The sequence below is a fragment of the Mandrillus leucophaeus genome, unplaced genomic scaffold (assembly GCF_000951045.1).
Source record: "Mandrillus leucophaeus isolate KB7577 unplaced genomic scaffold, Mleu.le_1.0 Scaffold47, whole genome shotgun sequence".
NCBI lineage: Eukaryota > Metazoa > Chordata > Mammalia > Primates > Cercopithecidae > Mandrillus > Mandrillus leucophaeus.
In genome coordinates this window covers 1,979,993-2,098,885 of record NW_012105031.1, presented here as the reverse complement: position 1 = coordinate 2,098,885, position 118,893 = coordinate 1,979,993, and the positions used below count along the sequence as shown (strand labels likewise).

The 118,893-nt window shown below is 33.8% G+C and overlaps 1 pseudogene; it reads left to right on the top strand.

Annotated features, from left to right (window-relative positions):
* The first annotated feature begins 3,608 nt into the window (after positions 1 to 3,608).
* LOC105550208 lies at positions 3,609 to 61,634 on the top strand (annotated as a pseudogene).
* Positions 61,635 to 118,893: the final 57,259 nt, after the last annotated feature.

Sequence of the window (118,893 nt, the reverse complement as noted above, 5' to 3'; positions counted from 1 at the left end):
GAGTTATTTACAAAGATAGGCAAAAATTTTTGACAGTATTAACTGATGAAGTCAATATGAAACAAATGGCAGGCCAATTGACCAAGTAATGTCTGAAAAGCATAGCTAAAAGAACACAAGGAGAAAGAACTGGCTTTCATGACAATTATACGTTCATCAAATTGATGAGCTTGAAAAGACTCATTGAAGTAAACATGGAGTTTGACTATAGTAAGTTGGTTTGCTGACTCATGGAGGTTTAGTTATGCTAGCAAATCTACTTCTTTTCCAGGAATCAATTGTTTAGTAACCCAGAACTTAAAACCTTAGCTTGGATGAAGAAGTAGTCTTTTCTACTCATGTTTGATAACGTTAATGTAATTCCAGAGATACAGAAATTATTATGGATTAGTGCACTGCAATTTTTAGAAGATATGAGAACACATGGAAATAAGAAATTAATTAAATCAGAGATATTATCATTTTATATAAATGTAAGTATTATAATGAGTGTTGTTATATTTTGTTTATGCTTTGTCTACAATTGAAAGTGTTTGCAATGTTCTAAAAACAACCATTGTTAAGTTTATAAATAGAAGTTGAAGTTCTGGATGGCTTTTACTTTTAGTAAATAATCTTTTTATTCAATAAATAGTTTTTTCAAAAAAATATTTTTAATTTTACAATATTTTATCCACAACTGCATGAATATTTATTAACAAGTTGATAGTATTTATAAAGAAATATAGAATGTGTACTTAATAGTAAATACTACCTTCCACAAATCTTAGATTCACACTTGAAGACCCTAATGAACTGTTTTGATGGACACAGAATATATAGAACAATTAAATAATTAATCTCTTCATTTAAAATGAATATTATGGTTGAAGCACTAGAAAAGGAGCAATAAAAACCCAAATGAAAAATTAAAAAACTTTATTTGATAATAGTGCTCAAGTTGATTGTTAGGCTCTTTCTAAAGCTATCAACTTCACCACTAGGTAACTGAATTATTTTAAGACTATGCTTTGCAATAAATAAAAAATCGCAATATACCTATAATAATTTATATTGATCTTTAATTTAGTTGGTGTTTTTAGTATTTTCTTGCCATTGTGCCTTTTATTTTCTTCTTACAGCTACAGCCTTAAGCCCTTTCCTATCAAAAAGCTTACAAATGTCATTGGAACAGCATAAGCTTTCTCAGAAATATTGGTTCACTTTTTTCAACTTAATGAATTGATTTGTTTTTCATGTTTCAACTAGATTTAATAGTGCAGATAAAATGAAATAATAAGCATACTCAGATCTCGAAATGTAATAAAATGAACATTTTTTCTGTAAAGACTATTCGATGATTCAATTTTGTTTCCTCTTACTCTTACTCTTAATGACTTGGGTCATTTGATGTACTCAATGCATAGCTGAACATCCTGGTGCATTTCTAAAAACTGAATAATTTGAAAATAATTATGTGTTTATTATAATACAAGTAAATTGTATAAATAAATGTATAATATACAAGAATACTTTCTGATAAAAAAATCTGAATTACAGAAAAGAAAGCTAGAAAAAAATAATAAATTCAATTTTATGATGAATTTAAATTCCCTAAAGGTAAGGATATGGTTACCACTTAACATCTATTCAGGGCTAAAAGTGCAGTTTGATTATTTGCTTTTTCATTAAGAGTCAACAAGAAGCTTTAAGCATTTTATAAAGTAAATTGAAGTAGTGAGTTTAATATATTGAGCAAAATGTGGGGCTCATTGTAATATTAAAAATGTTCATATTTTTAATCATAATCAAAGAAAACGTAGGTTGTAAATCATGGTTAAAGATTGTCATTTTCTTGGAGCTAACAAGTCAACTAAACAGAGACTGGGCTGAGGAACTGTCCGTTGAATAAATGCTAAACGGAGTAGAGGCTAAATAATAGACAGGAGACACAGAGCTGTGGAAAATTCCAAGCCTGACAAAGTGACATTATGATTTTTTATTTATGTTTTCCATGTCTTAAGGGTCTCATTTTGTAGCACAGAGAATTAAACATATATTAAATATAACAGAAAATTAGGAAGCAATTGGAAGACACAGGAGAATGCTAGCATTTGCTCAGTTTGTGTTGTTCACATAAACTCCCAATTATGTTCCATTGCCTTCATTAAAAATTAGATTCGATACTCCAGAAGGTCAAGTTAGTGCAGGAATTTAGAATTGCTGTAGTGCTTCTGTCAAAAAACTAAGATGAAAAACTGTTATGTAATATTCAAATAATAAGAGAGTTCAGGAAGATGGTCAAGTACAATATCAACTTACAAAATCAATAATGTTTCTTCATAAATGCACTTACTAATTTAAAAATATAGCAGCCACAGATTACTGGGTCTTACCCCTCGAATTTCTGACTCAGTAGGATTGGGGTGGGACTGGATAACTTGCATTACTAGCAAGTTTCCAAGTGGTATTGATGGTACTGGTCCAGGGTTCACACTGTGAGAGCCGCTGCACAACAGAAGTCTGAACATGTGCACCGAAAGACATGTATAGGAAAGCTTATAGCAGCATCAATCATTATTATAAAGTATTTACAACAATTCATTATGTCAATCAACAACAGAAACTATAAATAACTCAGAGTATATTCAGACAATTGAACATTCTATAGTGGTATCAAAGAATGAATTACACCTATATACAATAACGTAGCTCATTCTCATTTTGAGCAAAAGAAAAATCTCAGAAAAAATGTATAAAGCATGTTTTAATGTATAAAATTCAATGTGAAACAAATTAAGATGTTCTATGAGAATAGTTTTATGATTAAATCATAAAGAAAAGGAAGAACGTGAATAACCCAATAATAGAGAGAGTCGGTTTCCTCCATAGGGTATGTGGGTAGTGGGGAGATGCAATCATGGAGAGTATTGTTCTGTTTCTTAAGCTTGAGGTGAGTTATTGGATGTTTATTTTATTCTAAATTGTACAGACACATGATGCATACCTTTTCTATTTAGGGTATGTGTCAGAATAAAAAAAAAAATTACAAGATAATGTGACCCCCACTCCAAAAAAAAAAAAAAATAGAAAAACCTTAAGTCAAAGCAAAAACAAACAAACAAAAAACAAACTATAATGTATGCAGAAAAAAATCCTACCAAAATGCAAAATAATAAAAATCTAAACCAAAATAGATAAAAGAATAAGTTTAAAGACAAAATTTGTCTTCTTTAAAAACATAATTGCACCCAAGTTATTTATAAAACCACTGAAGTATCAAGATAAATTTCAGCAAGATGGTTGAAGGAGTTAAAAAATTTATGAAAGATTAAAGGTCAAAATATCTAAATCAATTTTGTTTAAAAGAGGAGGGGACTCATCCTGCAAGATTTTAAGAAATGCACCTAAACAATAGTTATCAACACTATGATGCTCTGGCCCCAAACAAAGATATGGAACAGAACAGAGGGTTCAGAAATAGATCCATGTGGATATCATATAGATGAAAAGAGACATTAGTGAGGAAACATCACTTTGTACGTGCTGCTGTAAAAACAGATTCAAGACATGGAGAAAAGTAAAGCAGAATAGCTAATTTGCAATATGCACACAGCAGACTCATATATATGACAAGTAAAAAACATAAAGGAGAAAGGACAAGAAAATATGTTTATTACCTTCTTGCAGGAAAGCTTTTCTTGGGATTGAGGGCGCAGGGTGTTGTAGCAGGAGCTGGGGAATGTGAAGAGCTCTTGATGGCAGCGCCAGGGCCAGGACCGCTAATGATCTTCTGCCACAGCTGCCACATTGGCGGCAAGGACAAGAAACACAAGGCTCTGGCGGCCACGGCGGTACTGTGGTCCGGGCCTCCGTGTCTGCTTTCAGAGCCAAATACACCACTGGGGCTGGAACTGCCCAGGAGGGCCAAAACAAAAAGCTGGTGTCCAGGCCTCCCGCCCGATGCTGCTGCAAGCACTAGGAAGTCTCGAGTCAAGCAAGATTCAAAAATTTCTAGTTTTAATTCTACAAATGATTCTGGTGGTCCTGCAAGTCTGGGTAGATCTCTTTTGAAAGTGGTAATTAATAACAAACTAGAGCAAGGAATTATGGGAGTGATCAATGAACATAAAAAGCAAAACAATGACAAAGGAGTGATTTCTGGATGACTTACTGCCAAAAAAATTGCAGGATTTTTAAACGGCCTTACAAGCATTTTTATTTAAGACTAAGACATTGAAGATGCCATGACCAATACTCTCTTACATGGAAGTGACCTTCATTCTGCCTTGGACTGGCTCTTTTTAAACCTTGCAAATGATGCACTGAAAGATTCAGTCAAGAATTTGAAGAGTAACAACCTAAAAGTGGGCTGAAATTGCAGTCTCCCGTACAAGCCACTATTTCACCTCCATTGCAACCTAAAACAAAACAAAACAAACAAACAAAAACAAACAAAAAAGCAAAAGACCCTAAGATTAAGCTAAAAAAGGAAGAAGGAAATATGGAAGCAAATATGAAAGAATGGATTTCACGGTACACTGAACAATAAATAAAGAAGAAAAGAATGAGAATTCTAAAAGTTTAGAAGAAGAGAGAAAAAAATGATCTCAACAAAAGGTACTTACATTTTGCAGCAAAACTGCTGGATGCAAAGGAGCAACTAGCTACCTTTAAACTGGGGGAAAAAAAAAAAAAGCAAAACCAAAAGGAGGCTCAGGAAAAAAATAAATAAATAAGGAAATTTCAAAGAGAAATGGAAACTTTAGAAGATGATCCAGTACTTAATCCAGCCATAAAGATTTCACATCAACAAAATGAAAGAAAAAAGCCTCCTGTGGCCATAGAGGGGGAAAGTGCATTGAACTTTTAAGTTATTTGAAAAATCTGCAGCTGCAACTGAAGAAGAGAAAGATAAAAAGAACCTCATGATGTAAGAAATTTTGACTGTACCGCTCAAAGTTGAACTGGAAAATCTCCCAAACAATTTCTGATTGACTGGTTCAGGAAGACTCTTCCCAAGAGTCCAAATCCTTCCTTTGAAAAAGTTACAGTAGATAGATACTGGAACTGTAGGGTTAGGGTAAGCAAGTCTGGAGGTGCTGTCCTGGTAGGATGCCTGCAATCTTAACAGAGGATGGCATGCAAGCTCAGCACCTGAGAGGTACTTTAGTTCTTTATCATTTAGTTAAAGGGCAGTCAGTTCATCAGTTATTTCATCCTACTTCCCAAGATGTTTGGCTGGAGTGTAGTGATGCAGAAAGAAAAGGGAAGAATTAAATAAAATGAAAATCAATAAACCATGTGATATTTTTATTGCCACACTTCTGAACACATTGAAACAGCAGCAAAAACAGCATTCTGAAAATAAGAGAGAAAACTCTAACGATCCTGAGAAATCTTGGGAAAATTTAGCTTCTGTTAATTTTTCTGCACTGTCCTTGGAATCAGCAAACACGGAAGATTTGGAACCTGTTAGAAACCTCTCTAGAAAGTTGCAAGGCACACCTAAGTATTAGAAACTTCTAAAGGAAATACAGCAGTTTCCTGCATTTAAACATCGGGATTCAAGTGTTGAAACTCTTTTTTTTTTTCTTTTTATTATACTTTAAGTTCTAGGGTACATGTGGATAATGTGCAGGTTTGTTACATATGTATACCTGTGCCATGTTGGCGTGCTGCCCCCTTCAACTCGTCAGCACACATCAACTCATCATTTACATCAGGTAAAACTCCCAATGCAATCCCTGCCCCCCGTCCCCGTGATATGCCCCGGTGTGTGATGTTTCCCTTCCCGAGTCCAAGTGATCTCATTGTTCAGTTCCTAAAGGCACTGCTGAGTGGTTGTGGCAGGTAAAACAAGGAGTGATAAAAGTACTCAGGTACCACATTTTCTGTTGGAAGTTTTGCTTCTAAATGAGTAGGGAGCAAGTAAATGTAACATTGCCTGTACCCAACCTCAAAGGATCTCAGCAGTGAGTTAGCCATCAGACTGTGTGATGAATTGGGCTGTGAAAATGCACCTGGAGGAAGGAATTCTTTGTGTGGATATCAGATCCGGATGTTATCTCAAGCTTGTGAATCTACCAGTTTACTCTATTGTACAACAGGGGTTTTGCCAAGGAAACTTCAAGAAGATGGTCCTTTTGCGAATGCGTCTCATGTTATTGTAGATGAGGTTCATAAAAGAAGTGTCCAGACAGACCTCCTACTGACTATCTTAAAGGAAGTTTTACAAAAACAGTCTCATCTCTAATTGATTCTAATGAGTGTGGCTGTGGGCAGTGAACAATTTTCCACATATTTCACACACTGCCCCACTCTCAGAATTTCAGGAAGGAGTTATCTTGCTGAGACCTTTCATCATGAATATATAATAGAAGAAACAGACTTTGTACTGTGAAAAGACTCAGGATATTGTCAGAAATTTCTGGAGTAGGAAGAAGAAATAATCACTAATGTTACAAACAAAGCAGGGGGAATAAAAAAATTAAGAATACATTTCAGTTCAGACTAGAGCAAATGCTGATTTAAATCTATTTTACCAAAAGTACAGCAACTTCACTCAGCATGCTATTCTCTACACGTGAATCCTCATAAAATCAACCTGGATTTCATTTTGGAACTTCTTGCATATTTAGATAAAAGTCCCCAGTTTGGAAATATTGAAGGAGCAGTATTAATCTTTTTACCAGGCCTGGCTCATGTTCAGCAGCTGTATGATCTCCTGTCAAATGATAGAAGGTTGTATTCTGAACCATATAAATTGATAGCTCTGCATTCTATTCTTTCAACCCAAGATCAAGCTGCAGCACTCACACTTCCTCCTGCAGGAGTTAGAAAGATTGTTTTAGCAACAAAGTTTGCACAGATGGGTAGCGCTCTTCCAGATACTGAGTTTGTAATTGACACTGGAAAAACAGAAGAAAATAAGCTCCATGAAAGCAGATAGATGAGTTCTTTGGTTGAGACATTTGTCAGTAAAGCCAGTGCTTTGCAGTGCCAGGGGAGAGCTGGGCGGGTCAGAGATGGCTTCTGATTCTGGGGGAACACGAGAGAAAAATTTGAAGGCTTTGTGGATTATTCTGTTCCTGAAATCTTGCATGTACCTTTAGAGAAATTATGCCTTCATACGATGAAGTGTAATCATGATTCTTCTGAAGATTTCCCTTTCAAAGCCTTAGATTCGCCTCAGTTCCCAGTGATCAACCATTCAATGAATTTCCTCCAAAAAACTGGAGCTTGTAAGCTAAATGAGCCTCAGCTGACTCTGTTGGGCCAATACCTTGCAGCTTTACCTGTGTATGTCAAGATTGGCAAGATGTTTATTTTTTGTACAGTATTTGGCTTCCTTGACCCAGTGGCAAAACTAGCTGCAGTTATAATAGAGAAGTCTCCTTTTACCACACCAATTGGTCGAAAAGATGACACAGATCTTGCAAAATCAGCTTTGGCCATGGTGGATTCAGAACACCTGATCATCTACAATGCATATCTAGGATGGAAGAAAGCACGACAGGAAGGAGGTTATCATTCTGAAATCATATACTGCCAGAGGAACTTTCATAGTGGAACATTACTGTCTACCCTAGAGGTATTTCTTAAAATAGCTCACTCTCTCAGAGTCACGGATAACTGTAACAGGTTTATTTGGGAAAAAAGAATGCCTAGGAAAATACTTGACACACAATGTTTAATAAACATTTGGTGAATTAGAACAAAAAAAGTTTTTCTTAAAACAAGGTCTCAAAAAATGAAAATTTGGAACAAAAATACGTATTATTTTACTACATTAAGATCAAGCAGTTCAGCTTAACACAGGATACCTACAAAAAAGTTGACAAGTAATAGATTGTGATAATAACTATCATTTGTTATTTATATTTAAAACAGTTTAAAATAATATAAGATTAAATAATTGATAGAAAAATCTATCCTCAAATCAATGAGATGAAATACAAAATCCAATGGGGAAAAAATGGACAAAGTATATAAAGAGGCAGCTCATATATGGAGTACATGAGTGTCTGACAATTTCATTGGTAATCATACAAATATAAATGTAAATTAGCATTTTATACATGTATGGTTAGCAAAACATGAAGTTTGATTGTATAAATGTTTTGGTGGATATATAGATACTTTGAAACATGTGTATAATGCTGAAAAGAGTTTAATCAGAAAAGTCATTATGGAAATAAATATGGAAATATAAAACAAAATTGAACATAAGTATATATTGTGATCTGCAGTTAAAATCCTTATACTCCAGAAATGCTTGAGCAGTTTCATGAGACTCACATACAGATACATTCATGGAAGCAATGTTTTTGCTAGCATTTAGATAAAGGCTACTTATATGTCTACTTATGGGAAATGTACAATAAAACGTGGAGGAGGCCTGCATAAAAATATTGTGGAACATATTGAAGTAGGAAAATACGTGCTTATATGCAACTGAAATCATTTTTGTTTAAATGTTATATTAACAAAGAGTTTAAGACTCATAACACAATGCTATTTAACAGAAATAAGGAGGTACGATCACAGAAACAAAAACATTCTTTGGCTTACCAAGATGTAAGTGCACACGCATGAGCAAGTGCATGCATGCACATGCGTGCATGCACGCGCGTGCGCGCGCGCGAGCACACACACACACACATTTAACCATAAGGGAAGGTTGTAGAGATTGTAAATGAGAAATAGAAATGATAGTTTAAAAAAAATTAAATAAAGGAAAGGCCTTGCAAAACTGTTGCTATGCCATGTACTGTGTAGTATAATAAACTCTCTTACATGTGCCTAAATTCAAAAGAGAAAGGAAGAAAAAAATGATTTTAAGGAGAAAAAAAAGGGAAGGAGGAGCCAAGAGAAGGAGGGAGGAGAGGGAAGTAAAAAAGCAAACCTGTAAGCCTCCTTTCTTTAAAAGACTTTTCCACAATTTATGTCTAAACATCGAAATTCCTTGTCTCTAGTTTGAATATCCATGACAAATTTTATGTTTTTAACCTGAAGACTCCACCAAAAAATTATTAAAACAGATAAACAAATTCAATAAGCTGTAGGATACAAAATCAACATAAAAAAATCAGTAGCATTTTTATATGCCAAGAGCAAACAATCTGAAAAATAAATCACAAAAATAATGACATTTGGAACAGTTACAAATAAAATAAAATTAAATAACTAAGAATAACTTAACCAAAAATGTGGAAGATCTCTACAATGAAAACTTTAAAATATTGAGCAAGAAATTGAAGAAGACACAAAAAAAGGAGAAATACTCCTTGATCATGAAATAATCAATATTGTTAAGATGTCCATATTATCCAAAGCAAACTGCAGATGGAATTCAATCCCTACCAAAATACCAATGACATTCTTCACAGCAATAGAAATATAAAAAACAATCATATAATATATATGAAACCACAAATGACCCGAATAGCCAAAGCTATCCTGAGCAAAATGAACCTAAGTAGAAAAATCACATTACCTATTTTCAAATTATACTACAGCTATAGTTATCAAAACAGCATGGTACTGGCATAAAAACATACACACAGGCCAGTGGAACAGAATACAGGATCCAGATATAAATCCATATATTTACAGTTAACTAATTTTCAAACGAGGTGCCAAGAACATACATTGGGGAAAGGACAGACTTTTCAATAAATTGTGCTGGGGAAATAGGATATCCATATTCAGAAAAATGAAATTAAACCTCTATTTCTCACCATATTAAAAAAAAATCAAATCAAATTGATTAAAGACTTAAATTTAAAACCTAAACTTTGAAACTACTAAAAAAAATGGGGAAGTTCTCCAGGAGATTGGTCTGCAGATTTCTCAAGGGCTATACCAAAATTGTAGGCAACTACAGCAAAAGTGGTCACACAAAGCTACTATATGCAAAATAAACAATCAATATGGTGACGAGACAGCACATAGAATGAGATAAAATGCTTATTAACTATCCACCTTACAAGGAATTAATAACCAGAATATATAAGGAGCTCACACACCTCAATAAGAAAAAAATCTAATAATCGGAATTAAAAATGGGCAAAAGAGCTGAATAAACATTTCTCAAAAGAAGACATATAAGTGGAAAACAGGAACATGAAAAGATGCCCAGTATTACTGATCATCAGAGAAATGCAAATCAAAACTACAATGAGATATCATAACATCCCTTAAAACGACTGTTACACAAATGTCAGGCAATAACCAATGCTGGTGAAGATGTGAAGAAAAGGGAATCCTCATACACTGTTGGTGGGAATGCAAATTAGTACAACTACTGTGGAGAACAGTATGGAGGTTCTTCAACAACCTAAAAATGAAGCTACTATATGTTCCAGCAATCCTATTGTTTGTTAGGTACCTATGCAAAAGAGGGGAAATCAGTATATTGAGCAGTTATCTGCACTCCTATTTTTATTGAAGCACTATTCACAGTAACCAAGATTCAGAAGCAGTCTAAATGTCCATCAAAATATGGATGGATAAGGAAAATGTGGTACATAAACACAATGGGGTGCTATTCAGTCATAAAACATGTTGAAATTCTGTCATTTGAAACAACACGGATTGAACTGGAGGACATTTTGTTACGTGAAATAAGCCAAGCACAGAAAGACACACTTCACATTTTCTCACTAATTTGTTGGAGATAAAAATTAAAATAATTGAACACCTGGAGACAGAAAGTAAAATGATGGTTACCAGAGGATGGGAAGGGTAGTGGAGTCGGAGGAGGTGGAAGTGGGATTGGTTTAATGGATACAAAAAATCTAGTATTTGAGAGCACAACAGGATACAGTCAACAACAATTTGTTTATTTTTAAATAAAAGAATAAACTTGGAATGTTTGTAATACAAATAAATGATAAATGCTTCAGGTAATGGACACTGCATTTATCCTGATGTGATTATTATGCATTGCATGCATATGTCAAAAAAATCTCATGTATCCCATATATGTACACCTACTATGTACCCATAAAAATAAAAAATATATGTAAACAAAATTTGACACATTTGCCATATGAGATAAAATGCGTTTTGCAAATATGGAATGAATTTGTCTGAAAACTAAGAAATCCCTGCTGGTCTGAAAATTACAAAATAATTGTTCTGAAATGTGTCACATCTTATGAATTTGAGCTTGCTGGCTCTGCCTTTTAGAATGATAACACCAAATTATGTAAGTTTCGATGTAGTTAATTTATTCTTGGATACCTCACTGTCATCTTGCTCAGTTTCTATGTGATACTATGGCATGGTTATGTCAAAGGTAAGGCATGCTGCTGGAAGATATGGATGACGTAAATCTAACGAATGACATCACATTTGCATTTACTAGGACATAGCTGAGACAAAGGGGTGATTTTAATAGTGTTAGTATTGTCTCAACAGGTAGGTGTAAATATTAACAGAAACAATCGGGTTCACAAAGAAATATGAAACTACTTAGAAAGTGTACAAATTGATTTAAAAAGTATCAGGAAGACTTTTCATAGATACTTTTTATTTCATGTGGTTTAAATTTTATTTTTACTAGCAATTCCATTTGAAATATTTATTGTTATTGTGGGATTTGATAATCTCTGATTTTCTAAAAATTTCAACCCATAAAAATGACATTTTGCTTGTAATTATATATCTGAGTAAATGCATCCTCCCAACCTTGGCATCATTGGCCCTGTGTTTATTGGCCGAGGTATACTATATACCTAAGAAGGCTGCCAGGCTGGGCGCGGTGGCTCACGCCTGTAATCCCAGCACTTTGGGTGCCAAGGTGGGTGGATCGCCTGAACTCAGGAGTTTGAGACTAGCCTGGCCAATATGGTGAAATCCCCATCTCTACTAAAAATACAAAAGTTAGCCAAGTGTGGTAGAGGGTGCCTGTAGTCCCAGCTACTGCTACTCGGGAGGCTGAGGCAGGAGAATCACTTGAACCCAGAAGACAGAGGTTGCAGTGAGCTGGAATTGTGCCACTGCACTCCAGCCTCGGTGACAGAGCAAGACTCCATCTCAAAAGAAGAAGAAGAAAAAAAAAAGGCACCTGCCTGCCAGACAGGTGCTAATAAGTTATCAGTTCAGTTGTTGATTATGTCCTGCACCTAGGTTTCTTCTACCTTCTATTTCAGTAATTCAAGGCTAAATTATCATACCCAGATTAATTGTATTTCAGGACCAAATGGACTTCCTCTGCAGATGCTACCTCGGTAATAGCTGCTGCTGGACCACCATAACCTCTTTGGTGGTTATGCTTACCTGATAGGCCCCATAATAACGCTTCACTCTGTCTAGAGAAAAACATGTCTTAAATTTTGAAACTCTTTATAAAACTTGATCAATGTTAATTATATCTCCTCTAGTCTACCTTTATTCGACTGATCTATAATTTTAGTTCTAATTTCTGAACTCATAGCTTTGCAACTTTGCCTATAAATTAGAAAGTTGAGCTTAACTGTCTATGTTTGTTATTGCAGCAATGTCTTGGTCAAAAGCTTCCACAGTCTATGCTAAGATGTTATAGATTGGGATGTAGGCATGAATGACTTAATTTGCTGCAAAAGGAGCTAAATGAGAAGGATAATACTCTGGAACTGGTATTGATTGTTAAGTTGGAGCACTGCCAGAGGTGGTAAGATATGAAGACTCATAGGCATTTACTAGACTTGACAAAATAATAAAGTAATAGTTGTTCTAATAGGGTGCAGCACAATTCTCTGGGTGGGCTTGTACTTACTCAGGTCTCCCCCATCTCTTGCTTGTAGTTTTCAAGAATAACTGCAAAATATATTGGGAATGCAATATCCTGAGATAGGTAGAAACTGCTTGAAAAAGCCTGGGCTTTGTTATTCTCTCTTGTGAAATCAAGCAGAGCTTCCAAGCTTTAGTTCAGTCAGTCAAGTTTCCCTGAACTACATAACCCATGGTGTGCTGCATTTTGGGTCCTATGCAAGTGGGACACATGCAGTTAAGACTCTATCCTCCCCAGGCAGTTTTCTTGAGAATTAGGGAACCAGCTCACAAGCCTTAGACTTCTTTGGTCCATTGTTGCCTATTTGTACATAATAAATTCACTTCATATAACTTGGTGCATGTGCATTCATTCCATCACACCAGACTCAGACATTGGTAGCCAGGAAACTGTGACCCTACTTCACACTGGAGATTACTATAGATAATCCAGTGGCAGATAAAATCTGCAGATTTATCAAGGAATAGGCAAACCATTGTTGCCAAAGACGTTGGCAGTATGTGTGTGCTGGTAGTTTGATCCTACTGTTTGATTATATAGAAAAGTATTCCCATTCCCACAAACAACAACTTCAGTACTGTAGGAGCTGGGGTACTAAGCAGTTTGCCCCAAGCAGGATAAAAAGCAGAGGCCACTAAGGTGCTCTAGTTATGACAAATTGGCTATCATCTGTTAGGAGTTTGATCTCAGGGATAAGGCAAGGGCTCAGCTAGTGGAATTGTTGCATAAGCTTAGAATGAGACAAGAAGCAAGGGTCAGAAAGTGGGTCTAACTTAGAGTTTTTAAGTTTCTGTGGTTAATAGTATTTATAATTTTAGTGTTGGATAGCAAGTGATATTATACATGGTATAAGTAAAGATATTTATTATTTTATTCACTTGTTTCTCTCTCCCCCTAGACTAGTGTTTGGCTTAGAATAAGCATTCAAGAAATCTATACTTAATGTAGAACAGATAAACACAGGAATGGGAGGGAGAGTTCACAGTCTAAAGAATCAGGCAGGTCCTGACACAAACCCAGTTGGAAAATTGCTAATGATAAATGTTGACAGTCAGAAAAGTCCCATTGTATATAAGAATGCATAAAAAATACAGGCTAAAAGACAATATTTCCATGTTTGACATAACTAAATAATTACAATTTTTGTATTTACAACATAGAGTGCAAAACTATTCAAGTATTCTAAACTACCAAATACATAGTTTAAAATATTTGACAAGTTATGTAATTCTATAGTATAAAGAAGTGTCATATGTATTACTTTTTTGTTTATTGTTTAATGTAAGTATCATCAAGAGAAAACAATTAGAAATCATAATAACCACAGGTCACATCTTTATTAGCATTCAATTAAGTTTCAATTACACTGTTAATCTTTTTGTCATGTCACCTAAACTCGTAAGTGCAATAACAATTAGATCTGTAGAAACTGAAAGAATCACTATTTAGAGTATTTAATGAATTAAGTAGCAAGATTTTTTCTCTTGAAAGAAAATTATTTTTTGAAAGTCTCTCACTTAGGAATAGTGATTTTTAAAAAGTCATTTTTGAGAATTAGGAGGCAGAGCAAGATGGCCGAATAGAACGCTTCAATTATCATTCCCCCAGAGGACCAACAAATTGCACAATTATCCATGCAAGAAAGCACTTCATAAGAACCACAAAATCAAATTAGCAATCATAGTATCTGGTTTAACATAATGTCAAGGAAAAAGGCATTCGAGAGTGTGGAAAAGAAAATCTTGCATTGCTTACACCATCCTCCTCCAACTCCCATCATTGCTGCTTGAAGAGAGTATCTTTGCTTGAAGAGAGTATCTCTGCTTGGAGAGAGTATTCTGCTTGGAGAGAGTATCTCTGCTTAGAGGAAGGAGAAAGAAGTGAGTGTAGTACTGTGCATTGGAACTCAGTGCTGCCTTGTCACAGTGTAATACAACACAGGGCAGATTTCTGCCAGTGTCCAAAGAGGGAGAATTTAGACTAACCCTGGGTGACAGGATAATTCTCAGCACCAAGATTAGGAATTTGAGCCCCTCTTGGTTCCACTACCAGCTGACTAAAGTGGCCTGGGACTCAGCATAAATTTGTGTGGCTGTCAGGCCACAAGGACCACAGTCTTTGGGCAAGCTCTGGAGCTTCCGTGGTCTCAGAGGCTGTGGAATTGAAGTGCATGCAGCTCAGTGCAACACCAACTGTGGTGCCCAGGAAATGCCTGTGTCACTTCTCCCTCACCTGTAGCCAGTGTAGCTTAGAGAGACACTCCTTGGGGAATGAGAGAGAAAAGTACAGAGGACTTCGTCTTGCAACTTCAGCAACAACTCAGCCACAGTAAAATAAAGCACCAAGCAAACTCCTGAAGCCCCCAGTTCTGGGCCTTAGCTCATGAATGATGTTTCTAAACTTACCCTGGGCCAGGAAGGAATTCACTGCCCTTGAGGGAGAACCCAGTGCTGTCAGGATTCACCACATGCTGACAAAAGAGCCCTTGGCCCTTGAATAAACTTTAATAGTAACGAGGCAGTACTCACCATAGGCCTTGGGTGAGACCCAGAACTTTGCTAGCTTCAGGTGTGACCCAGCACAGTCCTGGCTATGGTTGCCATGAAAGTGGTCATATCACCCAACCCCAACTCCAGGTATTCCTGGAGAGACTCCTTAAGATTGGAGGAAAATGAAGGAAGAAGACTGGGGGAAAGAGGAGGAAGAGAGCAAGTGATGTCACCTGATAGCCCAAAGAATTCTCCTTTATCTTACCCAAGCCTACCAAGGTGATGCCTCTAGGAATCAGCAAGACAGTGTGTCTATGCTTAGGATACTCCCCAGTGTTTATATGGCTGCGTTGACCAAAGGCTTAAATCGTAACACCCAATTCCTTTGAATGTGATGAAAGCCTTCTCAAGAAGGATGGGTTCAAACAAACCCATACTGTGAAGATTGAAATAAATACCTAACTCTTTACTGCCCAGACATTAATAAAAATCCACAAGCATCAAGAATTTCCAAGAAAATACAACCTCGCCAAACAAGTTAAATAAGGCCTCAGTTACCAATCTCGCAGTGACAGATGTATGTGAACTTACAGAGTAAGAATTTAAAATAGCTGTCTTGAGGAAGCTGTATGAACTTCAAGATAATAGACATAAGGAATTCAAATTTCTTTCAGAGAAATTTTTAAAAGATTAATAAAAAAGTCAAACAGAAAAACTAAAAATGAAATATTCAATTGCCATTCTGAAAATGCATCAGTGCCTATCAACACCAGAATTGATCAAGCAGAAGAAATAATAAGCTTGAAGACAGGCTGTATGAAAATACAGTCAGAGGAGAAAAAAAGGAAACAGGAATTGAAAAAATGAAGAATGCCAACAAGATCTAGAAAACCACTTCAAAAAGGCAAATATAAGAGTTATTGGCCATAAAAAGGATGTAGAGACAGAGAGATCATAGTGAAAATTTTATAGAAAGAAATAACAACAGAGAACTTTCCAATTGTGGTGAAAGATATGAATATTGAGGTACAAGAAGGTCATGGAACGCCAAGAAAACTAAACCCAAATAAGAGTACAAGGCTTATGTTAACCAAAATCTCAAAGCTCAAGGATAAAAGAGAGGATTCTAACATCAGCAAACGAAAGAAGCAAACAACATAGAAAGGAGCTCCTATATGTCTGGCAGCAGACTTCTCAGTGGAAACTTTACAGGCCGGGAGAAAGTAGGATGACATTTCAAAGTGTGAAAGAAAAAAAAAAAAATTTCAGTCTAGAATGTTATGACCAGCAAAATTGTCTTTCAAACATAAAGAAAAAATTAATACTTTCTCAGACAATCAAAAGCTGGGAAATACTGTAAACACCAGACTTGTGTTATAAGAAATGCTAAAGGGAGTTTTTCAGTCTGGAGGAAAAGGACACTGATGAACAAGAAGAAATCACCACTCCCTTGGGAACAGTAAGTACACAGATAATACAGTATAAAACATATGTTAGGCCATGCAAAAACATTATTTTAATTGAAATAATATCAAATATCTTTTCTGACCAAATAGAATAAAACTAGAAATTAGTAAGAGGAACTTTGGAAACTATATAAACATATGCAAGTTAAACGATATGCTTCTGAATGACCACAGGGATAGTGAAGAAAGTAGGAAGGCAAATAAATATTTCTTGAAACAAATGAAAGTAGGTACATAACACACTAAAAGCTATGGAATATAGGAAATGTAATAGTAAGGGGGAAATATTTTGCAATAAACACATAAATCTAAAAAGCAGCAAAGCTTCAAATAAACAACTTGTATTTGCATATTAAAATTTTAAAAAGTAAGAGCAATCCAAACCCAGAGCTCATAGAAGAAAATAAATGATAAAGATTATAGCAGAAATAAATAAGATCGAGACTAAAAATATACAAAATATCATGGAAATGAAAAGTTGGTGTATTGAAAATATCAAGAAAATTGCCAATTCTTTAGCTCGACTAAAAATAAAAGAGAGAAGATCCCAAAAAATAAAATCAGAGATGAAAAATGAGACATTACAACTAATACTATAGAAATCCAAAGGATTCTTACAGACTACTATTATCAACTAAATGCCAACAAATTGGAAAATCTAGAATGAATGTTAAAATTTCTAGAAAGATACAAACTACAAAGATTAGACCATAAAAAAATCCTAAACATGAATAGACCAATAACAAGTAATAACATAGAAGGAGTAAAAAAAAAAAATCTCTCCATCAAACAAAAGCCCAGAACCTGCTCGCTTCACTGCTAAATTCTAATATTTAAATAAAAATTAATACCAATCCTACTCAAACTTACTAAAAAGAAATCTAGAAGGAAGGAATACTTCCAAACTCATTCTATGAGCCCAGCGTTACTCTGATGCAAAAATCAGACAAACCCACAATAAATAAAAGACAATTACAGGTCAATATTTCTGATATCATAGAGCAAAAATGTCAACAACAAAAAAGTAGCAAACCAATTCAGCAACACAATTAAAAGATCATCCATCATGATCGAGCAGGATTCCTCCTAGGGATACAAGGATAATTAAACATGTGAAAATTAATGTGATACATCATATAGTGTGAATGAAGGATAAAAACCATATGATCATTTCAATTGATGTTTAAAAAGTATTCAATAAAATTCAACATACCTTTATAAAAACTCTCAAAAAACTAGGTATTGAGGGAATATACTTCAACATAATTAAAGCCATATATGACAAACCCACAACTAATATTGTAATGAATGAGAAAAAAAATGAAGGTCTTTCCTCTAAGATATGGAAAAAGACAAGGATGCCCTCTGTCACCATTTATTCATCATGATGCTCAGGAAGTCCTAACCAGAGTAATCAGACAAAAGAAAGAAATAAAGAGCATCCAGGCCGGGTGCAGTGGCTCATGCCTGTAATCCCAGCACTGTGGGAGGTCGAGGCAGGTGGATCATAAGGTCAGGAGATCAAGACCATCCCAGCTAACACGGTGAAACCCCATCTCTACTAAAAATACAAAAAATTAGCCAGGCGTGGTGGTGGGCACCTGTAATTCCAGCTACTTGAGAGGCTGAGGCAGGAGAATGGCGTGAACCTGGGAGGCGGAGCTTGCAGTAAGCTGAGATGGTGCTACTGCACTCCAGCCTGGGCAACAGAGCAAGACTCCATCTCAAAAAGAAAAAAAAAAAGAAGAAGAAAAAGACAGAAATAAAGATCATCCAAATTAGAGAGGGCATAATTAAATTCTTTTTTTTGAAAATGTTATGATCTTATATTTAGAAAAAGAAAAACAAACCGAAATCCACCATAATATGATTAGAATTGATAAACAAATTCAGTAAAGTTGCAGGATGCAAAATCAACATACATAAATCACTAGCATTTCTATATGCCAACAGTAAACAATATGAAAGAAGGAAAACAAGAATTTAATCCCATTTACAATAGCTATAAATAAAATAAAATACCCAATATGATTTGGCTGAGTCTCCACCCAGATCTCATCTTGAATTCCCATGTGTTGTGAGAGGCACCCAGTGGGAAGTAATTGAATCATGGGGGCAGGTCTTTCCCATGCTATTCTCATGATAGTGAATGAATCTCACGAAATCTTAGGATGTTATAAAGGGGAAGTTTCCCTGCCCAATCTCTCTCATTGCCTGGTGACATCCATGTAAAATGTGACTTTCCGCTCCTTTTGTCCCACCATGATTGTGAGGCTTTGCCAGTCACATGGAACTGTAAGTCAAATTAAACCTCTTTCTTTTGTAAATTGCCCAGTCTCAGGTGTGTCTTTGTCAGCAGTGTGAAAGTGGACGAATACAGTGAATTGGTACCAGTAGAGTGGGGCATTGCTGAAAGACACCCCAAAAATGTGAAAGCGACTTTGAACTAGGTAACGGGCAGAATTTGGAACAGTTAGGAAGGCTCAGACGAAGACAGGAGAATGTGAGAAAGTTTGGAAATTTCTAGAGGCTTATTGATTGCCTTTGAACAAAAGCCTGATAGCAATGTGGACAATGAGGTATTCTCAGATGGAGTTGAGGGACTTGTTGGGAAATGGAGCAAAGTTGACTCTTGTTACATTTTAGCAAAGAGACTGGCAGCATTTGGCCCCTGCCTTAGAGATTTGTGGAACTTTGAACTTGAGAGAGATGATTTAGGGTATCTGGTGAAAGAAATTTCTAAGCAGCAAAGCATTCAAGAGGTGACTTGGGTGCTTTTGAAAACATTCAGTTTTATAAGGGAAGCAGGACACAAAAGTTTGGAAAATTTGCATCCTGACAATGTGATAGAAAAGAAAAACCCATTTTCTGAGGAGAAATTCAAGCCAGCTGCAGAAATTTGCATAAGTAACCAGGAGCCAAATGCTAATTCTCAAGACAATGGGGAAAATGTCTCCAGGACATGTCAGAGGTCTTCATGGCATCCCCTCCTATCAAAGGCACAGAGGCTTAGGAGAAAATAGTTTCATGGACTGGGCCCAGGGTCCCTATGCTGTGTGAAGCCTAGGCACTTGGTGCTCTGTGTCCCAGACGCTCCAGCTGTGTCTGAAAGGGGCCAACATAGAGCTTGGCCTGTGGCATCAGATGCTGCAAACCTCAAGCCTTGGCAGCTTCCATGTGGTGTTGAGCCTGTGCGTGCAGAGAAGTCAAGAATTGAGGTTTGGGAACCTCTGCTTAGATTTCAGAGGATGTATGGAAATTCCTGGAAGTCCAGGCAGATGTTTGCTGCAGAGGTGGGGCTGTCATGGAGAACCGCTGCTAGGACAGTGCGAAAGAGTAATGTGGGGTCGGAGCTCCCACACAGACTCCTCCCTACTGCAGCACCACCTAGTGGAGCTGTGAGAAAAGGGCCACCATCCTCCAGCCCCCAGAATGGTAGATCTACCGACAGCTTGCACTGTGTGCCTGGAAAAGCTGCAGACACTTAATGCCAGCCTGTGAAAGCAACAGGGAGGGAGGCTGGATCCTGCAAAGCCACAGCGGCAGAGCTGCCTAAGATCGTGAGAACACATCTCTTGCATAAGTGTGACCTGGATGTGAGACATACAGTCAAAGGAGATTATTTTGGAGCCTTAAAATTTGACTGCCCCACTGGATTTTGGACTTGCATGAGGCCTATAACCCCTTTGTTTCGGCCAATTTCTCCCAACTGGAATTGTTGTATTTACTCAATGCCTGTAACCCCACTGTATCCAGGAAGTAACTTACTTGCTTTTGATTTTACAAGGTCATAGGTGGAAGGGACTTGCCTTGTCTCAGATGAGACATTAGACTGTGGACTTTTGAGTTAGTGATGAAATCAGTTAAGACTTTGGGGGACTATTGGAAAAGGATTATTGGTTTTGAAATGTGAGGACGTAAGATTTGGGAGGGTCCAAGGGTGGAATAATATGGTTTGGCTGTGCTCCCACCCATACCACATCTTGAATTCCCATGTGTTATGGGAGGGATCCAGTGGGTGGCAATTGAATCATGGAGGCAGGTCTGTCCCATGCTGTTCTTGTGATAGTGAATAAGTCTCATAAGAGTTTATGGTATTATAAGGGGATGTTTCCCGACCAAATCTCTCTATTTGCCTGCTGCCATCCACATAAAATGTGACGTGCTCCTCCTTGCCTCCTGCCATGATTGTGAGGCTTCCCCAGGCACGTGGAGATGTAAGTCAAATTAAACCTCTTTCTTCTGTAAATGCCCAGTCTCGGATATGTCTTTATCAGCAGCAGGATAATGGACTAATAAAATACCTAAGAATAAAGTTAACCAAACAAGTGAAAGATTATAGAACACTGATGAAGGAAATCAAAAAGAACACTGAAAATTAGATACTCCATTTTCATGCATGGGAAAAATCAGTATTTTTAAATTGTTTATACTACCAAAAGCAAATTAGAGCTTGAACCCAATCTCTATCAAAATAACAATGAGATTTTTCACAGAACTAGAAAAAATAATCTCATCCTAAAGTTTATATGGAACTAAAAAATACCCAAAATAGCTAAAGCTATCCTCAGCAAAATGAACAAAAATGGAGGAATTACATTATCTGACTTAAAATTATACTACAAAGCTATAGTAACCAAAATAGCATGTTACTAGCATACAAACATACACATAGACAAATGGAGAAAAAATAGAAAATCCATAAATAAATAAATATATTATTAGTCAATTTTTTTTTTCAACAAAAGCACCAAGAACACACATTTGGGAAAGACGGTCTTTTCAGTAAGTGGTGCTGGGACAACCAGATATCCACATGCATAAAAGTGAAACTAGACCCCTATCTCTCACAGTATAAAAATCCAATCAAATGTGATTAGAAACATAAATTTAAAACCTGATACTGTGAAACTCCCAGAAGAAAACACTGGGGAAACTCTCCAGGACATTGGTCTATTCAAGGATATCTTGAGTAACAACTCAAAAGCATAAGCAACCACAGCAGAAATAGACACATGATATCACATCAAGCAAAAATACTTCTACACAGCAAAGAAAACATTCTACAAAGTGAAGACACAACCCATAAAATGTAAGAAAATATTTGTAAACTACCCATCTGAGAAGGGATAAATATCAAAATATATAAGGAGCTCCAACTTTGCAATAGGAAAGGAAAAACAATCTGCTTTAATGATTGGCAAAATCTGGATAGATATTTCTCAAAAGAAGACACACAATTGTCCAAGATGTATAAAACATACTCAACATTAGTAATCATCAGAGAAATGCAAATCAAAACTATAATAAGATAGTATTTTACCCCAGTGAAAATTGCTCGTATACAAAAGACAGTCAGTAATGAATGCTGATGAGCGTGTGGAGAAACAGGAGCCCTTATACAGTCAGTGGGAATGTAAACTAGTATATAGCCATTATGAAGAACAGTGTGGAGGTTCCTCAAGAAACTAAAAATAGAACTGTCATGTGATCCAGCAGTCTCAACTGTTGGGTAAATATCCCAAAGAAGGAAAATTAGTATATCAAAGAGATATCTGCACTCCCCTATTTATTGCACCACCATTCACAGGAGCCAAGATAGGGAATCAACCTAAGTGTTCATCAACTGATGAATGAATTTTAAAAAGTGGTACAAATACACAATGGAATATTACTCATTCACAAGAATAAAATCTTGCCATTTCCAACAATATGGATGGAACTAGAAGGACGTTATGCTAAGTGAAATAAGCCAGGCACCGAAAGACAAATATCACGCCTTCTCACTCATATATGGGAGACAAAAACAATTTAATTCATGGATATAGAGTAGAATGATGGTTATCAGAAGCAGGAAAGAATAGCATGTCTGAGAGGGGGTAAATTGGTGATGAGTTAATGGGTAGAAAATATAGTTAAAATGAATAAGATCTATTATTCAGTAGTGCAATATGCTGACTATAGCTAATAATTTATTGTATATTTTAAAATAACTAAAAGAGTGGAATCGGAGTGTTCCTAATGCAAGGAAATCATAAATGCTTAAGGTGATAGATACTCGAATACCCTGATTTGATTATTACACATTGTATGCCTCTGTCAAAACATCACATGTATCCCACAAAATATATACAGCTATTATGTAACTATAATTTAAAAATTAAAAAAATAATTGTTCTCTAACATATCCAGTAATTAATCATGAATTTTTCTTCTTAAATGGGCAGTAGTAATAATTCATTATTATCTATTACTTACCTGCCTGACATCAATAAACTTAAAAATAAGGATACAACCTTAACAAAAGTAATCAAGCAATCTTTTCAGTTACACAGTTATAATAAAAAAAACTCAGTTCATTTGGTACAAAAAGTCTATTAGATTGGTTGATGTTCTATAATAAAATAAAGTAGTGCGTGGGGTAAATAAATTTATTTAGTTTTAATGATATTATGTTGTTTATCATGCAATGGCTCTATAGCACCCATCACATCAAACAAAAACCTTATTTATGTCTCTAAAAGAGAACAGAAAAAAAAACTTTTAAAAAATTATGTCAAATGTTTCTCTGTCAGAAAATGTGGTTGTAAGGGACTTCTTTATTATCTAGTACAAAAAGCACACTTGCAATTTTAGTACAATTAACATTTTTATTATTGATCTGTAACAAAAGACAGCTGCCTAACACATTAATTATTATTCCACTGGTTAAGCAGTAAGCTAAGTGACAGTACAAGTGTAGATAAAAAGCTATAGGAATGTTATAGTAGTGTGGTTTTGATTTTTTACTCTGCCATGTAATGGCAGTGGATATGTCAATGATTGACATAGATTGTTTGAGATTCAGATTGATATAACACTTTTTTTTCTGGATTATGGTAAAGAAAAAATAATGTACATAGAAACAACTACTGTAGTTATTTTTACTGCAGTACCCTTTATGCTAAAACAATGCACTGACTATTTCTTGTGCGTACATTTTCTTTCCAAAGCATCTTTTTCTCATGAATTTATTATTATTTTATTTGCCCATAACCCTTCCAGTTATCTGGGCTGAAATTCTCAGGTTAATATTTAATGCCTTTCTTGCTCTTTATGAATGAGTTGGCTGATGAATCATTGAACTCTACATTCATGTAAACTCCGGTTTTTCTCATTCCATTTTCCAAGGCACTGCCACTACCTTGTATTCAGTCATAGTTCAGTATTGTCGTCATTGTTTATTTGCCTTTACCTGCCTCCTGAACATTTTTCACGTTATTACAATCCTCTACATGTGGTGGCCTGTCTGAATTGTTCTAAAATGCGCATTCCTAATCATTTGATTCTTCTAGTCCTAAACTTTCACTAGCTTGATACTAATAAATTAAATTCAAAATATTATTTCAGCATTGTAAATCTTATAGAAGATAGTCCTAAGCCATATTCGCAATATATCCCAGTATTCATGAAGTGCGTTATATGCACCAAAAATCAATTTGGTTCTTAAGTCTCATTTCAAATGTCGCTCAGGAGAATAGTTTTAATCCGGAGCCCTTAAACTTATAACATTCTCATTATCTTTAACTTCAAAGGTCTTCGTGCATGATTGAGTATTCTGTTTTATTTTACACAGAATTGCATAGCTGTCTAATTTGCTATATTTTAAGCCCCTTGAAGTCAATGTATATGTGAACATCACCTATTTTCCTTAGCAAAAGTTTCTTGTAGGTATCAGGTACTCTCAGTTTTCATTTAATTCCAACAGATAATTTTAATTCAACAGTAAGTTTTATTTACATGGCTACTTTCTCTTCTGTTTACCATACTGAAGAGTAGCCATAATGCTATTTTATAAAAATAAAGGGAGTACTACCAATGATGACATAGTGCATTTTATACACATTTTTGTGTCAGGGGTTGTTATGGGGATTAGAGAAAGAAGAGCCTTTTGAAACACTCTCTCCTTAAGGCCTTTACCAAGTGAAAAGAAGCAGACACAGTAATAAATCAATGCTAAATATCATATCTCCATGCTGTAGAATGTGCAGAGAAAAGTGAAGATGCACATAAAGGGAAAGTAAAGATGCATATCAGGGAAAAGTAAGTCCTGTTTGCATGATCAGGAGTTTCATCAGGAAGCTACTGTGTGAGTTGAGCACGAGAAGGGCATATATGCTCATGGACTAGAATTACTTGGCAAAGGCACTGAGGTATTCTAGCACCTCCTGGCAATAGTAAACAGCTCAAAAGCTTAGGAGGTACAGTCTAACACAGTTGTAGGACAGAGAGCTATCAGGCTGGAGAGATGCACCAGGAACACCTTATAAGGGATATTAATGTGCTAAAGCCTGGAAAGTGTTTTTTCTGCGATGGGGTCCTCTGACTATAATCATTCTGGGATGGAACAGGGTAGACTTGGATTCACATTTTAAGAAAAAAAAAAACACGCTTACAAAATATGATTATACTGGCTAACATATTTAATGTACATTTAAAGAAATAACTTACAACTTGTATATATGTTGCTGTCATTTTACACTTCTGAAAGAAGCTTTATGTATATCACTTCATTTGTAGACTCATGTTGTATGAGGACTTGAATCCAACCTTTCCAATGCTTCATTTACTTCTACTCAGCAGAGAAAAGGGTGGAGTGGTAAAGAAAATTACAAAAATATATTATTATTTCAACATTCAGAAGTAGCTGAAAACATTGCTAATTAACTGACTTCAGTAACATTGCCTTTACACTGGCCTTGTTAGTATTTTGCATTCATATTTTCCTTGCTTTAATGAGAGTACATTTGACGTAGGAGAATAAAATGAGTGCTAGACTCCTCCGATTTGATCATTTTCTCAGTTTGGTTCTGCTCCTCACGCTTTGCGCTGTTATATTTATGGGCTTGCTGGTGTCTTGTCCCTGCTTGATCCATATCTCAAACCTAGGCTTAAAAAGTCAAAAATGATTTTTCACAGTTCACGGGTCAGACAAATATGTGCCAGATAAGTTTTTACAATGAGTCAAGGCACACACGTATCTTCAGATGCTGTCTGGTATGTTCTAAGGACAAAATATGATGAAGAATGATGAAAATTGATACAATGTGAGTTTTTTTAAAATTTCTTAATAGTAATACTGTTAAAATATGAAATAAGTCAATAATTAAATAAATTGTATACCAGTATTCTAATTTATCCTTCTTATTTTCACAAATTACAGATTGTTTTAAATTTGAGGGCGTATAATTATTTGTCATCTCATTAAAATTGGGGGATAATTTTTGACTTTTATATGTTTATACAGACATTAATGTAAGTTAGTTAAATCATAATACATACACTATATAGAAAAATGTTGTTTGTTGGTTCTTTACATATTGGACAAGGGGTTAAAGAATAATATCTTCTCTCTATTCACAGATAATATAATTAGCATATTACCACAGCTACTTTGCTAACTTTGTAAATTGTGGATGTGGAAAGCAAATGACTAAATGCTTATCAAATATCTGTAAAATAATAAAATATTCTAGTGTAAAGATTGCTAAGAATTTTCTAGAAAGTCCATGCAGTTTTGGATTTTATTCTAGGATACATAAATTATTGCTCTAAGCTGTCACTTTCCTCTGTGTATGTTCACCAGAGCTCAGTTACTATTTGAGTTCTAGACACTCTTTAAAACTGTCTGACCTGTCTGTCATATCACTTTAGTGGTTTAATTGGTGAGGTCATGCCTGAATACTTTTTTGGCCAGATCATGAGCCCTTATTCTGTAATACTTTAATTTGGCTTCTAATGTTAATTTATCATTTGAGATACAAAGCACAGCAGTGTTACTCTCTCTAGGTAAGCTTTTACAGAAATAATTGTGAGCTGGCTAGTCATGACCTTGGCTTTATCTATGCTCAATTTTTGATCTAAAACTTCAGTGAACATCAATTTTGAAATCATTTCCAAGTACACTGAGAAATAGCATTTGAAGCTTGGGACCATAAATTCTCCTTTAGATATTTCCCTGTTCAGGGTAGATTGAGTAGGATTAAAGGGAGCAGTCATGCACTCAGGGTTAAATAAAAAAGGTATTACACTTGAATGGTAATTTAGGTAGGACGGATGTTTTTCACATTACAGACACAGGGGTAAAGCACAGCAGGAAACTATTCAGTGGGGAAGATAAAGGGAAATGATGCTTTAAGCCTCCCTGACCCACAAACAGAAAGAAAAGCCATTATTAACTGAAACCAGGAGCAAGTATAAGGCAGGGAAAACAATCATGCTATGAATCACCCAGGTAAGTTAGTTGCAGTTTGCTTGCACCAGATACAAAAGTTCAATGATTAGGAATGCGATAAGCAAGGTTTAGCCACGTGGTTAGTGAGGAATATTAAGCTGTGATTTAAAATATGATGTTACTCACAGTAGCAGATAATAGAGGAACGTGTACAGTAAAGACAATATGATATATATTTTGCAGACACTCGTTTTTAAAAAATAAACTGGAAGCTACCAAGTCTGAGTTATGAACCCCCAAAATCCGAGACAGGTCTCAGTCTAATTTGAAAGTTTATTTTGCCAAGGTAAAGAAGGCACCCTTGACACAGCCCCAGGAGGTCCTGACGAAACGTGCCCAAGGCGGTCGGGTACAGCTTGGTTCTATACATTTTAGGGAGATATGAGAAATCAATCAATACATGTAAAATGTAAATTGATTCGCTCTGAAAAGGCGGGAAAGCTTGAAACAGGGAAGGGGCTTCCAGGTCATAGGTAGATAAGAGAAAAATGATTGCATTCTTTTGATTTTCTGATTAGCCTTTCACTGAATATACAGTTGACAGAAATGGTCATTTTTGCCTTAGTATGGCTCAGTGAAACAATAGGGCAGAGAAAGCAATCAGATATATATTTGTCTTACATGAGCAGAGGGATGACTTTGAGTTCTGTCTGTCCCTTGTCCACAAGGAATTTCCTTTATCATACAGTGAAGTTATCAAATGTTTGTTTTGAAATGTATACAAATGGTATTACATTATATAGACACGTACTCCAGGAGAAAATTTTAAGAATGTTTACAATAATAGGGTTAGAATGGAAAAAAAGAAAATACCCCAAATATCTATGTGATGGATATTTGGTGAAAGATGAAGGGGAAATAGTAGTATATTTATATATTAATATACAACATGGAAAATAAATCATCTGCAGCTGCAAGCATCAATATTGTTTAATCAGATATATGAATCTCAGGGAAAAGTTCAAAAACAAGCAACATTGTATAATATGTTGTTTAAGGATAAAATTATAAAGAAAATCAAGGAATGGTAAATGAAGTATTTTAAATAAAAGTTGCTGGGGATGAAAATAGATTGGAAGCAGGGTGCTTGCTTTTGAGTAGAGGATAGGACTTAATGAAATAGTTTATAATTTGGGCAGTCTTAAGGATGGTGTGTTCATTCAAACAATTCACTTTATAACTTACATACCATTTTGTTATATCAAAATTTCATGAGTAAAATGTTTTTAAAGCAAAAAAGCCAACAAATAGAGATTTTTTTTATTATTAGAAGAAAATGAGAGCAGGGGAAAATTTCAATCCTGTTATCTTCTACTAATTACACTAAAATGAATGATCCTCAAATTTACAAGCGTAGAAAAAAACAGGTTTTAGAAATTTTAAAAGAAAATTACAATGCAATAGGTAACTGAAGTCTTTGTTTATATCTGCACAGACCTTGCAGTCCAAAGAAATTACCTCATAAATACAAGTTTTTAATAAATTTATCTCAAGAAGTACTGCACACGAAGGTTATACCATCAAAAAAAAAAAAAGAAAAATGAAAAAAAGAAAGAAAGAGAGAGAAAGAGAGAGAGAGAGAGATACATGGATTGAAGTTGTCAAGCCTAGGTTCAGTAGTATTGTTTTTGAAAATACTGTACACAAATCATATATGGAATACCCTAACTCAGGCTATGGTTCCTTGGAAAGGCTGAGGACTATATTGCCCTGCCCACCTTGGCTGGCTGTGTCGGAGGGTTTTTATTCTGGATGGAATCCATGCACACCCTAATGGTGAGACCTCCTAGTTTTCTTCATATATATGAATATCTACAGTGTCATATATATAAGTTTAATGATGAGTATTTATATATATATGATACTGTGTGTATATATATACACTATATATAGACACTGTATGTGTATGTATATATACAGTATATATGGACACTGTGTGTGTGTGTGTGTGTGTGTGTGTGTGTGTGTGTGTGTGTATATATATGACACTGTAGATATTTTAGTATCTGGCCCAGTGTATTAAGAACAATTAAGTTGTGGCTGTAGAATCAGTCATGGTGGCAAATCTAACAAACAGAAATTCCAGGGATGTCTTTAAAATAACCTTTTTTGGGCCCCTTTGTGGGGTGGTGGGGGGAAGCAAAGTTGGAGCATTCTGTATTGTCCCTAGTTACCCTTTACTATTTCAGAAAGCACCCATTAAACCTAAGATAGAGTACAATTAAAAGAAAAGACAAAATCACGTGCATGTGACAAATTTTTGAAGTGGAAATGCTATTGCATCTCTTTACTTTATCACCTTCTTAATGGGTCAGTTATACCAGTATATTTGCTTTACTTCTAAAAATGTTTTCAGAGCGAGTGGTTGGTTTTGGAAAATTTTATGAGATTCTTCTCTACACACTTATTTTCTGTAAACAACAATTGTCTTTTAAAGAATGTCACTTCTAATTAAAAATGTTCTATTTATAATTGGCCATAAAAAATCCTATGAATTTTGAAATGGAGACACTGATTCAACAGTATGTATTTCTGAAGTAGTGAAATGATTTATGTTGCTTGAAATCTATGCTAGCAGATTACAAGGAAAGATTAGATAAAATAACAATAGCATTATTTCTCTAGGATATAAAATAATATTCTTTTGCATTTATTTATAACCAGGTATGTTTACTTATAAGTGAGTTTACTGAATCTAACAATTAAATACAATCAAAACAATATTTTCTGGAATATGTATTTTCCTAATTACTTATTCCACATAATCACACATTTTCTATACTTTCAATGACAGTTTGATAAGTTTTTTCTCAATCAACTTACTGTGAATTAACGCTTTCAATTTTTTTTCTGGTGGATGGTTTTTGACTCTGTCAGGTTTATAACTTAATTTGCTTGACACATTAGTGTAGCTATTGGCATAGATAGGGCTTACTGTTATCTCTAGCTAGTGATGTGACTGTTGTCTTAGTTTAGATTCTTCAAAGATATCCCTGAGACAAGAATTTAAAAGGATGTAGTTTATTTGAGAAGTATAAGGGACAAGAGGATGAGGATGGAAAAATGATAGAGGAAAGGAAAGTCGGCTATAAAGAGAGCTCTATTGCACCAGTCTCTTCTATTGTCTCCTGGAGCTTACTCTATGGTGAAACCCTGGAAAATGGCACACAACATATGCTTCAGTTTCATCTGGTCCCCAGGATGAGAGGGATAAGGGAGCTGAGATATTTTTGTATTAGCTCTCAGGAGTCTTTGGTTTAAAAATATTCTTATAGGGTAAGGGTATTAATTCGTTGGTGCTTTCTGTCGACTTCATGCTGTCATTGTAGCTTTACACAAATTGTGATGAGGAGAGGAGTCATTGAACAGAGTGAAATTGACACCAGCATATGGTAGTCTGTCAGAGCACTGAAAAAGGAATCTAGGAAATGTGAGACCTACAGCTATGTTCTTTTATAAAGATTGTTTTGGCTTCTGAGTCCTTTGAGTTTCCAAATAAATTTTATAATGGAATTTTCTATTCTTCCAAAATATGTTATTGGGATTTTGATAGAGATTGCATTGAATCTATAGAAACCTTTGGGTAGCATTAATTCTTAACAATATTAAGTTTCTTAATACAAGAACATGGAATGTCTTTCCATTTATTGATGTCTTTAATTTCTTTCAGTAGTATTTTGCAGTTTTCAATGCATATATATTTCACCCCCTTGTTAAGTTTATGTCTAATTTTTTTGTTGCTATTATGAATGGAATTGTTTTTTATTAATTTCCTCTCCAGATTGCTCCTTATAATTGTATAAGAACACAACTAGTTTTTTTTGTGTGTTTATTTTGTATTATGCAACTTTGCTAGATTTATTTACTCCAACGATCCTTTGTGGAAACTTTAGGATTTCTATACACCATATTATGAGTTCTGTGAACGTAAATAATCTTACTTTTTTCTTTCCAATTTGAATGCCTTTTATTTTTTTTTCTTCCCTGGGTAAGAATTTGAGTACCATGTTAGATAGAACTGGTGCCAGCAATGTACAGTAATGTACTGTAAGTTTTAGCTTAAATAGAAACAAACTTGAAAATAACACAAAAGGACAGTGATATGTAAGAATATTCTTAGATAATATTCTTAAGCGTACCTCAAAGTATATAATAGTAAGTCAAGAAAAATATTTTAAATTTTAAACAGAAATGCAAGGGACATAAATTATTCCAACAATTTTGAAAGGCAACAAAATTGGAGGACTTTCATTATCTGAATTCAAATTTCAGTCTAAAACAAATGTTATCAAGATATTGTGGTATTGGCATAAGGAGAGAGAAATCAATGAAATAGAACAGTTTTCTGTAATTGACCTATACTTATATGATCAAATAATTTTTGACAAAGCAACTACATCTGTTCAATTCCGAATGAAGCGCATTTTGAAAAAATGGTACAAGAAAATTAGGTCTCTGTATGAGAAATGATGAACCTAGAACCTGCCTTTCACTGTATACAAAATTTATTTTGAGATGGATTGCTGACCTAAACTTAAAATCAAACACTATATAGTTTTAAAAGGAAATATGAGAAAACATATTTGTAATCTGGAATTAGCAAAAGCTGTCCTTAAATTACCCCAAAAATCTAATCATAAAAATATCTGATTAAAAGGATCTTAAAAAATTAAATATGTATTTATGAACTACATATATATAATTCAAAATACATTAAAATGAATAATAATGCAAATTTGTGGAGAAAATATTTGCAATACAAATATTTGGCAAAATAGTTAAATAAAGAATATATAAACAACTCTTGAAGCTCAATGGTAGAGAAAAGTCATACCAGGAAAATTGGTAAAATATTCAAACAGACCTTATGCAAATAACTTGTAGGAATAACCAATAACAGATTATTTAAAAGAGTGGCCATTTTCACAATATTGATTCTTCCTATCCATGAGCATGCATGATTGAGTTATCAGGATAATGCAAAAAAAAAAAAAAATGAGGTACAGATATGTATGCACCAAAGTGGCTGTAATTAAGAGGACTGATAAAAACCAAATGTTGGGAAGTATTGGTGATCACAGTGTAAAATGATACAATCAATTTGGAAAATTCTTTGACATTTTCTTATACATTTAAATACAACTTTTGTAAAATATATTTTTATAAAAATTTTCAAAGCAACTTTAAAATAGTCTCAAGTTACAAATAACCTAATGTCTACCATCAGAAATCTGGATAATTTATGATCTATTACATAATGGACATGTACTCATCAATAAAGAGGGATGAACTATTAATATACACAATAACATGGATGAATCTCTTCAAAAATGCTATCTGAAAGAAATCTTACCATAGGATTGTATAGAACATCATTCTGATATATATCATTTTAGACAATGGCATTCCAAAAAGGAGAGAGTAATAGTGGAAGTGGTATCTCCTCTGGGAGGAGTATTTTAACACTGACTTTCTTGAAAATCACCAGTTTATAGTGACTAAGTTTTAGTTGGATTTTATTGTTTAAAATTCTCTACCAGCAATGCACCATATATTGCCAGCTCACAGATCAGATTTCTAATGCCATTCCTCCACTTGCATACGTTGTTTTTATAGAACAGAGAAACTTAAGCAGTGATAAAATAATTAAAACAGTAGTTGCTTTCAGGGAATAGGTAGGGAATTGACTAGGAGTAGGCACTACTAGGCTTCTTTTAGTAATCAAAATATTATCAGTTTTGACATTGGTGTGGACAACCTAGCTTTATGCTTTTGTCAATGATGTTAGAACTGTACCGTTATGATCTGTGCACCTCATTGTATGCAAAATATACCTCAATAGAAATATAGTGTAATAAAATGATAAAATGAAATTTTAAAGTGTTTAAATTTCCCAACCCTTTCTAAATGTATCATTTTAAAAAGGTAACTTTAAATTATAAAATATTTAATTAAGAAAACATATTTAATAAACTTTCCATATGTTAAGAAAATGAATGACTCCAATGACTGGGCATTGCATATTTTTGCTAATTGTTTTGTAGTTTGGATATCACATTACTATAATATTTAATTTTTTGATTTATTTAAAAACATTTTATTGTAAAAAAATCTTTAAACCTATCCATGGGGCATACTTTCCACGATCCTCAGTGGATGTCTGAAACCACCGATAATATCAAACCCTGCATTTTTCCTTATTAAGTGGAGAACTTTCACCTTTTCAGTTGAAAGAAGCACTTTACAGCTTCTCTGGCATATCCAAATTGCCAGCATCACTACTCTTGCTCTTTGAGGTAATTATTAAATGCATTAAGGGCAACTGGAACATATGCAATGGGTGACCATGACAGATAACCAAAATGTCTAATAAGTGGCTAATGAAAGGGTAGCATAGACAGCTGGGTACACTCAACAAAGGGAGAATTCACATTCCAGGTAGGTCAGTGTGTGATTTCATCATGCTACTCATATTGGTTCACTATTTTAAAATTATGAATTGTTTTAAAATTGGAATTCTCCATTTAATATTTTCAGACTGCAGTTGACTGCAGGTAACTGAAAGTGCAGAAAGTAAAACAGTGGATAAAGGGAAAGTGCTATGTATAAAAGCACTGGAAACAGGAAAATAAACCATCATATGCCCCTCAACAATTCTTTACCAATAGTTGGCCAATAACACCTTATCATTCATCCATCTCTCCATCTTTATTTGTCGATCTCTCCATCTAATACTCCCTGTCCAGTTATTTGGATGTGTTTCAACACATGCCATTTAATTAATAATTAATAGTTTTGTAAAAAATAAGATTATTTTTTAAATTAACAGCAATAACATTCTCACAACTAAAAAGTGCTTCATAGTCATTTCTTAATATCATCAGCTGTCTCATAAGTGATCAAATATCTGTGATTGTTTCACATTTCTATAGTGTTTGAATGAAGAATTAAATGAAATAAATACAAATATATCAACTATGTTTATATACATATATTAAGTCTCTTGATCTATCTATTTCTTCCACTTGTGTTAAAAACAAAGGGAAAAAAATTGTTTTTCTTTAGAGACTTTCACTATCTGGAATTATACTTGGTTAGTTGCCAATAAATTTGCAGCTAAACATAAAAACTTTATAACATTTACAAGACATTTTAGGAAAAAAAGACTGTGTATACAGTGTTGCATAATTCTATCAGAAGGCAAATAATGCCATTGTTAACAAGTATAAGTGATTATTATTTTAGTGATTACAACACAGTACTACGTTAAATTTGGCATTCTTTCTTTACCATGTCCTTTATAATGATAAATTTTCATTCAACAACTATTTTTCTACTCTGAGGTATTGTTCTCACAGAAAAGGTAAGACAAATGTTTGCTTTTTCCAATTATTTATCAGCTTTCAAAATATTAAGGTGGTTTCTACGGCAGATTCCTATATGACCCCAACTCCCAATGATTCCTCTACTCTGTTTCAATTCTTTGTGTAATCATTTTGCCTTGAGTTAAGTGGGAACTGTGACATGCTTCCAACCAAAATAAGGTAGCAAAGGGAATAGGAGGCTGTCACTGATGTGCTTATGTTATGCAAGACTCCATCTGAGCAGACTAGAGGTAGAGATTCTCCTTGCAGGTCCCATGAATTCGACATTTTGGAGAAATTCATAAGGCAAGGAACTGTGAGAAGCCTCTTGGATGTGAGGGTGATATCCAGCTGATAGCTAGCTGGGGCCCTCAGTTCAGCAGCCACAAGGAAATGAAGTTCTAAAGCCATAATGAATTCTGCCAATTCTAAATTAGTTTAGAAACAGATTCTTTCCCAGTTGAACCACTAAATGGGAATATACCCAGGATAACACTCTGATTATAGCACTGTGCAACTATTCCCTGAGCAGAGGCCTCATCTAAACTGGGCTCAGACTCCTGACTCACAGAAGCTATAAGATGATAAGTATATGTTGTTTTAGGCCACTAAGTTTTTGGTACTTTGTTATGCAGCAATAGAAAATTAACATAGTTTCCTAGAAAACCACTAAGTTGACAAATAATTTGTTGTTTTAAGTATCTTTATCATTCCATGGATTTAATTATATATATTTTCTTGTTTATTGTGCTTATTAGTCTTATTAATACTGAAAATATCCTTTAAAAAATATGAATGTCTTCAATTTGGCTCCTGATTCTACTGACACATCATTAGTCTTAGATAACTTTCTTGCCGTCTGTTATTTTTTGTTATGGCAAGATCTGTCGGTTTCATCTCTTACATTTTATTATCAGATACAGTACTAATCATTTCCTGCCAAAGAGCTCTAGTTCCTTTTAATGTGAAATCGTATTGTTTGAAGATCACAATTTTGGTGCTATAGGTTGTCCATAGATTCTGTTTATTTTTTGTTGTTAAACATTTATAGTAGATACAAATAGTAGATTTATTTTTAAGGAGGAAAAATGCATGATGAATGCATAGTAATACATCTGATTCTGTTTTGAAATTATATAATTTTTCTTACATAATCTTTCATCTATATGACCTGACCTTTCCTTCACCTCAAAATCCAAGTTCTTAATGACATAAATACAGAATTAATTTCTTTATCACAAATTACACACACAACAGTTTTGTAATAACAAAACACATTTCAACACTATCACTATATAATGCTGAACATAGTTTTAACATTTTTTACATTACTTTTTTATCTCTATCTATGAAAATGTGCAGTTGCTTTCTTTGTTTAAAATCAATTGAAACAGGAACACAACAGTTTCACTTTTCCAAGTTGCCTCTGATTTTATGAATTGCTATTTTAAAATGTAATTTTCATTTATAATCATGTAAATATTTACATGGTTCAAAATTAAATCTTCACAAAAAGCTGTATTTAGAAAAGTCCAGCATTTTTTCTCCCCCAGCCCCAGCCTTCATCTTCTCTACCCTCTCTTCTCCTTCTACATATATATTTTTTTCTTTGCATGAGTCAAATGTTGCTGCTCCATAGAGTCTGGGAAGCCAACAGCTACTGCACTGGTAGAGCATTGCCGTGAATATCCATCACCCAGAATGACTGGAAGTTCTTGGGTGCTACCTCTGAGTCTGGAGATCCAGTGGCTGAGTCCTTGGAAATCAATAATTTATGTAACACTTTGGAGATCACCCCTGTATGCACTTTATGTAAAACTTCAGGAATTACTCCTGTATAATACCCGCTGTTGCTGACAATTAACCACTCAAAAATGTAGTGACTTCAGCAATCACCATTTATTTCTCACAGTTGTGTGTGTTGGCTGGGCAGTTCTATTCATCTGGAGCAGGCTTGCTCATGCACCCCAGTGGCAGTTTGCCTGAAGGCTGCCTGCTTTCCAGAGACCTCTCAGACGGATGACACAGCATACCCTGCACACCTCTTCATTCTTCTAGCAGGCTATCCTGGGCAGTGACAGTGTCCAAGAAAGAACCTGAAAGTGCGAAATCACCTTTTCAAACCTCTGGGTCATGTTTGCCACTGCTGAATTGAGTAAAAAGTCACAAGTGAAGTGCTGAGGCCGTGTGAGAGTGCACCATCAAAAGCCATAGATGCAGGTTGGGTGTGAAAACTTGGGGCCACTATTGTAATTGATCCAACTGCCTTTTCCAGGGATTGTTCTAACCACCTGTGATATGAAACTGAAGATAAAGTCTGAGAGGTTGATTGGTGGATGAGGGAACATACAGTGAGTGTGATGAGCTGACATTGCTTCTGGGGATGACTGGTAGAGGACGGTCTCAGATGGAACTGATCATTTTTACCTAAGTAACTGATTAACTTATTTTTCTCTGCTTCCCCTCATATAGTTTCCAATAGTCCCACCAATCATTGTTTCATCACATTGCCTAAAGTAATTGGAGCACATACTCAGAGAAACTGGTTACTCACTCTACTCACCCCTAATTATATTATTATCACTTTATCTCTTGTATATGAGATACAAATATTTTGAAAGGGTAAACATTGATGAAGACACTCGGTAAATGTGATTTGTGGAGAAGTACTTTTGTTTTTACTTTGAAATATGATTATCTCACAGTGTTTGTAATGTGTAGAAATACCTGAAAGGATTTAATATGAATAAATAATTTGAAAAATTGAAAAAAATAGCTTTCTAATATTTCACTTATATCCTCTTAACAAAGCTTAATATTTAATAAATTTTATTACATGTTAAGAAGGAATTATATATATTCTGTGTGTGTATATACATATAGTGAATAAAATGTGCATTAAAAGTTGAAATACGTTCCAAGATGCTTAGCAAGAGGCATACATTTACTATAATTGTTGAAGTGATTATTGTAAACTCTGTAAGAAATCACAGAATTTTGATTTTGCTAAAAGGTTCTTGATGATGTAACATTTACCAGTATTTGAAGCAAAGTAAGTGGCATATACTATTTGGATAAACAAATGCATCTGAAACATTTTAAAAATAAAATGCGTTACTTATTTTTTCTCACTCTATTTGAATAGTGAAAAGTTTGCAAAGCCACACTTAATTTTTTAAATTGTTAGATAGAGGCTTTTGAAAGAGATAGAAAACGATTTTATTTCTAACACTTTTAAAAGTAATACAGTCTTAGGAACTTACACAGGTTTTCATTTTATTTATAAAGTTTTCTGTTTTTATAACAAATAAATATGTAATATATCTAAAATAGGCATATAATCATGGGAAATGGTCTTTAAAATGTGTTATTCCACACATTAGCCAGTGATCAGCCTAATATTAATTTAATTAGAAAATTTCCTTAATATAAACATAAAGTTTGAAAACATACCATTTCTCCGTTAATAGTAAGATGTCTCTTCTAAACCTGTTGTTTTCTTCACTTTAAATATTCTGGATTCTGGGAGATTTTTTCAATGAAATAACTATAATGCAATATGTGTAGAATTATTAAAAGTAGTTCTTATCAAAAGGATACAAGGTATAGGATGAGGATGTTACATTAAAGTATATATAAATACATTGGGGGCTACGGACCAAGTTATAAGAAACTTTATTAATAGCAATGACGCTAACTACCATACACTTATTCAACACATCCTCCAAATTGCTCTAAATTGTACATCAGTCTTCTATTTCAAACCTCATATTTGTGCATCATTACTTATATGGTAAGGTTTGCATCTTTAAGCCCTTTATAATCTGACCTACTTTCATCTTGAATTCTGTCATTTATCTTTGGCAGTCAGAATATATTACATATAATTCCTTTAAAATTGTATCATTCTTGAAGTCTTCCAACATTTTTCCATGCTACTCCATCTACCAAGAACTCTGTTTCAACTCTTGTGTAGCCAAATACTGCAAAGTAATTTTTCAAGATTTAGCTGAAATTTTAATTCCTCCTGATAATTACTTCTCCCTTGCCTCTCCATAGGATGGACTAAATATCTTTGATAGCTTTTTCACTTTCTACTAAGCTAACATGTGAATATCTCAGTGATAGTACATCTCATGTGAAAATAGATTTTATTCTTGTACATGTTCTCAATAACATTTACTTCCTTGGATGCTTTTTTGCCCACAGATTTACAGAACCATGATTTTTGAGTCATTTCAAAAAATTAAGTCTGCTATCAAAGGATAAATGTATATTGACATTATAATATTTAATATATTTGGATGGACCTAAAGATAATTCCAAATAAGAAAATTTATAGACATTGAAAGATGGTAAAGATCTTTGATTAAATGTATTATCTCCAAATTTCTTGCTGTTATCTACTCATGTCTTCTTTTAAAATTTAAATTAAATTATTTCTGTTTTATTTATTAGCAAATGCTTTTACAAATATGAGCTCTATGTTGCTATATTTGAAGGGAAACTTCACAAGTTTGATTTTGTTCTTTTTATTGTGCTTACTATTTTAGATGTTACTCACATTTTATATTTCATGCATTTAAATTTACCTGTCTATATTTCTATTCTATGACAATTAATATTTTCTCTCATCTTTTCATTTTTTTAAAAAAATGTGAAGTTTCTTAATGCATGAAGAATGTGAAGGTTTGAATTTATTCACTTTTTCAAACAAGTTTTTAACAACTACAATTTCAAAAAGAATGGGTAATTATAAAATAATTTCAGAGAAGAATACCATCCAATTACAATCTAATTAAAGATGATATATCTAATCAATAATGATGTAATATGACTGAGAATATAAAATGTACTAGGAGTCATTAAGCGGCTAGACTAAAAAGTAAATTTAGTCATATGATACACTATATTAAATATCAAAATGGCATAATTCATAAAAAGTCATGATAATGCAATCAGAAAGATCAATGCAGGTATACCCCTTTTCTTGTACCAAAGAAAAAAATGTAGAAATAAATTCAACACATAAAAATGTTTTATATGTTTTAAAATTAGGAAGTTTTCACATTAAACATGATTCTCATATAAAAGCTTTACAAATTACTAAAAAAGTCATTTAAAAACCACGCTTTTTTCATAATATTCCCGTTTACTAATTCATATAACATGAATCTGGATGCCATCTTTGACTCCTCTTTCCTTACCTTCCACACGGCACCAAAGAGTTTATTCTAACTCTTCTGTGTTTCTTACAACTAAATTTTGATTGCCATTCTCCAAAGACATTCCTCAAATTTTGATGATTATTGTTTCCTACAAAGACTATTGTAATCGTGTCAGCAGAGGTCCAACGGGGAAGCTTGAATTTCACCCTGACTCAAGTAACTTTCCCTTCTGGACTGTCAAACAAGTCAAGTGGGGAACCTCAACTTCCACTCTCACTTGGGAGTAATGATGCATTGCCTCCTTCCTCAACAGGCATGGTGTCACAGGAGGCCTGATAAAACAGAGGGTTCAAATAAAACACAGGGGCATATAACATAATATCCAAAATGCCCAGGAAGAACCGGGAAAATGTCACCACTAGGAAAATACCTCAACGTTGGGATAACACAAAGAAATAAAAACAAACAGGAAATGTCTGCGTCTGCAACAAAGCAGTAATAGTGAGTAATGTTAATAGCACATTGTCATCTGCTACAGTCCATTGAAATTCAAAATCTTACTCCTGTTAGAATATTTGGCATTTAAGATTAAGCTCTGGTAGTAATTATAACTTTATTTCAATAATCTATTGTGTGTCAATAATCCAAAAACTGAGAGGATATAATCACACAAAGAGTTACTTTGTAGAGTGCTTAGAAGCCTATTTGTTCCAAAATAATTTTTATAGGTTACTAGCTCTAGTATCTGCAAACTAGCACGATTTTTGGGTCCACTAAAAGCTACTTAAACTTTGTAAATATCTGATTAATATCTGAGACTTAAATGCATAATTAATATATTCGAATTAAGGAAAGGAGCTATTTAAAGGTAAAAATGTAGATGTTCCTGAAAGATAACTTTTTATCCTATATCCAGGAACGTAAGGAAGGCAATTAATGCTTGTGAAAACTGGAAGATGGGGTGATCAGTGAAAAATAATATTGTCCTGTATTTGTCATTTTACTTCCTTTCATATTTTACAAATGTGTTTATTTATATTATTCTGCTTGCTTTATACCTCATACTCAGGGCAGATAATAATATATATTATGTACAAACTACAGATATCTATTTTAGGATTTTATTTAAAATTTGTATGATATATTTGTTCAGACATGCATGTGTGTGTGTGTGTTGTTAGATAAAATAAGGCTGTGAATATTTGATAAGAGTTTTAATAATTATGTAACTATATAAATATAAAAATAAATTGATGTAGATAACTGGTTGATGTTCTTAGCAGTTTAGCTATTAAATTTAACAAGTATGCAAATGATGGAATGTATTTTAAAAAATCACATGGAGTTTTCCCATTGATCTGATTTAAGATATAAAAAAGAAATAGATTTTTCAGGTTCACCTCTAATAATAGTGTACATAATATAGTATAAACATATGGCTTAAGGAGAATCTATCAAACTTGACAAGCCAAATATCTTATTGTAAAATCAAATCATCAGATATTAGATGCATGTTTCCCATCAAGATGCATCAGGTAGTGTGAACCAGGAAAAGTAAATATCATGTTTCTCCCTCAGCAAGCCCACTTCAGACCTTCAGGTCGATTTAACCTCAAACAAATGGTCATGTTAAATATTTTTAAAAATATAAATCAGCGTTTCCGCATTTATCAAAGTAAAAAAAATTACTATTAATATAAAAACAGTCCTTTTAAAAAATTCCATAAATGCTATAAAATAGTTGTCTTGAACCTTTTAAAATGAAAGGCTTTGAGAATTATTCAAATAAGGAATTTTTACTGGTAAAAATTTGAAAGTGTGATTGTTTACTTGATATGAATGACCCCATGACCTCTTGAAATGAGGGAATATAGATAATTGTGTTTTATACTCACAGCTATAATCTGCATTGTGTACAATCTACTTAGAATTGCTATAATATAATATTACAGTCTATTTTATGCCTAATGTTTTCATTCTAAGCATTTCTGAATTTCTCTGCTTAACAATTTTAAATTGAATTGTAAGGTAACAACATAATTTAGGTTACTGGAAGTCAATTAACTCTGCATGATACTTGAGAAAAATTGGCTTATACAATTGTAATTTCAGAAAATAAAAAGCTTCATTTTTGTTTTTAGAGTAGCTCACATCAAGGACAATTATTCTACAGGAATGTATTTTTAGTTCTAACCTAGCAGAGAATAAAGACATTTTTTAAATTCTCTTTTACATTTTGACTCCACAGTAGCCCCATAACTGAAGAACTTTTCACTAAATATTGTAGCATATTCAATGCTTTGGGTGGCTTTAGGGGATGTTGTTTTAAAAAAGATTAAACCACTGATGACTTTAGTTTTTAACCTCAGTCATAAAATGCAAGCACTCTACTATATCCCTACAATTTAAATGCAAATAATCTTTAAACAAAACTAATCTTGAGGGCTTTTAGATAGTGAATGATAAATGGAAGGGAATTTTATAAAGTGTGATAGTGAGCAACTCTGATTTCTTTTTCCCATCAATCATCCCTCCACATAGATCCACAATTAAAGTGTTCCTGTGCTTTTTGAGGGAGTCTGAGAAAGCAAGTTCATCATTTAGCTGCCCGTGGCATTACCTTGGGGAGAAGTAAGCTGATCCAAAGGGTAAGTGTTAATTGAAAAACGTGTAAGGAAACTGAAAATCCTTTCTCTATGTTTGCTTACCTGCAGAACCAAACCTGAGTTGTGCCCAGAAAGTTTAATAGTCTTGTCTAAAATCGTGTGTGCTTAATACAAGAAAGGATGCAATTATTATAGTTGAGCTCTTTTATAATGGTAAAATTAACTCATCTTTTCAAAAGATTACTTCCAGGAGAATTTTATAATGAAAAAAATTATTTTTTATACATATCCAATAGAAAGAAAACTTACTCTTTATTTTTCACAATCTTGCTGCTTATGTAATTGTAAATTTAAAAATACAAACTTTGTGTTCGGCTTTTTTAACTATGAATTTTTTTTTTTTTTAACACGGAGTCTCTCTCTGTCGCCCGGGCTGGAGTGCAGTGGCGGGATCTCAGCTCACTGCAAGCTCCGCCTTCCGTGTTCACGCCATTCTCCTGCCTCAGCCTCCGGAGTAGCTGGGACTAGAGGCGCCAGCCACCTCGCCCGGCTAGTTTTTTGTATTTTTTAGTAGAAACGGGGTTTCACTGTGTTAGCCAGGATGGTATCGATCTCCTGACCTCGTGATCCGCCCATCTCGGCCTCCCAACGTGCTGGGATTACAGGCTTGAGCCACCGCGCCTGGTCCTACTATGAATTATTTTTGAGACATAGAAAGTAGTGGCAAATAAAGAAAACATTAGAAATAAAAGAAAGTAATATATACCCTTTAGTAAAAGGATTTAGAATTCTTAGTGAAGAAGCTGATCCTGAGTCTGGGACAGGGAAGGTACACATTGAGCCTGGATGATTTTGTTGTACCAAAGGTAAGAAATAGCCAACGAATAATTAAAATATCTGTAAAGAACAAGAAGTTATTTTGCAGGGACAGTCACTGTCCAGATGTTAATAATAATAATCTGAATTCATAATGGCATAAAATGAAGAAATTAATAAATAAGGGAGGAAGGAAATCTCTTCCTTACAGAGGATCAACTAATATAAAAAGAAGTATAGAGTTGGAAAAGTATCAACAAGTGGTAAACCCAACAGGTCAAATTTTGATAAATATAACCAGTTATTACTTACAAAAAAATAATAATTTTATGGTAAGAATGCTTGTTAGATTCCTTAATCATGTTATCAAATTAATATCACAATACTGGGACAAATGAACGTCAGGTGCTTCCAGATATAACATACTGAGAAAGGCAATCTTCACTTTTACAGTATTCCTACCAAAACATGCAAAACTCAACCTGAAGAACAAGTCTAAAAAACAATTCACCAGTAATCTCCAAAAATGCCAAAGGGAAGGAACACAAAGAAAGTTCAAGGAAATGCTCTGGATCAAGAAAGCTGAGAGAACAGAATTTAATTCATGATACTTTACTGGATTCTGAACCAGGAAAATATATTTATAAACCACATTATTGGAACAATTGATGTTATCTGAGTGTTAAGTGTAGAATAGATAATAATATTGTATCAATTTTTAAAAACTGTACTGTAGTTATGTAAGAGTATATGCTTTTCCTTAGGAAGCATACAATGACACACATGTCTAAAGGGACATGATTCTATCACTTACTCTCAACTGGTTCAGGAAAATTTATACATCTACATACATACATACATATGTGTGTGTATATTCATGCACACATAGAGAAAAAGACAGAGATAATAAGGTCAATGGGGGAATGTATGAATAGTTTGCCAAACTATGTAAAAAGTCTACGGGAATCCTTTTAACTATTTTTGCATTTTTTAAACTAATTTGAATTATATCAAAATAAATACAATTTTTGAAGGCAGAAATGAGAACTTTGTGGCACAACTAAGTTGATAGAGATAAAAATTTTCCTTTATCATAGACTCAAAGGCATCAGTTTGTCACCATATCACAAGAAACACTAGAAATAAATACAACTAATGTGTAAATCAGATTGAATCTAAAATGTACATGAGGAATCAGAACTTCTTTAACCAAATTTTTAAAGTAATCTTGAATTAAATCAACAGAATAAACATTTTAAATAATTCCTTTCCAATTATTTTAAAAAGTACTCTGCTGCACTAGCAACGTGTAGCACATACACACTGTTAGATTCTCATTCAGTAGATGGTGTTCTTTCTTTCCTTGTTTAATCTACTTTTTGTTGCATCAGTATCTGATTATAATAGTTATGTGTAATCTGTAGACAAGACAGCTACCCAGAAAAACTGCTGGGGGTTCTTTATCTCAAGACTTGGAGACAAAGAGAGAATGAAAATAACAGAATAAACAAACATTGGAAGCAAAACTGATTATATGTTACTGCTCATTTAACTATGTATATTGTTGAAGCATTTCAGTTGGGTTCAAATAGAAATCTAGTTTCTCTTTACAAAGAACTGGAGAAACGCCTCAGCTGACGTTAACTGGGAAAATATTTACTTTTCTCATATAGTCTAGAATCCTTTATTTTCAAGTTATAATGAAAAATTTTATATCGTCGTTTTTCTTTCCTCTTTTTGTATTTCACTTAGTAAATTATTCAACATGGTCATTCAACTAGGTCATTTAGTATTCCAAGGGAGTAATAAAACAAATAATAATATGATTTCTGATCTTGGATTTGCAATTTTGTAGGAGAGATAGATACATGGGCTATTTTTGTTACTGTGTAGTTGTGATTTTGTCAGAGATTTTAGTACTGTGTACAATGTATTCATAATCTGTGTACACTTGTTAAATCACTGTGATATTTTATTTACTTTTTAAAGAAAGCATACTTACACTAGCCTTTTATTATTATATTAAAATAAATTTATAGGGTACAAGTGCAATTTTATTACAGGCATAGATTACATAGTGGCAAAGTCAGGGCTTTTAGGATATCCACCAGTTGAATAATGTACATTGTACCCATTAAGTAATTTATCATTATCCTCCCTCTCCCACATTCTCACCCTCTGAGTCTCCATTATCCATCATTCCACTCTCTATGTCCATGTGTACATATTTTTCAGCTCCCACTTATGAGCGAAAACATGATATTTGACGGTGCCTAACTTGTTTCATTTCCTATAATGACCTCCAGTGCCATACATGTTGCTGCAAAATACATAATTTGATTATTTTTATATGCCTGAATAGTACTTCATAGCATTTTTAACTTTAAAATGATTGACCTAGATTTATATTTTATTTTTTTCTCTAATTTGAGATCCTCCCACCTTCTGTCTACAAAATTGTCAATCTGTAACAATGGGGAGAGTTATATTCTTTTTTTTTTTTTCTTTTTGAGGGTGTAGACTCTCTCATTAGGAAGAAATCTAGATATGAACAGGCTGACACTATGAAATATCTCTCATCAGTATCAAGCTCTACCCCACCAGAGCAGTTCCAGTTTTCTCTTTTAACCATTTCCTTTCCATCATTATGAGGGTGCTGTTAACATTTCTTCCATGTCCCAAATAAGCAGCAGTTCCCCATCATGTACAGGATAATGTCCATAATATTTTGATCTGCTATTCATTTGCTACCTTGACAACCTCTTCTCACCTTTGAAGTTGTTCAAATATAAGTTCTTTCTATGAAAGAAGACATTTCCCCCAAAATCCACTCCTGATACTAGCTTTTATTTCTATAGATAGCACTTATATTTCTTGGTAATTTGTTATATGTGTATTTTACTTGCTCCTTAAGACTATGGGAGGTGTACTAACTTTGTATGCCTTCTCTATATCCTATCTCCACAGATCACACTCTATTCAACCCCTAGTATGATGCTTGGAACAGAGTAAGTTCTCTTTAGATTCACGTAGCTAATCAAGAGCTTTATGGAGCCTTTGGCTATGTCTTCACTAAGTAGAAACAGTGTGGGCACACACACTCATTTGAATTCTACAGGCCCACATTTGAATTCTGACTATAGAATTTATGAACTGAGTGATTTCAGGAAAGTTGATTAGTCTCAGGAACACCACATTCCTGATATGTAAACAGAAATACTGACTTTACCTTTCTTGAAGGGTTGCTGTGAGAAATACATACAAAATAATATGTATAAAGTTCTGAAATAAGATGTGGAATGAAATACCACAGAAAATGCATTGGTCATGCATACCTAGAACAACCATGCAACACACACAAACATACACACAGACACACACAGACACACACACACACAATAGAAAAGACTGATTTGAAGGCAGCTAAGAGCTCCTGAAGACACAGAACTAGAGGTATATGACTCCAGAGAGGAAGAACTTCGAAGAGTCAGAAGCAAAATGGCCTGAGAGGGAAACATAAAAATGAAGACAGTAACAAAGAACTAAGAGAAGGGCAATGAGGATAAACATAACTAAAAATTTACTGAATATGAACTGTATAAAACAATTAGACTTATGTTTTATGGGGTTCTGTTATATATGAAATTAAAATGTATAACCAAAATTATACAAAAAGCATAAGTATACATGCTATTAAAATGTTCTAATGTTCTAGTTTCATTTTGGAAGTGGTATAAGTCATAATTTGTGTTAGAATTAATAATGCATATTATAATCTTTAGGGTAACCAATTAAAGAATAGCAAAAGAGTAGACAATACATTTACATAAAGGGAAAATAAAGCAATATAAGATAGTATATAATCTGTCTTAACCTCCCTCACCTCTCTGAGCTCCTATCCCCTAATTGTCCTCTTGGAGTCTGGCAGGGACATACCCATCTCCGATTCTTTATTTTGGAAGTTTCTCCTGCCTGGCACAGCTTTCCCTCGATATATGCATGGTTCTGCCTCTCCTCTCATATGGGTTTTAAATTTCCTGTATTTCTTCCCCTCATGATTTTCTTAGCTCTTACCACCAACATGCAATGTATTTTACTTATTTACCTTACTGATTTCTTTTCTTGATCACTAGACAGTAGCTCCATTTCTGTTTATCTTGTTCATCACTGTGTTGCCAGTGCCTACACTTCTGCTTCACCCATAGTAGGTAATTCATAAATAGTTTTGAATGGATTGATACTTTCATATCAGAAGGAACAGAGAGAACATTGCTATGGTCTGAATGTTTGCCACCCCCAAATTTATATGTTGAAATTCTAAGCCTCAAGATGAAGCCTCTGGGAGATGATTAACCACGAAGGCTGAGTGGGATGAGTGCCTTTATAAAAAAGGTTCACAGGGAGCTGTTTTTCCTCCTCCACCATATGCAGACACAGTGAGAAGGCTCCATCTATGAGGAGCAAGCCCTAATCAGATACTGAATTTGCCAATACCTTGATCTGGGACTTCCCAGACCCCAGAACTGGGAGAAATAAATAATTTTTATTTATATACCACCCAATTTTATGTTATTTTGTTATAGCAGCTCAAATGGACTAAGTCAATATTGACTTCCAATTTGGGGCAAGATGAATTAGAAATAATCAAGGGAAAACAAGATATTATGTTATTTGGAGAATTAAGATAACACTTGAAATAGCCAACTGTCTTTTTAAAAGTAGAAACCGTGTAACTGCAGTAATTTCATTTTTAAAACCAAATGATCTCATTTTTTAAATGAAAAGTCAGATCACATAAGCACCCAAGTGAAATTTAAGATAACAGATAGACATTAAGACTAGACTCGGAAGTCTGATATTTTCTGGAAGTTAGAGGATATAAGAAAATCATGTCCACTCATTATTTGGTGCTGTATTTGAAATATTACTTATGATTGGTAAATACTGTTATGTACTATTTAATAAATATTTATAGATTTGTTTTGGTGGCAACTTTTGTGCATTTAGCATCTTGTAAATGTGCTCATATAAAACTTTATATAAATAATGCATGAAGAAATCAACAGCATAAAGCTAGTAAGAAAATAAAGAAATTACATCACTACAGTACCAAGTTTAAAGTGAATCTTTTATTGTGACATTGGGTCCAATTAAGTTTGAAATGCCATAATTTATTAATTCTCCATTGAAACCAATTACATAGGCCAGGAATATGTCAAGATATTAACAGCTCTTCTACCTCAGTTATTTATGAAGGATTAGATAGAAAACTCCAAACATACAAAAAGCCGATTCAAAGAGGTATCACATTTGCTACTGTTTACATTTCTACCTTCCAAAACCCATGTCGAAATGTAATCCCCAATAAGGCAGGATTGACAGTTGGAGCTCATGAGAAGTAATTGAGTCATAAGGTCTGCACCCTCATAAGGCGTTGAAACATTCATAAGTTAATGGATTAATAGGTTATTATGAGAATAAGACTGATGGCTTCGTAAGAAGAGGAATAAAGACTTGAGCAAACATGCCGCCTCATCATAGGATGCCCTGTGCTACTTCGAGACCCTGCAGAGAGTTCCCGTCTGCAGGAAGGCTCTCCCCAGATGTACATCCTTGGACTTGAACTTCCCAGTTCCAGAACTGTAAGAACTAAACCTTACCCCACCCCTACGTCTCTTAAAAAATAAATTACCTATTTTCAAGTATTCTGTTGTAAGCAACAAAAAACTAAGACACAATTAGAGCTGCTTTCCATTGGCAATAAAACTTTGAGAGAGGATTGCTAATCTGAAGAGAGCACTGGGGGATGGTTTTAACTTAATACCCAGTTGAGAAGTTTCTGTCTTTGTGTTTTAAGTTTTATCAGTTAAAATGGGTAGAAAAAAAAGTTTATAATCATAGAAAATACTGAATATTGCATTCACTTTTTTAAAAAAGTTTTTTTTTTCTTTTTCATTTAATTCTGTTGTTATACATTTATTAAAATATAAATAAATTTTTGGTCCTTATTTAGTTAGTACCTTACTGAATTGTAAACTACATATCATCCTTATTCTTTTGTACTATCTGCCTAAATTATAAAATGCATATTTTGTTCTTTATTTGCCAAATATTTATTGAGTACCTACTTATTTACCAAGGACTCTTTTGTGTGTTAAAGATACATTGAGAAATAAGACCAAAAACATTCCTGAGTCCGTGAGACCTACAAATAAGCATAATTGTATAATTTTTAAAAGGTGGTAATTATTATGGGAAAAATAAAGCAGGTAAGGACAAAAGGGATAGGGAATTTTAATTACAGTTGCCAATGTATGACTCATTGAAAAAGTGATTTGATTTATTTTTTGACGTGTGATGCTGCTTTGACAATAGATTCTAATGAATAAGCATTCAAACTGGAAAAATGCTAATCTTCTAACTGTGATAATAATTGAATTATTTGGAGAAAAAAATCAGGTAAAGTTAGTGAGTAGTGGTCAGATTCTACATTTTTCTCTTAAAAAATAGAATCAAGATATTTTCCTGATAGGTTAGCTATGGGCATTAAAAGGACATAAATAAAGAAGATAAGAAGCAAATGGTAGAATGAAGTGCCATTAATGAGAAGAAAATCAGATGAATGAGTTTGTGCACAGTATGAGAAGTTCATATTAATGTTTAACTGAGTGTTACAGCTCCAAATGGGAACACTGAGTCCATTAGTTGTAGGTAAGAGTCTAGATTTTGCAAGCTAAAACAGAGATGGAGCTATAAATTGGGGATTTTCACAACATAAGTGGTCCGTCAATTAACATAATTGTGTGGAATTGCTAAAATAATCTCATGTAGAGATAAGAGTTTCAGAGATTCGGCTCTAAACATTCCAGTATTAAAAGGATGAAGAGAAGGCATACAAGTAGCAGTACTAAATGAGTTGTAGGAGTAAGATGGAGAAAAAGGAAGGGAGTATCATGCCTTCAAAATTACAAATGAAGTATATGAAAAAGAAGGAAGTGCTTTGCCAGCTTAAAGGCTGCTGACGGTCAAATACAATGAAAACTGATAGTTTGTCACTGGATTTAAGAATATGAAAGTAATTTGAGATTTTGATAAGAGTATTTTAGAAGAATGGTGGTACAAGACCAGATCATCTGTAAAAAGGGGCAGAATTGACCTAACATGGATTCAGGGAGTACCCTTGAACAGTAGCAGGAAGCAAAGCAGAGTATACGCAGGCAGGTGGAGAAATACACAGTTGGAAGTTTCGGAAAGTTTTCTTCCAATTACTTCAATTTTTTCAGTGAAATATGGAGCAAAATAATGAATTGAAAATGAGGATGGAACAAAAAAATTCCTAACTTTAGGTGCATACATTTCTGCTCAATCTTTTATTTTTCTTTAAATTCCCACGTTTTGCAGAATTTTCAAATAAGTTTTTTCCCATCCTCTATCACAGATCCTTCACAAATAATTCTGGAAGTTCAATCTATTATTTCTTTATAAAATTAAATAAATAAATTAATAATTTATTCTTAATTTTAACTTTCACTTCAAAGAAAAACTGGCATCTATTATTTTGTCTGTTAATCAAAATTTTCATTTATATTTTGTATACCATTTCCAGATCTAAAGCCTTTTCTATTCACAAACTACATGGACTAATTAAACAACGTTATTGAATAAAGAAATACCTATATATTCATTAGACACCAAGACAGAAAACATTATTTAAGTAGGAAGCTAAAAAAAAAATAGAGAGAATGTATATACATATATGTATATATGTATATGTATGTGAGAAAGAAAGAAAGAGGGAGAGAGAAAGAATTTAGAGGCGAGACTTTCATTGGGACAAGAGAAAATTGCCAGATTTAGTAATAGTACCCCTGACAATCACAAAACAGAAGAATTACAGTGAAGACAACACCTATACTAACTGCGTTCTCTTAACTTACACAAGAGGTTTCAAAATAAATGAGCTTCTTTAGTCCTCAAAAGTACTCTGTGAGGTAGATACTATTTTTATTCCTATTTTACAGATGAAAACTCTAAAACTTCGGTAGTATATTACGTGTCCAAATTCACACAGCAAGTAAATAGTAAAACTAGAATTTAAAGCCAAACAGTGCTTTGTTGCAAACTTAATCACTATTATACTAAATAATTCACCTACATGGGATAGTAATATAGTTTTATTGGAAGGCTGAAGAATTACCAAAAAATTTAATGGAAAGTTATTTTTAACATATTAGATATTTTTGAAGACTCATTTTAGTACAATGACTTTTGTTTTCAAAAGCAGATATAAACAAAAACTTAAACTATGCTTTAGCTACTGATGTGGAGGATTGATGATGATGTCAATCTGTAAAGAATAATTCCACCAGCAAAACATTTAATAAAGTGTTTCTCCTTGAATGCTATGATGGTGTCATGCCGGTGAAAATAGAAAATTGATGTAAAAACAATGTCACTCTTTTAACTTGCTTAAAAAAAACTTTTTATGAACATATTTATCCTATCTAAATAAAAAAAGTTTCTTATATCACTATGTAAAGACCTTTAAGGGTGTGTATTAGAATCATAATACCAATAATTGGCATTGACTAAATGCACATTATTAGTCTATACTTTCCTGAAGCACTTTACATTTATAATGTCACTTAATTCTTGCACTAGCACTGTACGTTTGGTGTTTTAATAGCTCTAGTTTACAGATGAAGAAACTGAAGACCAGAAAAGTTAAGTAATTAGTCTAAATTGAATAGGTAGTAAGAAGTTAGATAAAACAATTATTATCTTATTCAAAATAGATTTAAAACGTACATTATTCTATACCAAATACTCTGGTGAAAAGCTTCTGGAAATAATAAAACCTGCATATTGTGTAAGTTAGCATCAAAAAACATTATTGACTCCATATTCAACTCAGAATTTTCTCTCCATCTCAAACCCTTGTTCTGTTTGTTTCTTCAACTATTATTCTGTTTAACTGATGACTTGTTTTTTTTTTTTTTTAAATCTCTTTACTTCCAAAAATATATTCACTGAAGGCTTTACAAGGAATTTCCATTAAAATCTGAATCAATTTATCCATTATTTGTATGCTTTCAGATTACATATTTGCTTCATTTCATTACTTAAAAAGATTAGTGACTGCTACATGCTCTTTAATTAGTACCAATTATACGATCAATTGAAAGATAGAAGTTATAGAAAAGAATAACTCTTACAAAACAGTCACTTTTCTTTACAATTGGAAAGGTAGATTAACAATTGGAGAACATACTGTACTCCGTAAATTTTCATTGAGTATTTTTTGTATCCTGTTACTTATATGTGTAGACAGTATTCAAAAAGTGTGCTTCAATCCATTCAGCTATGGAACCAAACTACATTTCTAGCCTTGAATTATTGTGCCCTTGGAAGAGATAGAACACTTTTGTTTTGCAAGGTAATCATTTAGGGAGAAACTGTGTTTTTCAACTATCATATTCTATAATCATGAATCATTTTATATTGAAAATCGATGAACTAATTCTTTAGTGATTTATGTAGGACTGCTTGGAGATGACAAATAAACCAATCAAACATAATTGCAAGTAAATTACTTAAATCTAAATTTTAGATAGATACATGACTTCACCATGAACATTTGAAATAGTCTACGTTCTTTATGTTCAGGTAGCTTTAACTGCCTCCATGACTATCTGCTTTATTACGAACAAAGACATGAAATGAAAAGCATCATAATTAAAATGCCTAACTATCCAAATGCTTTCAGCATTGTACTCAATGCATTGCTTTTTTTTCCTGTAAATTTGCTGAAAGAGAAGCTGGAACAATGGAATTAAATGAAGAACTGAAAAAATATGCAATCTCAGCTTTAAGAAATCAATGAAACCACATTAAGATCAAGTAGTAATTTGTCAAAATATTTCTACATATTAATCGTTAGAAAGTTTTGCCAAGCACATGTAATCCTGAAAAAACTGCTTCAATTGGCACAATATACTCAGGATGAAATAATATAGCATATCATGGCTATCTTTCAGGGCTATTTCTATGATATTTCAATCTAGACATTCCTTCAGAGAATACACGTAAATGCTACTACGCTTGTAATATTGCTGATTGTAAGAGATATTTGTATTCAGAATAGAAACTATAAAAAATAGTATTAATAGCCTATAGAGATACATACAGAGTAGTTTAAAGGAGTATGTTTAATGGATCAGAAGGTAATAAAGAAAAACTATGTGATTTGAGAAAGATTTATGATTATCAAAATATAATTATAACATTAATTTAGATTGTAATCACAATTGGACACACATATGAAATGAATTAACAGCAAAGTTAATTATTCAAAAAAACTAGTAAAATATTTTTAAATGGAGAACAATACATCATACATAAATAAATCAATATGTAAAAGTAGAATTAGAAAATTGTTTCTATAATACTTGGAATATTTTTGGAAACACAGGAATTACAGAATGTTAGATGTCGCATTATTATTTATATTGTGATTCACACATAATTACTATGTTTAAATACGAAATTGTATTCCATTATTTAACTGCATTAACAAAGCTGTGGTCATTCATTGTCTACAAATAAACTGAATATATGAATAAGTACCTTGAGAAATACTTTCACACAGTATTTTTTTTCTTTTAGTTGATGTTTTTCATCTTAGTTTTTTGAAAAGTATGGTATTTCAAATTGCTAATTTGTTTCATGAAAGTAGTCTAGTATCTCTCTGTGTATCTGTATTTGATCTCTGATTTTCACCACAACCATATTTTATGTACTGCCATAGTTTTATTTAGAGACCTATAACTGGACTATGATTAATATTTTACATAATCTCTTCTCCTTAACTGTATGAGACCCACAAATTTAAAATTTTTTATGTGAATGTCTACTTTGTATATGCTTCCATGACAAGATATTGGACTCTGTACTACTAACTCTGGGAGTTTTGTTTTGCGTTTGTGTATTATGATTTTCCAAAATGATAAGGTTTAATAAAGTACTACTGAAGCAAATAATTGGAGTCATTTCTCCTCAGAGTTTGTATTCAAAGTAACTAAAATATATGAGGGCCATCCTCTTTTTTCACTTAAATAGTGTCTGTTGTCTAGTTTTACTCTCTAATAAAGTAAAGCATTACCTTTTCTTCCTAACGTCCAGTTTCCCTATATGGCTTGCCACTAAAAGCAAGTGTCAAACATTACTTTAGTCTCTATATTTTCATTTGTGAATAAAGAGTATCGAATCTATGAAATAACTGGTATTGTATTTCACCGTATCGTGAAAGTTAAGATCATATTAATTCATTATGTTAGGTTGAAGCACATAGAAAAGGTTTGCCTTGATAAAGTAATTATATCTTATTCTAGAACAACAGTTGCCAGAACAGATAAAAAGAATATCAACACCTGAATTAGTAACCATATAACTGCCCATGGGTTAACCACAAGTCTTAAAGAAACAGAAAAAAAATTTGAGAAAGTATATTTTGTATTTAAAATCTCAAAATTATGCAAAAATTCTAAAGAAATGTTCACTAGAAGAGATCTCTAGTAATAAGAGCAGAGAGTTCTACATTGAGTACGATTTATATAATCTCATTTGATTGTTCAAAAAAATACTCGGAAGTAGGATTAATTTTTAGAAATAGAAAGGTTAAGTGATTTATTTGAGGGCCTCAGCTTAGAAAACGATTAAGCCTGGAGAAGAAACAAAGTCCTCTAACTTAAAATCAAAATGCTGTGTCCAACTGTTAAATGCATGATGAGAAAAGTTGGGTCTAAGTTGCTTTTAAGCCCAAGTTTCTTTTATTTATACAATCAAATGTTTTTCATCTATTCTTTTCTTCCCATGTAAAAACATAATTTAGCTTCTAGGACAACTAGTCACAGTCTCCCTTGGATTTGTGCACTAATGTATATTCAGAGACACTAAAGATATCCCCAGTGCCACTGCATTTTCCCTAGATTCTGCCTTGGCACATAGTAGTTGCACAACAGATATTTATTTTGTGACTAAAAGAATGAACCTTCCATGGCTCTGTTTGGGAGTAATTATTTCATCTACGAGCATCAATCCAAAGGTAGTTTATTAAAATGTTAAATGTGATATGAACATTTGTGATGAAAAAATTCCTCTTGAAGAGGTGCAACGTATGTGTGATACATACTATCTATAACATTTACATATCTGTCTTCTTCAAGATAAATCTGTTAATTATAAAACGTGTGATATCTAAAGTTGTCTAAGGAGTTGGAATGTATAAGTTTCTAGAAGCTTAATCTTTTATTTAACATATACTCATAAGAAAATAACATGCCAATATTTCCAAATGACTTTTTGTGATCCTCAGACAGCGAGGCCAAAATTTAGTATTGTCTGTGAAATATCTTCAACAGCTTCCTGTTGGTACCTGCATATAAAACTCAGACGTCTTGGCCGGGCGCGGTGGCTCAAGCCTGTAATCCCAGCACTTTGGGAGACCGAGGCGGGTGGATCACGAGGTCAGGAGATCGAGACTATCCTGGCTAACATGGTGAAACCCCGTCTCTACTAAAAATACAAAAAAAAACTAGCCGGGCGTGGTGGCGGGCGCCTGTAGTCTCAGCTACTTGGGAGGCTGAGGCGGGAGAATGGCGTGAACCCGGGAGGTGGAGCTTGCAGTGAGCCGAGATCACGCCACTGCACTCCAGCCTGGGAGACACAGCGAGACTCCGTCTCAAAAAAAAAACAAAAAAAAACAAAAAAAAAACAAAAACAAAAAAACTCAGACGTCTTTTTGAGTGTCTCTTATTATGTTGTCCTTTCCGTATGTGAAATAAACAAAATCAGGAGAGTATCCAAACTAACGTTTGATAGTAACCATGTGTTACTATCAAGCTATAGCTCTTCTCTTCTTTTCACTAATTTTTCTATAGTTTCTCTACCTTCTGTTTCCATACCTCTTTAGTACTGAGTCAAACAGAAAATGAAACTATTATTAGCGTAACTACTATTCTTCTAGGCCAGACTGCATGTGTCTGTGGGAGTTGGCAGTGAAGGACTATAAAAGGGGCTTGGAAATAATTGTCAAAAAACAGAAATTGGTTGAATTTGCCTTCATTTAAGCATGCAAAATTTTGAACACATCCAGAAATTTCTCTAAAATGATGCTTGGAGTTATGGGAGATTGGTGGCATCTCTACTAGATATGGGTCACAAACTTCAGATAATTCTATAGATCACTTCAAAAATGTTGTCTTTAACTCCTCTCTCTGGCTTCTTCCCTCTGTGGTGTCACATTGTAGTAATACTAAAAGCAGCAACTATTTTTGCCAACATCTCTGAATTGACATTATACCTATTGTCTACTCAAGGTAGTATGCATTTCTGATGATTGACAGCAAGAAGTCCATACTCTGCACCAAAAGAACACCTCCTCATTGTTGCAGAAACCTCCTATTACCATGCTGGACAATCAAAACTCCCAATATGCAAACAAGATTTTTGGAAAGTGAAAATCGATGTGTGTGTGTGCACAGGTATATATGTGGAAATTTATGGAAAGAATATAGGACATATTTTAACAGAGATGAGACAATTGGAGAATTACTTTTACTTTTTTTATTGGTAAATAAAATATCCAACATGATTATTTAAATATTTACAGTTTGAGGTATCAATTGATTTAAGTATAGAAAGAACATTAAAAAAATGAATGGGGAGAGATTTTCCTTATAGTAGTTTACACAAACTATTAACTCAAAACCAATATAAAAGATTACATCTGTGTGCTGAAAGCAGTGGCAATCAATTGCAAACTAAGTTGTAATTTTAACTGAAAAATCAGTAAACAAAAATTGAAATAGTAATTTTTGCTTTTCTTACAAACTGGTAAGCGGAAGGAGGATTTAATTAAGAGGGTATTAAAAACTATACAGGAATTATCTTAGAAGTTTTGGAGAAATTTATGAGGACTATAAAGTTTATAAACGTGGTAGTATAAGTGTTTTCACGTTGCTAAATTAAATTGAGAAATGTATTATTCATTCACATTTTTCTTCACATAGTTATATTGGTAATATGTTTTTAGTATTCGTTATTAAAAGTTATATCATGGGGTGGGGGTAGCGGGGAGGGATAGCATTAGGAGATACACCTAATGTAAATGACGAGTTAATGGGTGCAGCACACCAACATGGCACATGTAAACATATGTAACAAACCTGCATGTGGTGCACATGTACCCTAGAACTTAAAGTATAATAATAAATAAATCCATAAATAAATAAATTCATAAATAAAATTTTATCAGCATAATAGCCAGCCTTCAAGATGGCCCTCAATGATCCCTACCTTCAGATATTCACAACCCATTATTCTCTCCCATCTTATATCAGAATTGTCTTGTGTGACCTGCAGAATATGGCAAAGTAATGGTATGTTACTCCTGAGGTTGTGTATTGTCTTAAATGCTCTCTCTGGGATCACTAGGTCTATGGGAAGCCAAATCATGAGTATCTCTATGGAAAGGCCCACATGATAAAGAGCTGAGGTTTCCAAACAACAGCCAGCAAGGAACTGAAGTCTCCTGCCAAAAGCCTTGTAAGTGAATCTGGAACATTAAGGAGCCAGGTCAAGTCTTCAGATGACTACAGCCTCTGCCTATGTCTTGACTGCAATTTCATGAGCCCCTGAGTCAAAATTAACCAGCTAAGATACAGCCAGGTTCCTGATATTTGGAAACAGTGTGATAAAATACATATTTGTTGTTTTGTGCTGCTCAGTTTGAGGATAAGTTTGTATCTCCAAATAAACGATACATAAAGAAAAATAATTGTAGTAATGTGAGGAAGAAAAGGGATAAAAGAAAAAAGGAAAATATGAAATACATAATCTTATAATTCATATCGTAGGTGAATGCACAAATATATCCCAATTTTCCTGAACTAGTCAGCATGAATTGAAGGAAAGAATAGTACAACTTCTTAAAAAATAAATAATATTCATAAATCATTACCCAAGCACTAAAACATTTCTGAATGGCACGTATCTGACTCTGATCTCCTCTTGCATCCTGTACAAATATCGTCCTTACAACTTCATGTTGTTTGTTATGCTTACACATAATTTTATCACTCTAGATAGTGATTAATATATGTGTGTATATAGAAGTTCATATTGATGTGTTATTCCATTGGTTCTGGAATTGCATAAAACAAGTATCATACTCTGTGTAGTTTTCCTGGATTTGATCTTTTCATTCAAAATTATGTTTTTATGATACATCCATGTTATTATATGTATCATAATACATATAATTTGTTTACCCTCTTAAATAGTATTCTATAATGCTATAGACTGAATGTTTATGTCCCCCCAAAGTTCATATGTTGAGGCCTAATTCCCAAGGTGATGGTGCTTGGAAGTGGGACTTTCAGAGAGAGAGAGAGAGAGAGTTAAGTTGTGAGCATAGAGCCCTCATGAATGGAATCAGTACCCTTAGAAGAAAAGAGACTACACTTACCTCTTTGTGTGTGTTTTTGTCTCTTTCCCTCTCTTCAGGCCATGTAAGGATACAATGAGATGGCAATTGTCTCCAGACACAGGATCTGCCATTGTTTCAGAGTTGGAATTCCCAGCTTCTAAAATTTTGAGAAATAAATATTGGTCTTTTAAGTCTCCCAGTCTATGTTATTCTTACTCTAGCAGCCCACAGTTACTAAGACACATTGTGTGAAGACACCAACATTTTATTTATCCATTTTTGTTATCAGGGGACATCGGGTTTGATTCTAGGTTTTGTTGTTAAAATCAACACTGCTATGAACATTCTTATACGTGCCTTTTGGTTGACTTCTAAAACATTTTGTCATGCATTTGAACACAGAGTAATTTTTATGTCATAGCATATGGGGTGCTCAACTTTAGAACTCAATGCTGAATTTTGTACCAGAAAGTTGTGTCAGTTGGCACTTTCATTGCCAAAAATAGGACAGGTCAGTGGTGCAATACTTCTCAAGTATTTCATGTTATCTGATTTTTTTTCTCTCTTTCTTTCTTTCTTTTTTTTTTTTTGGCCACTCGAAGGAGTGTAAAATGAAATTTCATTGTGGTCAAACATCGCTCTCATTAATCATGAAAGTGATGAGACTGAGGATCTCTTTTTACGGTGATCTTTTCTTTCCTGCTGGGGAATGACTGCATATATTTGCTAATTTTTCTATAGGGCTACATGGTAGATTGTTTTAGAAATGACCCCAGTCATTTGTTTCATCCCAAAGGTCTGATATCAATTCTACCCTCAAGAGTTAGGTTCTATATTTCCTCCCATTGACTTTGAATTGGCCCTTGACTTGATTTGACAAATGAAATGAGAAGCAATGCTGTGTGACTTTGGGGCCCAGACTTAGACAGCTCTTAGTACTTCTGTTTTCACTTTTCCAAATCCTGAACCATCAGTTAAAGAAGTCTGACTAACAAGCTAGATGAAGAAGTCACGTGGAGATAAGACCTGAAAGATGTGACCACATGTTGTCACTTATAAGTGAGAGCTAAGTAATAAGAACTTATTGACAAAAAGAAGGAAACAACAGGCATAGGGGCCTACTTGAGCGGGAGGGTGGCGTGTAGAAGAGCAGAAAAGGTAACTATTGGGTACTGAGCTTAATACCTGAATGATGAAATAATGTGTACAACAATCCCTGCAACACGTGTTTCTTACGTATAAAAACCTTCACATGTACCCTCAAACATAAAATAAAAGTTAAAAACAAAAAAAAACAAAAAAAAAAAAAAACAGAGTCCTGGCCGGTTCTTAAGCATTTGGCTACTCCAAAGCAGTTGCTGGAAATGTCTGAGTCGTGTCATCTTGGACTTTTCTGTCCTTGTCTGTCTGTCACGTCGATACAATGGAGCCCAGAGACAAGTTATTTCCATTGAGCATTGCCTAAATTACAGAACAATTTAAAAAAGTGATTCCCGGCCGGGCATAGTGGCTCACGCCTGTAATCCCAGCACTTTGGGAGGCCGAGACGGGCGGATCACGAAGTCAGGAGACCCAGATCATCCTGGCTAACACGGTGAAACCTGGTCTCTACTAAAAATACAAAAAATTATCTGGGCATGGTGGCCGGCGCCTGTAGTCCCAGCTACTCTGGAGGCTGAGGCAGGAGAATGGCATGAATTTGGGAGGCAGAGCTTTCAGTGAGCCGAGATAGCACCACTGCACTCCAGCCTGGAAGACAAAGTGAGACTCCGTCTCAATAAATAAATAAATAAATAAATAAATAAATAAATAAATAATAAAATAAAATAAAATGGTTCCTGCTTTAATCCAATAAATGGTGGAGTGGTTTGTTATATAGCAACTGACTATTAAAACATTGTTTTCTTATTATACATTTTTCATTCCAGTGTTTGAGTTATGAGCTACAAATATTTCCCCCAGTTTATAGCTTGATTTTTAGCTTTTTAACCTATCTTTGGATGAATAGAAGTTTTTGAACTTAATATATCCACATTTAAAATGCTCATGCTTTAATAGTGAACACTTTTGAAAATTTTCAAAAATCTACCACTTCTGAATATCAAAAATATATTCATCTGTATTTTCTTTCAAACATTTTAAAGCTTTGTCTGTGGTGTTTCAAGTTTTAAGCCATCTGGGTTTCAATTATGGATGTGTTTTGATGAAGGAATTCAATTTCATTTTTCTTTCCATATGGATAACAAATTTTTGCTGCTCATTTCGCCACCTCAGCCCTAAATCAAAGTGGCATATTTGTGTGGATCTATTTTTGGGTTCACTATTTTGTTCTATATGTCAGTTTGCCTAACTTTGTACACTTTTTACACTGTCTGAATTACTATAACTTAAAATAAGCCTCTGGATTTAGCAAAGACATTTCTTCCACATTTTTCTTCTTGAGAGAGGGTTAAACTATTTATAGTCATTCGCTACTTTATGTAAATTTTAGAGTCATTGAATCTGTAGATAAGTTTGGATCTGTAGAAAAGGAATGATATATTTATGATATTTATTCATTCTACCTATTGATATTGGGTATATCTCATTATTTTAGAGTTTTAACTTTTTAAGTTAAATGATATAATTTTCTGTGCACACGTCTTGCACATTTATTATGGTAATTTCTTTTTTTGTTGTTGTGTTTGGAGATGGAGTGAGTTTTGATCTTGCTGCCCAGGCTGGAGTGCAATATTGCAATCACAGCTCACTGCAACTTCTGCCTCCTGGGTTCAAGCAATTCTCCTGCCTCAGCCTCCAGAGTAGCTGGGATTACAGGCATGCACCACCACGCCAGGCTATTACAGTAATATATAGATGCTTTTATTTTTTCTTGCTATTTAAATTTCTAAATATTGCTTGTAAGCATTTTAATTCGCTTATTGATCAATCTGCTTATTATTCTTGCTTCAGTCCACAGTATTATTTATCTTATTATTGCTAATACTGATATGCCTATAGCATCTTTCTCCCAATCCTACTTTTAAACAATCATGTCAATGGCAAGTGATGATTACTTGCTGTCTTTATAATCCTCATCCTTGTATATTTTTCTTTGTTCTAGCTATTTGCCTCCTACAATGTTGAATATACATACAGAGATAATGGGCCTGCCCCTGATTATGAAGGAGATACCGCTCTCAATACTCAGAGTTATGTTTATTGAAAATATTTTTACTTTATGTTTATTAGGTTAAATAATTTTTGGCATATTACAAATATCCTAAGGATTTCTGTCTAAGCATTTTTAAAAGTAATAGTCATCAAATTATATCATTTTTTAACAGAGTGAGACAATTCTTTTTTCCCATAATTTAGCAATTGACTTAACCATCTATTGATTTTTTTTATTGTAACAAAGTTATTTTTTATTTCTAGATGCTTCCATTTCAGTTTTATTTCCAAGTGTTTTTCTCACATTTCCCTTCTGGAATGCTTTATTTAGAAACTGCATAAATTGTTTATTTAAACATTTTATATGTAGATATTCTGTATTCTGTGATTGACACTCACAATATAAATAATCCATAGGATTAAAATCAGTTGCATATTGTTTCTTCAGAACTTCACTAAATATTGATGGGATTCTTGAGTGTTTAATAATCCCTGACCATGAATTTATTGCTTCATCTAATTCTATATTGGTTCTAGGTTCTGTATTGAAACGTTTCTCCAGAGATGTTTGCTTCAAATACTAACAAGTAGTTATCTCAGGTCCAGGTTTTTTACCATGCTGATTTTCCTTAGTAGCCCCAATCAAATTATCAGGTATGCTGTTTGGAGCAGCCACATTCTTCCTGGCTGCTTATTGGTCCTAAAGGCTTTCTATGGCTGTCTGCACCTTCATTACTCAGGCCTGAACCCCAAAGTATTTTTTCTTTCCTGACTACCTTTTCTCTATTTGTACTACCCTAGGGTCTGTGATGCTTCCAACCCAGATCACTTTTGTATAATTGGAGACATTCTTTAATTTTATACTTTAAATAGATTTATAAAGGCTGATGAGTTTTCTTAATCAAAGAGAATTGAATGGGCAGTATTTATGAGAAGAACTGCCAGTATAGTCTGAAAATACACAGTTATAGCAAGTTGTTATATATCTTATATTTAAAGCTTGAAAGAAGACTTTTCTTCCCCCCACTAATGCTGTAAGGCCAGTGAGGGCAATCAAGGGGTCAAGAGGACTCAGGCCTTAGTCGTTACTTCATGGATCTTAGCTGACAGAAGCTCCATTGTGATAAATGCATATGCAGTTTTGGAGGTAGGGAGAAAAAGAAAAGATGGTTGGCCACACAATTATATTAACATTTTGTCTAGAAGTACTATGTAACATTTCAACTCGCATTTGATTGAACATAGAAAATCACATAGGGATAGTTTAGTTAAAGTATGTGGAATGTTTCTCCTTTATGAATGATACTACTATGTATTTGTGAATAGTTCTAATTGGTAGAATCTTCTTCCCTTCCATTATAAAAATTTTTTTCTCACTCAGGTATAACATGCTTATGCCTCCCAAAGTAGGCAACCCAAAAGTCTAGCACAATAACCATCATGCCCTATGTTTAGGCCTTTATTATAATCTTAGACCTGATCTCAGCCTCAAGATATATGTACCAAGAAGACAAGTAATATATTCTCCACAAATTCACGAAAGGAGACAGTTTTGGGACAGAGGGAAGGTTTGGAACCATATAGCAGCCCCTTTTCATAGCACTATTGAAATAACACAAGAAAAATATTGAGAGGAGTTTCTAAATCTCACATCCTAGGAATGGAGAATGTTTTTAGATTAGGCTAAGATTTTGCTCCCAGAGAGTAGCTTCTGAGTTCATTGTCTACATCAGCCTGTCATCATTGAGTTTCTCCGTTTTCTTTTTAATTATCTTATGTCATCTTCTTGCAGGCTGAGCAGGCTTCTCAAGCCTTTTCCTGCACATAGAGGAGAGGGAAGTAATGGGAGGGCTTTAAGTACTGAACAATGGCTTCTTTTAATTTATGATTATAATGTTTCATTTAGCAGTACAACTGATTCAGGGACTTGATGGGCTGCTTTTTTATTTGACTCCCCTTCATTGCATGTGCTAAAAACCACAGCCACAATTCTTTAGAGACATGACTAAGTATGATGGACTGAATGTGTCCCTCCCCTAAAATGTATCTGCTGAGATCCTAAACTTCAACATCATTGTATGTGGAAGTGGGTCCTTTGGAAGGTAATTAAGTTATGAGGTTGGAGCACTCATGAATGGTATTAGCATCCTTATAAGAGACACCAAGGAGGGCTTTTGCCCTCTTTTGGCCACGTAAGGATCTAATGAGAAACAAGAGTCTGAAACAAAGAAGAGAAACAAAGAAGAGGACCCTCACATGAACCCAACCTTGTCAGCATCTTGATATCTGACTTCCAGCCTCTAGAGCTGTGAGAAGTAAATTTTTGTTGCTTAAAAGCCACCCAATGTATAACACTTGGTTGCTAAAGTCCAAACTAAGATACTGAGTAACCAAGTTTTGCATAAGATGAGCATATCAGTTCTCCACAGAAAATACATGCTTTATTGAAGTTGCCTCTTTCCAACTTCTAAGTCTCTGGTGTCTGTTTTCATGATTTCTAATGATTTTTCTGAACTCGTTTCCTTATAGTATCTTGTCTAATGCAGCCAACAGTTCACTACCTTTGCTCTTAAGTTTCCTTTTCCAACCTTTGCACTCAGCAGGTCATTTGTTTTGGTAAATAAAATCTTAATAGTATGCATCTATACCCATTTGTTTATATATTGTCTCTAGCTATTTTCCTGCTAAGACAGCAGCATTGAGTAGTTACAATAGAGAACATACGGCCCCAAAAGCCTAGAATATTTACCATCTGCCTCTTAATAAAAATATTTGCCAACCCTTGATCTAGAGTCAAAAGTTTATTATACGCAAGTGCTTTACCAAATTTTGCTACTACATAACATAAATAGATCCAATAGCATCTAACTCTAATATAAACTTCCAACCTCCAATAACATTTATCACACAGTATCCTTACTTGCTTCAAAGGTTATGCCATATATTTGATGCTATTCATGAACCTCTTTTGATTCCATTTTACCTGTCATTTGGAAGATGCCGGTGATATAATGGAAATAGCCAATCTCAAACATTGTAGCAACTTAAAACATTGAAGTTTATACTTCTCTTATGCTACATGACACATAGGGGTTATCCTGAGGACTCTCCTCGTTGTATTTACTTAGAGACACAGTGAAATGAAGGTCCATCTTGGTATTATATGCATTCAGGATAAGAGTGCAGAGATGGCAAAGAGTGACTGAAGTGAGACATAAGTTGATTTTTATTGATAAAATTACTCCAAGATATGACACTCTATCTTCTGTTCATATTTCACTTATCAGAGGAAATCTATGTCCACATCTGAGTAACAATGTTTGAGTAGTGTGATCCAATTATGTGCCTGAATAAAAATGTTCAACTTGAGAGATGATCTTTTAGGATTACCACAGCCAGGTAGTAGAATGCAGTGTGGTAACAACGTTATTGCCAAGTGCTATCTAGGAATAGACTTGTATGTTAAAAAAGGGTCATAATGTTATATGGAATCCTCAATCAGAACCACAAAAAGGCATTAAAATGTGTAGTAAAGTAGGAAGAAAGAACAAGGGCAGCAAATAAAATATAGTAACAAATATGGTAGGTATTAATCCAACAATATCAGTAATTACTTTAAATTTCAATGGCCCAAATACAAAAATTAAAATATGGAGGTTGTTAGTGTATTTTGAAAAACTGAACTATATTTTGTCTACAAGAAACCCATTTTAAATACAAAGAGACATAGAGATTAAAAGTTAGGGAATATAGAAAGATATATTATGCTAACACAAATCAAAAGAAAGCATAAGTAGTTTTATTAACTTTACATAGAGCAGAATTCAGAGCAAGGTGAGTTCTTAGCAATAAAGAGAGGCGTTACATAGTTGTAAAAGGGTCAATACTACAGGGAGACATAACAATCTTTAATGTGTTTCGGCCTAAAGGCAGATCACTGAAGTACATGATGGCAAAACTGATACAACTGGCAAAAGAAATAGGTGAATCCACTATTTAGTAGGAGACTTTAGTACCTGTTCAGGAGAAAGATAAAATGCTAACAATCAGAAAATCAGTAAGGGCATAATTGAACTCAGCAATACCATCAATCAACTGGATATGATTGAAATCTACAGACTACACCATCCAACAACAGCAGGTTACACATTTTTCTCAAGCTCACATGGAACATTCACCCAGACAGACCATAGTCTAGGCCAAAGACACACCTTAATATCAAACAATGAAAATCAAACAGTGCTTTCATATTACAATGGAATTGGAATAGAGACCAATAACATAAAAGGTAGTTATGAAATTATAAGACGCTTAAAGATTAAATGACATGTCTCAATAAAACATGGATCATAAAAGGCAATTACTTTATTTCTTTTCTTTTTTTTTTTTTTTTTGAGATGGAGTCTCGATCTGTTGCCCAGGCTGGAGTGCTATGGTGTGATCTTGGCTCACTGCAACCTTTGCCTCCTGGGTTCAAGTGATTCTCCTGCTTCAGCCTCCTTAGTAGCTGGGATTACAAGCACATGCCACCATGCCCAGCTAATTTTTTGTATTTTTAGTAGAGACGGGATGTAATCATGTTGGTAAGGCTGGTCTCAAACTCCTGACCTCATGATCCTCCTGCCTCAGTCTCCCAAACTGCTGAAATTATAGGTGTGAGCCACTGCACCCAGCCTAAAAAAGAAAAATTTCTAAAATATTTAAGATATCTCAAAATGAATTTCTAAAATATTTAACTAAATAGATATAAAAGTATAATTTATGAAATTTGTGGGATATAATAAAAGCAGTGCTTACAGTGAAATTTATAACACTGGATGCATATATTAGAAAATAAGAAAGATCTAAAAGCAACCATTTAAACTTCTGCTTTAAGAAACTAGAAAAAGTAAGATAAATTACATCTGAAGTGAGGAAAGGAAAATAAATAAACAAGGAAAATAAATAAACTAGCATGAGAAAAAAAAGACAGAAATTGCTAATATCAGAAATGAATGATGGGACATCACTACAGATCTTACAGACATTCAATGGATAATGCAGGAATTTACGTACAATTCTATGCCCACAAATTTGATACCCTAGAAAAATAGACTAATTTCTTGAAATACAAAATCTGCCAAAATTCACAGAAAAAAAGAAATAGACAACTTGAATAGATCTTTATTATTAAAGAAATTCCACGAGTAATTAGTAACCTTCCAAAAGAGAATGTACTTTGTCCAAATAGTTTCACTGGTTAATTGTACCACAAATTAAAAAAAAATAATAATAACACTTTTATACAAACTCCTTCAGGAAATAGAAGCAGAGGAATATTTTCTAACTCATTCTATGAGGCCAGCATTATGAAAAAGCAAAACCAGACAAAACCATTATAAGAAATTTAAACTATAAACCAATGTTTCTAAGGAACATAGATGCAAAATTCTGCAGCAAAATGTTAGCAAATCAAATTTAACAATATATAAAAAGAGTTACAATAACAATCAAATAAGATTTATCTCAGCTACCCAAGGCTTATTTAACAGTTGAATATCGGCCGGGTGGGGTGGCTCAAGCCTGTAATCCCAGCACTTTGGGAGGCTGAGTCAGGCGGATCACAAAGTCAGGAGATCAAGACCACGGTGAAACCCCGTCTCTACTAAAAATACAAAAAACTAGCCGGGCAAGGTGACGGGAGCCTGTAGTCCCGGCTACTCGGGAGGCTGAGGCAGGAGAATGGCGTGAATGCAGGAGGCGGAGCTTGCAGCTGAGATCCGGCCACTGCACTCCAGCCTGGGCGACAGAGGGAGACTCCGTCTCAAAAAAAAAACAAAAAAAAAAAAACAAAAAATACAAAAAATTAGCCAGGCGCAGTGGTGGGCGCCTGTAGTCCCGGCTACTCAGGAGGCTGAGGCAGGAGAATGGCGTGAATGCAGGAGACGGAGCTTGCAGTGAGCCGAGATCGCGCCACTGCACTTCAGCTTGGGCGACAAAGCGAGACTCCGTCTCAAAAAAAAAAAAAAATGCAAGATAGCATTTCAGAAAATCTAACAATAATTTTAAACAAAAACTTTCAGCAAACTAGAAAGTGAAGGATACGTACTCAACTGGATAAATATCATCTTAAAAAAAGTTCTAACATCATACTCAAAGGTGAGAAACTAGAAGCTTTCTTGCTGAGATGGGACCAAGAAAGGATGTGCCCACTCATCACTGCTTTTTAATATTATAGTGAAAGTCCTAGCTAATGTAATAATAATACAGGAGGTGGAAATAAATTATTTAGCCAGATAGGGCGAAAAAGGCCTCAGCAGAATTTCTTTACTACCAAAAGGCATCCCCAAAAATCATTTCTTTTCTTCCAAGGAGCAGCCTGAAAAATTGAGCTGCAAACATAGATAAGGAAGCTGGAGCTTGCACGTGGGAATGCCAGCAGCTGTGCCAATAGAAAAGGCTAAATCAAATTAGAGGAAATCAGTGGGGGCCAGCCATGCTCAACATGGAGGCTCTATCTTCGCTTTTTTGTTACCACATGCACAGTAAGAAAGAAATGGGCAACAACATGGTGCAGCTAGAACAGAAAATCCACCTGCATAATAAAAGATTAGCTTGGAGGCTACCAGGGATTCATGCCCTATGCAAATGGCACACCTGGTCCAACCAGTTTTTTGCACCTTATATAATCAGGCACCACCTCCTCATTAGCTCATGTATAAAACGCCCTGCATTTCACTGTGGATCCAGCAACCTATTTTTCTGGGACCCCTCTCTGTAGCAGAGAGCTAGTCTCTTTCTGTTTCCTATTAAACTTCTACTCCTCATCTCACTCTTGTGTGTCCATGTCCTTGATCTTCATGCCATAAGAAAATGAACCTCAGGTATCATCCCAGACAATGACGCTATTACAATACAACAAGGAAAGGAAAAAAAGGAATGCAAATTAGGAAGAAACAATAGATTTGTCTTTTTTCTTTGATGACATGATCATATATATGAAAAATCTGAAAGAATCAGCATAAAACCTCTTAGATTAATAAGTAATTATACTGTTTGCAGAATGCAATGATAATATGCAAATGCCAATAACTTTTCTATATACCAACAATAATGAAGTAGAATTTTAAGTTAAAAATACACCATCATTTATATTAATACCTCAAAAATAAAATACCTTTACATAAGTCTAGTAATATGTGTACAAGACCTGTATAAAGAAAACTACACAACTCCGATGAAAAAAAAAAAATCAAAGAACTGAATTCATAGATTGTTTATTGATAGAAGGAGTCAATATTTGGTCAGTTCTTTCTAACTGATGTATGAATCCAACACAATCCCAATCAAAATTCCACCAACTTATTTTGTGGATGTTAAAAGATTGATTGATTCTAATGTTTATATGGAGAAGCAAATTACCCAGAAAAGTCAATTCAATATTGAAGGACAATAACAAAGCCATAGGACTACTACTCTAATTCAAGACTTACTATAAAACACAATAATTAAGATAGTGAACTATTGGCAAAAGAATAAACAAATACATAAATGATACAGAGTAAAAAGTCTAGAAATATACCCACATACATTTGACATCCTTGACAAAGAATGACAATACACTGAAGACAAGATAATCTTATCAACAGATTTTGCTAGAACTGGACATCTACATGCAACAAAAATGAAGTGAAGCTAGACACAGATCTTAAGCCCTTCACAAATATTAACTTGAAATGCATCATAGGCCTATACATAAATAAAAAAATATAAAACACCTAGAAGATAGTATAGTATAGATACTATAGAAGATAGTATAGAAGAAAACCTAGATGACCCTAGGTATGGCAATTACTTCAGATATAACACCAAACAAATTATCTATGAAAGAAATTTTATTGATAACTTATACTTCATTAAAATTAGAAACTTCTACTCTGTGAAAGACAATAACAAGATAATGAAAAGACAGGCCACAGACTGGGGGAGAGGATTTGCAAAACACGTATCTGATAAAAAATGCTTTCCAAAATACAAAAAAAGTTCTTAAAACTTTGCAATAAGAAAATTAACAATCCCATTAAAATATGTCCAAAAACTTTAAGAGATACTGCTTGAGGAAGATACGCACACAATAAACAACAAACTGACTATTGGGTACTATCCTTATTATCTGGTTGACTAAATAATCTGTGTACAAAACCTCCGCAACACAAAAAAAGTATCTATATAACAAATCTGTATGTGTACTCCTGAACCTAAAATAAGTTTTTATTTTTTTTAAGTTGTTCAACAATATACGTAATTACCTAATTACGTATATTACCTAAAGAGATACGTATATTGCGTAAAGAGATACTACTCTATACCAATTAGAATGGCCTAAATCTAAAAAATAAAATAATTAAAAAAAAAAAAAAAAGACAACACCAAATGCTGGCTAGGATGTGGAGCAACAGAAGCTCTTATTCATTGCTGATGGGAATGCAAAGTGGACACTTTGAAAGACAATTTGACAATTTTTTCCAAAACTAAACATACTTCTACCATATGATCTAACAAATGCACTTCTTGGTATTTACCCAAAGAAGTTGATAATTATGTCTACACAAAAACCTGCACACATATGTGCATAGCAAATTTAATTATAATTGCTAAAACTTGGAAGGAACTGAAATGCTCTTCAGTGGGTGAATGGATAAACAAACTGTGGTGCATGCAGTCACTGGAATATTTTTTAGTGCTTAAAAACTTATTATCAAGCCATGAAAACACATGGAGGGACTTTAAATTTATATTACTATATGATAGAAGACAATCTGGAAAGGCTGCATTTGTACAATTTCAACTACGTGACATTCTGGAAAAGGCAAAACTATGGAAACAGTAAACAGATCAGTGATTGCCAGGGATTAGAGAAAATAATGAGATGAATAGGCAAAGCACTATTTTTAGGCAGTGAAACTATTCTGTATGATACTGAAATGGTGGATACGTGTCATTCAATGTACATTTCTCCAAATGCCAATCACATTCCTATATACCAACAATAAAAAAGTGGAATTTTAAGCTAAAAATGCACTACCATTTATATTAACATCCCCCAAATGAAATGCATTGATATAAATCTAACAAAATACATTCAAAAGCTCTGTATGGAAAACTCATAGAGCTGTATTGTACAACATCAAGAGGGAATCCTAATGTAAACTATAAACTCTGGATCATAATATTGTCTCAACGTAGGTTCAATGATTGTAATAAATGTACCCTTTCATTGCAGGATGTTGATAGCGGGGGAAGTTGTGTGTGGGGGAACAGGGGTGGTCAGAAACTCAGTGTACTTTTTGCTTAATTTTTGGCTGTGAATCTAAAACTACTCTAAAAACAAGATTTATTAATTTTTAAAAAGATTTTTCAAAAGGCAGACACAAACATATGTACATATATGATAAATATAGTAAAGCGTAAATATTGACTCCAGATGTTCTAATAAATGCTATTTTTTATTAGCCACTGTCATTTATGGGGGATGGAATATAGGGAAAGTATCACTAGAACTAGAATTGTCAGTATAATCCAAAATAGAATTAATTTAAATCCGGATTACTACTGAGGTTAGAGAAAACATCCTACTGAATTTAAAGTTTACTATTGTATAAATTATAAAACAGCAGGAGTACTTTTACTTAAGAAAGAAACAAAATAAAATTGTGTTTCTTCAATGTTATTTATAAAATAATGAATATTTTATTACAAACATTTTTTCTTTTTTCCCCACTTCATTTTAGGTTCAGGAATCTATGAGCAAGTTGGTTATATAGGTAAATTGTTGTGTCAGGGGGTTTTGTTGAAATTTTTTTTTTTTTTTTTTTTTTTTTTTTTTGATACAGAGTCTTGCTCAGTTCCTCAGTCTGGGGTGCAACGGCAGGATCTTGGCTCATTGCAAGCTCCACTTACCGGGTTCGTGCCACTTTCCTGCCTCAGGCTCCCTAGTAGCTGGGACTACAGGTGCCCACCACCATGCCCAGCTAATTTTTTGTATATTTAGTAGAGATGGGGTTTCACCGTGTTAGCCAGAATGGTCTTGATCTCCTGACTTGTGATCCTCCTGCCTCGACCTCCCAAAGTGCTGGGATTACAGGCATTTTACAAATTATTATTTTTTTGTCATCTGGGTAATAAGCATAGTAGCCAACAGGTAGTTTTTTTACCATTTCCTCTTTCCATCTTCCCCCCTCAAGTAGGCCTCAGTGTCATTTGTTTCCTTTTTTGAATTCATGCATTCAATATTTGGCTCACATAATGTAAATGACAAGTTGATGGGTGCAGCACACCAACATGGCACATGTATACACATGTACCAAACCTGCACATTGTGCACATGTACCCTAGAACTTAAAGTATAAAAAAAAATGTGGTATTTGGTCTTCCTTTCCTGCATTAATCTGCTTAGGATAATGACCTCCATTTCCGTCCATGTTGTTACAAAGGACATGATCTTGTCCTTTTTTATGGCTGTGTAGTATTCCATGTTGTATATGGATAGACTTTATCCAGTCTACTGTTGATAGGCTTTAGTTTGGTTCTAGGTCTTTGCTATTTTAAATAGTGCTGCGATGAACACATATGTGTGTGTGTGTGTTTAGGACAGAACTCTCTCTATCTCTCTCTCTCTCTCGTTCTCTCTCTCTCTCTCTGTGTGTGTGTATATATATATATATATAGAGAGAGAGAGAGAGAGAGAGAGACAGTACCTCACTTTGTCACTCAGTGTAGCATGCAGTGCTGCAATCTCAACTCACTGCAGTCTCAACCTCCTGGGCTTGAGTGATCCTCCTGCCTCAGCCCCCCAAGTAGTTGGGACTACAGGACAGACACATGTCACCATGCCTAGCTAATTTTTGTATTTTTTGTAGAGATGGGGTTTTGCCATGTTGTGCAAGTTGGTCTCAAATTCCTGAGTTCAAGGGATCCTCCCACCCCAGCCTCTCAAAGTGCTAGGATTCCAAGTGTGAGCCACCCTGCCTGACCAATTTATATTCCTTTGTGTATATACCCAATAATGGGATTGCTGGGTCAAATGGTAATTCTGTTTTAAGTTCTTTGAGAAATCACATCTGTTTTGTTTTTGTTTTTTTAACTTTTTGAACAATAGCCATTCTGTGTAGTGGGAGATGGGATGGTTATCTCATTGTGGTTTTGACTGACATTTCTCTAATGATTAGTGGTATTGAGCTTTTTTCATACCTTTGTTGGCCTTATGCCTGTCTTCTTTAAAAAGTGTCTGTTCAAGTCATTTGCCCACTTTTTAATAGGGTTGTTTCTTTTTTGCTTGAATATTTGTTTATGTTCATTGGAGGTGCTGGAAAATAGGCCTTTGTCAGAGGCATAGGTTACAAATACTTTCTCCCATTCTGTAGGTTGTCTGTTTTTCCTGTTGATAGGGTTATTTTCTTTTTATCTTTCCTTTTCTTTATTTTTCTTTGGCTGTGTATAAGCTCTTTAGTTTAATTAGGTCCAATTTGTCAATATTTATTTTGTTGCATTTGCTTTGGTGTCTTCATCATGAAATCTTCGCCAGGGTTGATGTCCAGAATGGTATTTCCTAGTTGATCTTCCAGGGTTTGTATAGTTTTAGGTATTACATTTAAGTCTTAAATCCATCTTTCATTGACTTTTGTATATGGTGTAAGGAAAGGTTCCAGTTTCAATCTTCTGCATATGGCTGGCCGGTTATCTCAGCATCATTTATTGAATAGAGATTTATTTCCCCATTGCTTGTTTTTGTTGACTTTGTCAAAGAACAGATGTTTGCATGTGTGTGGTTTTATTTCTGGACTCTCTATTTTCTTCCATTTGTCTATGTGTCTCCTTTCGTATCTGTATCATGCTGTTTTGATTACTGTAGACTTGTAGTATAGTTTGAAGTCAGGTAATGTGATTCCTCCATCTTTGTTTTTTGCTTAAGATTGCCCTGGCTATTTAGGCTTTTTTTGCTTGTTTCCATGTGAAATTTAAAATAGTTGTTTTCTAATTCTGTAAAGAATGTTATTGATAATTTGATAGAAATAGCATTGAATCTGTATACTGCTTTGTGCAGTATGGTATTTTAGCAATGCTGAGTCTTCCTTTCCATGTGCATGGAATGTTTTTCCATTTGTTTGTGTCATCTCTAACTCATTCTATGAGGCCAGCATCATCCTGATACCAAAATCTGGCACAGACACAACAAAAAAATAAAATAAAACTTCAGGTCAATAGCCTTGATGAACATAGATGCAAAAATCCTCAACAAAATGCTAGTAAACTGAATCCAGCAGCACATCACAAAGCTACACCACCACAATCATGTAGGCTTTATTCCTGGGATGCAAGGTTGGTTCAACATACCTAAATCAATAAATGTGATTCACCACATAAACAGAACTAGAAACAAAAATGGCATGATCATCTCAATAGATGCAGAAAAGGCTTTTGATAAAATTCAACATCACTTCTTGTTAAAAATCCTCAACAAACTAGGCATCTAAAGAACATAATTCAAAATAATAAGAGCCATCAATAACAAGTCCACAGCCAACGTCATACTGAATAGGCAACAGCTTGAAGCATTTCCCTTGAGAACTAGAAGAAGACAAGGATACCTACTCTTATCACTCCTATTCAACATAGTACTGGAAGTCGTAGCCAGAGCAATCAGACAAGAGAAAGAGATACAAGGCATTCAAACAGGAAAATAGGAAGCTCAAACTACCTTTATTTGCAAATGATATGATTCTATACGTAGAAAACCCCATAATCTCTGCCCAAAAGCTCCTAAATATATAAAGAACTTCAGAAAAATTTTAGGATACAAGATCAATGTACAAAAATTAGTAGCATTTCTATAAACCAACAACGTCCAAGCTGAGAGCCAAATCAAAAATCCAATCACGTTCACAATGGCCACAGAAAGAATAAAATAGTTAGGAATACAACCACAGAGGTGAAAAATCTCTACAATGAGAATTACAAAATATGATTTAAAGAAATCAGAGCTAACAAACTGTTGAAACAAAAAATATTTTAAAACTCCTGACTTATTTACATTGATACAATCCTTTTTAGACCTCAGTTGCAACTTGTTTAGCAATACTTCACAAAATATATCTCACACTAATTATAACTCATTTATTTTCACATCATAGACCTTATGCTGTTTTCTATTTTAACAAGTGTTTTATATTGTCTTTTAAAATATTTGAAGAAGCCAATTCTGAATTGCTACGAAATGTTTTCTCATTTATAAATTTTGGCCCATAGGCATTTTAAAAAATAACTGAACATGGATCAGTAGTTCCTCAGAAAATGTACTACTGTTATTAAATTATGAAATAGTCAAGCATATATTCTAGTATATCATTTTTACACATTCTTTCTTAGAATTTGAATATATAATCAAAACTATATTATATACAGTAGACTTCAAATGCAGTTGGCACATCATCCATTTATCAGAAATAATTTTATATTTAATTAGAACTAAGAATAAGAAGGATTCTTCTATAGATCTCAAATATGAAGCAGTAGGTTTTGGTAACTGAAAACATGGTAAAATGTTCTAAAATGCGTAGATATTTTAAAAATCTCAGATAATGCAAAAAACCCCATTTATTTAACCATTATGTATTTAACAAATATGTATTTATAACCATGCTCTAAGCAAAGTTCTAAGTGCTTGGAATGCATTAGTAAAAATGAAAAGACCCCTACCCTTTATATTCTAAATCCAATATTATAGTTATAGGGGATTGACAATAAGCAACAAAGATAAAAAATAAGTTATATAGTCATTTAAATGTGGCATATGCTATGGCATGTGAACTGAATATCAAATAAAGAGAATTGGCAGTGCTGGAAGAAACAAGTGTAATTTTAATTATGTGTTGGGAAGAGTTTGAATTGAAATGGTGACATTTTAGGACAGACTCAAAGAAGGGAGAAAGTTATCCATATGGACTGTCTTAATTAGTTTGTACTGCTATTAAAAAAATAGACTGGGTGACTTAAGCAACAGATATTTGTTTCACACAATCCAGACGCTGGAAAATCCAACATCAAGTCAACAGATTCAGTTCCTGATGAGGGTCCTCTTCTTGGCTTTCAGAAGGCAATCTCCTTGCCATATTTTCATGCGGTGGAGAGAGAGATTGTGCTGGTTTAATTTTCTCTTCTTATAAGAATGCTAATTCTATCCCATGATCTTATCTAAACCTAAATACTTCCCAAATACAATCACATTGAGGGCTATGGCTTCACTATATGAAGTTTGAATCTGGGTAAGTAGCAAAGTCATTATACTGGATGAGATTGATAAGGTAATGGAAAAAAAAAAAGGAGAATTGAAGACTTCTTAAAATGTTTCAATATTAACAGATTGGGAAGAAGAGGATGAACCAGAGAATTAGTCTGATTTCTTTAAAAACATTTTTAATAGGAAGAAAACCAAGAGAAAGTGATGTTCAAGAAACTAAGTGAAGATTAAGTATATAAAGGAAAAAGCATTATTCAATTTTAAATTTCTTCGAATAGGTCAAATAAGATGAAAACAGTATTGATCATTTGTTTTCCTTATATTAAAGATTTTTAAAATTATTTTCAACATGGCTAAGTAGGTACATCATTTAACAGTTCTCTTTAGAAAGAAGATCAAAGTTACAGACTAATTGTCATCATGTAAATGGAAAACTGAGGAAAGACAACCAAGACCTGTTGGAGAGCCTCCAGGAAGCATCTGGGGCACAGAAAAGGAAAGCAGCAAAAGTCTGGCTGTGGGTGACCCCAAGGTTCCACTGAAGGGTGAGGAGGGTCTTCTTCTCTGCTCCCCTCAGTCCTGCAAAAAACCACTGACCGCCAAATTTTGGGGGAGTCCCTCTGCCACTGTGACTCCAAGCAACACTGTTGAGTGCTATTTAGGAAGTTTTTGGGGACACAGCACCATGTGGCTAGCTCATGTTGGTGTACCCACACTCTCCTTAAGTATGAACTGAGACAATGGGCACCCTACTGGTTGTGCGCACATGGTACAACACTACCTTGCCAGGGGGAATTTCTGCCCTTGTGCTGCTGCATGTACCACATTCCCTGTGAACACACCCTAGAATAAACTCTGATTTTGGCAACTACGAGAGACTGCTGGGTTCCTGGAGAGCTGGAGGATATCTGGAAACCTAGCCCTTGGTGTGGGTCACTGCTAGAGAATGGAGGAGTGCAGTCTGCTAAAGTTCCTTTAGGACAAATAAAATATGGGCATGGTGCTGATCACTGAAGGGGGCCACACCTATACCTGGGAATGGAATGTGGAAAGGTCACCTCCTGCTTTCCAAGCCCAACAGAGGCTTTCCCTGCTTGGGACTGGTATGAGTGCATTTAGGGACAGGCTTTCCAGTAGTTTTCACAAGAACTGCACCTCTGTTGAAATTCAGCTCATGCTGTTCATGCTTGCAAGAAGGGTAGGTAACATCTCTCCCTCCCTACACAGCGTGCCAGCATCCTACAACAGAGGGAAAACAATCTTCAGAGCTATCTGCAATGAACTGGGGGAAGAAGTTCTGCCCTAGGACCATTTTAGGGGTAGCCACTAGAGGGACATTTTCACAGACCTAATTCACACTGCAACCAGGAGCCAAAGAATAATGTCTTTATGAACTGAAGGTCATGAGCCCTGTAGCCCCCTCCACCTCTACCACTGAAGCCTCAGCACATCCCAACACAAGCTCCTCTTGAAGCTCCCCTTCAGGAAAAGTTCCTCAACACATCATCAGGAAATTGGAGGGCAAAGCAACTCTTACTTTTAACCACGGCCTACCGAAGACTGAACTACCCCACTAAATTTTTAAAAATTGTTGTCAGAACAGCATAAGGTTAGTATATATGATAAACTTTCTGAGACTTCTATTCTTCATCTCCCACAGAAGATAGTGTGTCAGCTTATATGTCCAATATGCCTCTACGAAAAGCAACATTTGAGAAAGTCACCACATAAAAGCTGTGTATAACCAAGGAACCAATACAGAGCCTTAACCCCATGAAGGCACTCAGAAATGAAGCCAAACAATCATACACAACACACACTACAGTCATACCATCAAGCAATAAAATAATGCAAAAAAAAAATGTCATACACATGGTAGCAAATTCAAAAATAGGAAGCAACAGCTCCTTCACATGAGAAGGAATCAAAGCAAAAAATCTGGCAGTACGATGAGACTGATTGTTTTGACACCTCAAAAGGATTGCACTAGCTTTCTAGCAATGGATTCTAACCAAAATTAAATTTCTGAAGTCACAGAAAAATATTCCAAAATATGGATTGTCAGGATGTTCAATGAAATCTGAAGAAAAATTTTAAATCAACACAAAGAAGAAAAAAATCAGAATAGGAATTCTAAGATAGCTATAATTTTAAAAATTCCAAACAGAGCTTCCAGCAATGAAAAATTCAATAAGAAATTTCAAAATACAGTTGACAGCTTTAACATAGATGAGCCCAAACATAAGAAAGAATTCAGACCTGAATATTCTTCTTTTCAATTAACCCAGTCAGATAAAAATAAAGAAAAAAGAACTTTAAAAAACACACAAAGCCTCAGAAATATGGGATTATGTAAACTGATCAAAACTACAAATAATCGGCATTCCTCACAAGGAAAATGAAAGACAAGTTAACTTGGAAAAGTTTTCAAGGCATTAATTCAGAAAAATACCCTAGATCTCACAAGAGGGGCAGATACACAGATGTAATATAACCCATTGAACAAATGCAAGATAATATTCAACATGAACATCACCAAGATATATAGTAATCAGACTGTCCAAGATCAATGCAAAAAAATAAAAATAAAAAATAAAGACATGTAAAGAAAAGTGTCAAATCACCTATAAAAGAAACCTCATCTGACTAACAGAAGACTTCCAACAGAAATCTTACAAGACAGAAGATATTGAAGGCCTATTTTTAACATTTTTAAATAAAACAAAGTGTCAGCCAAGAATTTCATATCATGCCAAACTAAACTACATAAACAAGAGAAATTAAGTCTTTCCTAGACAGGCAAATGCAAAGGAAAAGTGTCACCACTTGATCAGACCTACAAAAAAATGCCCAAAGGAGTTTTCAGTCTGGAAATGAAAGAACAATATTCACTACCATAAAAGTACACATAAGTACAAAGTTCACAGATCCTCCAAATCAGTTACACCATTGGGACCACAAATAAACTAGCTAACAACACTACGACGGGAACAAAACCTCACATATCAATATTGACGTTGAACAGAAACAGCCTAAATGCTCCACTTAGAAAATATATATTAAAAATTGGATAGAAAAAAAGACCCCTGCTGCCCTCAGGAGATCACTTTGTATGTAAAGACACCCACAGGCTGAAGGTAAATGAGCAGAAAAAGATAAATCACATACGTTAGTCCATTTAGCAATCTTACTAAAACTATTTTAAAATATCAAGGAGTAAGGATTCTTCCCTAACTCACTTAATGAAACTAGTATCATCTTAATACCAAAAGGTAGCAGGGACACTAGAAAAAGATAACTACAGGTCAATATTCTCGATGAACTTATAAGTAAAACTTCTCACCAAAAGCCTAGCAAACTGAAACCAGCAGCACATCAAGAAGATAATTCATCAAAATCAAGTGTGTATTATTTCAGAGATGCAAGGATGTGTTAATATATATAAACCAATAAATGAGACTCACTATATAAGTATAATTAAAAGTAAATCCATATGATCATCTCAATAGAGGCAGAAAAAGTATTTAATAAAATCCAACATCCATAATAAAACCTTCAACAAACTAGTCACCAAAGGAACATGCCTCAAAATAAGAGGCATCTATGACAAACCCACAGCCAATACCATAATGAATAGAGAAAAATTTAGCCATTCTATCTAAGAACTCAAAAAAGACAAAGATGCTCAACCTCATCACTCCTATTCAAGATAGTACCAGAAGTCTAAGCCAGCATAATCAAGCAAGAGAAAGAAATAAAATACATCCAAATTAGAAATGAGAAAGTCAATTTATCTCTGTTTGCTGATGGCATTATCTGATAGCTAGAAAGAGCCATCCAAAATATCTTTAGACTTGATAAACAACTTTCATAAAGTTTCAGGACACAAAATTAACATACAAAAATGTATTGAATTTCTATACTCCAACAACACTCCAGCTGAGAAGCAAATCAAGAATTTAATTTAATTTTTAATAACCACATACAAAATACCTAAGAATACATTTAAACAAGGAGGTATACTATTTTTGTACTGTATCTACAAAGATAACTACAAAACATTATTGAAATAAATCATAAATGGCACAAACACATGGAAAATCATCCTATGCTCATGGATTGGATGAATCAATACTGTTAAAATGACCATACAGTTTACAGGTTCAATGAAATATCTATCAAATTATCAACATCATTTTTCACAGGATTAGAAAAACAGAATTTAAAATTCTTATAGAACCAAACAAGAGCCAGGATAGCAAAACAAATTCTAAGCAAGAAGAGATCCAGAGGCATCACATTACCTGAGTTCAAACCATACTACAAAGCTACAGTAAACAAAAGAGCATGGTGCTGGTATAAAAATAAACATGTAGATCAGTGGAACAGAAGAAAGAACCCAGAAATAAGGCCACATACCTACCACCAACTGATCGTTGACACAGTGACTACAAATAAACAACAGGAAAAGGAAACTCTATTCAATAAATGATGCTTGGAAAATTGGTTAGCCACATGTAGAATAATAAAACTGAACCCTTATCTCTCAGCATATACAAATTAACTCAAGATGGATTAAAATTTTAATGTAAGAACTGAAACTATAAAAATCCTAGAAGGAAATCTAAATCAATTTCCTCTGGATATTGGTCTAGGCAAAGCATTCATAACTGAGACATCAAAAGCAAATGCCATAAAAGCAGAGATAGATAAATGGGACTTAAGTAACTAAAGAACTTCCACACAACAAAAGAAACCAGAGTATACAGACAAAACTAGTGGAATGGGTGAAAATATTTGCAAACTATATATCTGACAAAGGATTAATATCCAGACTCTATAAAAAACTTAAACAAGCAAAAAAAAAAAAAAAAAAAATTAAACTGATTAAAAAGTGAGCAACGGATGTGAACACACACTTCTCAAATAAAGGCTTGGAAGCAGTCAACAAACATGAAAAATGGCTAACATCACTAATCACCAGTGAAATGCAAATTAAAACCACACTGAGATACCATCTCACATTAGTCAGATTGGGTATGATGAAAGAGTCAAGAATCAACAGTTATTAATGAGGATGTGGGGAAAAAAGGAACACTTATACACTGTGTATGGGAAGGTAAATTAGTACAACCACTATGGCAAACATTATGGGGATTTCTCAAAGAACTAAAAATAGTGCTACCATATGACTTAGCATACTCACTACTGGATACTTACCAAAAGGAAAGAAATTGTTATATGAAAAAGATGTCTACATTCATATTCTTATCACAGCACTATTCATTACTCACAAGGGAAAAGTCATGGAATCAATGTAAATATACATTGAAGGATGACTGGATAAACAAAGTGTGGTTTATGTACACTGTGGAATACTATACAGCCATAAAAAGGTATAAAAGCCTGCACTAAAGAGCAACATGGATGGAACAGGGGGCTATTATCCCAAATGAAATAACTCATAATCAGAAAATCAAATACTGCATTTTCTCACTTAGAAGTGGTATCTAAGCATTGGGTACACAGAGGGACAGCGGAAAATAATGGATACTGGTGCCTCCAAAAAGGGAGAAGGTGGGACGGTGATGATGTTTGAAACATTACCTATAGTGTTCAGTATTCACAATTGTATTCAGTATATCTATTGTGTTCACTATTTGGTTGATGGGACTTAACTAAAGAGCTTCCATACAACGAAAGAAACCTGAGAGTATACAGAAAAAACTAGAATTCGCTAGAATTCCAAATCTTATCATCCCATAATATACCTGTATGATGAACATGCCCCTAGACCCCATTAATCTAAAATTTAAAAAAATGAAAAAAATACAATTACTGGTGATTTTGAAAATAACAGATATTTGAAGAGTTAAGTGAAGACAGTGTATCAAAAATAAATAATTTGAAAGTAAGAATGAAAGAGAAGTTGCAGGCTACTTGAGAAAAGGAAAGAGCATGTAAATAGCTGTCTAGAATAAGAGGGTAAATTAAAAAAAAAAAAAAATCATTTCCCCAAGGCATTAAGGTACATTTGAGTTTCACAGTGATAACTTTAAAGTGAAAGCAATCAATACGGCTTTATGTTTTTCTTCAGCTACACTTAACAATAGTGTATCATTATAGGATAAGCAGATAGTTGCATTTAATTAACATCGTGAGTTAAATAAGTGGTCAGTTGTTATGCTTAATAGAAAGGTTTGTTGAGTTCAAGCTATTTGAAGGAATAAGCTAGAATGTAAAAAGCTGTTACATTGTTAGAAAAAAGTTACTATTATTCTCATCAGACAGGAATTTATACCTACCCAGCTTGTCTTGTAATGAGGATGTAGAATCACCTAAAATACATTAGACGTACATGCTATAATGCTTTTTTCCCCAGTGCTGAGATCTATATTCTGGATATGTTAGATGCTCAATATTTCTTTTTTAGTATTTATATTAAAATGAAACAATGTAAGCAAGTGAAAACCTAAAATTTTATTACATTTTAATTAGAAAAATTAAGATAATGTTACATTTCAAATTTAACACCTTACTGACAGCAAGTATAGCACAGAAATAGAGAGACTACAGACTTTTGACGTTTGGTGCCCTGAATATAATTTCTCTACTACTTTATTCTTGAAAAAATACACTTGAGGGGTTTGCATAATGCTCTGATTAATCTGAACTATACAATATTTTAAGGGACCTCTCTAAGTTTAGTAAGCTATCTTTTTTATTACACTCATGATTAATTTTGGGTAAAATAAAAAATAGCATTCCATCAACTAAATTGAACCACTCTAAATTAAAGATAATTACACCTTAAATTCCCTCTCCCTAAGAGAAGATTTCCCTTATCAAAACAGATGTTTTTGTATCTATTGAAATGGCTTGCACAAATTTTGTGTTTGAAAACAAAAATCATCTGCATAAAGCCAATTACAAACGTATCCCTGGAATTTAATAATTTGTCTATTTTTTTTTTCTGATTTACATTCAAATTACACGTTTAATAATAAATTTGTCAGTATGAATGTTAAGTTAATAAATATGAGTCTATTCAGGATTTATGTGTCAAGTATATTGTAAGTGCTCCACAGATTGGATTATGATTGATATGTGATGCATTCATTTGTGATAAATTCAAAAACTGGAAAATCAAGAGAGAAAAAGTATGAAGACGTTATGCAGTTTAATTATGTAAATTGAATTTTGTGAAATGTATCTACTTCTGTTTTCTTTTTCTTTTGATGGTTAGCCTTAGTTTTTTGACTTCACATGCTTTGCATTTTTTAAAAGATATGCTAGACATCACAAATCAAAGAACCATAGAGCTTTCAGAGAAGGTTGTGTTGGCGTGGTGTCCTCTCCTCTGTTTATGCTTTATTCAAATCCTTTTTCTTCTGCAAGCGGACAGGAGGAGACCCTGTCTTCTTAGTTCAGTCTTACATCAGTCTGGGTTCTGGTGCCCTTGCATTTTGGGTAAGACTTCCTGTATATCATCTATATCTGATGTACTCCTGAGTGTGGCTTCTCAATTTCTGTTTGAAAGACTGGCACCTCCTTATCTCCATAGCACTAAAAGACTGAAGGAGATCCACCTCTGTCCTCTAGAGATCCCCAGTTCAGCTCACCAGCTGCTTTTCTTATTCAGTCCCCAAATCTGGCAAAGGTCTTGAAGGAGAAAGGAGCAGAATGCTTGGGGACAGCCATACTCCTTCTGTCAGGCATGAGTTTCCTAACCATGACAAAAAACAGGGAATTTTTACTCTGTGTTTGAGAAGCTATTGGATTAGCTCTCCATGCTCCTCAAACTTACCAAATAGTGTATAGAAGAAAATGGTTATATGTTTGGTCTTTCGAGTTTTCAATATTGTCCTCTAGGTCCGTACATCTGTGAAAATATCTGCTGTTTCCTCTTTCCCATAGAAACTTTTGTATGGGCTGAACGTCAGCCCAGGCCTGAAATAGACAAATGTTCTTTGGGAAAAAAAACGAATGAAAATTTCTCCCATTTGATAATGTTTCCCATCTGGAATTTCAGTTTAAAATATTTTTTGGCGTCTAGTTTTCTCTGATACCTTTAAAAGTATTGTTTATGCTTTATTCAAATCCTTTTTCTTCTGCACGTAGCATTAGCATGACCTATTAATTCCTACCTAGAGGTAAAAAATCTTACAACATATTTTGCTATTATTTCATATGGTTATTGTTCCTTTATTTATTTACTAGAATTTACACTTAGGGAAATTAATATTTTAAAAATTGCAATAATAACAGAATAGTTATTATTAAAGTTATCAATGAAGGGAAGACTGAAAATTTTACTTTTGGTCCCAATATAACTTGTATTCAGCTAGATTTTTTTTCTGATAAATCATAAAAAGTGGTCCATTTGACTTTTTGTCTTTGTTTGATATTTCAACTCAGTATACACTAGCAAAAAAAATTAAAAGAGACTAATAAGTAAGAAAGAAAGCAAGAAAAAAGGAAGAAAGAGAAGGAGGAAAGAAGGAAGAAATAAATGCAAGGAAGAAAAGAAGGAAAGAAGGGAGAAAGACGGAAAGAAGGGACAGGAGGAAAGAGAGAAGAGAAAAGTAGGTGAGGGAGGAGAGAGGGGAAGAAAGGAAGAAAAAAGGAGGAGAGAAAGGAAATAACGTTCCTTCTAATAAGCCCATCAATAATCATTACAGAAAATAAGTGGAAGGAACGTGTAAATAGATCTAATTATCAAGATGCTTAACTATACATAATATACATTAAGTTGAACACTTTTAAAAACATGTTTTTTTTTAAGTCAAAAATGTCATGCAAAATAAAGATGCTTTATTTTCAGTTCTTAAATATAGGTTTTGTTTTTGTTATTTTATACAATAAAATCAAATTCTAGTAAGTTTTTTTGCATTGAGCTTCTTCCTTTCATATTTTATGAGTTCATTTACTTTAGTTTTTTTTTTTTTTTTTCTCTCTTTAACTCTTAATTCACTATTTTCAGGTAAATTATATACCATCACAAGGTGAATCTGAAGGCTTCAGAAACAAAATATGATTATAGATTCAAGGCCTTTTACAGATGTAATACAAATAGAGGGAAAGTGTTCGGTCCAATAAGTTAAAATTCTAGCTAGACTATTATGAGTAGAAGTGGTCAAAAGATCTTCTATGCATGTTTAATTAGATAAATTGCAATTTTAAGTACTATGCAAAACCAACAATTAATTTCAAAATGTACTTTGTATTTCTGTTTCTCATATGTACTTTTCTTATGTTGTCTCAGACCACAAGGCAATCAAATTAGAAATCAGGACTAAGAAATTAACCCCAAACCATATAGTTACATGGAAACTGAATAACCTGCTCCTAAATGATGTTTGGGTAAAAAATGAAATTAAGAAAGAAATCAAAAAGTTATTTGAAACTAATGATAGCAAAGATACAACATACCAGACTATCTGGAACACAGATAAGGCAGTGTTAAGAGGAAAATTTGTAGCATATGTTTACATCAAAAAGTTAGAAAGATCTCAAGTTAACAACCTAACAGCCCAATGAAAAGAACTAGCGAGCCAAGAACAAACCAACGCTAAAGTTAGCAGAGACAAGTGTTAACTAAAATCAGAGCGGAAATGAAGGAGATTGATATACAAAATAAACATTCAAAGATCAATGAATCCAGGAGCAGTTTTTTCAATAAAACATTAATAAAATGAATAGATAACTAGTTAGCCTAATAAAGAAAAGAGAAAATATTCAAATAAACAATCAGAAACAACAAGGTGGATATCACCACTGACCTCACAGAAATACAAATAACAATCAGAGAATGTTATGAACACCTCTATGCATATAAATTAGACAATCTAGAAGAAATGGCTAAATGTCTAGATACATACACCCTCCCAAGATCGAACCACAAATAAATTGAGTCCCTAAACAGACCAATAATGAGTTCTGAAATTGAGTCAGTAATACATAGCCTACCAACCACAAAATGTTTAGGACCAGACAAATTCACAGCTGAATTCTATCAGATGTACAAAGATGAGCTGGTACTGTTCCTAATAAAACTATTCCAAAAAGTTGAGCAGGAGGGACTCCTCCCTAACTCATTTTATAAAGCCAGAATCATGCTGATATCTTACATTGTTATAATCACACAATTTCTGAAAACTTGCCATGACATATTACACTTCCTTTAGGGGTGGACTGGTGTATATGACAGAAGGTGTAAGGTTAATTAATAATTCAAAAAGTCATTTTATAATATGCTACTTAGAAAGAGTATTCATTTATTGTAAAAATTTTTTAAAAATCTGTGCTCAATATTTAGGTGGCATTCAAAACGTAATATATATCTCTTGTATTTTGAATCAGAACATTCTGCTATTCACATATAAGTGAGAGAGAGTTTTTAGGTATTTATAATTGCACCTTTGCATTTTAAATTAAGAATTATTTTAATAGAATGTAAAGAAAAAAGTGTAACAAAAAGAGCCAGATGTTGGCCTTTCAATTAAGAAAACAATAAGCCTCAACAAAATAACAAAGAACCAATACCCCCATCTCAACAAAGCAGCAAACAAAGCAAAAGCTGTAACAGATGCTGTTTTCAATATTATCAAACACTTTACATAGAAAAAACTCCCTTGAAAGTTTACCAGTTAGAACATGCCAATTTTTGATTAATTCAGTTTTTTCCTCAGTGCTCAAGAGCTCAAGCAGAACACTTATTTTGCCCCTGCAGTGTTAGAGGTAGAAGCAATGATCAAGTAATTTTAAATAAATAAAATTCTGAGTCCAGATGGCTACAGGACAAACTACAAAACTTTTAAAGTTTAGTGTACTCATTAACAAAGCCTTTCCTTACATATGATAGAACATTTTACAACCTCCAGAGCAAAAAGCAACTTTCAACATAATCTCTAACACTTTCTGATTTTTGTCTATACAGTAGGCTCAACATGATTCCATTACAATTCTGGTGGAAAGATCCACAGACATTGCCTGTTCATACAAGTCGAGTGACTGTCAACGTATCACTCTGTGTGTGTCTGTGTGTGTATGCACACGTGTACACGTGTGCATGTAGCTGTTTAAGGGTCTAATTAAAGTTATGGTTACTCTCTGAAAGAAATGCACATTTAAACTCACAAAGCTGTAAAATTATGGGGAATTCTGTGAACCTTAATATTTATATTCTGTTCTCTAAAGAAGCAAGGACCCTAAAGTTAAAATGAAAAACGTATGAAAACTTGCTATGAAATAAAAGTTACCTTTCAAATCAGAGAGGAAATAATACTCAATAAATGATGTTGGGAAATGTTTAGAAAAGTATATACATTAAATCCCTACCTCACACTGATTTACAGATAATTGATAGGGTATTAAAACCACAAATATATATATATTTTTAATTAGAGAAAAAAATAGGACAGCAAAAGTGTGCTCTTGGACTAGGAGAGGATTTTTTCAAAAAGACATGAAAAATAAAAGCTATAATGGGAAATGAAATACATTTGAACATGTTAAAACTATAAACCTCCTCATAAAAAAATTACTATTAACAAATTTTAAAGACTATTGGCTCTCAATTAAAAAACATTTTTAATATAATAGCTGAATAATAAAAAAAATCTAAAGACAGTAATATCATTCTCAAGGGAAATGTAAGCCCAGATTTAAACAGACATTTACAGAGACAGAAACACAAATGAGTATTAAATATATAAGAATATGTCTGATACTATTAGCTATTGGTCAAATCAAATTAAAACAGTAGTGAGACTTTATTTGACCATCAAATTGTCAAAAATTAGAAGTTAAAAATAACAATTATTGATGCATATTGTGCCAAAATCCTATCAACTCCAGTGAAGATGGCACCTGGTTCAAGAGACAAATAAAAAAGACCTAGAGGAAACCAATGAGGTATGAAGCTTACATACAGGGCAGACAATTCAGTGTTTGTGGGTTAAGCAGTATTACTGCATGGCCCAGTGGTGGTGGCTGAGCAGAAGAACTGCAACCACTTGCAGAAGGCATGCCATTGATGTAACATTTTCAGTTAGCACAATTTCCCTAACAACCTTCTGTTGACAAATGTATTAGGCCACTCTTGAATTGCTATGAAGGAATACCTGAGACTGGGTAATTTATAAGAAAACAGGTATAATTGGTTCATGGTTCCACAGGCTGTACAGAAAGCACAGTGGAATCTGCTTCTGTTGAGGTAGCTTCCAATCAGGACAGAAGGCAAGCGGGGAGCAGGTAGATCATATGGCAAAAGCAGGAGCAAGAAATAGTTGGAGGGACAGGACAATGCCATACACTTTTAAACAACCAGATCTCCTGAGAACTCCTTTACTGTGGTGAAGACAACACCAACCCATGAAAGATCCACCCCTATGACCAAAACACATCCCACAAGCCCCACCTCCAGCTTTGGGGATTACAATTCAACTTGAGATTTGGACAGGGACAAATATCTAAACTATATCAGCAAACTTTATTCAACCCAAAACTTGGGGCCCCAATTGCCTCGTGTTCCGTGGGACAAACCAGGGCTCAGAACTTCCTCAGAGACAAGGAACACATCTCCAGAACGGCCACTCCCAATTCCCTAGCTTCAAACACACATTCAGATGCATCTGCTCTACAAGATCATTCTCAGGGTATGCTTAAGGCATTGCTGTCAGATACATCTATCATACAGTATATATGTGGGAACAAGAGGAAATTTTACATGTAGCTTATGGATTTATACATTGCTATAGCTATTTTGGAGGGTTTATTTTATTTGCATAAAACTGAGAAAAATGCACACATTATGGCTTAGAAATTCTATTAGTGGGATCTATACTAGAGAAAATGAATACTCGCACAATATTTGTACAAAGTTGCACATTGCAGTATATTTCCTAATAATGACAAATCTGGAAACAATCAAAATGACCCTAAATTGAGGAAATGTGGTATAAACTATTGTTGAGTTTATTCTTCAGTTAAAAAAAGGGATAGCTTTGTATTGCTGGACATAGATCTTACTAAATTAAAAAAAATAATTACTGAACATTAGATAGATTATAATACCATTTAGGCAAGAAAAAGGCAAACAAATATTGAACAATACTCTGCTTATCTCTAGTTGCACAGAATATATACTGTACAGAAATATTGTATAAAATTACCTCTAGGCAATGTGTATGAGGTGACTATGAAATATACATTAGTAGTGTGTTTATACTTAGGGTCTAAACACAAGATATCCCCAAGGTATCTCATTGTGTTTATGTAAACATTCCAAAACCTGAAACACCTCTGGTCCCAAACATGTTAAAAAAAGTATACTTACTTATATATATAACTCTCCCAACAGACTGAAAGTAGTTTATGATATATGTATAACAAGAAATATATGAGACATTCATTACAGAAAATAAACTAGTAAGAACAAAATTTTGACATAAACATCTACAAATATAAATGAAATATATTAGATACATAATATTTCCATTTATGCCAGTCAGAAACAGTTGACTATCAGTAATTTTATACACTTCAACCTAATATTTTAGGAACTATTCAATCTGTTTTGAAATTATACTCTTCTCTTTTGTATGAGGGACATAATTATGATTGATCAGTGGTCATTTACTATCAATCATTTAAAGTTACATTTAAAATTATCTATAAAATTATACAAATAACTATACTCATGAAAAGAAAGTCTCTCAACAACACTAGGACAAAACTAGAGTCCATTTGAAAAAAGCAAACTAAAGTAAGTAAATAGAGATATAAAATGCACAAAATAGGTACATCAATTCTTCAATATGATGATCAGGTCATGGAATTTCAGATTGTAAAATGATAGTTTCTGTTAGAAAATACAGATATATTAAATAGTATTACCCACATATAGAATTGTTAAGGACATTTGTAGAATATCCAGAAGAGTATGGTACTTAGAGAAAATATATCAGTGTTTCCTAGGTAAGCATTGGTCTATTGAAATTACATACCTAAGCACTTCATACATATTTATTGAACATTTATCATAGATTAGAAACTGCTGATCACTACAAAATAGCTGTATGACAAAACACATGTTTAATGCAGCTTACAGTCCATTTTATCAAAAGAAGAGATTACAAAACTTTACTCTCTGTAATAGGCAAAGCTTAATTAACAAGCTATCTTGAAATCAGATTATGGTCTGATTAATTGATCAGTCCTGATTTCAAGGTAGCTTGTTAATTGACAATTACCCACTCTGACTCTATAACCAGAATGACTCTTATTCACTGAATCACAATGACTGATATTAATCCAGCAATATAGGTTTAACTTTTGACCTCGGTGTGTGCCTACATCCATATACCTTTTCAATAATCATCAATAATTATTTTCTAAAGCTATATGTTTCATATGCAAAATGAACTCTTATCACAGAGAGGGAGGTAAAGGCCACCATCATGGCTGTTTCGCAGCCTTCACTGTTGATACCTTCAGGTGCTAGAAAATATGAGGTGGTAACTAGGAACCAGAGTAGAGCTGCAGCATACTGCAGAGGCATTTGGAAGAGTGGCCAGACTATTTGTGATGTGGTCTCTGATCCCATATCTCCTCACTGTGTATGTCCTCCTGGCCTGAGTCTGCAGCCATCCTCCCCCCAGAGATATCAAGCCAGTAGCGGGTCTGCAACTTCCCGGGACAGAGATCCTAGTAGGAGGGGTGGATTGCCATTTTTCCTGTCAACAGCCGTTGCTTTTTGTCTCCAGGCTCTGGAGAGTCAACAGGGACCAGACGCTATTCTGGATCCCCAGCACAGAACACCCACCTCAAAAAAAAGTGGCCAAACTCTTCTCCATGTAGGTCCCAGTTTCAATTATCCTCACAGGGCAGGGCCACTCCACCTAGGACTCCAGTACAACCATACTGCTCCTGCCTGACCACTTCAATCAGAGGCAGCCCAAAAGTTAAAAGAACACGCATTCACAGAGATGAAAAAGAACCAACAAAAAAATTCTGGAAACTCAAATGACCAAAGTGTCTTATGTCCTCCAAAGAACTGCAGTAGTTATCCCACAAAGGTTTTTAACCAGGCTAAGTTGGCAGAAATGACAGAAAAAGAAATCACAATATGGGGAGAAATGAAGATCAGAAAACTAACACTGACAATACAATGACATAGAAGATGACAGATGAGACACCCAGTATAAAAATGACCCTAACTGAGGGAGGTAAAAAACACTGTAAGAATTTCAGAATGCAATCAAAAGTATTAACAGCAGAATAGACCAAGCTGAGGAAATAATCTCGGAACTTAAAGACTGGCTCTCTGAAATAAGACAGTCAGACAAAAATTTAAAAATAATAATAATAACGAAAAGGAATGAACAAAATCTCTGAGAAATATGAAATTATGTAAAGAGCCAAACGTAAGAATCATTGGCATTCCTGAAAGGGATGTAAAAAAAGCAAACAACTTTGAAAATACGTTTTAGGAGATCGTTCATGAAAATTTCCCCAACCTTGCTAGAGAGGCCAACCATCAAATTTAGGAAATACAGAGAAGCCCTGCAATATCCTACACAAGAAGATGATCCTCAAGACATATAATCATCAGATTTTTCTAAGGTCAAAATGAAAGAAAAAATGTTAAAGGAAGCTAAAGAAAAAGGGCAGATAATCTACAAAGGGAACCCTTCAGACTAACAGCAGACCTCTCAGATTAAATCCTATAAACCAGAAGATATCAAAGGGCTGATATGTTTTAGCTGTGTCCCCACCTAAAATCTCATCTTGAATTATAATTCCCACATGTCAAGGCAGGACCAGATAGAGGTAACCGGATCATGGGAGTGGTTTCCCCCATGCTGTTCTTGTGATAGTGCATGAGTCTCATGAGATATGATGGTTTTATAAGCATCTGGCATTTCCCCTGTTTGCACTCACTCCTTCCTGCTACCCTGTGAAGAAGGTGCCTGCTTCTTCTTTGCCTTCCACCATGATTGGAGGCTTCCTGAGGCTTCCTTAGCAATGAGGAACTGTGAGTCAAATAAACCTCTTTCCTTTATAAATTATCCAGTCTTAGGTATTTCTTCATAGCAGCATGAAAACAGACTAATAAAGTTAATTGGTCCTGGGAGTAGGGTGCTCTTATAAAGATACCTGAAAATGTGGAAGCAACTTTAGAACTGGGTAACAGGTAGAGGTTGGGAGAGTTTGGAGGGCTCAGAAGAAGACAGGAAAATGTGGGAAAGTTTGGAACTTCCCAGAGACTTGGAGGGCTCAGAAGACAGGTAAGATGTGGGAATGTTTGGAACTTCCTAGAGACTTGTTGAATGGCTTTGATCAAAATGCTGATAGTGATATGGACAATGAAGTCCAGGCTGAGATGGTGTCAGATGGATATGAGGAACTTGTTGAGAACTGGAGTAAAGCTCACTCTTGCTATGCAAAGAGACTGGCAGCATTTTGCCCCTACTCTAGAGATCTGTTGAAATTTGAACTTGTAAGAGATGATTTAAGGTATCTGGCAGAAGAAATTTCTAACTAGCAGAGCATTCAAGAGGAAGCAGACCATAACCCCTTTGTATCTAGGAAGTAACGAACTTGCTTTTAATTTTACAGGCTCACAGGCAGAAGAGATTTCTTTTGTCTCAGATAAGACTTTGGACTTGGACTTTTGGTTTAATCCGAAGTGAGTTAAGACTTTGAGGGACTGTTGGAAGGGCAGGATTGTGTTTAGAAATGTAAGGACATGAGATGTTGGAGTGGCTGCCGGCACTTCACAATTCATCGTGAATTGTAATCCCCACATGTCAAGGGTAGGACCAGATGGCGGTAACTGGATCACAGGGATGGTTTCTCCCATGCTCTTCTCGTGATAGTGAGTCTCACAAGATCTGATGGTTTGATTAGTATCTCTTTATAAATGCTTTATAAGTGCTTGCACTCACTCCATTCTGCCACCTTGTGAAGAAGGTGCCTGCTTCTTTGTCTTTCATGATGATTGTATGTTTCCTGAGGCCTCCCCAGAAATGAGAAACTGTGAGTTGATTAAAACTCTTTATTTTATAAATTACCCACTCTCAGGTATTTCTTTACAGCAGCATGAGAATGAACTTTACAGTGTGTATATTCAACATTCTTAAACAAAAATATCCTCAACCAAGAATTTCATACCCATCCAAACTAAACTTCCTTGGTGAAGGAGAAATAAGATCCTCTTTAGGTAAACGAATGCTGAGGGAGATTTAATTATTATTATTATTATTTTTACCACCAGACTTGCCTTACATGAGATCTTGAAAAAAGAAGTAAACATGTAAAGGAAAGACTATTACCAGACAATATAAAAACGGACTTAAGTACATAGACCAGAGACACTATAAAGCAATGACACAAACAAGCTGGTATAGTAACTAGCTCACAACAGAATGACAGAATCAAATCCACACACAACAATACTAACCTTGAATGTAAACAGTCTAAATGTCCCATTTAAAAGATACAGTATGGCAAGCTAGATAAAAAAGTAAGATCCAATGATATGCTGGCTTTAAGATACTCATCTCACAATAATGACAGACATAGGCTAAAAATAAAGGGATGGAGGAAAATCACCAGGCAAACATAAAAGAGAAAAATGCTGGGGTTGCAATTCTAGTTTCTGACGAAACAGACTTCAAGTCTACAAAGACAAAAAGGACAAAGACAGGCATTACATAATGGTAAAGGGTTCAGTTAAACAAGAAGACTTAACTATCCTAAATATATACGCATTCAATACAGGAGCAACCAGATTCATAAAGCAAGTTCTTAGAGATCTAGAAAGTAACATAGACTCCCACACAATAATAGTGGGAGACTTCAACACTCCACTGGCAATATTAGACAAATCTTCAAGGCAGAAAATTAACAAAGATATTCAGGACCAAGTGGATATGATAGACCTTATAGAACTCTCCATTCAAAAACGACAGAATGTACATTCCTCTCATCGCCAATGGCACAGACTCTAAAATTGACAACATATTTGGACATAAAACAATCCTCTGCAAATGCAAAATAACTGAAATCATACCAAACATACTCTCAGACCACAGCACAATAAAAATAGAGGTCAAGACCAAGTAGGTTTCTCAAAACCATGCAATTACATGAAAAGTAAACAACAACATGCTTGTTAATGACCTTTGGGTAAATAATGAAGCTAAGGCAGAAACCAAAACGTTCTTTGAAAATAATGAGAACAAGGCCAGGCGTAGTGGCTCACATCTGTAATCCCAGCACTTTAGGAGACTGAGGTGGGCAGATCACGAGGTCAGGAGTTTGAGACCAGCCTTGCCAACATGGTGAAACTCCATCTCTACTAAAAATACAAAAATTAGCCAGATGTGGTGGCCTGCATCTGTAACTCCAGCTACTCAGGAGGCTGAGGCAGGAGAATCATTTGAACCTGGGAGGTGGAGGTTTCAGTGAGCCGAGATTACACCATAGCACTCCAGCCTGGGCAACAGAGTGGACTCCATCTCAATAAATAAATAAATAAGAAAATAATGAGAACAAAAATCCAACACACCAGAATCTCTGGGACACAACAGCTAAGACACTATGAAGAGGGAAATTTATAGCACTGAATGTCTGTCTGCATCATAAAGTTAGAAAGATCTCAAGTTAACAACCTATCACCACACAACTAAAAGAACTAGAGAACCAAGAACAAACCAATCCCAAAGCTAGCAGAAGACAAGGAATAACCAAAATCTGAGTTGAACTGAAGGAGACTGAGAAAGGAAAAACCATTCAAAAGATCAACAAATCCAGGATTTGGTTTTGTGAAGACTAATAAGAGAAATAGGCCACTAGCAAGACTAATAAACAAGAAAAGAGAATATCCAAATAAACACAATTAGAAATGACAAAGGGGATGTTACCACTGATCACAAATAAATACAAACAACCATCAAAGACTACTATGAACACTTCTATGCACATAAACTAGAAAACCTAGAAGGTAAGGGTAAATTACTGGACACATATATCCACCCAAGACTGAACCAGATAGAAACTGATTCCTTGAACTGACAAGAAAAGCAAATGCCACATATTCTCACTTATTAGTTGGAGCTGAATTATGAGAACACATGGACATAAATGGTAGAACAACAGGACTATCTGAGGGTGAAGGGTGGGAGGAGGGAGAGAATCAGAAAAAATAACTATTGGCTACTATGCTTAGTTCCTGGTGATGCAATCCTCTGTGACATAAGTTGACCTATGTAACAAACCATGACATGCACCCCTGAACCTAAAATAAAAGTTTAAAAAAAGTATAATCTCACTTTTAATTAAATAAATGTAACTAAATATTAATAAACACAAGAGCTGCAAAATAGCCCTTCTATAATACTAGCTAGCACTGACTTTGTACAACTAGTGTGTCCTAGGAACTTTATAAAGCACTTTCAGTAGATTATCTGGTTCAGTCTTCACAAAGCAAAATTAATGCCTTAATTGTTCTCAAGTGTCTTGTCAATTCTCAAAGGAGAGTTTGGTCTAAAAAGGTTGCTCAATATATTTTGGATTGTTGAGTAAATGAATGAGGCACAAAAATTAAAGAATGGAGAGGTTAACTTCCCAGGGTCACATAACTAGAAACTGATGCAACTGGGATTTAAATTTGGGATTTAAACTCGTGTCTTTTGACACCAATTACTGCCTAATTAAACATCATGAAATATTGCCTTTGTAGAGGTTTATAATTTTGGCGAAATTATGAAACTATTGGTAATACCTAGTTTTCTTATGCAGTATGATTTAGTAAAAAAAAATATGGGAATTATTTGACAATTTATATCTTAAATATAACCACCAAGTTGGGCACGGTGGCTCATGCCTGTAATCCCAGCACTTTCAGAGGCACAGGTGGGAGGATTGCTTGAGCCCAGGAATTGAAGAACAACCTAGACAACATAGGGAGACCATGTATCTACAGTGTTTTTTTTTTTTTTTTTTTTTTTGAATTAGCTTGCATTGAGGTGTGCACCTCTGGGCACAGCTACTTGCAAGGCTGAGGCAGGCAGATCGCTTGAGTCTGGAAGGTCAAAGCTGCAGTAAGCCATGATAGCACCACTGTACCAGCCTGGATGACAGTGTGATATTCTGTCTCTAAAAATAAACACAAATAAAATGAAACTGCACACTCCTTCACTTCTCAACTCACTTTCACAATTTATACTGAAGTTACTCAAAGTAGTATTTTAAAATCTTTATTGGAAAATTGTCTATGATTAGAAAAAAATAGAAAAAATAGAAAGTCTTTCTCTATAAAGCAATAATACATTTAAAAATAAAGTCCATTGTACTCCATAAATATATACAGTTGTGATTCGTTAATTAAAAGGGAAATAAAATGATCATAAAAATTATGTCTCTATAAAATAATATTAAACAGCAATGAAAATTTTATATTAGCTTTATGTGTGTTTACATTAACCACCGTCCATGCAATCTACATAAGTTTGTCTGCAAATGAGAGAGAACACAATAAATACTTCTCTCACCTAAAGGCAGAGAATGCACAGATAGTAGTGAAGTCCCATAACCAAGAGATCTTATTGTTCTGCCATCCTCAAAATGTAGGTTTCATCACATGTAGCACAATGACTGTTTGTGCTTACACAGTAGCAGCTGCATTATAGACATTAAGAAAAGCAATGGGAAAGAGAAGTATACATCTTCTTCCTCTAAGTCACTGGCTCTCAAAGCGTTTGAACTGTTAAGTCAGCATCATCTGGATCCTTGTCTAAAATGTAAATATTCAGGCCTCATCCAAGGCTTTTCGAATCAGAAACTCTGGGATTGGGGCCTATCGCTTTGTTTCAACAAGCCTTCCAGATTATTCTGATATAGGTAATTTTTCAGTGTTCTAAAGCTAGTTCTGGGAAATTTTATAAACACTTAGAATGCCTTCCAATTGTTCCGAATTTGTCATATGACCTTGACAAACTGCAAATCAAAATGAAAAGAAATAAAATCTATTCTGGGTAGTCACAAGAAAAGCTAAAATCTTACAGGTATATTAACGAAAAATAGAGAATGAATAAAGGTGGCAATAGACAGTTTGCTACATCCACAACAGAATGTTAACATTTATAAAATATAATTTCTGTAAGATTACATAATATTCATAATACATGATAATCATGGATAATTTACTAAAAATCAATATATGTTATTAAATTTTTGAATGTATGTTTCCATATGAATTGTAGTATACATTGACATGTCTCCAGAGTAAGAAGATGCAGTTTGTGGAAGAGGTGACTTTTACATTTTTCTTTAGACTTCTATACATTTCTTATTTAAATATCATATGCCACTTTGATAATTTAAAACAAAAAATGAAAATGTTCCTTCCAGAGACTAATTGGTAAATTAGCAGTTTGAGATTGAAAACAGTATGTCCCAATAGAGTGAAAATGAAAGAAAATATCCAAATATCGCATGTTTTTGCCATTGTATTTTAGGATGTGATTGTAGAAGTTGAATGGCAACTCAGTGTTCTTTTTGTATGTATAATTCAGGGTAACTCCAAAAACGATGGCATAGCTGCCAGAATTCTTGCAAGAAGTCACATAATGATTCATAAATCCTATGAGAAGGCAAAATTAAAATCAGTCAATTATATTGCTTGTTAGCAACTGTGAAACGTTTTCTGAATTATGTAGATCACTGGTCTTTGAAATATAGTCCTTGGATCAGCAGCAGCAGAATCACCAAGAAACTTGTTAGAAATTCATATTCTTGGGCACTAACCCACACCTATTCAATCAGAAACTCTATGGGTGGAGCCCAATAATCTGCCTTGGGAAAAAAAAAAAAAAAAAAAAAAGCTCTGCAGGTAATTCTGATGGAAGCTTAAGTTTGAGAACCACTGACCTAGATAATTACCTTACCCTCTTGCTTTGTTTCCCTTCTGCAAACATGTCAGTAATTGCTATGGAAATGTATTATAATACAGTCAACATGCAATTATCTCTGATATTCAGGGAGCAGAATGATTTGGACAAGAGAATACCATGGATAATCCCCACATCTCTCTTTAGCTATTAGATTCAGACTCCGCCCACCCATAGATTTTTTGCCAGAGCACCTAATGAGAACTGTAATTGACTGACTCCTGTTTCAGCTCTTTTATTTCCTGGCCCACTCTCTGGTGAAGGTGCTAATGAGCAGTGAAATAGCCTGAAGGCAAACAGCAGGAGGGAAGAGGAAAGAGACTTGTCCCTCTGAATATCTGAGAATATACTATGATATCAGAAACAATGTTTTAAAACCCTCTTCTTCCTGTCCTAAAACTTCTAAACATGGCCATATTAAATTCATTTTTAAACACTTGATAGTCAAACTTTGAGCCATTATAATGGTAGTCATATATTCTCAAGATTACTGTCTCTCCTTTCAGCTCCAGGCTGATTGTTTCTCTTTCCTTTAGTTCTGTTTGACTAGTTGTTTCCATCTATTCTCTTCTATAACTGCAATCAACAAAGCTTTTCTTTCCTTCCCTCTGTATCTCTGTAAACTTTCATCTTCTTGTTCAATTGGCTTTGAATGCTAGTCTGAAAACTTACTTAAAAACAGATGAGAAAGGAAAAGTAAAATAACATTAAATACCAAGGCACTATTATAGATTTAATTCAAAAGGAGTTTCAGGGTTTACAACATCAAATAAACTTCAGTTTGAAGGGTATTATTTGGCTTCTCTTTCTGTATTGCTTTCTGAAAAGTGGTAGCAAGAAAAAAACTTCTTAGAAATTCTTTTGTGATTTTGTTTGAAAAGAAAAATAAAAACTCCTATTATCAACATAGTCATAATACTACTAAACTCTTCTTTTTCTATTTTTTTGTTTGATTCAAAAGATAACCCCTCCAAAAAACTAATATTATATCTTCATCTCCTAAATCTTAAAAGTAATTTTATGAGATTCCTTAGCCATATAATAGTATTGTAAGTTATCTGTCACTTATTACTAAAAAAGACTGGTAATATAACTGGCATGTTTACCCAATGATACTGATGAGACCGTTACTACCAGCATTGATGCTGAAGCCATTTGCATTGCCAACGTTGATAGCACTATGTTAATTCTAATTCTCTTCCTGTGAGGCTGAGTCATGTACCATCTTTGATGTGATTTAGCTCATTGATCTGTTAGATATATTTGTTGAAATTAATGTGAAGCAGGGTAAATAGCAAAGATGTAGTTCTTTAATTATTATAGTAATGTTTTCAAGGTTTTACAACATAGAAATGTAAACTGAAATTCAAATAGCAAAAATAACGATTAACTTAACATCACTGTTTTTGTTAGAATGTACTGTAAGTCTTCTTCAAAATTGTTGCCTTTAGAAGCCCTTATGTAAGTATTCTCATTAATATTTAAGATGTTTGAAGTTTAAAAAAAGTTCTTAAAATTATTTTTAATAATTCTCAATATTTTCAAAGGATTATATATTGACCCTGAATTTGAATTCTGATAGAGTAAAAAATATTTGGAACCAATTCTTGAGAATAAAGTATATAATCAAACTTCAATGAAAATAAAACATGTTGGCCAAAGAAAAAGGAATATGCATTTTGGTGGCAGTATAAATTCTATATTTTGGTCTTTAGCATCAATTAAGAAGTAAGTTAGTAAGTTACAAGCCATGTTTTTATGTTTTCTTTTTTATGAATGGTCTGGTTTACTAACGTACTATTAGATTGTTCATAAAAGTATATGGCAAATGCTACTTAATGGGTTAATATAGTGTCAAACGTATTCAATTTTGTAATATAATCAATCATTAACTAAGCCACTGTTATGCCACCATAATTTATGAAAAGCAGTAAAATCGGTCAGACCCAGTGGCTCATGCCTGTAATCCCAGCACTTTGGGAGGCCGAGGTGGGCAGATCACGAGGTCAGGAGTTCTCGACCAGCCTGACCAACACAGTGAAACCCCATCTCTACTCAAAATACAAAAATTAGCCAGGCGTGGTGGCGTGTGCCTGTAGTCCCAGCTACTCGGGAGGCTAAGGCAGAAGAATCCCTTGTACTCGGGAGGCAGAGGTTGCAGTGAGCCGAGATCACACTACTGCACTCCAGCCTGGGCAACAGAACGAGACTCTGTCTAAAAAAAAAGAAAATGTATTTGGAAATGGAATTTTTCCCTATGCACATCCTCAAATTCTATATTTTTATTTTATTATCTGTGGTGCATTAAAGAGCAGCACTTTTATCTAAAACAGTTCTAGACAGCATATTCAATACCCTATTTAATCTCTGAATTCTAAATAAAGATGTATTTGTTTTGCATCTGTCATTGGAAAGAAAAAACAAAGCAATAATGTATTTTGAATAAGTCATTATTAGTTTTGCTATTAAATATGTGCAACCCTAACTCTTCAAAGCCAGCAGCTGTTCTCATATAGTGGAACAGGCTTTTCCATTGTTTTCACAGTCCCAGACTTTATGAAAATAATTCCTACCATTGCTAATCATGCTTATCCACATGCTTAAAGAGTTGCAAACATCTGGGGATTCAAAAGTTTCTGCCTATATTTAAATCCACATCTTGAGTATTATTATTTTTAAATACTGTAGATCCTAAAAGACAACACATTATAAATACTGGAATTAAAATAGCCACTACATGACACAGTTGTTAATGTTACTAAATACAAACTACCCTAAAACTCAGTGGCTTAAAACAATGTTGCATCATGCTCACAGATTCTGTGGATCAGGAATTCAGACACAATTCAGCAAGAATAATTGTTTATACTCCGTAACGCCTGATACTCAGCTCAGAGAATTTGAAGGCTGGTGGTGACTCAAGAATTTGGCCTGGAAAAGGTGTTTCTTTACTTATGTATCCAGCTCCTGGGCTGGAAATGACTTGAAGGTAAGGACTACCACCAGCTTTCTCTCCTGTAGAGTAAATTTTAAAAGTAGAGTGGCTGAGTGATTTGCTATACATCTGTTTACATGTTGAGAAAACGTAGTTTTAATTACATCATATTTTAGTCATCATCATATTTTGGATGGTATAGATAATTCCATATGTTTTCATTATGCATTTATTATTTCATTATTTATTTTTGTGGGTACACAGCAGGTGTATGTATTTATGGGATACATGAAATATTTTGATACATACAACATGTAGTAATCACATCAGGGCAAATGTATCACCTCAAGCATGTATACTTTCTTGGCATTAAAACAATCCAATTATAATCTTCTAGTCATTTAAAAATGTACAATATATTGTTGCCTGTAGTCACCTTGTTGTGCTATCAAGTACCAGTTTTTATCATTCTAGCTGACTATATTTTTGCATCTATTAACCATCCCTGCTTTCCTCTCCCACCCCCACCACCCTTCTCAATATCTAGTAACCATCGTTCTATAATAACCAAAATTTCCATGAGTTGAATTATTTTAACTTTTGACTTTCACAAATAATTTAGAAAAAGTTTATCTTTCTGTGCCTGGCTTATTTCACTTAACATTATGACCTCCAATTCCATCCATGTTTTTGCAAATGACAGGATTTCATTGTGCATTTTATGGCTGAATAGTACTCCATTGTGTATATGTATCATGTTTTCTTTATCCATTTGCCTGTTGATGGACCCTTACATTGCTTCCAAATCTTGGCTACTGTGAAGCGTGCTGCAATAAACATGGGATTGCAGACATCCCTTGGATGATTGATCTTTGGCCTGAATTCTTTAGAAAGGTGCATAGCAAAATTTTCACATAGATGAATTTCTTATCTGTGTGGTTATTGTTAGTATTTTTACCTTATTCTACTTCCCGTACTTGTTTCATTTTAATATTTTCATTAAAGTGTTTTGGTTTCTCTTTGACTGAGGAATTTTTTTTTTTGCCTTACTACATTTTTAATTTTTGTACAGTGTCCATGGGAAAATAAAACACACACATACACACACACACACACACACACACACACACACAAGTTGGAGAGTAAAAACGTTTATCTGCAAAATCTACTTGAGAATGTTATTTTCTTCTTGTCATTTCTAACAGTGTGTTGCTTCATATAATGTATTAACAAGCTTCTGAATATAAAATGTGATGGACCATCTTTTAATATATAATAATATATATCAGAAATAATATGATCTTTTAACAAAAACCATGTGTTTTCTAACAAGATTTTTTTTCATATGCACAGAATGTTGTAGGATTAGTGGACAATTCTGACTAATTTTTGGTCAAATCAATAATTGTATACTTCAAAATTAAAGGAAGGCATATTTCTGAGTAATTATCAATAAAAGTTGAGAAAATTATATTTAAATAATCTTAGAGAATCAAGTTATAGGTCTCATATATTATTTTTAAATGTTTTAATTAGAAGAATAACAGAAAATAATAATTAAGACATTAGGGATTTACTTACAAAGATAAATTACGATAATAAGTGGTAACTTAATCAAAGCTATGTATTGTGGATAAGGAAATATCCATTAGTTAATTTATTCAAGGTACTAAAATATCACTAGAACACATTCAATATTGAAAATTAGGCCAAGTGCAGTGGCTCAGGCCTGTAATCCCAGTACTTTGAGAAGCTGAGGTAGGTGGATCTCTTGAGGTCAGGGGTTCAAGACCAGCCTGGCCAACATAGTGAAACCACATCTCCATTAAAACTAAAAAAATGATTCAGGAGTGGTGATGGCCACCTGTAATCTCAGCTACTCAGAAGGCTGAGGCCCAAGAATCGTCTGGGCTGGCGAGGAAGAGGTTGCAGTGAGCCAAGATAGCACCACTGCACTCCAACCTGGGCAACAGAACAAAATCCTGTCTCAAATAATAATAATAATAATAAAATAAAATAACATTGAAAATTAAACAACGTTACGCAAATATCTTTACAGAAAATGTCGTTGAAATATAGAATTGATTTTAAGAAGAATGATCAAAGAGTCCTCTCTCCGTTCTTTAATAAAATTCTTTACTTTATAATAAAGTATTTTATTTATTTTGATAAACTAAATGACATTATTAACAATCACAAGAATCCCAAAGATTAACATAAATAAAAAGCTATTTTTTTAAGCCATAGGAAATCTAGATATGATTTAACGATTGGCATTTTATTTCATATAAAAGACATTTTTTCCATTTATATGTCATGCATTACACAATATATGCTAATTCCTATGAAAAATATTTTATTAAATTAAAATGTGTTTAAAGATCCATTAATCATGTAATCCAGGATATAAAAAATTCTTTTTTTTCCTAATGAACATGAATTCCTGTAAAAAATCTTTATTTCCTTTATACTCCCTTCAAAATAGTCATTTGATTGACAGATGGAATTCTGTGTTTAGTCAACTTACTGCCTCACACCCTGCCAAGGCATTTAGGTAATCTAGATATGCTCCTACCTTTCATACCTAGACTAGAGGTGCATCATCTTTCTTTTAGACACAGTCTCATCATTAGTTCCCCTACCACTCTCTTTTCACATTAAATATTTACTTAGTATATTTTACTAGACAGCATGATATATTTTGTTTCCATTCCCTTGCATAGCCCAGTTTAATTGAAAGCAATTTTCTTCTTACTTCAACTCTATTTCACAAAAAGATGCCCCCAGCTCACAGAGCATTTTTGTGTAAATTTTAAAAGGAAATCCCATTTGTGTGGTCACAGCCCTCCCAGAGTGCTACACTTGGCAAAGGGGAGGCTAGAATCAACCCTACTCACCGTCTTGGACAAGTGTGCTAAAACTTTCATTCTCATGTATTCTCTATAAACATGCTGGAATCTGGTCTGGGCTTAATGCTGGTTCATTCTGAGAGATAGATTCTACACTGTAAATTAAAATCATTTCTACAATTTATAATATTTTTGGGTTGCTCATATTTTAATACTACATATTATGCCATAAACAGTGATTTTGATGAACAGGAGGGGTGAACAATTATATTTGTATAGAGGTGATTGTTTACAATACAGTAATGCAATTTTCTTCTTACTGCTTATTTATTCCTTTACAAAAGAAATATTTAACTCTGTAGTATAAACCAAGTAAAAATAATTTGGTAAAATACACAAAATTATGAAATATTTCCCTTAATCTTTTCTTTGATTTTTTATTAAAATTTAAAATTTAGCTATAATAAAGAACATAATTCACCTTAAAGATATTGACATTCACAACATATTATTTACATAAAACTATGTTGTTGTATAAGATTATTCATACTTTGAAAACAAGGAAAGAAGCATTTGCTTAGCGTATTCAATGTGAAATTATTTTTGAACAGTTATATGTACAATAGCTCATAAATATTTATAGAATCCTAAGCAAAGAAACACTTAGCACTCTGAATTTTATGATCACGGTTTTGTTAACAGTTCAAAAGTTTCATGTTCTCCTTTGAGAGAGCCAGTCTGATCTATGTTTAAAATATCGGGTAAAATATCGTATACTAATTTTTAAGCAAATAAGAAAATTTTGCAAGTAAAATATAAGCTGCTTTGGTTATACCACTTGGTCTCCCTAATCCTGAAGAATATAATATTTCAATTTTTATTTTAGCGGTTAGTTTAAAATATTTATTCTTTTTTTTTTTTTTTTTTTTTTGAGACTCTGGCATCTCACATAAGCTCTTCCAAGACTCTTAGAGAATCCAGAAGTACTTTTTCCTTATTGTGAATTTCAAAAGAACACAACCCGACATGAAAAATGTGGGGAAAAAAATGTAAAAGTAGAACATTTGACTGTACTCTCTCAAACTTTTAATTTGTTAAACAACCCTGTTCATACCACTGATGATAGCTTTCTGCATGCTAGTGCCTGAGAGGCTATAATATTTACTATTCTGAAAGACAAGGTTTAATAAATTATGAAGAATTTTCATCAAAAGTAGTATTTGCATTAGTTTCTATCAACATTTGAGCACATTTATGTATTTAGCTCTAAGAAACTTCCAAATTAAAGAAAAGTAAAATGTTGACTAACTTTGTAAGGTTTTCTATAGTGTGCTTATGGGCATTATTATCATGCATGGTGAAACTTTTTCCCATGCTTGATTTTTCCTTCCTAATTAGTTGCAAACATATGCAATATTAAGAACAAAATGATTTTCAGCTACTGATGTGCATTGGTTTCACATTTAAAGACATTTATAATAAATAATATAAACGCAGATATAGGATTCAATATCTAAGTTGCACTTATTGGATAATCTCTATGTTGTGTCAATTTTTTTTTCCTCGGGTAATAAAGATCTTACCTAATAAAGATCTATGATTGGCCAGACAAGGTGGTTTATGCATGTAACCCAACATTTTGAGAGGCTGGGGCAGGCAGATTGCTTGGGGCCAGGAATTCTAGACTGGCCTGGCCAACGTGGCATAACCTCATCTCTACTAAAAACACACAAATGATTTGGGCATGGTGGCACACACCTGTAATCCCAGCTACTCAGGAGGCTGAGGCATGAGAATTGCTTGAACCCGGGAGGCAGAAGTTGTAGTGAGCCATAATCACGCCACGGTACTCCAGCCTAGGCGACAGAGAGATGGTGTCAAACAAACAAAAAAAGATATATGACCACTTTTCTATGATAATTTACTTTAGTTGAGCACTTTTAAAGATGTTCTAAGATAAGCTGTAAAATAATATACAAAATATGTGGAATTATATGATTATCTTAATGTGTATCAAATATTAGGTTGGTGCAAAAGTAATTGTGGTTTTGCCATTAAAAGTAATGCAAAAACCACAGTTACTTTCTTGCCAACCTAACATACAATACAATCATCAGAAATAACTAATATAGCAAAATCAAATGGCTGGCTTTCTTAGTAATCATTTGTGAGCAACAATAAATGAAAACAAAAACATACAAACAAAAAACAGTATTTTGAGATACATTAGTTTGTAAGTCAATCACTCTAACCTTCCATGTTGTTTTAATCACATTTTAAAATAGAGGAATATAAGCATAGTAGTTCCTATGAGTCAAATTTTTCCTTTAGTCTAGCTTTAAAGCACAGTAACCTTTCTTTGTAGTTTTCTAGAAATATTAAGAATTGTTTGCTACTTTTGTACTCCTTAATTAAGTATTACATTTCTCTTAAGGGCAAGTTTTTCAATTAGGAACAACTTTACCCTTAAGCTTATTTCTATTTAGTACAGAATATTTCAGTTTTAATTTCACTATTCAGTGCATTTGGAAAGATTCCTCAAACACTTTTCAGCTATACAAAGTTATCTAAAACAATTTACTTTCTCTATGCCAATATTTTATAGTCCCTTCTATCATTCAGGTTGAAATATGTAAAACATCCTTATGATTCTTGTTATATTTGCATGACAATCCTGAGGAACTGTTTATATTTTTATTGCATTGTATTATTAAGTAATTCTTTTGTCTGTGCTTTTTGGACTTGAGAGAAATTATCTGCTGTCTAATGAATGTTGAGATCTTAGTCCCATTAGTTTATTATATAAAATATATATTAAATATTTGGACATTAAAGATGCCATAGTAACAGAGAACCCACATAATCGTGGTTTGATTGGTCCACTAGTGGAAAATTAACCTAAGAAGAACCATTCAGTCATCTGTGATGTGGCTTGGCACAAAACAACAAACAGTCCAAATAAGATCTAGAGGATAAAGAGGGTGAGGGGATTAGTGAAGCGTTGTTGAAAATGTTGCTGGCAGATACAAGACAGACAGTGAGAGAGAGATGTTGAAACATCCAAGCCTTAACATTAGAACCATGATTGTGACCTCAGGTTTTATTTGTTTAAGGTAATACGGATATATAATTCTTCCTTGCCGCCAAAATACCTAATATAAAACTTGGATAAATGGCTATAATCAAGCAACTCATAGTCCAAGAAATGACTGCATTGTTAACACTATTAATAGAATCAAAGAAGGGGAATATGACATCGGGAATAGGAAGAAAACAAAGAAGAATTTTTTTTGTATCTATAGTATAGTGACTAAAAATGAGTGACACAAAGGCAAGATTTTTTTTCTGCATTGTTCTACAGTCTATCATAAGTATCTATAAAAATTTACACATTGTAATTTAATAATGTCTTCCTTCCATTCTTCTTTTATTCCTTAATCTGCCCTAAACTCTTCCTTCCTTCCACTCTTCAACAAACATGTCTTTATCCTATTAAGAATTAAACAATTTGAAATGTAAGGGGTAAAGAATTTTTTATAATTACTATAATATTTAAATAATTTTTGTCTGGTAGTAGAAACAGACTAAATCCAATATTTTCTGAAAAAAAAATATAAAAGATGTTAGTGGAGAACATTTACTCCTACTTTTCACATTCCCCCTTGGAGAACCTCACTAGAGTAATACTATAGTTTATTTCCACGCTGACATTTTCTCTTACCTAGGAATGATGTATATGATGGAGATCATGGGAGGTGGGGATTGGCCCACTCAGCCAAGGTCTTTTTTTCTACTTTTCATAATATTTGAGATTTAAAAGGAGAGAGCTTACATTCCCTACAACTTCATTCTTAAGTTTGTTAGGGCTAATCCCTATAGGAAGAGAACTGCAATTGTTTGACTAGTTCATTGACTAATGCAGAGATAGTTATTAACAAATATACTTGGAATCATAGATGACATTATGTTCTACTTTATCCCTATATTTATTACTAATTACCTCTTAGACAGAGAAACAAAGAATGATTATTAATTTTTTAAAATTTTAACAACAGAGAGAATAAAAGCTGTTAAAAGAGTATTTTAATGTGACTTATTTTAACAAGCCATATGTGTCATTCAGTATTTGATGTCATATTTTTGTTACAACTGTATAAAATGGATATCAACACCCTAATCATCTTTATGTCAATAACATTCCCCATTTTGAGCCTCTTCCCAAGGAGCCTCATACACTCCTTGATGTCCATTCTTATCCAACTGCATTCGCAAAATAACCATCATTTCTGGCACATTCGATCTATTTTTCTTAATTCTCACTTTTTAATTGATAAACATTCTAGTAAAATATACATTTTAAAATTTAATATAAATAACATTATTATAGATTTTAAATAAGGACACTCACTTTTGGAAATAGCAGAATAGATATTCCAAAACTAATCTCTCCTGGAGGAAAATTAGATAAAACTGGACCACACATCTAAAAATCAACAGTTGTGGAAAACAGTTTGGAAGTGCCAGAGAGATTATAATACAGTAAAAATTATTGGTCCAGAATCCAACAGAAGTCAGAGGCACAAGTAAATGGATTACATTTTTCTGAGAACATTTTCCAATCCTGAAAATATCACTGAGAGAAAGACTTAGAGGCACTCTTGAGGCTCTTGGAACTAGGTGGAAAGGAGTAAGAGCCCAAGAATCATTAAGGAGTGATGATACTTAGGTAGCCATATTGCTATGTGTTGAGATCTAAAAGTGCTCCTTTGTAGGTAAAAGAGAGAATTAGGAAGTAGGTCTCTTTTGATAAGTCCCATTTCCTGACATTGGATTGAGTTGAGTGCTCATATCCTCTGGTGAAAGTAAACATAAACTGTATCTGAAGAAAAATAAAAATGTTTTAAGTCTTACATTATTTGTGGAAAGAGCATTGCAAATACAGTGCACACCAAAGCTGAAGAAATAATGACTTTACAGAAAGATTGTCATGAAAAAATAAGTGCCCAGAATGAACCAAAGAAACAGAGAAGGAAAAAATTCTTGAGAGATATTTAAGGACATATTTGTCTTAGATATATATTTGCTTGAAGATGTAGAATGAGAAAAGTGAAAAACCGTATTAGAATATATAAATAAAAGTGTGTACTTTTGAAAAAATATATCAAATCAGAGTAAAAGTGTTATAGGAAATCCAAACAGGAAAAATAAAATAAATCCATACTTACAATTATCATAGTAAAACTGCTGAAAGACAGAAAAAATCTTTAAGTCAGAATAAAATGAATATTTCAAAGGAAGATCAATAAATAAAACTGAATAATCTACATTACCAACATTAATGTTAATGTAGATAATGTTGGTAGAATATAGAATAACTTAAAATATTATTTAAAAGTCAGATTGGCTAAATAAGTCCATCCTATAAATTTACACCAAATAACATATGATATTCTAAAATGAAAACTATATATAATTTTAAAGACAAAAAACACATATGAAAACAATAAATACCATCAGTCATTAAAGGAAATACTGAAGAATGTTAGCTGTGTGTGTGTGTGTGTGTGTGTGTGTGTGTATATATATATATATACACACAGACATATATATATGCAGATGTGTATGTGTGTGTGTGCACATGTGTATGTGTGTGTATGTGTATGTATCTTAAAACAAAATTGGAGATACAAAAAGAAATAAAGAGTAAATAAAATAGAAAATACTTGCATAAATCTAAATAAGCATTTATTGCATAAAACAGCAATGTTAATATCTTATGTAATGTGAAAAGAAAATAGCAGTTTATAGGCTTGGAAAATGATAAATGGAGTTAGTCTGCTCATGTCCTTGAATGAGGGTAAACATATCAATTAATGTTAGAAATTTATAAAATTATATGCGTGACTACTTTTCTAACAGAGAGGAAAAATGTAATTATTTTTAAAAACGTGGATAAATATAGGTAAATGCCATGTAAATTGATTGGAAGAGAATATTGGTATTTATGTCAAATCTTTTCAAATTGCATTATAGATTCAATTCAAATAAATTTTTAATGCTTTTTAGAAGTATTAGCAATTTGGTTTTATAATTGATATGGAACTTCAGGTATAAACTAGTTAAGAAACCTTTAAGAAGAAAAATAATATGAGAAAACGTGTTAACAATGATCAAGACTCAATATAAGAATTTGCTATTTTCATAAAAATACATGGTTGGCATAAATCTCTAAAATGAATGGTTGACTGTATGAAATTAATAGTAGCTTAGATACTCGAAAGGAAATATTAGTGAACTTAAACAACTAGAAGCAGAAACTATATGCAGAAAAATAAGGCTAAAAAGAGTTTGAGTTATATGTAGAACAATAAGATAATGTAGATTAAATAGACAATAGAGAAATTAAATATTGAATCTTCAACATTTTCTTTTATTTATTCTTCATCAAATACAAACGTTGATTCTTTGAAAGGATTAATACATTTAATAGATTCCTAAATAGTCTGATAAAGAGGAAAAACAAAACAGGAAAACAACAACAAGAACAGAAAACACAAATTATCAATAGCAGGGATGTAAAAGGAAACCTTAATTGCAATCTTATAGACACTAAATGGATAATGCAAGAATAAGATAAATAAATTTATGCTAATTAAATTGACAGTTGCAATGACAGATGAACTCTTTGGGAAAAAAAAATTACCCAACATACAAAAGAAGAAATCTGATTAGTTCTATATCCATTAAAAAATAATTTATGTTTTCTTAAAATAACACAAATATATTTCTCACAAAGAAACACCCATTCCCAGATGCCTTCACTGATGAATTATTAGAAAAAAAAAAAAAAAAAAAAAAAAACTGAAGGAAGAACTATTACCAATATTTCATTAATTATCAGAAATTGTGGAAGAGTGGAACATTGGAATGCTTTCAAACTTATTTTATGAGGACAAAATATTCCTGAAATCAAAATACAGCCTTGTTAATTATAGAAGGAAATTACAGACTGATATTCTGAGAGATTCAGGCAGTCTTAGAAAAGGGGGATATGTCATTCCATTTCTTTGTGTCTCCTTTAATTCCCTCCATCAATAATTATAATCTTCAACATGCTAGTCTTTCACATGTTTAAGTTTATTCTTAAGTATTTTATTCTTTTAATACTATTGTAAATGGAAATTTTGTTATTTTTCAAATAGTCCACTATTAGTGTATACAAATAAAATTTATTTTTATGTTTTGATTTTGTATCTCCCAACTTTACCAAATTTGTTTTTTAATTCTAACAGAGGTTTGGTGGCGTCTTTAGAAATTTCTACATATAAGATCATCATCTGCAAAAGTATAATTTGGTTCTTTCTTTTACATCTAGATGCTTTTTATTTATTTTTCTTGCCTAATTCCTCTGGCTAAGATTTCTAGTGAATAGAAGTAGCAAGAATGAACATCCTTGTCATCTTCCTGATCTTAGAGAAAAACCTTTCAGTCATTCACAATTGAGTATGATATTAACTGTGGGCTTGTCATATGCAAACTTTATTATATTGAGGTAAATTCATTCTGTATATCTATTTTCTTGGGAGTTGTTATTAAGAAAAAATGTTAAATTATGTTGAATGCTTTTTCTGCATCTATTCAGATGATCATGAAGGATTTTTATCCTTCATCTAATGTTTCATATCAATTTATTTGCATGCATTGAACCATTCTTACGTACCAGAGATAATTCAACTTGGTAACAGTGTACAATCCCCTTAATATGCTGTTGAATTTGGCTTGTTAGTATTTTGTTGAGAATTTTTTTATCTATGTTTTTCAGGGATATTGGCATGTAGTTTTCTTTTCTTGTGTCTTTGACTTTGTTATCAGGGTAATGCAAAACTCAGAAAATGATTTGGGAAATATTTCCTACTTTTCAATTTTTGGAAGGGCTTGAAAATATTTGCATTAATTCCCCTTTAAATATTTTACAGGATTGAACTATTCAGGAACAATGTATCCAAATGCCAAGCTAATTTGAAGGCAGTTTCTTGATGAATAATTCTTATAGAAGAATATTTTTTTTCATTTAATTTCAAAGTTAAGTTCATAAATCTTATTTTTTATCTCTGTGTGAAATGAATTAGGCATTTTCTCCACTATTATATTAATAAGCACATCCCTTTAGTAATTTCTTTTTATGCAGTATCTCAATTTGAACCTTCCAACTTTTTTAGATACATTTCTTCTCCTGTCCCACATAACTGTCCATATTTAAAGGCATTTTTTTGTATATTTTAATTGAGTAAAATTTACATACAGCAAAATGTATAGAACTTATTCTCATTATTCATGACTTTTTGAAAAATGTGTACAACCCATGTGCGCAAGATGGAGTCAAATTAAAATTGTATTGGAAAAGTTCTATCATTAGCTCCAGAGATGGCCAGATGTTTGGTTTTTTAATTATTGATTAAGATAAGAGCAGTAGAATTTATAGTGCTGTCTAAAGTCCAAAATACTTCTATTGACCTTCCAAGGTCATTTTCTTTATGAATCATATACAGCTAGAACAAATAGCTAAGCTTGTCTGACATGATTATATAGTTAAAGGAATACAAGTATTTCATTGGGATATTATTTTATTACAAATAATTTCCACTTTTATTTTAGATTCAGGGGGTACATATGTAGGTTTGTCACATGGGTATATTGTGTGATGCTTAGTTTTGGGGTACAAATGATCCCATTGCCCAAGTAAGGAGTATAGAACTCAAAATATAGTTTTTCAGCCATTTCCCCCTTTCACTTCCCTCCTCTAGTAGTCTCCCCAGTGTCTACTGTTGCCATCTTTAATCCATGAGTACGCAATGTTTAGAGTCTACTTATAAGTGAAAATATGTTGTATTAGGTTTTCTGTGCCTGCATTACTGTGCTTAGAATAATGACCTCCAGCTGCCTCCATTGTGCTGCAAAGGACATGACTTTGTTCCTTTTTATGGACTGATAGTTTTGCATGGCATATATGCACCCCATTTTCTTCATCCAGTCCACCATTGATGGGCACAAGGGTTGATTCCATGTCTTTGCTATTGTGAATAGTGTTGTGATGAACATAGAAATGCGTGTATCTTTTGAACAGAATGATTTATTTTCCTTTGCGTATATACTCAGTAATGGGATTGTTGGGTTGAATTCTGTTTTAAGTTCTTTAAGAAATCCCCAGACTCCTTTCCACAGTGGCTGAACCAACTTAGGATCCCACAGTGTATAAGTGTATAAGTGCTCTTTTTTCTCTGCAACCTCACGAGTATCTGTTATCTTTCGGCTTTTTAATAATAGTCATTCTTATTGATGTGATGTAGTATCATTGCAATTTTGATTTGCATTTCTCTGATTATTAGTGATGTTGAACATTTTTTCACATGTGTTTTGGCTAATTTTATGTCTCAAGAACTATCTATTCATGTCCTTTGCCCACTTTTTGATGGGGTTATTTGTTATTTGCCTGTTGGATTTTTAAAGTTCTTTATTGATTCCGAATATTAAACCTTTGTCAGATGCATAGTTTGCAAGTATTCTCTCTCATTCTGTAGGCTTTCTGTTTTCTCTGTTGATAGTTTCTATTGCTTTGCAGAAGCTCTTTAGTTTAGTTAGGTCTCACTTATCAATTTTGGGTTTTGTTGCAACTGCTTCTGAAGACTTTTTAATGAATTCTTAGACAAGGCCAATTTTCAGAATGGTATTTTTAGATTTTCTTCTAGAATTTTAAAATTTCGAGGTCTTACATTTAAATTGTTAGTCCACCTTAAGTTAATTTTTCTTTATGGTGAAAGATAGGAGTCTAGTTTCATTCTTCTGTATATGGCTAAACCTGTTGGGATGTACTGCTTTGAACTCTTTTGGATACAATGTTTCTACAGAAATCTTGGTGGTTTAATTCAGAGATATAACATAGCCACTGTGGGAGTAAGGACGCTGGGGAGCTTGTGCATGGTATGTCTCTTAGAACACCAATATTTCCTTCATTCTCTTTCTCTTGCTTCACTGTATCCCTTGCTTTTAAATAAAACACTTAAGAAAGTATATTCTGTGAAGTCTGCTAATTATTTATAGTATCTGAACTTGGGAAAGTTTTGCAGTGTGTAATTCACATCCATTCAAGATATAGATCCTCTACCTATTGACAGGAGGATTCCTGTGTATATTTTCAGTGTCAACAGCTATCATTTGTCACCTAGGAAACAATGTCCTTATTTCTTTCATCACACAATTAGTTTGTCTGTTCTAGAATACTGATTCAAAAGTATTGTATTATTAACAATGTGCTTATGTTTCCACAATAACAAAATACATGAAATGTCCCACTGTGAAAATCACACAAAAAGCAGGATTAAATTTTAAGAAACTGTGATAATTGAAATAGCAGAAAAAAAATCAATAATGTTTAAAGACATAAAAACTAGAACTGAAAATGTAAGAAAAATAACATGCAAATAAAATTAGTTTACTGAATTTAAATTTTGTAAGTTAACACTTAACAGCACTACTCTACTGTGCCAATACATTTAAATCTCAAAATTATAATGCTGGGTGAAAAAAACAAAACCCTAAAACAAAACAAGCCTGTGGATGAGAGAAGCACAAAATCCTAAAATGCTAAATTCGATCATGTAGTATTTTAGATATGTAAACACAGAACACAATTTGGAAGACATCTGTGAAAATGATAAGTATCCAATTCTTCAATTTCTTCCTTCTTGCCATGGGGGAAACTAATGCAATTGGAGAAGGGTATATAACACTTTTTAACTATATATAAAAAATGCTTTACAACTCTACAAATACTTATAAAATGACACAATTTAATATTTCAACGTGTTTACAGTTGGTTTGCCATTTTTATTATATTACTTTTTATAATATATTGAAAGCTTGAAATATTTCATAATAATAGATTGTTAAACTTTATATTTGCCTAAATTAGCAAACATTAAAAATAACATCATAAAATGTTATTTTTATCAACATAAAATCTAGTACTATACAATGAGCTCATACGATGCGAGCGTCTCCTGAGAAGTGAAAAGTTACGAGACAGTATGATTGAATGATAGTTTAACATGATAACATGCATGGTAGTTTTCTTGGTTGGTAATATTAGATGCCATTAGAAAAATACTATACATTTAGGTTTTAATAAGGTAGTGAAATCGCTAAGAATAAAAATGAGATACTTTCAAACAAGCAGAAGAGAAATGAATATATATTTAAAAAGTAACCGTGTAAGTGAAGATAAAAAATGAAAAATTGTGGGCTGGCGCGGTGGCTCACGCCTGTAATCCCAATACTTTGGGAAGCTTGAGCTTAGGAGTTGGAGACCAGTTTGGGCAACATAGAGAAACCTTGTCTCTACAAAAACTACAAAAATTAGTGAGACGTATTGACATGTTCCTATAGTCCCACCCACCTTATTGGGAGGCTGAGGCTTGACAATCACTTGAACGTCAGAGGCAGAGGTTGCAAAGAGCCAAGATCATGCCACTGCACTACAGCCTGGGCTACAGAGTGAGACCCTGATAGAAAAAAAAAAAAACAAAAAAAAAAACAGGAAAAGTTGTATATGTATATGTGAAATAATATGGCAGGATGCCTTCTGATATATTAGTAATTTTAATGAGTATGGGTAAGATAAATTACAAATCTAAACCAAAAAAATACAACCAAGAAGAGTTAAAAAAAGAAGTCCAGCCAGCAATATCTTATATAAAAGTAATACTTAAAACCAAAGCACTGGAAAGTTGTAAACAAAAGGATGAAAAGAATTACCACACATATAAGAGAATACACATTTTTTTCTTGAATATACATGGGATATTCATTATACCTGATCATATCATATACTGGGACATCAAATAAATTTTAAGAAACTCCAAGGACTGATATGTAGATTATGTTTATTGAATGCAGTATAATTCAAACATTAATGAAAAAATGTCTAAAATAGTTCTATAGTAGAATATGTTCAACTACAAGTAATATACAATTCAATCAATTGTTGCTTATATCTTTGCTACTTGAAGTGTTCCATGGACCTGTAGCATTTACTTTCCCTGAAAGCTCATTGGAAATACAGAATTTCAGACCCTTCTCCAGACCTTCTAAAACAGAAGCTGCAGTTCAACAACATCCACATAATTCTTATGGACCAAATCACCATATTATCTGACCTAGACTATTACAATAAGATCCTAATTGTTCACACTAGTTATAGTATTACTCCTTGTATGAGTCTACTCTCATGTCACTATTACAGACATACCCGAGACTGGGTAATTTATAAAGGAAATAGGTTTAATGGACTCACAGTTCCACATGGCTGGGGAGGCCTCACAATCATGGTGGAACATGAAGGAAGAGAAAGAGACACTTACATGGCAGCAGGGAAGAGCTTGTGTGCAGGGGAAATCTTCTTTATAAAACCATCAGATCTCCTGAGACGTATTCACTATCATGAGAACAGCATGGCAAAGACCTGCCCTCATGATTTAATTGCCTCCCACTGAGTCCCTCCCATGACACGTGGGGTTTGTGTGGGGACACAGCCAGACCATATCACTCCTAAAATTTTTATCTACAATGTAGCCAGAATGAATCTTTTAAAAAGTCAAAGAAGAATGTCACACCTCTATTTAAAATCTTGTTGTGGCCTTCATTTCACCCACAGAAAATCCTCGGTCTTTTTTTTCCTTTTTTTTTTTTTAATTATACTTTAAGTTCTAGGGTATATGTGCACAATGTGCAGGTTTGTTACAAACGTATACATGTGCCATGTTGGTGTGCTGCACCCATCAACTCGTCATTTACATTAGGTGTATCTCCTAATGTTATCCCTACCCACTCCCCTCTCCCCGCAATAGGCCCCGGTGTGTGATGTTCCCCTTCCTGTGTCCAAGTGATCTCATTGTTCAATTCCCACCTATGAGTGAGAACAGGCAGTGCTTGATTTTCTGTTCTTGCGATAGTTTGCTGAGAATGATGGTTTCCAGCTGCATCCATGGATTAGCGACTTAAATGTTAGACCTAAAACCATAAAAACCCTAGAAGAAAACCTAGGTAATACCATTCAAGACATAGGCATGGTCAAGGACTTCATGTCTAAATCACCAAAAGCAACGGCAACAAAAGCCATAATTGACAAATGGGATCTAATTAAACTAAAGAGCTTCTGCACAGCAAAAGAAACTACCATCAGAGTGAACAGGCAACCTACAGAATGGGAGAAAATTTTTGCAATCTACTCATCTGGCGAAGGGCTAATATCCAGAACCTACAAAGAACTCAAAGAAATTTACAAGAAAAAAACAAATCTTCGGTCTTTATAATGGCCTGTAACATATTTCATAGCCTTGTCCCTGATTAGATCCCTGGCATCAATTTCTACCTTGCTTTTCTTTGCTCAGTCTAGTCCAGATTCATTGGCATTTACTCTTTATATGACATGCTAAGTATGCACCTATATTGGGGCTTTGATTACCTGTCTATTTATCTGTGTTTGGAAAAACAAAATACAAAAACTTTAATATGATTTAATTATAATATAAATATACATATAATATTCATATTTGAGTTTCTTTGAAGTAATGAAATCAAATTAAGCAAAAAGAAATGGTTTGGTGTTAATTTGCTATCAATTAGAGATTAAATATAAAATATTGATTATAAATTATTATTAAATCAAACATTTCAACATTATGTGTAAGAAATCCTGAACATAAAACTAAAAATAGTCTCCAGAATTTTATCCCCATTGTGTCTCCTCATTTATATGGTAGTTATCTGTGTTGCTCATGTGTATTTCTAGTTTTGGTTTCTCTGGGTCTTTTATGGGCTTACGCTCTCCTCTATGTTAGAATTAGCTACAGTAGACCTCTCTTATCCAGGGAGTATACATTCCAGGACCCACAGTGGATGCCTGAAACCACACATAGCACTGAACCCTAAATACTACATTTTCTCCTATACACACATACCTACATATAGTTTAATTTATAAATTAAACACAATAAGAGATTAACAACAATAACTAATAATAAAATAGAACAATTATAAAATTATACTCTAATAAAAGTTATGTGAATGTGGTCACTTTCTCTCAAAATCTTATTGTACTCTACTCATCCTTCTTCTTGTGATGATGTGAGCTGATACAATGCCTAAATAATAAGATGAATTGAGGTGAATGTCTGTGGGGTAACTTTTGCAGTTTGAGCTGTGATGACAAAACTCGCACAGATTTATTTTATCTTCTTTTCAATTCTGTGAATAGAAGATTCATTTTTACCACAGATCTTAGCAACCTCAGCATAAAATTTATTTTCTTTATTGATTCACTTTTTTTTCACTTAAAGGAAGTACTTTATAGATTATCTTTAGTCAAATTGCCAGCATCACTACTCTTGTGCATTGGGGCCATTATTAAGTAAAATAAGGATTAGTTGAGCAAAAGTACTGTTACATTGTGACAGGTGATGTGATAACTGAGATGGTTACAGACTGACTATGGGTAGGGGGAATAGACAGCATGTATACACTGGACAGAGGAACGATTCACATGCCAGGCAGGACAGAGTCCGAAGGCATAAGATTTCATTATAATACTCAGAAGTTATGAATTATTTCTGAAAATTTCCATTTAATATTTTCTGAATGTGCCTAGAACACAGGTAATTGAAACCATGAAAAGCAAAATTGCACCAAAGAGGGAGATGAGGAAACTCAGCAGAAAAATAAGATGTTTAATAATGAAAATTTAAAACTAGGAATACAAGAGCTGAAAAATTTAAAAACCAATTGCCTACATTATTTTTATTGATGCATACTTTTAGCAGTAGAAATTTCACTCTCAGCATTAGTTTAAATATACCCCATAAATTTGATATTTTGTTTTTATTATCATTAATTTTTAGAAACTCTGTCACTACTGTTTTTGTTTCCTATTTTACCAAAAAAATGGTTAATGGAATATTTTTTAATTACAAAGTTAAAGACAGATTTTATTCTTTTCCATTTCTCATTTCATTGCATTGCTCTGTTTGTAAATGTGTATTTTATGGAAACTACTGCTATTACTTTTGGCTCTATGATGTAATCAATTTAGGGGGTAATTCTACATGTGTTCTAGAAGAAGATATGTTCCTTATGATATAGTAGTATTTGATATATTTCCAAGTATTTACTTCATTGTTTTATTTATATCTTTTTAAAAATTATTATAGTTTAAGTTCTGGGATACATGTGCAGAACGTGCA